General features: G+C 52.4%; 3 protein-coding genes and 1 pseudogene across 18 annotated transcripts; 3 read left to right on the top strand and 1 right to left on the bottom strand.

The window, feature by feature from the left end:
* Nucleotides 1-6,336: 6,336 nt before the first annotated feature.
* IL1RN (interleukin 1 receptor antagonist) lies at nucleotides 6,337-22,049 on the top strand. 5 transcript variants are annotated; one of them, XM_040496782.1, is made up of 6 exons: nucleotides 6,337-6,492; nucleotides 7,492-7,585; nucleotides 16,396-16,447; nucleotides 18,375-18,463; nucleotides 19,591-19,703; nucleotides 20,730-22,049. In XM_040496782.1, the coding sequence occupies exons 2-6, from the start codon at nucleotides 7,507-7,509 to the stop codon at nucleotides 20,943-20,945; spliced, it is 549 nt and encodes a 182-aa protein (XP_040352716.1). In that variant the 5' UTR covers nucleotides 6,337-6,492; nucleotides 7,492-7,506; the 3' UTR covers nucleotides 20,946-22,049. The 5 variants fall into 5 exon arrangements, with proteins under 5 accessions (XP_040352716.1, XP_040352718.1, XP_040352719.1 ...); XM_040496784.1 differs by lacking the exon at nucleotides 7,492-7,585 and having other exon boundaries at nucleotides 6,342-6,492; XM_040496785.1 differs by lacking the exons at nucleotides 6,337-6,492; nucleotides 7,492-7,585 and adding an exon at nucleotides 15,913-16,065.
* On the top strand, nucleotides 8,499-11,232 carry LOC121044604 (cytochrome c oxidase subunit 6C-like; annotated as a pseudogene).
* Nucleotides 22,050-33,709: 11,660 nt separating the features above from the next.
* Nucleotides 33,710-69,173, top strand: PSD4 (pleckstrin and Sec7 domain containing 4). Of its 6 annotated transcripts, XM_040496790.1 has the most exons (19): nucleotides 33,710-33,853; nucleotides 34,822-34,966; nucleotides 36,512-36,570; nucleotides 53,653-54,727; nucleotides 55,849-55,953; nucleotides 56,240-56,318; nucleotides 56,826-57,210; nucleotides 60,122-60,298; nucleotides 60,720-60,800; nucleotides 60,948-61,060; nucleotides 61,302-61,360; nucleotides 61,545-61,634; nucleotides 62,673-62,716; nucleotides 63,061-63,221; nucleotides 64,160-64,230; nucleotides 64,351-64,514; nucleotides 65,051-65,195; nucleotides 65,389-65,532; nucleotides 66,900-69,173. In XM_040496790.1, the coding sequence occupies exons 4-19, from the start codon at nucleotides 53,762-53,764 to the stop codon at nucleotides 67,155-67,157; spliced, it is 3,042 nt and encodes a 1,013-aa protein (XP_040352724.1). In that variant the 5' UTR covers nucleotides 33,710-33,853; nucleotides 34,822-34,966; nucleotides 36,512-36,570; nucleotides 53,653-53,761; the 3' UTR covers nucleotides 67,158-69,173. The 6 variants fall into 6 exon arrangements, with proteins under 6 accessions (XP_040352724.1, XP_040352722.1, XP_040352725.1 ...); XM_040496788.1 differs by lacking the exon at nucleotides 36,512-36,570; XM_040496791.1 differs by lacking the exons at nucleotides 34,822-34,966; nucleotides 36,512-36,570.
* A 10,462-nt stretch (nucleotides 69,174-79,635) lies between these two features.
* Nucleotides 79,636-139,140, bottom strand: PAX8 (paired box 8). Of its 7 annotated transcripts, none has more exons than XM_040496796.1 (12): nucleotides 139,045-139,140; nucleotides 138,591-138,698; nucleotides 105,793-105,958; nucleotides 103,132-103,332; nucleotides 101,705-101,793; nucleotides 101,262-101,387; nucleotides 100,826-101,001; nucleotides 96,621-96,741; nucleotides 95,948-96,154; nucleotides 88,591-88,692; nucleotides 82,274-82,360; nucleotides 79,636-80,838 (listed from the first exon to the last, which is right to left on the bottom strand). In XM_040496796.1, exons 2-12 carry the CDS (start codon nucleotides 138,613-138,615, stop codon nucleotides 80,762-80,764), a joined length of 1,377 nt encoding a protein of 458 aa, XP_040352730.1. In that variant the 5' UTR covers nucleotides 138,616-138,698; nucleotides 139,045-139,140; the 3' UTR covers nucleotides 79,636-80,761. The 7 variants fall into 7 exon arrangements, with proteins under 7 accessions (XP_040352730.1, XP_040352732.1, XP_040352729.1 ...); XM_040496798.1 differs by lacking the exon at nucleotides 139,045-139,140 and adding an exon at nucleotides 124,604-124,756 and having other exon boundaries at nucleotides 95,948-96,075; nucleotides 103,132-103,329; nucleotides 138,591-138,651; XM_040496795.1 differs by lacking the exon at nucleotides 139,045-139,140 and adding an exon at nucleotides 124,604-124,756 and having other exon boundaries at nucleotides 103,132-103,329; nucleotides 138,591-138,651.
* Nucleotides 139,141-139,513: the final 373 nt, after the last annotated feature.

Genomic DNA, 139,513 nt, shown 5'->3' on the forward strand with positions numbered 1-139,513 from the left:
GAAACCACCATCACTCTGGGGCTTATAGGAAGGCCTCTTCTGTCTTCCCCCTTGTCCTCACCCCAGGGTTTTTTTTTTTTTTCTGGGCCTGGGGTTTGCAAATCTTGCCTCAAACTTTCTTTAATCAACCTCACCAGGCCCCTAGCATATTAATCCCAGAGAAGGCCTCAGACCAACACCCAAATTAAAGAAACAGGTCTTGCTGCAAGACGCAAAGGCTTTCGCTCTCTTCTACAGTTTGCACTTCTGGGCAAGAACAAGTTCAGACGTTGGCCAGCCTATAATGCTGCCAGTATTCCTGTGGCATTGGAGCAAGCTCCTTGCCCAGTAGGACGCGGCGAGATGTGCTGGAGAAAGCCAAGGTCCTGCCCCTTCTGGGCCCTATGTCCTTAACAGGTTACCCCTCACCTTTGAACCTCTGATTGACAGTGGTCAAAAGCCTCCGGTTATTGAAGGCATGAAAACATAACCTATATAAAGCATCTGGCATGGTGCCCAGCACATTTCACATTTCCCTCCTACCCCTTTCAGGAAGTCCATTTCCTCTTGGATGGTCTGGCTCTTGTTTCCATTGTGTCATCAGATCCATACTAAGGCCATGTTGGACATGGGTTCTGGGAATTAATCCTTGGCCTCAGTTCTGTCTGCAGACTTTCCTGTCATTTACCTCCATCTATCTATTTGCCAAATGGAGGTATTTGTATTTGCCCTTCTGCCAGCTGGAGTACCCAAAAGGTTTAGGCTTCTGGCCATCCTCAGAGACTTAGGGGTGGTCTTATACTGCCATTTCTTAGATCCCCTATTGTTCTTCGTGTGTAATAAGAATCCCGTCTGCTATTCGTATAGGGGTTAGCAGTTCACAAAGCTCACCCAGTAAAAGGTAGGCCAAGTGTGTATTTCCCATTCGAGAGCTGGGAAAATTGAATCCCAGAGATCCATAAAGACGTTTTTGGGAAACAGTCAGTGGGTAGGTGAGAAGTTAAGGTGTTCGGCACTGAGGTGTCCCGATTACACATCCAATGATTTACTCACAAAGGAGATGTTATGGTGAAGTAGGCTCTGAGTCAAACAACTCTGTGCCTCGGTTTCCTCATCTGTAAAGTGAAGATAATAGTTAATACCCTCTGAAGACTGTTGTGAAAATTCAGTGAGATAGCCACTATGGTAGCATCACGGTTGTCATTGATCATTGCCACTGTAGATGCTGGGGGGCACTGCCCAGACTTACCCCTGCCCCATAAGGATGACCTGTCCCTGAAGAAGTCATGTCTGCCCTCCAAGGGAAGCCTGCATCCAGTGAGCGGTCAGTGTGGGGATGCAGAGACCCAGCTCTCTTTTCAGGCCCACCCTAGCTCCAGATGTTCTAAGGGACGGGCTGAGGCCTGTGCTGTGACTGCATTGCAGTTCAGGTCCTTCTATTCAGTCTTCCTTTCTTCGCACCACACAGGAGTGGCTCCTGAGCCAAGTCCCCAATAAGCTCCCTGCAGGCTAGTCTCCATTGCATGCCAGTCTCTGTGTGCACGCGTTAAAACCATCCTCGGTCATTTAAGGATGAACCGCAAAGGGGAGTAGGTTTGCATGGAGCCATCCACACAAAGTCCTCTTCCCAGAGCAGCAGGGAGTTTGGCCCAGGTTAGGTGTGCACTCCATGTCCTTGCAACAGACTAGGATGGGGAGATTCTCCTGAGGTCTAAGTCCATGACCCTGGCCCCCAGCACTGGGATCCAGCCAACTGGGGAAGCCTCTAGGTCTGGACAACTCCAGACCCTTGGCTATTCTGTTCCTGGGCACAGCCTTCTTTCCCCAATGATGCAACCCTTTGTAACAAACCACAGGTCAATTGCACATTCCTGTTACCGAGCACAGAGAGGCTTTGTAGCTCAGTCTCTCCAGGAATTCTGACACACCGCAAGACCCTGTGGTTAGAATACTTCTTTCCTAATAAAAGCCCCTGGCCTCAGAAAAGGAAGCTTTCTCAGGTGACTAACATTTGAGGCAGGGCTTCCCAGGACCCAGCCACCCTGTTGCATGAAACAACCAACAGAGATCTACTTTAGCTCAAGTTATTTTAGGCGGGGGGTGGGGGGGGGTTGCGGATAAGACCCCATAACCACTGTCAGCTCCCCAACTTCTCTTCCCCCAGATAAGCATAGAGTGTATGCTCCCACGGCTTTTCCCTCGGAACACTACACTTTAGCTCTGCTTTGCCTAAACCCCCTAGCCAGGCTTTCTTTCACTTTGAAGCTTCTCTTCCCTTTTCCTCCCCTACCTGCCCCATCTTCCTCCCCTGGCTGCTCCCCCAAGCCCAACTACAGTGTCACTGCTCTGCACTCCCACAAAACCCTATGCTTCCCTTGTCCATGCACATATCACCCTGTGATGCAGCTTTCTGGAAGTATGAAGACTGTATCCTGTGAAGACAAGGACACGCCCACCACACTTACCTCTGACCCCTCAGGATCTGACATAGCACATGGCAGTGGTTGGGGGCTAAGTCTTCATGGAGCGAATGTACATTAGATTTTGTTGTGATTGTTGGTTGTTGTCACAAGGGACCAAATCGCACTTAGAACTAGCTGACAGCTTTTACTATTTGGCTGCTGTGAAAGCAGTAGAATGGCTTCTCTTTCTTAGATTTAGCGTGAATGATGCCAGGAGGATTTAGATTGTTCTAACTCGGGTCCTGAGTCCCATGCACTGTGGCTGAGGATGTGGTAAGACGGCTGGGCTGAGAAAAGCTGGGGTGGCTCACCCACGTGAGGCAGGGAGCCTGGCAGACAAAACCTCAGACAGGCCCTGCTGTGCCGTGGACTCATGTCTAGGAGCTTTGTCAACTGCAATGTACCCCACACACGTGGGCAATGACTTATGGATTTTGAGGTCCTCAGTTTGAGAGCAATTACATGTGGCCTGGCCTCTGCATTCTAGTTCCTCCTTCCCAGTGGTGCATTAGTTTGGAGGAGCTATCCCCCCAGCTACTGTCCAATCAGCCATGGCCTGGGGACAAAGTCAGGGACATTTATACGTGACTGGCCCTGTGAACTGTGGCGGTGGCAATGGGGAAGTTCCCAGAAGAGTGGATCGTGGGGTTAAGCAGAATCTGCACATCTTGACGTTGGTTGATGTGAACATGTGTGTTTCAATGCGTGACCACTTATAAATGTCATGGTGGCAGACTTATTCATTCATACAGATGTGTGAGTGGGGTGTGTGTGTGTGTGTGTGTGTGTGTGTGTGTGAGAGAGAGAGAGAGAGAGAGAGACACTGTACCTGAGTGGTAGCTTCCCATCCATTCCTTTATTCATTTCTCCATGTGGCAGGTTCTGCGCCGTGTGAGTTGGGGATATAATGGTGAACAGAACAGACACAGTCCTTGCCGTGACCTGCCGGGGAGGCAGAGGTCGCACATAGGATCACACAAATGAAGGTTTTAAGGGTGAGGATGGTCTGCTAGTCAGTGGAATGGGGCAGGGGAGGGTGTTCCATGCAGAGGACCAGCCTATGTCAAAGCCCTGAGGTGGGAGGAAGAGGTGAACTTGAGAAATCAAAAGGACTGTGTAGCTAGAGTTCAGGGAATAAGGGGATTGTTCTGCAGGCTGAGCCTGGAGCCAGGTTGTATAGACTCTCCTGGAACCTGTGAGGACTAGTATTGATCTAAGACCATGTGAAACAGCTCAATGGTATCTCTTGTCACAACTCAGATCCATTGCTCTGGCCTCATGGACCGAAACCAGCAGGAAGCAGGATACCCCTTTGGTGCCTGTCTCCCCTGGCTGAAGTGGAGGGATTCTCTAATGCTCTTAATCTTCCCACAGTGCACAGGAACCCTGCCATTGAGCCTAGCATATGACTTCCCTTTGGGGCCTTGGCATCTCTCCTACCTCACCTGCAGCTGTCTTAATCTGAGACATGGATTCTAATAACATTGAACCTCAATATCTCATTCCTCCATTCCTGATGCCTGCTCTCCTCATACCTCTTGCTTTTCCCTTGTCTTCTATCTGTCCCCCACCCCCTTCTTCTTTGTGCAACGGCCTGGCCCAAGGGAGGTCAGTGCTGGAGTGAGTGGTCAGTCATTGTTGTTGGAGGCAGAGTGCCTCAGTGTTCTTCCGAAGCAGCCCCTCTCCACCACCCAGGGTCCCCAGCCACCAGGAATTCCCAAGTTCCCCATTGCCAGCCCTTCCCACAACTGTAGACTTCCCCATCTCTGGGACTTTTTTGACTCTGGGCTTCTCAGGTGCTCTGAGTGCTCCAGGCCAGGCCACTGATCCCTTAGATCTTTGCAGCTTTGGAGGAGAGGTGGTAAACCTAGAGAGGAAAGTTCTGGAGTGGGCTAGGCTCTAGAGGGCTAGAGATGCCTACAAATGGTTCCTCCATCCTGGAAGTGCCCCGTGTCAGGCCTGGAGGGGAAATGCCAGCCTTGTGCACTGATCAACATGCCATCCCTGGCCCAGACTGGCAGCCTAGCTTACCACCTTACCGACTGCAGACTAGGCCAGGCCCTCAGCTCCCCACGGAGACATCAGACCCATGCTCTGCCGGAATTATAGCTCATACTTAGACAATGCTTCCTGTGTTCTAAACACCTTATGTTTGTTTGCTCAGTCCTCACAACCACCCCAGAAGGTGACTAACAGTCTTACCTTCCTTTTACACATGTTTCTAAGATCACACAGATGTAGTTTGTGAGACTGGGATCTGAAACTCTGAGTGCCAGAACCTGCCTCGCAGAGTGGTCCTCCTGGTGTAATAACAGACACGCTCACCATGATGACAAGATGGCACCCACAGGCAGGTTCCCAAGCTGCCCCAAGGGCCTAACTTTCCAGGTTTACAAAATTTAGTTCCTGATTTGTTAGCAAACAGGAATTTCTCTACAAAACCTGCTTCAGAAATTCCCAGCCCAAACTCGGAAGCCTTGGCATTCTAGCTGATGAGCCAAGGCTGAACAGAACAGGAAGTGAAGGCCTTGTGGGAAGTCCCTGTGGTCAGAAGTACCCAGGAACGGGCACTCTGGCCGCCTCTGGCTCTCTGCATCTCTCTGCTGACTTCAGGCCCTGTGGGCTGAGTGAAGGGGCCCTGGGAATGAGCCCAGGCCCAGAGGCAGGGTTAGAGGAAAAGTGAAGAACTCCAACAGACCCCTATTGAAACGTTTATGAACGATGAGCCCTTCTGCAAGTAAGAACGGCCTTTCCTTCTCCAAAAGAAAAGACAGGCTTGAAGGTGGCCAGTAGGCTGGCCCGCCCCTTCACTCTCCCTTTCTCCTGTGCCCTAAGGCCCTGTCTAGAGCAAAACCCTATTTCAATGCACACAGCCTATGAAGCATTTTACAGTTTGCATGCCATTTCTTGCTCCAGCCTGCCCCTAATCTAAGGGACACTTCCAGAGTCATACAGCTGGTTAGTGGTAGGCCAGAGGACAAGATTCAAGACCTCTAGCTTGCCAAGGGATCCCTTGCCACTGCTCCCCATGCATCAACCCAGATGGTTTTAAAGATTACTGAGTTGTCTGCTCCCTGATGGCAGGACCCAAGGGCATAAAGCTAGAGAGCAAGTTCGGAATGGCAAAGAGGAGAAGGTTTAGAACATAGAGTCTTCTAGAGAAGGTGGGGAGAGAGTATCTGGCCTTGTGGGCAGTTATCATGCCAGCAGCTGGGGTGGGGAGCCTGAGGGTAGCTGGAAGAAAGGATGGACACCCTGCTGCTCCATAAGCCACACCCCAACCTTATGAGCCTCCACATGGTCCCCAAATAGACCAAGAAGGTCCCCACCCAAGGGCCTTTGTGCTTACTCTTCCCTCCCCCAGGACACTCTTCCACTTCTTTGACGTTACTCAGGTCTCAGGTCTCAGGTCGCAAGTCAGCTTCTCAGATTGGCCTTCTCTGACCACTTTGCAGAAAACATGCACCCACCCCTAGGTCCCTCAAAAACCTATCATGTTTTTTATTCCTCCTACTGTACTTCCTTTCATATGAAGGTAGTCCATTTGTTTCCTAATTTCTCGTCTTGCCCTCCTCTGTTAGACTATCAGGGACCTTATCTGGCTTTCCCCCAGTGCCTGGAAGATTACCTGGAACACAGGATTAGGTCAACCCATATTGACTAGGTGAATAAACGCATGCATGCATGATTGGGTTGAGCACAAAAGTTGGGTGCGCACAAAGGTCCAGCCTTACTAATCCCGCTCGGTTCCTCACGTGAGGCCTCTGGTTTTACAGAGAGATAAGAACCTGTTTGGTTCCTGTTAGCCTGAGTCACCCTTTTGGAAGCTGGGCCTGGCGAGCCCTGCCTGGGTGTGTAGAAGGCAGCAGTGGCTCTTCCTCTTCCTCTCCTCAGGTAATCCGGAAGGAAGGAGCAACTTCATCCCGGGAGGTGCTGGTGGCACAGGTACTACCCGGTGCTTCTCCTTTCTGTGCAGCAGCTCAGTCTGGAGCCAGAGTGTAGAAGGTCTCAGAAGACCCCGGATGCTACCAGGCCCTCCCCATGGCATCAGGTAAGCGCCTTCCACTCCTATTTTTCCACCTGAAAAATGGGGAGGAAACTATCGACCACTCGTGTTTACTGAGGGCAGGCTTCCAGAGAAATGTCAAGGGCATGTAGCTCCAGGCCCACGTTGGAGACCTGGCTGAGGTGGAGGCTACAGCGGGCCACACACATACACTGAGGTGAGCCCAATGCCTGTCCCTCCAGCGGGCGCCAGAGGAAGCATGTCCGCTGTGAGAAAAATCATGGAGCTGTTAGACTCTATTGGTCCTTTTCCACTGTTGACAGAGACATAGAAATTGGAGAAATATTTCTGTCAAATGAGGGCGAGAACAGTGTGAACTCAATGAGAAATACTAAAAGAAGCGGGCACTAGCTTCCAAGAGCTGAAGGATAATACCAAAGGGTGGGGACTGGGAATTAGTGGGGACTGACTGGTTCCAGCAGCTGGTTGTCTCATGAGAATGCTGGCCCAGGTGGCCAGAACTTCTCATTTCTCAGGAGCAGTCAGATATTCTGATTTCCTCGTGTAGTAGTTTGATTAAATAAAACAATAATGTGAGCAATGGAAATACGCAGCCTACAGGCTACTGCTTTGCAGTCTGTTTAAGATCTGTGTAGGGCAGAAAAAAGATCTTAAAACTGGGGTTCCGGAGACCTAGTTCCTGTGTTTGGCCTCAAACGGCCTCTATTACTCCTTTCTGGGTTTCACTCTTCTCAGGTCAAGAAGAGGCAGGCAAACTCTCAGGGTTTCACGGGTACAGTAATAGCCAATCCTTCCGTGGGCTTACTATGAGCCAGGTGCTCTGCCGAGCTGTTTAGGTGGCCTGTCTCTTCTAATGCTCACAACAACCATATGGGGAAGCACTATTATTGTTCAGTTTCAGAAGGGGGAACTTGGACACAGAAAAGTTAAGTAATTTGCCCAAGGCCAGACAGCCACTACAAGGGGAGGAGCTGGGCTCCACTGCAGACGGTTTGTCTCTTAAATCACTGTGTTGTGTTCTAGGGGTGCAGAGACTGAATGAGGTCATGGAGGGAGAAGTGCTTTGGAAACCACAAGCAGTTTTTCCAAGGGCAGCAAGGCCTCCCCTTTGGAGGAGGTGAGGCAGTCTCCAGTGGCTTGTATGAAAATGTGAGCCCGTGGTCTTGCGTATCTTTCGAATGTGTAAAGGGGGCGCCACTCCCAGAACTAGATAATGATGTAATGTGAGGAAACCACTATACTTAAAAACGGTTCATTCCAAAATATTTTATTATTTTTTAAGTTTATTAATTTTGAGAGAGAGAGAGAGAGAGAGAGAGAGAGAGAGAGAGCATGCACGCAAGTGGGGGAAGGGTAGAGAGGGGAACAGAAGATCTGAAGTGGGCTCTGTGCTGACATCCAGAGATCCTGATGTGGGGCTCGAACTCATGAACCATGAGATTAAAATGTGAGCCTAAACCAAGAGCTGGATGCTTAACCAACTGAGCCACCCAGGTGACCCTATTATTTTTTAAAATGTTTATTTATTTATTTTGAGAGATTGAGAGAGAGAGAGAGAGAGAGAGCAGAGGAGGGGCAGAGAGAGAGAGAGGGAGAGAGAGAATCCCAAACAGGCTTCCCGCTGTCAGCGCAGAGCCCGACGTGGGGCTCAATCTCATGAATCGTGAGATCATGACCTGAGCCTAAATCAAGAGTAGGATGTTCAACCGACTGAGCCACCCAGGCACCCCCAAAATATTTTAAAGTGGCACGTGGTAGGTGCTGAGTAAGTTCAAGTTCAGGAGATGAGTGTGTGTGAGCCCAGTGAAGACACCATGTTTTCTGGAAGTCCAGGGACGTGGGTGGTGCTATCCTTGCCGAGCAGAGAGCAGGGCTCTGAGGAGAGAGATCATGGAGAGATTCGTAGTTTGCCTCAAGAGCTGGGAACTCGAGGGCAGAGGAGCCAGGGTGAAGGTGAGTATGTGCTTGGGACACGTCTCTTACCTCACTGGACCTCTGCTTCCTCTCTAACACCCCTGACCATACCGCTAATGTGTGTGAAGAAGGCAGGGCAGGAGGATGAGGAGGTGAAGGTGAAAATAGTGATAGTGAAAGGGTAAATTCTTTGCACAACTTACATTTGAAAACAATCTTAAGCCACTTGACGTGGACATATCTTGATTTACATAGTTGGAGGAAATAAAATGTGAATGGCTAAATTAAAAATTAACTTGATCAGAAGGGGAGTGATTGATCAATACCGTATCCGCTATGGTCTCTTTTCCTAAGTGGAAGACTCACTAAGTTTTTTGGTTCTTGTGTGCTTCATCTACATATCTACGTACCTAATAAAATGGACCACATCTTTGGGGTGCCTGGGTGGCTCAGTTGGTTGAGCGTCTGACTTCAGCTCAGGTCATGATCTCATGGTTCGTGGGTTCCAGCCTTGCATTGGGTTCTGTGCTGACAACTTGCTCAGAGCCTGGAGGCTGCTTGGGATTCTGTGTCTCCCTCTCTCTCTGCCCCTCCCCCACTCATGGTCTGTGTCTCTCTGTCTCTCAAAAATGAATAAATGTTAAAAAAAAATTAAAAAAATTTTTTTTTTCAACGTTTATTTATCTTTGGGACAGAGAGAGACAGAGCATGAACGGGTGAGGGGCAGAGAGAGAGGGAGACACAGAATCGGAAACAGGCTCCAGGCTCTGAGCCATCAGCCCAGAGCCTGACGCTGGGCTCGAACTCACGGACCGCGAGATCGTGACCTGACTGAAGTCGGACGCTCAACCGACTGCGCCACCCAGGCGCCCCCCAAAAAATTTTTTTTTAATGGACTACATCTCTGCTATGCAAGACACAATGATTAGCAGTTAACTGCCTGCAATTTGCAATCCCAGCCACCCGCCGATATAAGCACCTCTTAAGGACTCGTATTATAGGGTGACCAATCATCTCAGTTTTCCAGGGACTGAGGGACTTCCCAGGATGCCAGACTTTTAGTACTAACACTTGGAAAGTCCTAGAAAAACCAGGACAGTTGGCCACTCTAGTTCAAAACCAGATAAAGAGCTTTTTCTCTTTAACTTCTGTAAGGCCTTAGAATCGTCCTTTCCTTACTACCAAAAAACAGACAAACTCCTAAAATGTCCAAGCAATTGTGGAATAAATTGTTGCTCTATAAGATGTGAGTTCAAACCAAAAGGAACACCATAGGAACAAATACAATCCTTGGCTTCTGTTACCTGTGCGATGAGGCAGAGAGGAAAGAGGTCAGCTGCCTGTCTGGCAGGACTGACTGTAAGGAAGAATACAAGAACTGGGTTCAAATGCTGCCTCCACCACCATCTGGGGCAAGTGATTTAATCTTCCTGTCCCTTGATTTTTTTTTTTTTATGCTACAAAGTGAGTACAAATATATATACCCATCTTGAAAGTGGGTCTACATTTATCCACCTTGCACAGCTGTTATGAGGACTAAGTGAGATCCGTATGAAAGAATAGAACACACAGCCTGAAGCAAGCATGTAAGAAACACAGCTGTGCCCTCCCCCATTCCCTGGTTCCTGTCCCTCCCTGTCTGCCAGTGGAGAAGCTAGCTGCCTTATAAAGCTAGTCACCATAGCCAAGAAGGCAAGAGCAAACGTGTCCCTCTAGAAGCACAAGATAACTAGATAAATAATGGTTTCAGTGCAGATTCATATCAAACCCAGAAATTGTTGAAGCAAAAAACATCTTGGAAGACTTTGAAACTTACAAAAGATTCTCAGTAAGTTTACCGTTTAGACCTAGGAGGAGAGCAAGCTTCTTGTGAAGCAATGATTGATAACAGTTGACGTTATATATAATCTCCTGACCACCCTTACATGGCCCAGGAGGGCGTACGGGTCACCCTGATGGCTGCAGTTTGGTGGGCAGAGATGCCCAGGACAGAATCTGTCTCCAAAGCTGGCTTGCTGCTGTAGGGAGCTTCTAATAAGCTTCTGGATGTTGTTAAAATTGACTTGGTTACCTGGCAGGGCTGGGTAGGTGGAAACTGACAAAGGGAAGGCATGAGATATACTTGTTCCTCCTCCTGTTTGTACGAATATATTTACCCATCTCTTGGAAAGAGTAACCAGAGACTTTGTACCGTTACCTTAGTAAAAATTTCCAAAGTTTGGACAACAGCACTGCGTCTATTGTGTGCTGTGTGCTGTGACACTCACGTACTCAAGAGCTGGCTGAACATGAGACTGAGACATTACAACTTAAGGTGCACACCTGTCCACCCAAAGGCTTAAATTTTTACAAGTGGTGCTCGCATGACATAAATGCAGCGCCAGCAGGCATAGCTGAAAACGTTTGCACCAAGATTCACTGAAGTTTCCTGATAAACTGGATTTGTCAGGAGGGATCATTTTCTGCGAGGGGGACGTGACCAGTGCGATAGGCCCCTGGGCTGAGATGGGGAGGGACTAGAGTTAAGAAATAGGATGCTTTTGGCCATCCATTTCTGTATCAGTTAGGAAGGACGTTGGGTTTAAGGTTGGTGTTGAGCAGAATAGCTACCAAGACTTCCGGTGTTTTGGCGAAACCTCAGATGTGAGGTCTTCTGGCCAAGTGTCTGCGATTTCATACTGTTGGAGCATTCCCTGTATCCCTGGGGGTTGCAGATTTCTATAAGTTTGCTGTGGCCGAACCAAGAAAGAAGACATACGCAGATTTCTACGGGAATTATGATTCCACGAAAGATTTTGAGGAGATGAAGAAGGCTGGTATCTTTCAGAGTGCAAAGTGATTTTGGAATGTAAAGAATTTCCTTGGGTTGAGTTCCATGAAAGTTTGTCGCTGATCTGTGTTCCTGAAGTATGAAACATGAATATTGGGTTATGGAATAGTTTCTCTTGATAAATAAACTAACAGATACTGTGGGGGGAAAAAAAGAAAAAAAAAAAAAAGAAAGAAATGGGATGCCTTTGGGTGCTTGGGTGGCTCAGTCGGTTAAGCATCTGACTTTGGTCCAGGTCATAATCTCACAGTTCGTGAGTTCAAGCCTTGCATTGGGCGAGCCCTGCTTTTCTCTCTCTCTCTTTCTCTCTCTCTCTGCCCCTTGCTTACTTGCACCTTCTCTCTAAAAACAAAAAACAAAAAACAAAAAACAAAAAACAAAAACAAAAAACAAGAAGAAGAAGGAGAAGAAAAAGAAAAGAAATAGGACGCTTTCTCTCAAGAAAGATAGGCGAGCTGCCAAATCGGCCTCCTCTGCAGGATGCTGGCATCAGCGAGAGGTGCTTGTGTGCTGCCTCAGCTTTGCATTCAGCATTGTCATGCTAGTGGCTCGAGATCATCCACGGTGGGAGTATTTACACCAGAGAAACAGGCAAATGCTACTAATGAGAACCCTTTTGGTGAGCCAGCTGTCAACACTTACCAGCACATCACCCCTCTGCCTTCAGGCTCAGTGACCCCAAACCTCACACCAAGTCTAATCCATCTGTCCACTGGCCCCACGATTATCTTAATAAGACAAATCTGACTGTCTCACCCTCTGATTCCATTTTCTCTAAGATAAATTCCCTGCCCCTTGGTGTTACATTAAAGGCCCTTCATCCTCTGATTCCTGCCCAACTTTTCAGTCACTTCTGCCCCTACCCCCCCCCCCCCCAAATGCTGTTCCAACTCCACCATCCTGAGTAATAAGACTTAAAATATAGACATCAGTGTCCACGCCTGGCCTAGGATCAACCTTCCTGCTGTGATAACTAGCAAAGCTAGCAAAATGTATTTCTAGATAATCAGAAGGTGTCAAAGAATGACCAAGGCTTTGAAGAACTACAAAAGCCCAGACAGGTGGAGGTCAGCACTGGGCCCCTTTGCCCTGGGAAGCATTGGCTGGTTTTAGAAGCCCCAGCTGAGTTTTGGACAGACTTACAGGGCTGGGAGTGTGGGGGCAGGGAGAGGATAAAATGTGTACTTTAGCTCTCACTGAGGAGGAGGGGCCTCAATAAACCCCCCAGGTCTGGGCTGGGACCCGAGAGGATTGGGAGTGAACAGAAATGGAACAGTCTGCATGGTTATTAAAGCTCTGCTCCGATCATGTCAAGCCTCTTGGGGTTAAGGTCATGTGGGGCTTCAGTGCCTACAGCCTCACTGCCCGGAAGAAGCAAAAGTGAATCATCTCTAGATATATACACCTCTAGATGACTTGTCCGGAGCCTCAAATGATCTCTGCAGTTTTTGATATGCTACAGTGCCCAGCAGTCAGTAAAAAGTAGTCAGGCATATGTAAGACAACCTGTGCACCAGAGAAAAAACGGACGGCAGAAGGAGACACAGCAGGGATTCACATAATGAAGTTATCAGGTGCAGCCTTTACAAGAACCATGAATACTGTATTCAAGGATTTAAAAGACAAGATGGAAACTTTTGGCAGAGAAGTAGAAACTATACAAAAAAAAAGGAAGCAAATGGAAATCTTAGAACTGAAAGATGTAATTAACTGAAATTGAGAAATAGTTAGCATTTATTGAGCACTTCCTATGTGGATGGAGCTCTAGAAGCATCAACAGGGGCCTGTAGAGCCTGTGTGGTATCGCTCCAAGGACACAGACAGAGCCTGGTTTTCCTATTTCCCTTGGAGTGGGCCTTGGTCATTTCTGCAGTCACCAGTGTCTAGCAGGGCAGGGCTCGGCATGCCGAGGAAGGCACTAGATACAATTGTGATGCCTGGAGCTCCCAGGGTCCGCTATGTGGTGTGGTCGTTAAACCGAATTCAGGAACTGGAGCGAGCGGTTGAGGAGCCAGAACTGAGAACAGGTTTAGTCAGAGATTTCCTGTGGGCAGAGATCATCGGGACACCAACTATTTTGATAAGACGGAACCAAGAGAGGAATTGTGGCCAGAAGCGTGAGGGGAGGGAAAGAGCCTCTCACCCCCCACTCCTTTCCTCCCCCAGCCCAGAGGGATGAGGGCCTCCCCCTCGGGAGTCCAACTGGGCGTGCAGGGCAGGGCTGACTGGCTCAGGGGCCTTGTGACTGACCTTTCTCACTTTACGTGGGGCCACAAAGCAGACGCAGTAGCTTTCTATTGTTTGTGTATTTCCTACGTGCCAGGGTCAGGGTTAAATACACCATGTGCATCATCTCAATCCTCACAAAACCCCGTGACAAGGCTTCAATTATTAGGCCTGTCTAATGGATAATGAAACCGAGGCCAAGAGACCTGGGCCTGGGTGGCCCAGCTCATAAGTGATGGGAGGACGCAGCCCCAGGTCGGCCTGACTTGTCGGCCCGGCCCTAGGAACTCCTTCCTCTATACTCAGAAAGGCCTGCCAGGACACTTCTTGGGCACAGTGGGAAAAGGGCACAGACCTGGCAAAGGTGGAGAACTCAGGGCTCTGTTCTCCAGGAGAAAACTGTCTCTTTGAATTTGGGCTAGGGACAGAGGAGCATTTACCCAGCAGCCCCAGGGGGGGTGGGACCTTGGCTTGGAGTGCTGTCTGAGGGCAGGCTCCGGGCCGCTCGGCCTCCCCTGGGCAAGTCACTTCTCTTCAGTCTTCAGGGGCGTTTTCCAAGGGATGTGGATGTAACACTGAGGCATGTAGGAGAGGGTTTATCGCAGTTTAGCTGCCTTTCATCTCAGAGAGGTGCTGACCAAGTTTAGGCACCTGATGATTTCTAAGCGTTCCAGAAATCGTATCCCGCAATTCAGCAAATGCTGCAAGAGGCAAATAATCAAGCAGGTTCTTACACATCACCTCCTTCAGCCAGCCCTCCCCCAAACAAACAAAACTCCCCTTTGGCCCTCAAGGGTAGATACTGTTTCTCGCATGTGTTTCAAAGGTGAATGTCTCCCTCAAGGTCACTCACCTTGTGAGAACAGAGGGGACACGTACACGCCACTTTGCTCCTCAAAGGAATCACTCAGGGAGATGATACAATTTTTGCAGAAATGTTCACCTTGCTCTGAAAGATTTGAGAAGTCTGCCTTTTTATTTTTTTTTTAATTTTTTTTTTCAACGTTTATTTATTTTTGGGATGGAGAGAGACAGAGCATGAACGGGGGAGGGGCAGAGAGAGAGGGAGACACAGAATCGGAAACAGGCTCCAGGCTCTGAGCCATCAGCCCAGAGCCTGACGCGGGGCTCGAACTCACGGACCGCGAGATCGTGACCTGACTGAAGTCGGACGCTTAACTGACTGTGCCACCCAGGCGCCCCTAGAAGCCTGCCTTTTTAAAAAAATTTTTTTAATTGAGGTATAATTGACATAGAACATTGTATTAGTCGCAGGTGTACAACATAGTGATTTACCCAGCAGCTGTTTTATATACATAGTCATAAAAATATCTTTTATATCTTATCTTTTATACCTTTTGTGATCTACTCTCTTAGCAACTTTCAAATACGCAGTGTAGCCTTCCTCCTTGAAGGATTTTACTCTCATTTGGACACAGATGCTGATTTGTTGGTTGAACATATTTGTTGGCTGAGCTCATCAAGATCAGCCGCTGTGAACAGGATGACCATTGGCTAGGAGTCTGGAGACCTGGATTCCTGGGCATATCGTTGCCATTAACGTGCTGTGTGGCCTTGGGCGGGTCCCTTTCCCTCTCTGAGTCTTAGTGTTCTTCAAAACAATGGTAGGGTGGGATAGGAGGGCTGCCGAGCTCCCATCCAGTTCTCCAATGCTTCAGCCTACGTTTCTGCATTAGCGTTGTGTGCTCTGATCATGCAGAAGCCCTGTACGTATTTTCCTTATCCGTAAATGGGAGTACGCATACCTTTTTCCTAACTTCTAGAATGTAGTAAGGGAAGAAGTTAATGCGTATTAGTGCTCACTGCAGGCTAGAACTTTCCTCTCCTTCTTCCCTTCCTTTCCCTTCCTCCTTCCCTTCCTTTCCCTTCCTTCTTTCCTTCCTTCCTTCCTTCCTTCCTTCCTTCCTTCCTTCCTTCCTCCTTCTCTCCCTCCCTCCCTCCTCCTTTTCACCCATGAGGAAGACGTGATCAATCCCATTCTGGGCATGAGGAGACGGAGACAGAGGCCCAAATAAGTGAAGTGACTTGTTCCAGGTCACGCGGGTAGCAAGTGGCAAATGGCAGAGGTGAAATTTGGATCCATTTTTCTCCAGGTGCTGAATTGGCCCCATTTTCCCAAGACGATTACTTTAAAGACGCGGATAGCAGGAATAGAGCTGGCTTCAAAGCACCTCTCAGGAAGTTTGCACTACAGCAGGAGGTCCGCAAACCAAGCCAACCCTGGCCACCACCCATTTTTGTAAATAAAGTTGTATCGGAACACAATCAGCCTGCTCATTTACAGATCGCCTCTTCTACTGTTTAAGCTACGGTGGCTGAATTGAGTAATCATGACGGAGACAGACCCTAAAATATTTACTATCTGGTCCTTTACAGAATGTTTGCTAGTCCCTGGTCCAGAGTCCAGCAAGGGCATGCATCCTTCAAAGAATACAAAGTGACATGAGACCGTCCTGGGTGCTGAGGAACCCCACCACTTAGCTTTAGGAGAGGAGGACTTTTCTACTTAAATCTATTTTTACAAAGTCAACAAACAGTCTCAGGATACCTGTCAGGAAGATGAGGGAGCGTTCAGTTTTCATTGTGCTCTTCTTCCCAGGAACTTGGTGAGGGGGAAATAGAAAGCTCAATTTTGGGGAAATTACACAGGGGGAAAGGGGAGGGAGTCAGTTACAACACCCCGTTGCGACACTCAGCACGGTTGAAAGTGACAACAACAAGGGTTTCTCATTTTGGAAATGTGAGGGCATTTCCGTTTCTCAGAGTGGGACAGGGCGGCAACAGCCTGCTTTGGGTGAGTGACTATTTTCTTTATAAGCAGCTACTCCGGGCCTGAAATGGCAGTGTCCCATTGCCTCGCCGTGGCCACAGAATGGAAATCTGCAGATGCCCCCCCAGTTACCTGATCTCTTTCCTCCTTTTCTTGTTCTATTCAGAGACAGCCTGCCACCCCTTGGGGAAGAGACCTTGCAGGATGCAAGCCTTCAGGTAAGGCCGCCCCTGCAGAGGTGGGGTGGACGGACAGGAAAATGGAGCCATCGCAGCTGTCGGGGGACGTTGGCCTCCACAGCATCTGAAAACCGGGTTTGGACTGGAAAGGGATGCCTGTTATTCAGGAAAGGGGAGCCACATGCGTGGTCTTCAGGGCTTGCATTTCAGAGTAACTTGGCCAGGGACTTATTTCCCGGAGACTGGCGACTCGGTGGGTGACTGACAGGTGCCAAGGAACCATGCTGAGGCTCTTTGCTGGGCAAAGAAGCACACAGGGTGGCTGTGGGCAGAGCATGGCCCAGAGTCCCAGACTGCCGGCTAGCACTGCGGCTCCGTGTTGACATGGTGGAGGATCCTGCTCCTCTGGGGCCTCAGTTTCCCCATCTGTGATACGGGGTTAATGATAACCCCCTGCCTGCCTTACTGAGTTATTGCGAACGTCAAGTAGGGCCTGAAAACTACTGTGATTTTTAAAAATTGAGCCAGGAGTTTTGTGAGATGTCACCAACACTGTGGGAACATTGGCAGGCTCTGATGCTGTCCACGTGCGCCCTCTGTCCTGTGACATCCTAGGACTGAGCTTTGTCAGGGTGACTTCACCCTCAGACTGAGTTTCTGTGCTTGAGGCTGAAGTTTGGGGTTCTGTGCATGCCTGTGTAAGTGTGTGCATGCATGTGCGTGTGCATCCGGGGCAAGTCCTTCCCCTTTCCAGACATGGAAACTGCTTCACGAGATTTGCCTCTGCCTCCACCTACTGGCTGGGAGCTCCAGGAGATGCCCCTAGAGGTCTCTAGGAGAAGACTCATCCAGGAACTAAGAAAAATCTCGAAAGGTCAAATCCTCACATGTGCAAAGACCTTTACAGTTTGTCCCACTATCCCTCACTGAGCTCATGAGCTCCCCAAGGTCACCTGATGAGATGGGTGGTTTTAGCTACACTTCACGTGTGAGGAGATGAGGTACAGGTCCAAGGTCACATGGGGGGCAGCAGGGAATGGAGTCTCTGTTAGTCCCGCTGTCAGCCCTTGACCAAGAAGAAAAGACTGGAAGTCCCTGGGTGAGCTGGAAAGGAAGCTTGTTCCCAGGGAGTACTGCCCCTGCCAGACCCAGAGCAGCCACTGGCTGATGGGAACAGACCCTCACGGTCTAAGGCTCAGAGTGAGTTAGCTACAAGCTGCTGTGTCTCTTGAAACTGCTGTGATGGCCACTAGTCTCAGACAACTCTTTAAATTTACACTGAAATTAATAAAAATTAGATTGAATTTAAAATTCAGATCCTCAGTCCCACCACATTTCAAGAGCTCAATAGCCATACGTGGCTGGTGGCTGCCATATTGGACAGGGTAGGTCTAGAACATTTCTGCACCCAGAAACTTTTATTGGATGGTGCTACTCTAGAGCATGTTTTGCTGAAGTAGAAGGTGTCTGCTCTGGGAATCAGAGGATGAATAACAAGTGAGGAGAGGGATAGAATGTGGGTGCGCATTGGGGCACCTGGGTGGCTCAGTCAGTTAAGTGTCCAACTTCAGATCAGGTCATGATCTCATGACTCGTGAGGTCGAGCCCCACGTTGGGCTCTGTGCTGACAGCTCAGGGCCTGGAACATGCTTTGGATTCTGTCTCCGTCTCTTTCTGCCCTTCCCCCACTCATGCTCTGTCTCTCTCTTAAAAATAAATAAACATTAAAAAAAAAAAAAAAGAATGTGATGTGGGTACACTGCTTTCCAGCTGTGGGAGTTGGGTCTGCTCCTTAATCAGTGTTGACCTCAATCTCTCCTCCATGCCATGGGTGTACAGAAATCCCACACCCCTGGCAGAAAGTTGAATGTAGACCCAGTGAGCTCTGGAGCACACAGGAAGGGGTGGAGCACAGGGTCGGGCACACAGAGGTTGTTTCCCATAGCCGGGTCCTTTTGCATTTCAGAATCTGGGATGTTAACCAGAAGACCTTCTACCTAAGGAATAACCAACTGGTTGCCGGATACTTGCAAGGACCAAGTACTAAATTAGAAGGTGAGTGGTTGCCAGGAAAGTGGCTGCTACGTGGGAACCGGGTCACTTTGCCCTGGAGTCCTTATCCTGTTCCCCCAAAACCTTAGTTTCAAAGCCCTAATCCCCATTGGGTCTTTGCGGCTGAGTTGGAAGCTGGGGGAAGCCTGGCCACTAGAGGGCATACTTGAGGGCAGCCTCAAGAGGGTGGGAGCCTTAAAGCTTAGGTCTGGAGCCCCCACCAACTGGCACAGGGTTCCCAGGCCACAGCTGGCAGGGATAGGGCACAGAAGGTAAGATGGGCCCTTTCCCTCTGTGACTATTAAGCCTTCCATGTTGCTCTGTTGTCCAGACCCTAACTACCATCCAAAATGAATACACCATATCTAAGGCTGGGTTATGTCCCTTATTCACAGACACCACACTCAGCCATGTTCTGGTCTGTGCGCTAAACAAGCTGCATGAACATGGGCAAGCTTTGCCCCCTCCCCCACCTCAGTTTTTCCCTTTAGTAAAATGAGGCCACTGTGAGGGCATGATGGGAGATTCTTTCAGCACTAGCCTTCCGGGATGCTTTCACATCCCTACCGGCTGACTTGATACTATAGAACGGTACCATCTGATCTCCATCTTTCCACCCTGCCCCATCCCCTTGTTTTTGGCCCCCTGCCTCCTTCTGAAAGAGTGTGAGACATACCTTTCCTGTCCATCTGTTAATTCTCCTAACGAACACACTGAAGGGCAGAAAGGCTGAGATTTTCACTGCTATGTGAGGGCTCAGAGACCACCGAGGGTAAGAGGCAGGTTCAAAGTCACTCAGGTCCCTGTAGACCAAGCCCTGGAGCCCATTATGTGCTATTTTCTGTCCTCATGGGCAGCAGACTTGGTGACCTGGAGCACCCATATCCTGGGAAGAAGGAAGGATAGAAACCATGTGGAGTGGAATCTAGGCCACTTGGTCCTTGAGGAGTAACTGGATAGGGAGTTTGGTTTGATCTGCTATTTGAATGCAGACCAGGAAGTTGGTGCCTCAGTGTCCTTCTGATCTTAGGGTTTTAGTTGGTCAGGGGGAGACAGAAACCTCTCCTGGGAGAGTCCAGGCTGCCTCCCATTCTCTCTACAACCTGACCCTCCCCTGTGCTCTTCCCCAGAAAAGTTAAACGTGGTGCCCATTGAGTCTCATGCCATGTTCCTGGGGATCCATGGGGGGAAGCTCTGCCTGGCCTGTGTCAAGTCTGGTGATGAGACTAGGCTCCAGCTGGAGGTAAGGACCTGTCTCATATAACAAGCACCCCAAACCTGGTGGCTGGAACCACCATAATGTGCTCTTTCTCGGGACTCTGTGGGCCAATTAGGGGGACTCATGGAGTCCCTCTCTCAGGGAGAGAGCTCTGGTGGCGCTGGGGTGTCTAAGATGGTTTCTCACCCTTCAGGCCCTTGCTTCAGGTGCTCTCTCAGAGCTCTGTTGTCGGCTTGGGTTTCCTTACAGCATGGCGGCTGGCTTCCTCAGAGGCATTTTTCCAAAATGACAAGCCTCACTGTGCAAATGCTTATCAAACCCCTGCTTGCACCATACCATTAATGTCCCATTGGCTGAAGCCCATTGTGTGGCTAAGTCTAGTCTCAGTAAGGGAGGGGGCGAAGAAGGATTGTTCATTTGGGATCTCATTCTCTGTGGGTCACTCTCTTGCCTGAGGGGCCCCAACCCACTTAGGCTTGCCACCATCCAGTGAAGCCAAGCTTCAGGACCCTTCTCTTCTAATCCTTATCTACTCAAACCCATGAGTTGGCATCCTATTCAGGGCCCTGTATTCCTTGATCCCTGCAATATTAATGAGCTGCCAGCCCTGGGAAAAGATGGCTTTGTCTTAGGTGCTTGTTGGACAAGATCTTAACCCAACGTGAGTAGCTGTGAGCATGGCACTGTCACTTGCCCCCACCAGTGGATAGGGGCACCTATCCTTCTCTACCATGCCCTCTTTCCAGAGGCATAGACCTTGACAGAGCACCAGCCTCCACAGCCTTGGTCTCTACTGATGGTACCATGTGCTTACCAAACTTATTGGCCCATGGCTAGAGTGGCCAGATTTTTCAAAGTCAAGGTGTGACAGTGGGACAGACTCTGCTGTCCTAGGAGATGTAGGACACGTGACTTCTTGCAGTGGTCCCAGGTCAGTGTTTCTCCGGCACTTGCTCTGGGCCAGCCAGAGGCCATGACATGGTGGGGAGAAGGGGGCAGCACAGGACCTCCATGCCTCCCCGTTCTCACTGCTCATGTCTTGGCTTCCAGGCAGTTAACATCACTGACCTGAGCAAGAACAAGGAGCAAGATAAGCGCTTCACGTTCATCCGCTCAGACAGCGGCCCCACCACCAGCTTCGAGTCTGCTGCCTGCCCAGGCTGGTTCCTCTGCACAGCCCTGGAGGCCGACCGGCCCGTCAGCCTCACCAACACGCCCGAGGAGGCCATGTTGGTCACCAAGTTCTACTTCCAGATGGAACGTTAGTGTGTCTGTACCTCACTTCCCCCACTCCCAACATCGATGACTCCAGAGACACGTCTCCACCCTGCCCGACGTCTCCTGGCTGTTGTGGGGCTCTGAGGAGCAGCCTTGGTGGGGTGGACCCTCAGAAGGATATGCAAGAGCCCTGCAAACAGGACTCCAGCAGCAGCCTCCTCAGCTAACCAGCCTCCATGCTGCCTCCACAGCGGTCTTTCTAAAGTGCAGCTTGAGCCACAGCACTGCTCCAAGCCTTTCAGTGCTGCCTGTGGCTTCCGGACAAAAGCCAGGCGCCTTGGCCAGCCTGGCCCTCTGCTCTCCCCTCGCCGCCTCCTCACCCTCCTGCCTTGCCCCAGTGTCCATGTCCCGGATCCCTCCTGTCACTCGCTGGCCTGCCCAACCTTGTTTTGCAAGCTGTCTCGTGGGGAAAGCTTTTAGAGTCTGTGGCAAAACGGAAGATAAGGATTTCATCTTTTTTTTTTTCAAAGCCAGTTGCATCCAATTTGAAGGAGAGTCCTTTATTTGGAGACTGTCCTTTCTGGAAAGGAGCAGGGGAGGGTGAAAGCAACTCTCCTTTTTCATTTACCTGTCTTATTTTTGTAACAACTCAACCTAAAAAAATGAAAAGTCAGCGTATTTTGTTGGTCCCCGCAATTTTTCTTTCTGTAACATTCCTGAAGTCTGGACTCCACTGACCAGGCCCCAGTACCATCTCTACTCCAGACCTTTTACAGCTGCGGGCAGTGCTTTCCTTCCCCATCCGACCCATCAAAAGCTCCCAACCCCCAGGGCACAGCACAGGAGCAGCCCCCCTGGTGTTCTTTCCACGTCTCCTGGGAGGGAGGAATTGCTCTTGGACCATTTTAGCACTTCTGACTTTCTGAGACTTGTTTGAAAGATGGTTGAGCCTCTGTCTGTCTCCTGCACCAGACTGTGAGCTCCTGAGAGCAGGGAGCATGGCTTGTGTGTTTCAGGTCCCCGCGGGGGCCGAACACATGACCTGGCCCTTAGCAGGTGCTCAGTGAATGTGTGTTGTATATGTTAAGTGGAAAGTTTTCTACTCCCTGTGACTTATGCTCTGTTTTACAATAAAATGTTGAAAATTCATCTACTTTGCTGGCTGTGTCTATGGCCTTGCCAGGCTTGCGGCATGGAGAGCTTAGGAAATGGGGAGTCCTTGGACCTCTGTCACTCTGGGGACTAGACCTGGATGACTCTCTTCTAAGAGACCTTTCCTCCTTGGGCCTCACTCTTTCTGGATACAGGAGCGCAAATCTCCTGGCCAGGAAGCGGTGTGGTACCATTGTCCCCAATAGCCCCCAACAGAAAACAATGCAAACGCCCATCACAGAAGAACGAAGACACAAATCACGTATGCTCATACGACGCAATGCTCGACAGCAAAGAAAGTGGATGAATTGCAGCCGGCTGCCCTTAACAAAACAGATGCATCTTACCAGCATGATGTGGGGCACAAGAATCACAAAAGCATGCACAGAGCATGATTCCACTTACATAAAGCTAAAATGGGCAACGAGCAGTTGTGTGGAGGGATGTATAGACAGGTGGTGCAAACAAAGAAGCAGGGACAGGCTGTGTCTGAAAGCAGATTTGGTGGGTGACTCCTGGGAGACAGAAGGGCAGGCAGGGGCACCCAGCCGCTTTTAGGACCCAGATGACAGTCTATTTCTTGGTATGGATATGTTTTCTCTGTGTATGTGACATTTCACAGTTCTGAAGTCTGAAAAATAAAAAGCCTTGCCCCTCTGGGGTGTGAGAAAAGGGGGCACTGGGAAATGAGGAGATCAACAGGTGGAATATTGAATTTGGCCCCGTGCGGTGGGCATGCAAGACCATCATTAAACACAGCTCGGCTACCAGGCGGGTGGGTGGGCAGTGCTGTCCCTAATCCTGCCCGGGTTCTGCTGACTTCTGGACTTGGTCTCGGGAGCCTTGAGGGGAGCCCAGCTGGGCCATGAGCCCGCTCTGTGACTTTGGCCAGGTCTCCTCCCTCCTTGGGGCCTGCTGCTCACTTGTTCCCAGAGTCAGTTGACCTGGACCGAGGGTTTGCAAACAGCGCCCCCTGCACTCCTCTCCAAGGCTCGAGAAACAGAATCCACAAAGCAAGACCACAAGGCCGGGCTCCACTCCTGGAACCCAGCTCTGGCCCAGCCCTCTGCTCTCTGCTTCACAAACCGGACTTCACGCGCAGCCTTGCTGGAAGGGAAGATTTCGTTGCTAAAAAAACAAACGGAATCAAACAGGTTAACAGGCAACCGTCTAGATCTCGGCTCTGGCTCCTCGGAGGAGGTCACCCTCCAGTCACCTCTCTCTTCCTCGTGTGTAAGGTGCAAGTAGCCACACCTGCTCCCCGGGGACAACATAGCGATGAAATGAGATGGTCTGGGTGCCGTGCCGTGTGTCAGAAAAGGGCGCACGTGACTGATAGATTTGCAGTCCTGGTAAAGGGAGAAGTTCAGGGCGGAAAACCCTTCCCGGGTTGATGGTGACAATAGCAGCGACACTTGTGAGGCCCTGCAGCCACCCTGCCCTCCTATTACAGAAGGGGAAACCTGAGGCTCAGACCCTTCACATGATTAGGTCAAGCAGCTGTCGCGGGTAAGTAGCAGGCGAGGCAGCGGGGGTCAGGCCCTGAGCTCTGGTGTTTCCTGGCTCTCCTGTCGGCAACAGGTGCTCATGCGCAGGTTTGTTAGTGTCTTGAAGCCTCAGTTTCCTCATCTCTAAATGCAGGTAACTGCTAATGCGCAGGGCTGGCTTCTCGCGTTCAGTCTTTGCACTATTACCATGGTGGTGTGCTTACCATTATTAGTTCCGCCAAGAGTCAGTGCTCAAGGGAATCTTCTTTAAAGCCTCGTTGCTCTAAGTGTGGTATAGAGATCGGCAGCAGCAGCATTTGGGAGTTAAAATGCAGAGTCCCAGGCCTCGTGCCAGACTTACTGACGTAAGATCTTCTTCAGCAGGTCTCCAGGTAAGTCAATGCAGGTTAAAGTTTAAGAAGTTCTGCTTCAGGGCGCCTGGGTGGCTCAGTCAGTTAAGCGTCCGACTCTTGATTTCGGCTCAGGTCATGGTCTCACGGTTCATGAGATCAAGCCTCGAGTTGGGCTCTGTGCTGACAGCGGAAGAGCCTGCTTTGGAGTCTCTCTCTCCCTCTCTCTCTGCCCCTCCTTCCCACATACTCTCTCAAAATAAATAAACTTAAAAAAAATCAGCCTCAAAGCGCAGCAGTTATGCGGTATATAAACTCAGGCATATCTGTTAAACTGACTCTCATAATTATAAACCCAACCCATGCCCTCAACATCTCTCCCACTCGCTCACTGACGACACCAAAAACTCCCCTCTTAAGATCTCCTTACTCCGGCTTCAAGTGTTCTTTAAGGGAGGAAAAGCCTTAAGCCCTTTCCATCCTGCTAGAACATCCACCCATGCAGGGATATTCATCTGTTTGGTTCGATGATGTATCCTAAGTACCTAGATCAACACTTGGAACGTAGTGGGTGCCCAGTAAACAGTGGATGAATAAACGAGTTGGCCATTGATATATCCATTGGAATTAATGTATTACATGGGTCCGAAAATTTGGGAAGACAGGGAACTTAGGCCAGGGAAGTTTTGAAAGAGGCCTAGAGAAAGGGAAAAGACCAGGGTGTTGGGGGTTCCAGGGATTTGGGAGCTCATCACGGAGAAAGAAATGACCACAAGGTGGCAGCACACACAGGCTTTTACTGAGCCACTCTGACGGGTATGCTTCCAGAGAAGTCTGTCCAGAGACTAGTCAGTAGTAAGTTGCTACTTAGGAAGAGAGGCAGGCATGGGGACTTGGGGGAGAGGGGACGCATGTGTCTGGGTGATGTCACTCGGCAGCACAGCGGGGAACTTCTGGGTCAGAGAGCTCCAAAGCACATCAGCAGCTTGGGGTCTTACGGCCTGGGGCTTATCCATGGTTAGCAGATGTTGGGAACAGTTTTGTGGGATATGCAAAGCAGGCAGGCTCTCACTGGCTAAAAACGTGCTTATTTGGGTGATGTTTAAAACACTTAGCTGTGGAAACATTTGAGTTAGGCCTCAGGTGGGCTTTTAAGCTAATAGGTCTCAGCTACTGTGAAGAAATCAACTACCTGGGGGCCAGTGAGCAGAGGCCACCGTTGGCTCATTTACGTGACACAGGGTCTGGCACGTGGCTCAGGAAAGGCCGGCCTGGGCAGCCTGTTAAGTGACAGTTTTGTGCAAGTAGGAGGCAGTCCCGGTGGCTGGGAGGTGGGGGGTTCGGGGTGGTGGGGGTGGGGGGGGGAGCACAGAGCACAGGGAGGAAAGATGAACAAGCATCTGAGAGGAAGGGGACCTTTTCACATTGAGGCCTGACTGCCCTGTAAGGCCGCAGCAGAGCAGAACAGCTAATTCGAAAATTCGAAACTGAATATACAGGGCTCCAGTCTTTAAGGCCTTCAGAGTCTAGCCAGAATCTCCCTACTAACCGGCTGGGTGACCTTGGCCACGCGCCGTCTCCTCTCTGGGCCTCAGTGTTCTCACTTATAAGTGGAGGGGATTAGACTAGGTCTGTGGTTCTCATTAGGCTCACCTGTGGAGCCTTACCAAAAAAAATGATGGCAATGCCCAACCCCACCTCCAGCGACTGGTTTGGGGGTGGTCGGGGCACGCCCAGGTCAAGACCCCCTGGACCAGAAGGCTCCTGAGTTCAAGTCTTCCAGCTGCTCAGAAGGAACCCTGCCTAGTGGCATCTATAAATGCAAGGGAGGAATGGTCCTTAACTTCAGAGAAAGGCTCTTTACCAAGTCAGCACTGTATTTTGACTATATATATATATATATATATTTTTTTTTTATTTCAGAGAGAGAGAGAACCAGGGAGATGGGCAGAGGGAGAGAGCGAGAGAATCCTAAGCAGGTTCCATGCACAGCACAGAGTCTGATTTGGGGCTTGATCCCACAATCCTGGGATCATGACCTGAGTCGAAATCAAGAGTTGGGACGCTCAACCGACTGAACCACCCAAGTGCCCCTATTTTGACTATATTTTGAGTTGAAGGTAGGTTTTCTATCTTCTCAGTCCGGTTATGATCGTCTTCAAACTTCGTTGTTTTTTTTTTTTTTTGGCATAAATTATGCCATAATAGGAGATGTTAAATTGAGGTAAAATTCTGGAAATCTTGGGGAAACCAAATAATTTTGTGTTTTCTCTTCATACAAGTGAAATCCCTAATCATAGTGGCAAATCTTAACATGCTTGATATTGAACCCAGCTCGCAAAAAAGTTCGGAGATGGTGAAATATGTGTGTTATCTGCAAAACTGAGGGAGCCTAAATAGAGGGACGTTCAACTTGCAAACGAATGTTTTGCCTCTGGGTCTTCTGTTCAATAAAGTATGTGGGGGTTAAAACAACATCAAAAACAAAAAACCCAAATGAAAAACCAACCCAAGGAAGAGTTAAAAAAAAAATGTCCACCAGAGGTCAGCATTTTACTGAAGATAATCCTGCATGCCTGCCCGCCCTCTCCACTCTGGAAAGAACCCCGAGAGGATAAATTAGTTCAGTTCACGTGCTCAGACTGGTGAAGGTCCACTCCTCAAAAACTCTCTAAGAAATAGCTGGGTTTTCATGCCAAGGGAAGTGTATTCTCATTCAACCTATCAAACAAGCCATAGTTCAGTCCTAATTTGAACTATTTGCTGCATAGAGTACATGGAGGGCCTGAACCCTGATAAGTGTCCAACAAATGTCTGTTTTTCCAAAGGGTGAGACTCAGGAAATTCTAAAGGTCTTCTTGTATCTGCTTGAAAATCCACATCCTGTGGTTCTGTTTCCAGCTGAGGGCCTGGCGGCCGGATGATCGTATGATCGATTGACATGTAGAATTAACCACCATGCCCCTGCCCCACTGGGGGGAGGATACCCACCCAGCCCACCAGAACTCAACACAGGACCCCAGTTGACACTCTTTTTGTGCCCGAAAGGGGCTAATGGAGCTAACAAAAGACAGGTAAGCAAAAAAAGCCGGTGAGGAACGGATCCAGATCCATAGAGGGAACAGCCCCGCCTTCATCCTCTCCCCAGGGAAAGCTGACCCAGAGTCAGATGACCCGGGGTAGCAGCAGAGGTCACTGATCTTAGTGGTCAGGGACCTTAAACTGTAGCACCTGTTCTTCCACCTTCACTCGGAGGGTCTCCCTGCCAAGGGATGAGAATGTCTTGTTCTCAGAGTCAAGGCACCCTCTTCCTTGGGTCTTGATGGAGTCACCCTGGCATCTTCTTTTTTCTCCTTGGCACCATTCTTTATTAGTCATGGAAGTTTTCTTTCCTTTCACCGAAGGCCTGTGGCTGAAGCCCAGGGACGGGGGGAGGTAGGCAGGGGCTAGATCCTGCCAGGCCTGGCCGGTCGCGGAAAGGACCACAGTCTCTGTCCTAAGGCATGAACAGACCTTGGAAACTCAGAAGCTTACCCTGTCAGCACCCCATGTCCCATTTTGGGGCACACACTCTCTTCCTCAACACCACCGAATTCCTAGTCAACCTTCATATCCAGGTTCCTGGGCAACATTTTCCGTGAAGCCACGCAGGACCACGTGTAACCTATGTGTAACCCTCAGTAACCCACTCTCTTGAAACCTCCGCAAGAGACTGGGGCTTAGACCCCTGGTCCGCATAGGACCGATGAGGCCTTTCCAAGCGTGCCTGTTTTAACCCTCCCCTGAACGCCTGAAGGCGGGGACTCAGCATTTTGTGACCTCCAGAACACTTAAGCCACTTACCTGAAACTGATGAAAATGTGTTGCAAACATATTCCGAAGTGTGTTAATTTCATAGGCACTTCCCATTTATCTTTCCTCTTCTTAGACTACTCTACCCGGCTCGTTTCCTCTTCTTCCCTGAGGCCTCTGCACAAACGGCACCTTAATCAGGTCTTTTCTGCCCGCCCCCCCGCCCATCTCAAGTAGAATTCTACCCCCCAACGCCACATGTATCTCCCTTACTTGCTATCTCTGTACCTTGTTTTATTTTTCTTTCTGGCAATGATTGCCTCTGACATGATCCATATTTTGCTTGTTTGCTTATTTAATCTATTGCCCTACTACATTTTAAGTTTCGTTAAGGCAGGGACATTTCCCCACATCAGTGTGCGATTATTAATTCAATAGTCTTCAGCAAGCATCTACTCTATGTCAGTTCCTGGTGCTGGAGACAATACCCGGAGTGCTCCCTCACAAGCTTGGCCAGGACTAAAAACCAGTTCAAATATACACGCATAATTGGTAGTATTTTTACATGGTTAAAATTTGTATTCCAGTCCTTGTCTCCTTTCTTGTGGGCAGTGTTGTGAAACAACAACGCCTTTTCCTGGGGTAGAGATGGGGGCCCATGCATACCACTTGGGCATCTCTATGTCCTTATTGTGAGAGCCACGAAAATCTCAGGGGTGTGACGGAATCATCTGGGAAGAAAAAGAAAGGCTTGAATCGTGAAAGAAGGGTCCCAGCAGAGACAGCGTGAGCCACAATGAGAACTGACTAGGAGACTCCATCGTCCTAAACATCCGCTGGCTTCCCCACCCCATAGTGCAGGATCCCAAGGTCCAGTCTAGCGCCTTGTTCTCGGCCCTTCTCTTTCCCTAAAGACCATTCCCCACCACTCTAGCTGCTGGCCCCCAGTGCACACCTTGCTGTTGCTCTCTCTGTAAAGGAGCTTATATCTCCTGACCTCCCTCCACCCCAAGTAGGTCCAGAGCTCACCTATGCATTTCCAAACACACCCCAAAGAGCTCTGCTAAGCACAGGGCCCATGTGCTCCAAGAGGGCCAGAACTTTCGATTGATGGCTGTGTTTCACATCAAATTCTTGAGCCAGGGCTTCCAAACTTTCAGACCAGAACAAACCACCTGGTGAAAGTCCTTGTGTTTAGCCCTCTCTGAGGTGGTCAGGAGGACGTGTACTGCCGTCAGCAGAGGGGAGGGGAGCCAGCGGCACAGAGGGCTGGTGTCCAGGTGGGTCCTTTGCTGGTAGAGAAGGTGGTGTATCGATAGAAATCCCTGATTTGAAGCCAGAAGGCTCGGGGATAAGGTCCAGCTCCACCATTGAATAGCCGCAGGATTCTGAACAAGCTACTTACACTTCTTGAAGATCATTTTACTCATTTGGAAAAGCAAGATCATACTTCCCAGAGCCGTTTTGACGATTAAATAACATACGTAAACGTACTCCATGTAAAAGCTCTCTGTAGAAAACCATGTTAATAATGTTATAACCCAAGTGTCTCCAGATGTCTCTAGGCTACAGAAATGAAGCAAATCCCACCATCTGCGGGTCTGGATCCCGTTCCAGCTTTCCCTTGAGCCCCTCACTGCCCTGTGACGTGAAGCCACCCCACCGCCACCCCAGGACTTCTGGAGTGACCCAGTAAGGGGCCCTCACTCATTTGGTCACCACTTACTTCCCTCCTCACCCTATTCATCAATGTCTACACCAACGGCCTTCTCTCTAGATAATCCCAGAGCCTCCAGTTCCCGTGGTGCCCAAGTGGGTTCTGAGACAGAGAAAGGACATCTATTTCTACAGCTCTTGTACCACTAGATGGCACTTGTCTCTCCAAAAAGCCCTCAGTGGCCCTTCCGTTCCCAGTGAAAAACCTGGTCTGTGATCATTTGATCCGATGAGACACACATTCCCAAGAAGCAGCAGCCAGTTTCCCAAAGTCGGATCCTGATTTGGGAAGGAAACCTACGGAAGCCATGTGCAGAGATGCCGTCCTGCCTCTCCTCCTCACACTGCCCAGAGAGCCTCCTCTTCGGAGGATGGTTTCTGCTTTGCAAATGCAAAATCCAATGATGCCATTCTTCACCCAGAGCGAAGGATCCATATGCCCCCAATGCCTTTCCAAGCATTCATTTTTTTTTTTTCTCATGACAAAATCGCTCGCTGCTTTGCAACCACGGTTTCTCACTCAACACAATGCTTTTGAGATTCATCCACGTGTTGTGGGCAATCAGATCACGTCTTTCTATTTGCTGAGCCCTATTCCAACTTAGGAATAGTTCGCAACTGTTCAGTCATGGACTTTGGGGTTGTTTCCAGTTTTTGTATTTGATAAATGAAGCAGTTGTGAATATCCTGTTGGATAAGTCTTCTCCCTGACATTTATTTTTCATTCTCTTAGTAAACTGCTAGGAGTGGCATGTCTGAGGTCAATGGCAGATGTGTGTTTCGTTTTATAAGAAGTGGCCAAACTGCTTTCTGAAAAAGTTGCGACTTTTTTCTACATCAGCAAAGTGAGAGTTGTTTAACTTCCTTGCCAATAATTGGTATTATCAGTATTCGAATTTTAGCCATTCTTTTTGGGGGTGGGTGATGTGGTATCTCATTGTAGCTTTATTCAGCACGAATGATATGGAGCATCATTTCATGTGCTTTTTTGGCCATTTGTTTATCTTTCAGTGTAAAGTGTCTGTTCAAATCTATTGGCCTTTATTTTAATTGAGTGATGTGTCTTTTTATTGCTGATTTGTGGCACTTGATTTAACCTGGATACAATTCTTTCGTCAGATATTTTCTCCCCATCTGGAACTTACTTGTTCATTTTCCTAACAGGGTATTTTGGTGAATAGAATTTAAAAAGATTTAAGTCCAATTATTATTATAAGAAATCTTGGCAATCCTCTTACAAAGCTGCAAGAATTATCTCCTTATTTTCTTCTAGATATTTTATAGTTCCAGCTTTTATAGTTAGGTCTATGATCTATTTTGAGTTAATTTTTATGTGTGACGAGAACTGAGGCACAAGGTTCTTTTTTTTTTTTCTTTTGTGATAGCTTTGAGATATCATCATTCACATGGCATACAATTCAACCTTTAAAGCGTACAATCCAATGGTTTTTAGTACTGGGATGGTTAACTTTATGTGTTGGCAGAGCTAAGAGATGCCCAGGTAGCTGGTAAAACATTATTTTGGGGTGTGTCTGTCAGGGAGTTTCTGGAAGATGTTAGCATTAAATCGGTAGACTAAGTAAAAAAGATCACCCTCACCAATGCTGGTGGACATCATCCAATCCATTGAAAAAAACCATAATGGCAGAGGAGGGGTGAATTTGCTCTCTTTGCTTGGCCTGGGATATCCGTCTTCTTCTCCTGCCCTTACATATCAGCTCCCCTGGCCTTTGGACTCAGACTGGGACTTACACCAACCGTGTTCCTGGTTCTCCAGCCTATAGATGGAGGATCAGGAGCCAATTCCTATAATAAACCTCCTCTTTCATGTAAGTCTCTCTCTATACCCTGTTGGCTCTACTTCTCCGGAGAACTCTAACATAAGCATTTGTGTAGCACTGTGCAACTATCGCCACAATGATTTTCATCCTTTTCTGTACCCCAGACACAAACCCCATATTTTTACCAGTGACTTACCGTTTCCCCTTTTCCCTAGTCCTAGGCAACCAAGAATCTATGGATTTGCCTATTCTTATCATTTTATATGAATGGCACCATGCAATGTGTGGTCTTTCGTGATGGAGTTCTTTCACTTAGCAAAATGCTTCTGAAATTAATCCATGTTGTCGTATCACATATCTGATGGGCTGACTGATATTCCACTGTATGTATATACTGCATTTGGTTTATTTGTTCATCAGTTGATTGACATGTGACAAGTCGCTCTACTTTTGGTGACTATGAATAATGTTGCTATAAACATTCCTGTACAAATTTTTGTATGGGGATATATTTTCACTTTTCTTGGGTATAAACCAAAAAGCATAATTGCTAGGCAATATGGTACTTCTAGTTCTAACCTTTGAGGGACTGCCCAACTGTTTTCCAAAGCTGCTAGATCATTTTATAATCCCACAAGCAGTATATAAGGGTTCTAGTTTCTCTACAGTCTCACCAACAGAGAGATTACCTTTTTTTTCAATATGTGAAATTTATTGTCAAATTGGTTTCCTTACCTGTCTTTTTTATTATAGTCAACCTAATGTGTGAAGTAGTCTCTCATGGTGGTTTTGATTTGCATTTCTCGGGGCGCCTGGGTGGCGCAGTCGGTTAAGCGTCCGACTTCAGCCAGGTCACGATCGCGCGGTCTGTGAGTTCGAGCCCCGCGTCAGGCTCTGGGCTGATGGCTTGGAGCCTGGAGCCTGTTTCCGATTCTGTGTCTCCCTCTCTCTCTGCCCCTCCCCCGTTCATGCTCTGTCTCTCTCTGTCCCCAAAATAAATAAACGTTGATTTGCATTTCTCTGATGGCTAATGATGTTGAACATCTTTTTTTTGTATGCTGATTAGCCATTTGTGTATCTTTCTTTGGAAAAATGTTTATTCAGACCCTTTGCCCATTTTTTAGTTGGGTTGTCTTTTTGTTATTGTTTACTCTAGATACAAGTCCCAAGTTCATTTTTTATCATAGGGATTTCTAGATGTTCCAGAACAATTTGTGGAAAGACTTTTCTTTCTCCATTGAATTACCTGGATGCCTTTGTCAGGAGGTGCCAATTGATCACATATGTGTGGATTTATATTTAGACAGTCTAATTCTGCTACATTAATCTGTTTGTCTTTATGCCATTTTGGTTTGAAGTGTTTCCTAATTTTCCCTGTAATGTCTTCTTTGACCCATGAGTTGTTTGGAGGTGTGTTGCTTGACGTGGCATTTTCTAGATAAAATACTGCTGTCGATTTGCAAATTAACTCCATTGCGATCGAGAAGATACCATCTATATGGGTTGACCTAATGAAATTTAGTGATTGTTTTATACCCAGTCTATATGGTCAGTCTTCATCCTTCTAGCCCAGAGTGCCTTGTCAATGCCTGACGTACACGCAGCAGGTGTGCGGTGAAAGTTTGTAGAGTGAACAAAAGAATTAATAAGTTGTAGGATTGCTGACCTGGCATCAGACCCCCTCTAAAAAGCACCAAAGCATCAGCATTGCATGGTAATGTAGAGCATGGACCCTGGGTCCTTCTGACTTGGGCAGGTTACTTAACCTCAGTTTCCTCATTAAGTGAAAAGTTTCCTACCTCATAGGGGAGTTGCAAGGATTACATGTGTTAAGACAGGTAGAGAGCTACTGCTCTCTAGTTAACACAGTATACATTAGCTGTTGTTCCTCGTGGAGATCCTGGTCAGCTCCGTTTTAGGCAGCATCAGATAAAGAGGCAGTTTCTCCAGGTCGCCAGTCTCTACGAGAGTTAAGATATCACAGGCTATGTTGGAAGAATAGAATCACTTAACTCAGACTTTTACATATGGCGCCTTAATGGCTACAGAAATAGAAACTAGATCGTGCCATGAACTGGGATCCTGGAAAATAGAAGCTTCTTGCCAATGTCAACTTATGTCTGAGGATGTGTTTGCTAAAATATGCTCGTTTCAAAACACAACTAGTTGCCATCATGCCACCAATTCCCAAACCAGCGAGCAGAAGTTCTCTGTAAGTGGACAGTCACAGCTGAAATTCTGGACTCCACTCAGACCGTTTTTTCCTGCCCCTGTGAAATACACACAAGCAGTGAGTTTGCAGGAATTCAGAGCAGCGCCCAGCTCGAGGCGTGCGCACATCTGGGTCTGGCCTCAGTTTCCGGTTTCTGGGCCCAGAGACGGAGCGGAGGGCTCCGCCGCGGGCAGCTCAGCCCCGGAGAGCGCAGGCGGGCGGCGTAGCCCGCGCCGCCGCCGTCAGACCAGTCGGACGGCTTCGCCCCCAGCCCGCCCCTCCCTGCCCGCGCCGCCGCCCTCCCTCCCGGAAACCCAGTCCCACCCGCGAGCGCCCGAGCTGGACGCGCCCGGCCCCGCGCAGTCACCGCCCGCAGCCCTCGCGGTCCCGGCCCGCGCCTGGGCGCCGGGCCATGGGGCAGCCGGGCCGGCGGGAGAGGCCGGAGCAGGAGCCCGGCGGGAAGTGGGTAAGGGCACGTGGGGAGGCCGGGCGGGGGCGGCCCCGCCGCCCTCGACAGCGACAGTGTGCGGGACACGGGGCGCCGAGCCGGGGAGCACCTGCGCGGGGCTGTGGGGACTTGCGCTGAGGTCACCGGGGGTCTGCGGACCGGAAGAGCGGGAACAGGCCGCAGGAGGGTGGACAGCGCGGGGTGGGGGGGCGGGCTCTCAGAATCCAACCTGATCTGGTGACAGGGATGGCACACAGTGGCGACTGTGCCCCACTGGGACAGTCTGCCCGGGCCTGCCCTGTGGTGGCTCCACAGGCTCCTCCAGAGGGGCTGCGTGGATCTCGGCTCCAGTATTAAAACTGGGCTTTACTGCTAATCTCTATTGCCCTGTGCCTCCAGTGACCTCAGACCTCCTCCCTGCCCCCTTGGATGCCGGCCCCTCTCCTAACCCTTCTGGGTGTCTGGCCAGAAAACATCAGAGATTTCTGGAAAGGTAAACAGTGTCTGCTCAGCTGACAAACTCATATCCCCGCTCGGTTCCTTTCTGGTCTAGAATTTAGTCTAGCTTGTCCTTTTGGCAGGACGATGGAGCCAGGATTGGGTGTTCTTTGCTGGTTTTTTCCATGCTGCAAGATGGATTTTGCTGCTCTGGTCAATGTGCTCACCCAGACCCCTGTGTCTGTGGCCTGCATGTCTAGGTCAGGAGGCTGGCATCAAAGTGAGGACCTGGGCAACTTGGGGCTCCACCTGCCCTTGAACCTCATTAGCCCAGCCCTTTCCCGAGCCCAGAGCTGATTGAATGTAATTAGCAACTAATTGAATGTCTATGAGCTCCTCTGCATAAGAAATACACCAAGGTCAAGGTTAGACGGGTGGCTAGGGCTGAGTGATTCATTCTTTTCTTTCAGACCTTGTATATTCTCTATGTGGGGCCTATGAAGAAGAGTCATTCATTCATTCAACAGATTCATTCATTCATTCCACAGATATTTAGTGAGTGCCCACTGCCAATCAGGCATTGGAAATAGGAGTTGTAGGAGAGAGGAGCAGGTGAATCACGTTATTTCAGAGACCGATAAATACTGTAAAACGAAAGAACCTGGCTGGTTGATGAGCATGGTGGTGAGACAGGTAAGAGCAATTGGCCGCTAGCTAGACAAGGAACTAGCTTTCTGAATGTCGTGGGAGGGTGGTACCATTTTCAGGCCCCTCAAACTCTGGGGGCTCAGGATAGGATGTCCTCCGTTTCCATGAGCAGAGACTTGTGAGCTGCCTATGAGGGGGTCAGTGAGCGGCGGATGGGTAGTGAGTAGCTCCTCTCTGGAGCCCTCCGAGTATACTTGGGGAGGGGATGGCTTATATCTAAGCTTCCCTAGAACACGTGCTCTGTTGGCTGGCTCGCTCATTTGTTCATTCAGCAATTCCTTACAATATGTTCCAGGCACTATTCCAGGTGTTAAGGCTACATCAGTGAACAATACAGTCTTTCTTATCACAGAGCTTATTTTCTGGTGGGGAGAAATGGACAGTAAACAACAATAACAGCGATCTGAGTGTCTTGTCAGAGAAGCGCTACGAAGAGAAGCAGAGCAACTTAAGGGGTTGAAGAAGACGATGGGGCTGTTGTGTTCAACAGAGTGGTCAGGACAAGCTGTACAGAGAAGATGAAATTGGAGTGGAGACCTGCATGTAGATAAGACATAGTTGTGGGACTGTCTGAGGGAAGAACATTGCAGGCAGAGGGAAGAGCGAGTGCAAAGGCCCTGAGGCATAAGTAAGGCTTGAACATGCTGGGCATACTGACCATGCTGGAGGAGCGGGTAGGAGGCCAGTGTGGCTCTGGAAGGCCAGCAGGCATTCCAGAGGCTCTCTGAAATGGGGGCTCAGCCTGAGGAGCAGAGGCATCCAGGAAGGAGATGATGCCTCCTGGCTGCTGTGGCAGGAAGATTCATAGGCTCCCCAGCAAACCCAGGGTCAAGGCTGGTGGTTTACACTGAGCAGAACAGGTGATCCCCAGACATGGAGAGTGTGTCTTTTGGTGGGTGAGGCATTGCTTGCTGTTCTTACACCCAATATCTGCCTAAAAAAAAATCATCACGGGCCCACACTAAGAGAGCTAAAGTGGGAGGCAGATCCCAAGTTTTTCAAATCAGTAAAGACTCTGGAAACTGGATATAGGGAGAAAAAACTTGCCTTCTAGGAAGATTCCAGTAATCTTTCATTCTTTAATTAGGTGATCTCAATAGGTTTAAAAGGAAAACAGTATATAATCAGTGGCATTTATTTATTTATAATATTTTTAAATGTTTATTTATTATTGAGAGACAGAGCATGAGCATGAGCATGGGAGGGGCAGAGAGAGGAGACACAGAATCTGAAGCAGGCTCCAGGCTCTGAGCTGTCAGCGCAGAGCCCCACGTGGGGCTCCAACTCCGGAACTTCGAGATCATGACCTGAGTGGAAGTCGGGCGCTTAACCGACTGAGCCACCCAGGTGCCCCATCTTTTGTTATTTTTAAGATAATATTTACAAGGGTTACAATTCTTTTAGAAAGTATTTTTAAAGGCACGACTTGCATATGTTAAAACTGTTTATAAATGTTAATTCAAACAGCGCTTAAGGTGCACGGTGAAAACTCTCCCTCCCCCTCCTGTGCTCCTCTGTTTTCCTCTTCAGAGGCAGTTTCTTGAGACTACTTCCAGAGAGATACATTCTGTTTGTAAAGGAGCCTACAAGTATGTGTAACTGCTCTTTTTTTATGCAAATAGTACTAATACTCGGTTCTGCACTGTCTCTCTTTTAAGATACTTGTTCTGATTCAGGACGTAGGGATGTACTTCATGCTTTTTAAATAAATGTGTAATGTCTCACTGAATGGATGTGCCATATTCATCTAGCCAGTCCTCTATGGCTTCTAGGTTGTTCTCATTTTTGTTTCTTTGCTTGCCATGCCAGACAATAACGTGTGAAGCATACGTGTTCCTACATACCCGCTCACTTCTGTGACGATAGGAGGTCATGAGCACAGAGTGACTGATTTGAAAGCCATACGTAGTTTAGATTTCTGTTGATGGTGCCAGCCTGCTTTGCAGACACACACAGTATGACTGAGGGCTTCTGAGACAGCTTGGTTTTCCCACCGCTCTGCCAGCTTGGTGTGTTATCATCTCGCTGTTCTTGCCAATGTGACAGATTAAAAAAAAACAACAACGAAACTGGCATCACGTTGTAGTCTTAATAAGTATGCATAGCGAGTGGTGGTAGGAGTCTCATCTGTTTTTCGCTGTTTGTCTCTGTGAACTGTTCACGTCCTTGGCCTATGGTTTAAATTGGATTTTCGTCCTTCTATTGTTGTTTTGATTGCATTATAAGGGGTCTTAGGATTTCTTCTTCATCGCTCCTGTCTAGTCCCACCGACTGCCCCTCACTGTCTTCCCCTACCTACCCTGCTTGTAAACAGCGGCCATTCTGATAGATGTATGGTACGTTTATCCCGGGATCTGGATGTATTCTAGAGAAATATATGACGTTGATTTATATATGCATGTATTTTAAACCACATAAATTGTATTGTGCTACAAATCATGATCTTCTTACTTTTGAAACCTGACGCTGTTTTTTAAAAAGATTGATCTGGGGGCGCCTGGGTGGCTCAGTCGGTTAAGCCTCCGACTTCGGCTCAGGTCATGATCTCGCGGTCCGTGAGTTTGAGCCCCGCGTCGGGCTCTGTGCTGACAGCTCAGAGCCTGGAGCCTGCTTCCGATTCTGTGTCTCCCTCTCTCTCTGACCCTCCCCCGTTCATGCTCTGTCTCTCTCTGTCTCAAAAATAAATAAACACTAAAAAAAAAATTAAAAAAAAAAAAAAAAGATTGATCTGACTGCTGTGTGAACCTCGGTTCGTTGCCCTGATTACTGGGCTGTGTTCCCTGGCTGGGATTATTGAATTTTCCTAATAGATGATTCTTTCATATTTTATTTATTTATTTGTTTATTTTTGTTGATTTTAGAGAGAGAGCGAGCATGAGCAGGGGAGAAGGTCAGAGGGACAGAAAAAATCCCAAGCTGAGCGTGGAGCCCGACTCGGGTTTTGATCTCACGACCCTGGGTTCATGACCCCAGCCAAAATGGAGTCGGACACTCAACTGACTGGGCTACCCAGGCACCCCCTAACAGTTAATTCTTAGTGGCTTGGCCCACATAGATTGGAGAAATGCTATTATGGGGATAGCCTCAGGGGAGGAGGAAGATTTGAGAGCTGGAAAGGAGAGTGGGGAAGGGAACAGAGATGACCAAGAACACAGCGTGAGGGCACTGCGGTGCACAGAAGTACCAGGAACATTCAGGCAGAACATTCAGGTGGCGCTTCAGGCGGTGGATGTGTGGCCCAGGGAGAGGCTGGGGGTCTCAAACGCCGGTGTTGGACCTTCCCCGCTGGCACCATGGGCAGAGGTCAGCAGGAAGTATTTTCAAGGGCAGGAGTGATCTGGAGGACGGGGGCCTTTTGTACACAAGAACCTGAGGGGTAGGGGGTCCCTGTGGTTCTCCTGGTGGTGGAGTGGGGAGCAGTGGCACCTGCCGGAGTGGGAGAAGCAGCAGAACTGGGTACCGGGGTCAGGAAGGGTCTGGGCTGGTGTCAGGGCCATTAACCTGAGAAACCAGGTGGATGTGATGCCACAGACAGGACCCAGGAGGGGCAGGCCTGGGCACAGAGATGGGAAGGCATATTCATGGGCACATGGAAACACTGTTGGGCCTGCCACTAAATCGAAGCCCTGCTCATCCAGTAGAGGATTCCTGCTGGCAGTTAGGACTCTGGGCTTCAGTGAGTGAGGTCACCCCGGGCAAGAGAGGCCTGGGCAGAGCAGAGCCTGGGGCAGGCACTCTGGGAGAAGTGGATGGACAGGCTGAGCCAGACTAGGAGGCAGGGTGCACTCTCGAACTCTCCCTTTGCTGACTCCACGACTTTAGGAAGGCCTTCTCTCAGCATGGGAACCTGGGTGAGGTAGGAGGCCCTGCCTCCCCGATGTCTCCCAGTGCAGCCTCGGAGGAGGCATAGACGCACAGAGGCAGACAGGAGGGAGACGGCCTCAGGTGGCGCAGGTCTGTGGGCTCTCTCTTCCCAGGGATGAGCCCTGAGGCCCCGGTGCTGTTCCCACGTGAGGCTGCCATGCCAGGCTGCCCCTCTGTCCCTGCAGGCAAGTGTGCATAGAGCATGGAAAGGTCCCTCCTAGCATCGAAAGAGCACCAAGAAGCCCAGGGCTTTGCTGCTATGGGCAGGGCTAAATCTGGGCACCCCCAGGGAAATCCGGGACCTTTCAGTGGCCCCGGGGAATGCCTTGCTCTAAGTTTTCTCACCCTCCTTCACGATGTCAGAGCATGCCTGTTCTCTGTTTTGTGTAACACCAGAGCCTTGCGCTCCTGCTAATTGTAAGCCTAAATTTCTATTCAGCAGTTAATGACTGATCAAGGCTAATTAGCGTTATAAGGAAGACTCCCAGTTCTTTCTCCAGCAGAAATGCTTGAGAAGTTAGAGTCAGCGGCACACAGCGTCTGCTCTTTTGCGTATCTTGTCATGATTTTTGACAGAAGAGTTTTCCACCTTCACTGTTTTAATATTTTTCCTTGACTACACACAGTTTGAAAATAAAGTAGGCATTATTTGCTTCCATGTGGTCCTAAGAAATAATATCTTATGCAATCATATGTCTGTTGCATCAGTTATATTTTTTAAATGCCTATTCAAATAAAATTTATTAAAAATGTTCATTATGTGTACCACACTCCTACTTAAGCGAGCCCAGCCTTAGATTCATGGAGTCATGGAGGAGGTAGGTAATCTTTGCCCTGTAGGAGAGGGGAAAAAAACTTTTCCTCTAGCGGCTTAGATTTAGGCCACTGAGACAGGCAAATTAAACTGACAAAAGACAGATTAACAATAGAAAGAGGTTGGGTGCCTGGGTGGCTCAGTCAGTTAAGCCTCAGACTCTTGATTTTGGCTCAGGTCATGATCTCACGGTTCATGGACTGAGCCCCATGTTGGGCTCTGTGCTGACAGCGTGGAGCCTGCTTGGGATCCTCTCTCTCTAGAAATACTTTCTAAAACAAAACAGTATAGGGGCGCCTGGGTGGCGCCGTCGGTTAAGCGTCCGACTTCAGCCAGGTCACGATCTCGCGGTCCGGGAGTTCGAGCCCCGCGTCAGGCTCTGGGCTGATGGCTCGGAGCCTGGAGCCTGTTTCCGATTCTGTGTCTCCCTCTCTCTCTCTCTGCCCCTCCCCCGTTCATGCTCTGTCTCTCTCTGTCCCAAAAATAAATAAACGTTGAAAAAAAAAAATTTTTAAAACAAAACCGTATACAGAGGCTTATTGCCATGCCCAGGAAAGCCAACCAAAGAAGTAGGGGGCTTGTTAAGTGGTTAAAAGCTTGCACACCTAACTTAGGGAGAGGGAGGCAAGGAGAAAAAGGCTTCTGTGGGAAGAACAGATAGGTTTCTTTAGAAAGACAAAAGGGTTTTTAGAACAAATGAGGGATGAGAAACTTTGTGATAATGTCCGTCTCTAGGGTATGGGTGGTCTTGCGGTCTCCTTCGGGGGCCGTAATCTTTCCTAGAGAAGGGATTTGGGAAAGTTTTTATTTTCCCAAAAGAAGGAATTTATGGCACCCTTATTTTCCAGAAGTTGTCGCTTCCACTCAGGTAAGGGGAGCTCTGAGAAGACTTCTTTTAGCACCTGTCAGGCCTCAGGTGTCTTCACCTTTAAACAATCCTCATAGCAGCTCTGGAATTCCAAGCAGGTCCCCACACCGACAGCAGAGAGGTCCCACTGGCAGCCACTCAGGGTGTGGTGACAGTGCGGGGTCAAATACAGTAGACACCATCGTGGGCCTCCCCGTTGTACCCTAGTTCCCGCCTCCCCTGGAAAGGAGGGATTGGCAAAGAACCTCCCAGTCTTTAAAGCGTGCAGAAATACTCAATCATTATTTAATTCAGTGTATTTAATTGTCTAGTACCTTTGTCATTTTTGCTGATGGTAAACACAACACATATTTTTTAAAAACTAGATACGTGCCAGAGAGAGCGTGAAGAGCTTAAAATCCTGTGTACCGTTGCCACGCACAGAAAGCCGCTGCCAACCCATGTTTTGGTATTCTGTGGCCTAAATACACACGCTCTCAAACCTTGAGATCATCAGGAATATATAACTGGTTTTCTTAATAATATGCCATGGGCATCTTTCCCCTGCATTAAATACTCTCTAAACATAAGATGGTTAAGGGTGGCCGAGGTTCACCATACGGCTCTGGGCTCTACCATAATCAATTATCCAATTCCCAATCGTGGGTGTTGAGTTTGGGAGCATTTTTGCCGTTAGAAAGAACTGCCTATCCCTGTACCGGAGCAGATGTTTGTGAGTATCTGCTGGGTGCCAAGGGGGCTTGGAGACGGAGGTGACTAGCTAGAATCCCACTCACTGCTTACCTAAGGAGGGCAGACCCGTGACAAGTGGCTGCAAGGAAGGTGCCAGTCTACGAGCCCAGAGTTGGGAGGGAGCCGAGGAGAGGAGCCTTGGAAGACAGAGTCCGGGGCCAGACTTTGGTCCCAAGGAAGAAGAGAGCCAGGGAGCTGTGGCCTGGGCGGCTGTCCGTGCACGTAGGGTCAGCCTCCCAAGGCTCCTGTGCTTACCACAGGATTGGGCAACCAAGTCCAAGAGGTAGAAGCTTGTCATCATCACTTCCTGCCCTTTGTCAGGAAACCAGGGGCAGCACTGGTGCCCACATCTGTGTTGGGAGGTTGGTGGTAGCGTTCACCGCTGGACCAGACTCCCTTTCCTCATTGCCCTGCCTCTAAGAGACGTCTCCCTCGCATTCGAGAACTACAGGCATTAGGGAGGGAAGCCCTCACCCCACTCTGCCCCCCGGCTCTCCGCTCAGATCCCCAGGGGACCCATAGTCATGTGGGCCAGTGCAACTATAACCATCTAACCTGCCAGAGGAATGTCGAGGGAGGCAGGTGTCCTGTCTACACTCACTGAGGCCCCAGGCTGGTGGAGGCTGGAGAGCCGAGGGAATAGGGCCTTTACGGGAGGAAGGAGCGTGTGGCTTACTCCCAGGCCTCCCTAAAGGACAGAAGTTTGTAATGCAGGCAGGCACGCAGGAGCCCACTGAGGTGCTCCTGGTTTCTGCTCTCACCCTGCCCAGTAGCTGATGCACCCCCCCCCAACCCCCCCGGAAGGATGGGAGTGAGCTGTAGCAGCTCAGGAGTTTCTAAAAGCTTTGCATTGGGAGAGAGAGTTCGGTAGCGCTGCTCGCTTGGAGAGAAGCCCAGCGCCTTGACACCTGCAGTATGCAGATGGTAACGGGGTGTAGCAGAAAGCGGATTGGCTTGGGTTTGGCAGTCCTGGGTTCAGATCCAGCCAGAGTAACCGCTCAGACCCTCAGCGTCCCCATGTGTTCTGCAGCATGGGGATAATAACACCCCATCCCCACCCCAGCCTCGTGGGGATTGGAGGTGCTGCTTCTAAAGGGCCTGGTGAATGTCAGCACAGGGGGGCCCTTGGTGAGGGGCGGTCATAAGTCAGGTGCCCATTCCCTTCCCGGCTGCCCCCTCCTCTCACACCCTCTCAGGAGGGCAGGCTGTGTGCTGGAATCCCCAGAGCCCCTGTCCTGGAAGGTGGGCCCCATTCCCTCATCTGTGCTCAGCTTGTAAGCTGCCACCTCCCTACCTGTGCCGAGCAGCTTCCTCTGCCGGCAAACAGGAAGTCACTCACCTCGAAGGAGGCAGGAAGGGGCTGCCTGGCAAGGCTGCGTGCCCAGGGGCTGTGGTCAAGTCAGGAGGCCAGGCGTCCTCTGGGCCCTGGGGATGGGGGCGGTGGGCTGGGTAGGGATCCCCAGGCACGGGGAGGGGTTGCAGATCGAAGCTCCCGCTGGCAGGGGCTTGGGGCCAGGAACCCGTTTCCCTCCGCCTGCCCTCATCGGAGCCACACAGCCACAGAGCCAGTGCCCTCCTGGGCTGTACCCAGGGATCCCCCATCCGGAGTTTTGCGCCTGGCAGCCTTGGGAAGGAGATGGAGCAGAGCTGGTGGCTGCTACAGTCAGGGAGTCTGTTCTTGGAGATAGCTGTGAGCAGGAACATCCCACACCCCCAGAGGCACGCCCCTTGCACACACCAGCCCCCTGGGAGGAAAGGGAGGGGCAGATTCCGTCCCCTGTGGCATAAGGAGGAGATGACAGATAGCCCTGGGGTGCTCTGGAGGTGAGTGGGTGGTCCTTGCCCTTGACAAGGTCACATCACAGGGAACGTGTGGACTCATAAACACATAGAGGAGGCAGATCGCTGGCGCCCCACCTGACCAGCGGCATTGCAGCCACGGGGAACCGTGTGTGTGCCAGGATCACTGGGGTGGCGGAGGGGCTGGACTGCAGGGGGCAGGCCCAGAGTCGGGGTGCAGGAGGTCCACCCCAGGTCCTCACCTCCTAATCAGTCCTCACTTTACGGCCACCTGGCTTCGGCCCCCATCGAGCCCCCTGCTCCCCCAACCCCTGCTTGTCTATAACCTCCATGTGGCCACGTTTCATGGTCATTTTGCTCCTGCCTTACCGTCCTAGACCTTCTAGTGGCATTTGACATAGCTGACCACTTCCTCCTTCTAAAGTTATCTCCTTCCTTATCTTCTGTGATGACACACTCTCATGTTTCTGTCCCCTCCTTGGTGCCCCCTCTCACTGTCCTTTGCCTACTTGTCCCTGTTAAAGCTGCGTCAGCCCCCAGAGGGGCCCCTTCCTGCTGCTCACACGTGGCTCACCTCTGCAGCCCAGTCCTCCCTTCCCGTCCCCTCCAGGCATGGTCTCAGTTGCTTGCTTGAGTTTCACAGGTGTCTTACACCTGATATTTTAAAAAGCAAACTCTGGATTTTCTCCCCAAAGCTTCATCTCCCTGATTGTACCATTTTCAAAAGTGCCATTTGTACCCATCCAGGTGCTCTAGCCAGCAATCTAGAACTTTCCTCTGACTTGGCAGTGCCCTCCAAGCCACTGACCTGCCTCCCCTGGACCGTGGGAGCCCCCGGTGGTCTCCCTGTTGTCGGTGAGCCCTTGACTGTCTAGTGCTCATGCAACAGCAGATGATCTTAAAAACCAGTCTGGCAGTGCCCCCTGGCCTGTCATTTCTCCACTTAGCATGCACACTGGCTGACCACTGGGGACCCTGTGGGACCTGGTCCTGCCACGCCAGCCTCGTCTTCTCCCACCATCCCCTCAGCCAGGTGACCAGCTGGCTGCCTTGCTTTCCGTCCCCTTAACTCACGGAGAACTTTCCAGTCTCAGGCAAGGAATTAGACTGGCTGGTTTTTCTTCACCAGGGGATAATGGCCCCCATGAGCATTTCTGGTCTCCTGCCGCTGTCCCTGCTGTCGTCCCCCCCCTTGCTCCCCACTCCTTCCTTCCTCGGCATCCATCACCACTTACAATCATGTGTTGATTACTTAGGCCACTTTTTTATTTTCTGTTTCTGTCACTAGATTGGAAGCTCCCTGAGGACAGAGTCTGTGTTTTATTCCTGAGGGGTCAGCAGCTTCTCGCATTGGGACCACTGGAGGAAGGGGCGCTGGCTGGCCAGGGCCACATTCCAAAGAGACCCTGTAAGGCTGGAGGCCCGGGGGAAAGGTTTGCATTCAGGCTGAGGTGACTGGGTTTGTGGCAGACACAGCTGGGCACAGCGCTGTAAAATCCCAAATACAGAAGGAGGGGCGGCTTGGGGGAGGTGATGAGCCAGGTTTGTACTGCGGGGAGTCTGAGGCACTCATGAGATAAGCCTGCCCCTAACATTTGCCAGCCCCAGGAAGTGAACAGTGGAGGGCCCCGCCTGAGGTGTTCAGATATATAAAAATTATAACTGCTCCTGCCAAAGTGTTCTGTGAAGTGTGTCCTCTCCTCTTACCTCCCAGCTTAACACTGGCCTGGAGGTCCAGGTTTGAATGGGGATCCTCGGCCTCCTTCGAATGTGGCTGTTGCGGCAGAGCTCACGTCCAGCCTCCGACCCCTGCCCTGGACCGCCTCCCCTCCCTCTTCCCACCCTGCACCACAGGCGCACGCGGGGAGCAGCCTGCTACAGGTCCAAGCCCTGTCCACCCGCCCCCGTCCCTCCCCGTCCTCCGCAGTCTAGGGCTGCACAGAGCAGTGATGCAATGCCTCATGGGAGGAACAGGCCATGGGGGCCCCCGAAGCCGAGAATTCCAGGCTCCTTGGGTGCTCTGAGTATGGTGGAGGAGGGCCTGGTAGGCCTGTCCTTGTGGAGGAGGGACACAGATGGCAGAGGGGTAGAGCTGGAGTGAGGCCCTCTAAACTGTGGGCCAGGGTGGCCTCGGTCAGAAGGTGCTCTCTTCATGGGACTTGTATGCGGCGGAATCTCCTGGGCCCTTGGAATTATGAGGAGCTCGGGGGGGGGGGGGGCGCGCGGGGGCTCTGGAGCCTCAGCAGGGGAGTTGGTGGTTGTTGAGGCGGGAGGAGTAGCTTGTGCAGGGGGAGAAGAGAATGGTACAGGGACCATGGCTCCCCACCAGCCTTTGTCTCACGCTTGTGGACACCTGGGACCTGTGTCCTGCAGATACATGTGGGGAATCCAGCAGTGGGGAACGGATGACAGTTCTCGTGGTCAGACACTCTGAGTTCTAATCTTAGCTCTGTGACTTCCCAGCTGTGCCACCCTAGGCAGAGGCATAACCTCTCTGAGCCTGCCTCCAATCTGTAACAGGTATAGGGATGCTTCCTCAAGCAGGTGAGAAGAGTTGGCTGGGGTGCTGTGGGGGGAGGGGGGGAGCTTCGTGACTGCAAGGCCTTTGTATCAGGCACCCCTGTTACCTACGTGAGAAGTAACGGCACACAGTTTGCAGTATCATTTGTGAAAAACAGGCAAAGAAAAGCTGCAGGGCGCAGGGCCCTCTGTGTCCCACTGGGTGCCCTGCGAGGGACCGCCAGCTGGGGTAGAGATGAGAACCTGGTGACAGAACCACAGGGAGGAAGGGGGTGGGGCCTGTCCACAGTCCAGGGCACAGCACCTTCCCCTTTCTCTCCCGAGGCCCTTGACTGACAGTTCTCTCTGGGCCTGGTGGAGGGCCCGGGGGCCTCCAGCCAGCAGGGGCATGGGGAGGGGGGCCAGAGGCAGTGGGCCTGGGAATGGAGGCCCCTGTCTTGTGGGCAGGAAGTGCGAGGTGCAGAGCAGCTAGGGAGCCCTGGGGAGGCTGCGGGGTGGGAGGGTGAGAGTGTCGGTGAGGAGAGCGGAAGTCGGAAGCACCGGCAGCCACATTCTCCACTCACGGACAGACGGGCGTCCGGACCTTGCATCGGGAGGGCCCGCTTATCCTTTCCTGGGTCCTCTGGAGGTGAGCAAGGCAGACCTGCTTGGGGTGGCGGCTGGGACGGAGCCGGGGGCGGCAGAGGAGGTGGACAGTCCCGTGCGGGCCCTTGTGGTAGCTGCTGGGGCAGGTGGGCAGGAAGGAGGGCTCTGTGGGCCCACTGCATGTGCACCTGCTGTGAGCCTGGCAGGGCGTCAACCCTCAGCTTCTCTCTCCTTTCTCTCTGTCCCCCTCCTCCCTCAACCTTCCCCTCCCAATCCGGCCCTGCCTCCGATCCCGGCTCTGGCTCCCACTCACCCTGGCTGGGAGTCTGCCGTTGTGAAGAGTTAAGGGGCAGAGCGAAACTCCTTCCTGAACCTCTTGCGGGCCTCCCCAGGCCTCTGGTGACCGCTATGGCTCGGCGCCCAGGGAGGACTTGTGTGGCTAGAGGTCCCAAGTGGGCCAGGAAGAGGCTGGAGAGAAGGAAGCCAGGCGGGCCTGGGCTTTGGGACAGCTTTGGGTACAGTCGCTCAGAATCAGCCATTAGGGGGCTCCCAGCTGTACCTCGCCTTTCGGGCCCCACCCTGAGAGAGGCTGGGTTAGTGCCTGGGACCCTGGTTGCTGGCTTGCCTGGGCAGCCTTGGTTTAGGCCTCTTGACCTGACGTGCAGCCGCCACCATTTTACTCTGAGAAGCGTCCCTCTTGGGGACACTCTAAGGCCTTCTGCTCATAGTTGTGATCCTCACGGTGAATGGAGTCTCCAGGAGGGAAGGTCCTTCCAGGGCCTCAGATCCTATGGCTGGTGTCACTCCTCTGCTAAAAAGCAGGGGAGAGTGACCTGTCAGCAGCAGGTAATAAAAACCCCTCAGGACTGTTGGGCCTTAGCCAGGTTTGAAGCAATGTGCCTCAAAGGGGCCTGACTCCCCAGCCTCCTGGGGCTTTAGAACGTCACGGAGCTGCTTCTTTCTATAGATAAGGAAGCACCGAGCACAGGGATTAGAACCTGGGCTGCTGGGAGACCCGAGAAGGGGTGAGGGTGCTCCGGCCTGGCCCTGAGCCCTCCTCCTGGTCCTTGTCCTTCTCAGGGAGCAGCTGCTCTGGAGACACATTGGTGTTCTGCTCTCATCCTCTCTGTCCCCCAACATCTCTGCCCCAACCCCTCTGCCCCCTATCTTCTCCATACCCCCATTCTCTCTTCCCCCACCCATTTTTGCCCCCCCCCGTTTCTCTGTACCCCATCCGGTCTGCCCCTCCCCCACCCTCCCTGCACACCCATTCCGTCTTTCTTCTCTGTTCTCCCTCTCTGCCTGAGCCCCAGCTGACCCCACCACAGGGTCCACAGTACCACTGGAGCCTCTCTCTCTCTCTCTCTCTCTCTCTCTCTCTGCACATTTGCATGAAGGCTTCTTCCGTGTGGGCAGGATGTGGGGCTGCCCCTCGTCATGTCTCTCAGTGCTCTGGCCCCAGGTTCAGGCAGGAGCGTCTATCCTGCACCTCCAGACAAGGAACTCCTTTACTCCTCTGTTCTCCGGGGTGGCATCCCTAACCTGGCTCCCGCCTAGGGCTTCATGGGGACAGGCTACCTCCTAAATCCCTGGAGAGGCCAGGAGCCTTTGCTTTTTCCATAGGAAGGAAAAATTTCCAGGGCAAAAGGAAGGAATGTGTGCTGAGTCTGGAAGCTTAAAGGGAGTGAGAGACGGAGACATATAACCCAGATAGAAGGTTCAGGGCCTACTCCGGGAGGAGCTGAGAGCTGAGGGAGCCCACTGGGAGGGTTGTCTGTGCGCTCGTTTGTTTTGGCTTCTCTAAAAGGCCGGCAAAGCAGCAAAAGTCAACTGAGCGAGACATGCTATTTCCGAGCACCAACCGGGGGCCAGGCCAGCAGCAACTTTCAGACCCGTCTGGCTTTATCACAAATCTATAGAGTAGCTTTACTCCATCTTATTTCCTTGTTTAATAGCTAAGGAACCGGGTGAAGTTTCTTGACCAGAGTCATGCAGCTCTTCGGTCATAGTTAGGGCTTGAGTCTAGTCTGTGAGCCTCTGGACGCAGCCGGGGAGGGGTGCGGACCTTCAGGGCTTCCACCTGTCCCCTCAGGGCAGGCTCTCCCCCAGCCCCGGGCGGCCACCCTGCACTTCAGGGTACAGGCTGAGTGCCCAAGCAGGGGGTGAAAAGCAAACCCAGCTCTCAAAAAGTACAATCCAGGTACCAACTGGTCTCCTTCTTGCCCCCAAGATCAAGGCAAAGTTGCACTGAAGCCCAGGGCGAGGTCAGGCAGGGGTGGAGGGACTCATGCCCCCTTGATTTCCTAGCAATCAGTGTCTGTGTCCCACACGCCCATTAGCCAGATCCAGCTTAGCCTCTGCAGGGCTCTCCATACAGGAGAGAGGGGGCACCACCCCTCTTCCCTCTGCCCCAGCCCCAGCCCCCTCCTATTCCTTCCTCTCACTGTCTCCTGGAGCTCAAAGCATTTTGTTGGATTCCATAGAGCCATTCCACCAGAACTGAGCTTTAAATGTCCCAAGCCATCGAAGGGCCGCTTCATTTTGGAGGTAACAAAACCCATCTTAGGAAGCACCAGAGGCTTTCACCCTCCTTGGTTCTGGTTAGCATACCTGAGATGAGCGATCTCAGAAGAGATTTCACTAAACACCAGGGCTGAAAAAAAAAAATGAAATAAAAAGTAAAATAAGAAATTTCTAGGTGTAGGAGCCCTGGACTCTGCTCCCCAGTTCCTGGCCCACCTCTGCCTAAGAGGTTCTATCCTACCCCCGGGAAACATGCCCTTGCTCCATTCTTGACCCTTGCCATGTCAGGCTGCCCTCACCCAGGTGATTGGCAGGACTCCTTGATGGCCATGGGAAGTGACCTCACCCCTGAGGTCATCCTACCCCTTCATTCAGGGAGGAGCAGTTCAAAAAAAGGAGGAGAGAAAGAGAGGGAGGAGATGGGGAAGAGAAAGAGAAAGAGAAAGGAAGAAAGGGGTCAGGGGAAGAAGGACCTTCTTAAACTCTCAGTGACGTGGCTTGCACAGGTGGAGTACCAACAAGGTGCTTAAACATGTCTTCCTCAGGTCCTCTCTGTTGACTTGCTGCCTGCAAGCCAGGACCCTACCTCTGGGAAAGCTCTGCCCCAGGGCACTGGGCTTCCTGGGAGAAGGGAAGATATGATTGGTTCATGGGCAGAAGGAAGTTGTGAGGTCAAAATGATGCTACATATCCTCCAAGCCTCAGTGTCTCCAGTCCTTTGGTAAGGTTGTTGAGGAGGGGCTTCCTGAGGATCTGTCCCTCCCACCCACTCATCCATTCATCCATCATCCATCCATCCATCCATCCATCCATCTGTCCATCATCTATCCATCCATCATCCATCTGTTCCTCCCTTCCATCCATCCATCCATCATCTATCCATCATCCATCCATCCATCCATCCATCCATCCATCCATCCATCTTTCATTTATCCATCCATCCATCCCATCCATCCATCCATCTTTCCTCTCATTTCCACAAACATTTCTGGAGTACCACTTCTGAGTCAAGCAGGTACTGCACCAAACAGTGGGAAAACAGATGAATTCAAGAGACTCTGCTTCACAAGTAATTCATACTTCATTCAATGCATGAAGACCCAAGGGAAATAGATTTATGGGTGGGTAGATAGGGCGCCTGGGTGGCTCAGTCGGTTAAGCATCTGACTCTTGACTTCGGTTTGTGAGTTCAAGCCCCACATCAGGCTCTGTGCTGGCAATGTGGAGCCTGCTAGGGATTCTGTCTCCCTCTCTCTCGGCCCCTCCCCTGCTTGCTCTCTCTCTCTCTCTCTCTCTCTAAATAAAATAAAAACTTAAAAACTTAAAAAAAAAGATTTATGGGTGGGAAGAGAGAATGATACTTAAGAGAGCCACAGACCTGGGATTGGACCCCAGTTCCCCCAATTACCAGCTGGGTTACCTGGGCATATCTAACACTGTCTGAGCCTTCACTCAGCCTTATAAGTAGGGGGGAAATGTTACCATTTGTCTTATTCTTGGGGTGGCTGGCAAGACAGATGAGCCTGTAAAGCACCAAACTGGATAACTGGTACGTTGCAAGGGCTTGGTACGTTCTTTTTGCCTCCCCCATGAGGTTGGGTTGCCAGATAAAATACAGAATGCCCAGTTAATTTGAATTTTTAGAGCGTAAATTTTTAGTATAAGTATGTCCCAAATATCGAGCATCCTATATGCTTATTTGCTAAATGTGGCAACTCTACCATGAAGTTGCATGCCGCCCATTTGGAACTGCCAGCCTAGAACTGGGAACACCTCCCACTGGACTCTGTAACCCCAGGTGTCCCACAGGTGGTCCTGAACTTCTTGAGTCAACACTAACCTTTAACTAATCCACTTGAACCAAAGTATAAGGACATGCCCTCTGCCCTGAACTTTGTAGTTGGGCATAACACACACACTAGCAGGATTCTGTCCTTCAGCATTTCCATACTGAGACAGGTGAACAGAATCACAAAGAACCTGCCTTCTAGGTGCTTACATTCTGGGAACGGGAGGCAGATGAGAACCATGTGAGTAAACCACCCGCCATCACACAGTGGGGTAAATGTTCTGAAATAGAGAGTGAGGGGTGGGGTGTAACCAGGGTGAATTTAATTGATTCAGAGTCACGGCCTAGTCAAAGTGCATACCTCTTCCCCCATCAAATGCTTGATCTCTCAGTCTGTCTGTTTCCTCCCTCCATTTCCCAGTCTCCACCCCACCTCCCTCAGGCCCCGAAAATCTGCTCTTTTCTCTCTTTGGTCTCTGGAAAGCTGCTACAGCTTTTCTGATTTTTTCCCCCCTCAAACCCATTGAAGAATGTCTGGTTTCTTCTGGGAAGGCAAATCCAATGATCATTTACATCTAGCAGAGTCATGAACGTTTACCTGTATGGCTCCTTAATTCATATACATATTTATATAGAATTCTGTACATATTTGCCAAGAGGAGCATGGGGGATGCTCCCCCATGGAGGAGCCTTTCCACTGGCTGCTGCTAGCATTTCCCAGGCCAGTTATTGACATTTGAACGTTTCTTATCAAGTGAGTTCACTAATGGGAGTAGGAGAGTTGATGTCATCCAGGCAAAATACTCTCATGCCCACAGGGCCATGCTCTTGAGGCTGGCCGAGAGAGAGGGAGACAGAATCCCTAGCAGGCTCCACATTGCCAGCACAGAGCCTGATGTGGGGCTTGAACTCACAAACCGAAGTCAAGAGTCAAATGCTTAACCACTGAGCCACCCAGGCGCCCTATCTACCCACCCATAAATAGTAGCCCAGTGAGGAGTGAGGACTGGAGCAGAGGTGTGGGGAGGGGAGCCAGCTAAGCACAAATAGACCAGGTCCTGGTAGGGAGGGAAGGTCAGGGGAGGTCGGCCTCGGGGTCGGGGAAGTGAGCTGTAGACTGGGTGCTTCTTTCCACCTCTGCCCTAAATGGAACTTTCTGCCTGATGTTCCCTGTGCCCTGTGGGCTGCAGTGGTGGGATCTCACCTCCTCACTCATACTTGATCATTCTTCACCCAGGCCTGGGGAGGGAGGTTTGGATCTGGCAGGTTGTCCAAGTATAGACAATGGGTTGTGAGGTTCACTCCTCCTTCTCCCTTGGAAATAGGACTATGGCAGGTCTCTTACTCAGAGAGGACGGAGAGTAGAAAATGGACAGCCACCTAGGGGGAGCAAGGTAGTCAGATATCTCCTTTGGGGCCGGCTGAGGATTTAGGGAGCAAAGCATCTGAATCCTCAGCCTATAACTGGGGCTGGTTGGGGGGAGGGGTGTGGGGTGGAGACAAAGAACGAAGAAGGACCCAAGGCTGAGCTAGGAGACCCATAGAAGACCAAGGGGGAGACCAGTGCACATCAGTTTGATTCAGAGCATTGAATATAAGATTAAAAATAAGAAACAGCCCCATTTTGGGGGAAAGGTAGTCTACACAGTCACTGCCAGAACTTGGTGGCTTCGAAGGCGGGACTGGGGGCCTTTCCCAGGGGCCACAACTTCAGGATCATGAGGCCCTAGTTCAGCAATGACAGATTCTTGCTCTGAGTGAGGGATGTGGCGGTTGGGGCAGAGAGGTAAAAGTCCAGAAAAGGATTCTGTTTTTGAGGGACTTTTAGGGGAATGCTCTTAAGAGGAACAAGAAACTGAAATTCATGGTGGTCCTGTGTCATTTCTGTTAGGTACCCTCCCGAAAGAGGGCACAGTGCCAAGCTGTGTTTCTAGGTGACCCTAAAGCAATAGGTTTAAACAAGAGGACCCCCACCTGACCCTGGTTTTCCAGCTCTGGGGGGTTCCCATTTATTGAGCGTCTGATGGCAGGCTATAACGTAGGCAACAGGTGGTTACAAGTCAGGGGCAGGGGTGTGTTTATTTGTACCTTTGTTCCCCAAAATAGTTTAATACAGCACACAAGCACACACAAGACTTCACGGTAGAAACACGCGAGTGAGGAAAGTGAGCCAAAGAGAGAACAAGAAAAGGTGGGATGAAGCCGGGGATGGGTTCGGTACTGGAAATCTGTGCTCGAAGGGCCTGTGCACCTGACCCCGTACTTCCTGAGAGCCAGTACCAAGAGAGGAACAGGTTATGAGTTTCATAGCGTCCGCAGGATCAAAACCAGCCACTTGTTCTGAAGAAGCAGGGCCACCCAGAGAGCCACGTAGCTTGTCCACATGCAGAGCATGGAGATGCACGCTTCTGGAAAGTACCCTGGGGCATCCCTCAGCTGCACCCAACTGGTGCGAGTGTGGCCGATGCACCGGGCAGGTCTGAGCGGATGTGGTGCAGCCCTTGGTGGGCACGGCCCTGTACCTCTCTCCTCCCCACGCAGCTAGGTAGGCCCGTGGGCTGCGGGTCCTCCCGTCAGGAGCCCAGGCTGGCTCTAGCCCAGCGCCCCCTCTGGCCTCCACCTGCATGGTGAAGTGAGAAGCAGCCTCCTGGCCTAGCGAAGGATGAGACCCCAAACACGGGAGCCCAGGGAGGCAGAAATAAGGCAGCCTGCACCTTTCTCTCCTGGGTGCCTGCTTCTCCCCCAGGTCTCCCCGCCTCTAGTGTTGTCAGTTTGGCTCCCACACACTTTGGTTTATGTGTGTTTTTGGCTTCCGTGGCTTGCGTGCCGTTTTGAGGCACGTCCACCTTTGGTTCTTGCCAACCACTTCAGTCCCTCGGTTCTCCAATCCCAATTCCCTAGTAAATCATCTGGTTCGTCCAGTTTATCTTTTCCAGCTAAGCCCCTGGGCCACCTTCAGCCGACAGACGGGGGTATTCCCGGCGCGGAGTTGAGACAGGGGGGGGGGGGGGGGTCGACGGTGCCCTCCTCACCCCGCCGGCGGGGCTGTGGCTGGCAGCATCCCTTAGCCGGGAGCATGGATGCGGCAGGCACCCCAGACGCATCTAATACACTAGACGTGTGTCTCCAGGGGCTCACAGCCTTTGCTAACCTGCATTTGCTCTGGGCGCTTGCAGGGTAGATGTGGGTTCCCAGCGGCACCCCAGGCCAGCGCTCCCCCTCATCCACACGATGGGATTGTGAAGGCGGACATTTCTGGGGCCTCCTGAGCAGCTTGCGCTCCGGATGATGGGTGACGACAGCCTCTCTGAACACCCCAAACCCATGGAGTTTCTCAGCCTCTCCTTGGGAGACGACCTGCGACCGTGCCCAGGAGCAGACCTGAGAGAGACGTGCGGCCATCCTGACCCTCCCGAACCTTGTGCGGAACAGACCTGGTCCTCTGAGCCTCCAGATTCCACGAAGCCAGATGCTCCTCCCGGGGCCTCCGACGCAGAGCCTGTGCACCTGGGGAGCGGCTCTTCCCAGGGGGGGCCCAGGCACAAGGCCGCACCCCCCGGGTCACCCAGGAGCAGCCATCCTCCGGGGAGCCCCAGGCAGAGCCAGAGCACGTCCACCCAGGTGATGTTCTGGGCGGGCATCCTGCAGGCCCAGATGTGCGTCCTGGACCTGGAGGAGGAGCTGGAGAAGACAGAAGGGCTCAGGGCTGAGCTGAGGTGCTGCATCCCCACGGCCCCTGTGGAGCTCCCCGCCTTCCCCTCCAGCCCCGCAGGCCCCCGGGGCTCGGGCCTCCACCCCAGCTCGCCCACGGAGGAGGCCTCTGGGAGAGACAGCAGTGGGCCTGAGGGGGAGAATCCGAAGCCCGTGTGGCCGAGGGAGGAAAGGCCGGACTCTTCCCCGGAGTGGGGTGCTGAGGAGGAGAGCGTCTTCTTCGACAACCCCCTCTTTTTGGAGAGCCCTTGCTCGGACACCAGTGCTTCTGGAGGTGGCTTTTCCTGGGGGTTCTCAGACTCTCACACAGATGGGAGACCCGGGCCCCAGTATCCCCAGACCCTGGAGCCCCCGCTCCCAGAAGGCGGAGTGCCATGGGAGCTGGGCAGTGAGCCGGATCTGGGGGTTGGCACGGCTGATCGCAGCGGACACACCACACCTCCATTCCCTGTGCCCACCTACAAACCTCACTTCTCGTGGGCTGTGGCTGACACCACCGAGGGGACCCCTGAGGCACCTTCTGGCTGCGGGGAGAGTGAGGTAAGCCGAGCCCTGGGGACCGACCCAAGGCTGTGCATGGGGACACGGAAGGAAAGGCCTTTCTCTGTGGTCACGGGGCCCAGAACACTCTTCAGATACTAGGGCCTTTTGGAATGCTGAAGTAATATAGCTGAAAAGCAGGTCCGGGGTGGCCTTCAGAATTATGAGTCCTTCGTTTGTTTCATGAACGCCATGATGTCAACAGAACACGATGGCAATTAAGTGCACAAATGTCTCCATCTCACCAGTTTCAGGGGGCTGTGTCTGGACACATTTGGAGAACAAACAGCTCCTCCAATTGCAGCGTGTTCCAGGCCATTCTTAGTCTCCACCCCTCCCACCTCCAAGACCTTCCCAGCTGTAACAGGGCAGGGCTCAGCCTGCAAGATGACCTCTGCCCCTGGCCGGGAGATGTCTGTTTTAGGAGTCTTGTCCTCTCTTTTCTTGAGAGATTTTAGCATTTAGTTACTTTTAGTTCACCATCTTTCAACACCGCCCCCGCCGCCCCCCCCCGCCCCCGTGTTGATAGATCAGGCCCCTGCGACAATGGCAGAGGTCCTTGAGATCAACTAGGACAAGTTACGGGGACAAGTGATGTGAGACAGCAGGGAGCAGTTTTCCCAGGGAGACCTCTGCTTAAGAGATAAGGAAAGTCAAGATGGCAGAGCAGGGCTGTAACTTTCTAATCTCTGTTTGCAAAGAACAATGCAGAAGAGCCATTAACCCGAACGGCTCTCTCACCTGACCCCAAGATCAGCGATGCTGCTGGGGACTGTTGGAGTCCCCTCACCCAAAGGCTGGGAGTGCCCAGTGTGGGCCGTTATGGCTCTGTACGTGACCCTTGTTGCTCTGGCACCCTGGGGGTCCTCAGAGGGAAGCCTGGGAGCCCCATCCTCACAGCAAGTGGCACTTGCTCCCATCCCAGTGCCTGGGTGCTGCCACTCTCCCTAGAATCCAGCCCCCCTGGGGCCGGTGCTGCAGCCCATGGAGGGAGGAGGCTGGGGGCAGAGAAGGCAAGAAGTCAGTGAGCCTGGATGGGAGGCCCCGGAGGCCTTGTAGGGTGTGTTAAAGGCCCTAAGAACAGTCTCCCTCAGGTCAAACCTCTTGCCTCTCTTTCTAAGACTTCTCTGGGAAACAGCTGTGACCCCACTGCGTCTGCAGCATCCTGTGTGGATAAAGCCTGGGACGCAGGACCTAGCCCCGCCATACATCCTGCATTACCTTGGGCAAGTCATTTCCCCTCTCTTGGCCTCCCCTGCCCCATCCGTATGGAGGAACATGAGCCCGGTCATACTAGGGCCCGGCACCAGCACTTCTGGGATGTGGGTCTTTTCCCATCCAGGATTCCTCTTCTGAACTGAGGACCCAGACTAGACTGGACTGGGGCCATGTTGTCTGGGTGGGAAGACAGCAGGGAGGGAGGGGCCCTGTTTACTCAAGTCCTTCTCCCTTCCCCACCTTCCCCTCTCAGTGCCTCCAGGGCTCATGGAGATCCTGTGCCTCTCTCAACAGGCCCTGCCCAGCCCTGAAGGCTGGCAGACAGAAGAGGGTCCTTCCTGGCCCCGGGGGCCTCTTCTCTCCCAGGACAGAGGTGAGACCTATTATGGGCTCTGGGAAATTGGGTGATGGGAGGCTTTGGATCCAGGTGGGGACAGAGATCATCCTTGGATTCACAGGTGTCATTGAGAAGTCTCATTATATTTTCTTGGAGCCAGACAGACTTGGGGTTTAATCCTGCTTCTGCCTCTGTGACTTCATCAGGACCATGGGTTTGAAAATGCTCATTTCATAGAATAAATGAAGAAATGGACAAAAGACCCAGCGTTTCTGATGCCTGGGTCCTAGTCGTTTAGGAAGTCCTGAACCCCAGGTTGCCTCGGGACTGGAGTCTCCTGGGAGCTCTCTGGCCACTGCCTCTGCATGTGGGAGGTCACTGCCCAAAGGAGGGACAGAACGTGCTGCCCAGCTCCAGGGGAGGAGCCCCGGGGAGGGAGCTCGTGGAGGTGGCTTCCCAGGCTGTTTTCCTGGCTCTGCTGCACCCCTTTGCCCTCAGTCTGCCTCTCGCCCCGTGTCAGCTTCACTCCATGCTCTTCCTCAGGTGACAGTGATGCTGAGTGTCCCCAGGAATCTGCTCCCTGCACCTTGGCTCCTGGCTCCCCAGGGAGCTCAGCGTCTTCACCGGAACCTAGCAGCCCTGAGTCTGAGAGCAGAGGCCCTGGCCCCAGGCCCAGCCCTGTGTCCTCCAAGGAAGGCAGCCCGCGGCTCTGGGGCCCCCTCCAGGGCAGCAGTTTTCCCGAGTGGACACTAGATGCTTCACGCCCTTCACTCCTGGAGACAGATGGGGCAAAGCCAAGTTTCCTGGAGAAAGAGGAGGCCAGAGACGCTCCAAACCCAGGGAAGGAAGTAAAGAGTGAAGGCCCAGCCAGGACTCCAGAGGCTGGAGCCGTCATCCAGCCTGGTCCTCACTTGACTTCTACAGAAGGGTAAGTGTTAGACTGACCAGCTCTCTAATTGTGTATACATTTAGGAATGCCCTGGTCTGGACAGAGCGTGAGAAACGCACAGTGGGATTTAACACACTGATATCTATTAAGCCAGGGGTATAGGACTGGGTGACAGAAGCTCTGGGAAACACTGAAGGGTTTGAAAGCACGAGAAACCAAGAAGCAGACAGTTACACACGTGGGGTGGGATTTGTGTGTGCTGAGGCAATGCCCTGAGAGTCTGGGCACCGGGAGAGGAGGAAGGGGAAGTGTTCGGGGAACCTGACCGGGGCCAGGTGCCCAGAAAAATAGGAGTCGTGCTAGGCAGGGCTGGGGAATGTGAAGGTCAGAGCTTGTGATGTGGGGATTACACACTGCTTTGAATTTGAGATGTCTAGGAGAAATCCATCCATGAGCCTAGGTCCAGGGTGCTGGCTAAGATCTCAGGGGAAGCCGGAACACCAAGGGGAAGTTTGACTGGAATCAAGGGGGTGGATGTTGGGGCCCATGGCAGGATTGAATAGCCCCAAAACTGTGGCCGGAGGCAGGAACAGGACACCTGGGAAGCCAGCCTAGATGTCTGACCTGGGGTCTCCACCCAGGAAAGAGGTTTTGTTCTCTGGCTGGCTGAGTAGGGACATACTGAAGAGACCAGGAGGCACCGGTGACAGTTCTGGTCGCACCAACTGGAAGGTTGGCCCCACTCCTAGCTCAGTGTTACTGGATGATGGGGACAGAGCCTCAGGCATGGCCAGAAACCAAAGCATCTTCCTCATGCATCTGGAAAACTCCACTCTGGAGTCTCTGGAGGTGTTTGGAGGCTAGGTAATCAGGGGAGTCTCTCAGAATCTGAGAAGACAGGGCTTGTCATACCAAAACTCCAGTCAATTCAACCCAAAATAAAAGTAAGTAAATCTGCTTAAAATGAGAAGCATACTTTCATAGTAAATAATGAAACAAAGGCTTGATCGGGGCTTTGCTTGCTATGATGTTAAGTATTACATAAATAAATAAGTTGAATCTTATTTTTAGCACAATATAGGATTAATGTTCCTGGCCTGAGTCTGCTGGCCCCAAGAGATGTCTCCTTTGGGCCTGACTGTCACAGTGAGGTCACAGAGGTTATTTTTATTATATTTTATTTTACTTTTCATTTCATTTCAATTCATTTGTTGTAATGTCTATTTTTGAGAGAGAGAGAGAGAGACAGAGTGTGAGTAGGGGAGGAGCAGAGAGAGAGGGAGACACAGAATCTGAAGCAGGCTCCAGGCTCTGAGCTGTCAGCACAGAGCTGGAGGCGGGGCTCAAACTCAAGAACTGTGAGATCATGACCTGAGCCGAAGTCAGACACTTAACCGACTGAACCACCTGGCACGCCCCTCAATTAATTTATTTTAATAACAGCTTTTTTGAGAAAGAATTCACATACCATACAATTCACCCATTTAAAGTGTCCAATTTAAGTGCAAGCAGGATGCATTGCCCCATGTCAATCCTGTGACAGTTCATATTTGCCTTATTTTTTCTACCCCCAAAGTAACTCCCCATTGTAACAACGCTAATCGACTAGGTCGTTCCTATAAACGTATTTTAGGGCTTGCTCAGCTGGGTATTCACATAGTTCCGTTTAGGTGTGACAAATGTGTCATTATTTTTCTTCTCTTCAGTTGTCCAGTGGAGTAAATCCTCCAGTTCCTTGTTTGTCTGTGGCTTTCCATGTGATTCCTGGAACCTTCTGGCATCACTTACACGGACTTCATGAAATTAAACGTTTTTTTGGCGAGATTTGTAATTTCACTTTTCAGTGGGTCTCTGTTATGCTGGCCCCACCTTGCTGGGTGCGTTTGAAGCCTCAGGAAGCAGTGAGAAATGAGCAGCCAAGACATGCCCCGGGAAGGGGGGTGGGCAGCCAGAGATGGACGTTTGTGTTAAAGGAGAGAGTGCTGTCGAGTGCAGCCTAATTTTATAAGTGGCCGGCTGATCAGTGAACATTTTCACGTTCTGATGAGTTTTGCTTACCCGTACAGCCCCCTAACCGTGGTCACTTGGATAATGAGTGGGCACATCACGAGAATTCCCCACCCCCCCCACCGCCCCTGGTTGTCATACTGCAGGGAACCGGAGGAGTCAGGGAGAGGCTGGGCTCGGTGACTTCCAGGGTTCTAGCTGCCAGGCTCCGAGTGTTCCCTGAGTCTGTCGGGGTTGCCTGGGCCCCTGTAAGCTCGCGATAATGACAGCTCACCATCTGGGCTCCTGTGGTGACGGCTTCCTTTATCGAAGGGCTGCCTGTGAGAAGGGAGAGGCGGCTTGGAGAGGTCGGAAGCCGCCTCTTTGACTCCCGAGCTGTAGCTGTGCCTGAAGCCGGGCTGGCTTCCTGTGCTTCCCTCCTCCGTGCACCTTCCGTGGCTCCAGCTCTAGGAGTGAAGCCTGGGGCTGGGGCTGGCAGGGGGAAGAGGGCACGGAGGCGACACGGGCAGGGCAGGACAGGTGAGGGAGATGAGTGGCTGGTGGGGTTTGGAGAGACAAATGCCATCCCTCCTGGGGATGGATTAAATACCACTGGTGTCTTCAAAGGGGACACCTGCCACCTCAGATGAACTAGGCTCAGAACATCCTGCCCGAGAAAGTGCCAGGTGCTAAGCTTGGCTCCAGCCCTTGCAGGCTGGATTCTCCTGGTGCCCAGACCAGGCCAGGCCAAGCAGGCTGTGACGCTGCCTCTTTCCCCGGTGAGGCCCTGGTCCAGCTTCCCTCGGCCCCCACCGCTCAAGGCCCTGGAGCTCTAGCTCGCCTGCTGAGCTCTGGGCAGGGACTCTGAGCATCCCTTCCAGGACTGACCTGTAGGGACACTTGCCCCACACGCCTTCCTGTCCAGCCCCCGTGGTAGTCTGAGCACACTGTTGGACTTTTGCAGGCTTCCTGAGAGCCCCATGCCCCAAACACAGTCCCCCGAGGAAGGCCAAAGGCCACAGGCTGGAGACAAGCTGGCGAATGGTGTGAGGACCGACAAGGTGGCCTGGAACTTGGCCTCTCGCCTCTATCACCTGGAAGGCTTTCGGAAGTCTGAAGTGGCTGCCTACCTACAGAAGAAGTAAGGGGCTTTGAGCCTGAGCAAGGCTGGAGGTCAAGTCAGGGGAGGGAGGAGTGGTTGGTAGACTCCATCCGCCGGTCGCCCCTCCTGTCCCTGTGTCCCTGCTGCCCCACTGCTGACCTTCACCCTGTCATTCCTGTCCCAATCCATGCCTCCCCCCCACCCCCTTGCCCTGCCTGCCTCTTCCTCTTCATCACGCATGTCACCGCTTGTCCATACTCTCGAGCCCTGCTTAGAGCCAGTGGACCGGCCCCCTTGTCTCCCCTACCCAACTCCTCGTGTCCTCCCCACTCGGTGTTGGATGGTGCCAGTGGCAGACCAGAGGCCTGCTGCCCCCTTGCCCCCTCGTCCTCTTGGGACGTGTGCAGGCCCTGGGGCCCCGACCCCCAGTGCAGGCTTCATGCCCATTTCCTGTCCACAGCGATGACTTCAGCAGGGCTGTGGCTGAGGAGTACTTGTCCTTCTTCCAGTTTGGAGGCCAGAGCCTCGACCGCGCCCTCCGGTAAGACCCCTGGGCCGTCTCTGGGGCGGAGGGATGGCTGGGAGGTGGCGGCACTGGCGAGGGCTGGAATCTTGACTGCCCCCCGGCTCTGGAGCCTGCTGGCTGCCCCAGCCTGGGCTCCATCCTGGACTCTGGCCCTCCTTCCAGGGTCTTCCTGCAGGCCCTGGTGCTCAGTGGGGAGACTCAGGAGCGGGAGCGAATCCTCTACCAGTTCTCCAAACGCTTCCATTACTGCAATCCTGGGGTCTTCTCCTCTGCAGGTAGGAAGGGGCTGGCCCTGAAGGCAGGGCAGGGGGGTCCTGGGGTGCCTGGGAGGGGGTTGCATGGAAGTGTCCCCTGGTCCACTCAGGAGTTCACTGGGTAGCTGCTGGTGGGAGTGTCTGGGGGACTGTGGAGAACCAGAGAAGCATTTGGGGGTCACCCCACCCAGCACGGGCAGGTGGAAATGCGGGAGTCCCGGTTCCAATGAGCTTTCTCTGCACTCACCTCCCTCTGGAGCAGATTCTGTACACACCTTGACCTGTGCCATCATGCTCCTTAACACAGACCTGCATGGACAGGTGAGAGGGCGGGGGTGCCGGAAGAGGGGGGGTTGAGGCCAGAGGCCCGAGGTGGAGTCATGGAAGGGCCCGGGGGAGGTAGGTCTGGAGAACTGGAGAAGGTTCCAGAGTGTCCGCCTGGGGGGTTATTCTGTTGGGGTGAGGAGTGTGTGCCAGCAGTCCCCCTCCTCTACATGGGCCACAGAACATTGGGAAGAGCATGACTTGCCAAGAATTCATAACCAACCTGAACGGCTTGTGTGACGGCGGGAACTTCCCCAAGGAGCTGCTGAAGGTATGGTGGGGAGGGAGGGTGCCAGGGTGGGGGGGCGCTCCCTGGGCTCACGGTGCCAGGGGCTCCCAGCCTGGGCCTGCCTCTGCTGCATTATCTTTGGGAGGACAGGCTTGTGTATGGAAGGTCCCAAAGCGTGGGTCCTAGCCAGCCGCATCAGCACCACCTTGGTATTTGTCGGCTTGTGGAAATTCACAGGCTCCCTGCCTCGGACCTACTGAATTAGAATCTCTGGGGCTGGGGCCCCTAAAATGTTCTCTTAGGCTTCCCGGCGATTCTGAGGCCTGGGGAATGTGAGGAACACTGGTTTCTTGGTCCTCTGAACGAACAAAGGGCAGTTTGAAGTCTAAGACTTAGGAACCACAGGTTCTAGGGTTTGAATTCTTGTCCCTTGGCCCACTTGGGCTCCTCCTGGGGTAGCAACCACTTTATGGTGTGGTTATCACAGTGAAATAAAGGTTGTCAGGTGCTCAGAGCGGGGCGAGGCACACGGCATGCTTTTCGTAAGCAGTGTTGGCCCTGGTTCTTTTGTCTGTGGGGTGAACATTTCTTGCACCCTTGCTGTGTGCCAGGCATTGCCAGGGCTCCAGAGGCATGCAAGCAGGATGCATCGACACGAATACTCTTTGTTATATCATTTCAATGTTCCGGCACCTCATTTATTCATTCGTTCACCGTATATTTATTGCCCCCGTCAGTCAGCCGTTCCTGCTGTGTCCCATGGGCGGGATGGTATGTGGATGATTCATCTTCTCAGGAGAACTAGCTCAGGCCTCACTAAGCTCAGGTAGGGACTAGGATTGCTTTGCTCACCTTGTCTCCAGCATCTGGCATGGTGCCTGGCACACGGTGAAGGCTCCGTAAATGGTTGCACGCCTGCATGGGTACGTGGATGCATGAATGAGCTTCCCGCTCAAGGAAGGGCAGCTGTGTTGGGGGTGGATGAGGCCGACTGCGGCCTGCCCTTGTCCTACCGATGCCAGGTGGAGTTTGGGCCCCACAGGCCGAGGCTCCCTGCCCACTATGTGCCTTCTCTTCTAGGCCTTCTACTGGTCTATCCGAAGTGAGAAGCTTGAATGGGCTGTGTAAGTGACAGCCCCCTTCCCCGCACTCCCCACCCCTTCCCCGTCTCTGGGCCTGTCCTCCCTCCACCTGCCCACCTGAGAGTTGGAGGAGCCCCAAGGCCCCGGACAGTGCTCCCCCACTGAGTGAGGGCCAGTTTCAAAGCAGGTGGAGGAGCCCAGGTCACACCTGGAGGTGGGGCTGGGGATGACAGGAACGGATGAGCTGGCTTGGAAGGACTCCTCTTGGGAGGTCCTGGGTGATCTGGCTTCCCAGTGAGAGAGAGGGTGGGGGGTGCTGAGGCTACGGGTGCCTCCTGGTGGCCTTTGCCCGGCCAGTACCCCCAGCCTGATTCTCTGATGTCCAGGGACGAAGAAGACGCAGCCGGACCAGAGAAGGCCCAGCTGTCTCCCGCTGCGGGCAAGATGAACAAGCCCTTCCTGCAGCTGGCCCAGAACCCCATGGCACCCACCTACAAGCAGGGCATCCTGGCCCGGAAGATGCATCATGATGCAGATGGCAAGAAGAGTGAGTGCTGCCCTGTCGCTGTGCGGGGCTTACATCTGCCATTGAACCAGAGTGTGTGCGTGCGTACTACAGTGGCTCTGCTCGGGGACACGGCTGACGCGTGCGGGTGTGCGGAGAGATCGCACAGGTCAGGGACCGGCCCCTGTGTTCTTTCCTTGCTGGTGACCGTGTGCTGGGCGCTATGTAAGATGCCAGGGGGTGGGGGCACGGGGACAAGACAGACCCTGCCCTCCAGGGTCCCTGTGGTGAGGGGAAGTCAGACAGTCGCATGGGTGTCTGGGATAAAAGGTAGAGATTGGTAAGTGGTGTAGGGAGGGTAAGATCAAATACGGGGGGGGTGTGGAGAAGGGCTAGGTTTTGGTTTCGTTTGGGGGATGAGATATGGGGGACAGGGACGGGTCAGGCTTCTGGGACATGATGGTATCTGAGCTGAACCTTGGAGGAACGGAGGGCAAGAGGGCATTCCCAGTAGACAAAGGAGTAGACGCAGTTTGCTCTGAATGGGGGTGTGTGTGACAGAGAACAGAAGGAGGTGAATTTGGCCTCATCTCTCAGACAGGTGAAGGCTTTAGAGCAGGCCAGCGACAGGACCAGAGCCAGGCTGGGAGGGGACTCTAGGGAAGCAGGCCTTCTTCTGCTTGAGGACTGAGTCCCTGTGCCTCTCTGGATGGGACCAGAAAGATGTCTAGTGGGTCTGTGCTCGTGGGTGGGAGTGTTCGGAGAGGGGGCGGCCGGCGTGGACATCTCTTTTGTTGTTTGTTGTTTGTTGATTGCCTGGGCGTGAGGCATGGTGCATGCTTGCTTGTGACTGTGTTTTGTTGTGTTGCTATGCTGCGTGTCTCCGTGGACCCTGGGCAGGGACTGAGTTGGTGGGGGAGGGGGCCGTGTGTGTCTACGTGTCTGGATGGGGCGCCCACCTTTGTGTACTCCTGGGGCAGCACCGTGGGGCAAGCGCGGCTGGAAGATGTTCCACACCTTGCTTCGGGGGATGGTTCTCTACTTCCTGAAGGTAGGAATGGGGTGCACACCCCTGACGGGCAGGGTGGGGGAACAGGGAAAGGCCCAGGATGGTTCGGAGGGTGGGCAACAGATGATAACCTCTTTTCTGGGCCCCTGGGCCCCGTGGCAGGGAGAGGACCACGGCCCTGCAGAGGAGAGTTTGGTGGGGCAGATGGTGGACGAGCCCGTGGGGGTGCACCACTCGCTGGCCACCCCGGCCATCCATTACACCAAGAAGCCGCACGTCTTCCAGCTGCGGACTGCCGACTGGCGGCTCTACCTCTTCCAGGCACCGTAAGTCCTCCTGGGGTGACAGACAGCAGCAAAGCCCCCGCTGTCCTCTCCCCATCGCTTGCTCACCCTCTGATGGCTGCTGGCTGGGACCCGGCGGGAGTGGCCTTCTTCACCAGGAAGCCTGAGAATGCTGCAGCCTTTGGAAGGGGTCCTAGGGCGGCCCCAGAGCCTGGTGCTGCCTGCTGGCCTCTTCTGACCCGGGCTGCTTCCCCAGTGCATCTGCCTCCCGCGTGTTAAGTCCCGGTCAAGCCTCCCAATTCCGAGCGGAGGATTCCAGGAAGCCTCTAGCAACTGAGCACTGGCTTGGACATTTGGTCTAAAATCTAGTGCCTTCCCAGATTTTCCTCTTTGATGGATGACTAACACCACCAGCAGAGGTCAGCCACCTCGATCAGTGGCAGCGCTTCTGGCTTTTTGAGGCGCTGGGTCCTGAAGCAGTCCTGGAAGACTGTGCAGACCGCAGGAAGCTGGGGGGGTGAGGGAGGGGCGGGACCGACCCTGTGACCTTGGGGACCCACGGCCTCCTCTGCCCGCAGCACTGCTAAGGAGATGAGTTCCTGGATCGCGCGCATCAACCTGGCCGCCGCCACGCACTCGGCGCCGCCCTTCCCCGCAGCGGTGGGCTCCCAGCGCAGATTCGTCAGGCCCATCCTGCCCGTGGGCCCCGCGCAGAGCTCCCTGGTACAGCCCCCGGAAGGGCCGGGTGCGGCGGGGAAGGGCGCTGCGCGGGACGCGGGACGAGAGGGGAGGTGGGAGGGAGGGGCTGCGCACCTGGGCCCGGGAACGAAGTGGGGTTTGCCGATGGGCTGTGCACCTGGGCTCGGGAACGGAGGGGAGCGGAGAAACAGCTTCCCCCTCTGCCTCCCGCTCCCAGGAGGAGCAGCATCGATCCCACGAGAACTGCCTGGACGCTGCCTCCGATGACCTGCTGGATCTGCAGAGGAACTTACCGGAGCGGCGCGGCCGCAGCCGAGAGTTGGAAGAGTACCGCTTGCGGAAGGAGTACCTGGAGTATGAGGTCAGGAGCCGAGTCTCCGCCCGCCCGGCTCGCCTCCAGTTCCCTCGGTTGGGCCCTCTGCCGCCCTCTCGTGGCCGCATCCGTCCTTGCAGCCTTAGTTTCCCCAGCTGCCCTGGCGGAGGGAGGCCCTGTAGGCACCCGCGCGGGCAGGGGCTTGCGCGAAGTGTGCGTGTCCTTGTGCCCTCAGACCTCTTCACTTCTTGTCGTGGGGGCACCCAGCAGCTGCTTGTCTGTCCGCAAACACTCACAGGGGGCCTTCTTTTTATAACTTTCTTTCACCCAAGAGTATACTGTATTTGGCTTTCCCTAAATTGAAGGAAAAACGATTTCAGTTGAATGATCTCCCCTAATACCTACCTAATACTAATGGGCAATATTTATGGAGCTTGTATTACTTGCCTCTATTATCTTGTTTAGTTGTCTGACAACTCTGAGGTAGGGACTGTTGTCCTGACTTTACAGATGAGGAAACTGAGGCAAAGAGAGATTAAACAACTTGACCGAAAATGATGAATTCACACGCCGCTCCAGTCAGGGTCGAGCCTCGTTTATATTAGCCCAATGATCGATGCCAAAATGGCTTATCCCTGACTCCCCCCCGCCCCCGCCCCACCTTACACCCAGATTCTGCTACGGTCTCTCATCCGTGCACCTTCTGGGACCCTATGCCCGAGGAGTAGGTGAGGGGCACTGCTGTGCACACGGGGCCTCACGCTGCCCTCTCCCTGCCTGTGACCAGCTGCAACCTGTAGCCAAGCCCCTGGCCCTCCCCAGACCTCACTCCCCTCTGTAGAGAGCAGAGACAATGATGCGTGGGCCCCCCAGCCACCCAGGGCTGGGCTGAGGGTCCAGCGGGGTGGAAGACGGGAACGCGCTTAGTACGCTGGGACCTGTATCCCAAGGCTGCTAGTTACGGAGGCCTCGGGAGTGTTAAACAGATGAAGGGTAGTTAGCATCTCTCTCTCCAGATGCCAATTGTTAAAATGCTATTCAGACTCAATTAGGCTTCAGTACAGATGTGAGCTGTTTGTGCGCCGTGCTGCACAGATCAGGCCTAGCGGGTTATGGGTCTTTTAGTGTCTCAGAGATGTAGCACGTTCTGGAGACGTTAGTTACAGCCCTACAAGGCGGTGGCGGTTAGAATGGGGCTGGGCTGGCGGGGTCCGGATGATACTATCCAGGTAACCCCAGGGCTCGGACGCGAGGCTGCTGTGTTCTGCAGTCTGGTTGCTGGAGCGTGGGACAGACATTGGCTGTTGGTCTAGCCCTCTTCCTCACACGTGTGAGCTGTCTGCCCCTCGAGATTCCAGCTTCCTCCTACCCTGCAGCCAGGGAAGCGCTAAGGTGGCGGGGCCCGTGTGTTGCAGAAAACCCGCTATGAGACGTACGTGCAGCTGCTGGTGGCCCGTCTTCACTACCCCTCGGATGACCTGGACCTGTGGGAAGAGCAGCTGGGGAGGGAAGCCGGAGGCACTCAGGAGCCCAAGCCCAGCCTGAAGAAATCCCACTCGAGCCCGTCCCTGCACCAGGACGAGGCCCCCACCACGGCCAAGGTGAAGCGCAACATCTCAGAGCGTAGAACTTACCGGAAGATCATCCCCAAGAGGAACCGCAATCAGCTGTGAAGCCGACGCCACCTCCCAGACTCTGGCCCCTGCTCGGGGTGGACCTGAGACCCCACGGAGGAGGCTTGTTTCAGTGGGTCCGTGGTGGGGGATGAGGCCTACCCCTTTCCCACGGAAGGACAACCCCCGTTCCCCTGTGGTCCTCGCTCCCTCCTGCGTTCACTGGAGCTTTCCCAAACTGCTGCGCCCACCCCCACGGCAGCCCCCAGCTGCCCTGGTCCCCGGTCACTTCCGAGGGAGGAGGGAGGTCCGGGGTTTGGCTGCACTCCCGTGTCACTCTCTACCCTTCCACAATCCAGAGTGGCCACATTTTTGGGGCCTGGGGGCAGCTTAGCACTCATTTGAGCATCGGAGTACCCCTGGGCTTCCAGAGAGAAGCTGGGGCAGAGGAAGCCTCTGGGCAGTCAAGTTAGGGGAGCCATAGTCCTGAGGAAGATCTTGCTCTGGGGATCAGGTGGCCTGCTGTGAGAGGTCCTGGGAGAACCCAGCCAGCCCCCGGTGACAGAGAGCAGGGTTGCTCAGTGCCACCCCCTGACAGGTAGGCTTTTCGGGCAGGGACTCAGCTCAGTGAGGCTGACTCTGGGACCCTGGGCCTTTGTCTCCTACCCCCTGATAAGCATCCGTGCACCAGGGGCAAATGAGACAGGCCCACGTCACACACCCCATTGCTAATCATCGGAGCAGAGCCAATGGTGGGCAGTGAGGGCCAGAAGGGGTTGGGGCCTCCAGAGCTCTGTGGAGAGGCCTGGGAACAAGGGGCCTTTGTTTCTCCAGAGCAGGGAAGGAGGTTCTCCAGGTTGGGACCCTGAGAGAGGCTGAGGGGCAAGAGGTGGTGTTGTACCCCTTGGGGACTCTCTCGGAAGGAGCTTGTCTGAGAGCTGTGAGGGCCAGTGGAAGCCTGGCTCCCTCCCACACACCCCACTCCTTGCATTTCATTCCCGAGGAGGGGCCCCAGGGTCCCTTCCGGGCCCCTCCCCCTCCTGCACCCTCTGCCCCCCTGCCAGCTGACAGGGGGCTTTGCTGCCCTCCCTGGGAAGTCCCCTTGTGCTGCCCTCTGGCTGCCTCCCAGCTGGGCTCTGGGGGAGGTTCCGGACACTCAGGGACCTCGGGCTCTGCCTGCGGGAAGGAGGCTGGGCTGGAGGAGCGGGCCACCATTGTCTCTGTTCAGCCAAGTGTGCGAGCAGGCTGCCGGCCAAGAGGGGCCTCTGCTGCCTGTCTGCCGCCTGCTGGCTGACGCGCTGCCTCTCCAGCCTTCCCGCGGTGGAGGGGTGGGGGGGGAGGCCCTCTTCCCGTCCTCGCTTGTCACCACCCCCGGGACCTGAACTCTACCAAGTGGGGCTGGCCCCTGGGGACTGTGAGGGGTGTCTGGCCAGGGCCCAGGGCTGGGCCAGGTAACCAGTGGGCACACACTAAACGCAGGCCAGTAAAGAAGCAGGTGTGCGTGCATATGGGAGGAAGGGGAGGGCCATCCTAGGACACACCTGTGCCTAAGCGTGTCTGCGTGTGAATGCCTAGGTCTGCGTGCATGTGTGTGGGACGGAGTCACACATTTATAGGCTGTCAGCGCTGGGGGGACCTCAGAATCATCTGTTCATTCCACTCATTCATGCATTCATTTCACGAATACTATTGACCATTTCTTATGGGCCAGTACTAGCGGATTACAAAATCACTTGAACACGTCTCTGGCCTCAGGAGGTAACAGTCCTGTGGTCTGGTTCCCTGCTGTCCATACAGAACCACACTTTATCTTGCTGGTAAAGACCCATTCCCACCCTTTGCTCAGGGATTCGGATTCAGTAGGTCTGGGTCAGGGTCACGGATACGTATTTTTAAAGCAGCCTGGGTCACTGATGTGCAGTTAATAGGTGAAAACCTAGCATCAGGTGGATGTGACTTGCCCTGGGACTGATGCTTACAAGCTTGGCCTTGAGTGGATTTTTTGACCTCACTGAACATGTATCCTTATTTCTAAAACCAGAATAAAAGGCAGAGGCGTGCCTGCGTTTGTGCATAGGTGTGGCCCTTCGATGCACCTTCGCTCATGTAGAACCGGTGCCTCTCTTTCACCCTGGGGAACATGAAGCCTTCAGAGAGATGGGGACTGCAGGGCCCTGCCTGGTCAATGCTGTGTAGGCTTGGCTTGGCCTGGTCTGGAGGCCTGGGGAGGTGGAGACTGGGTGGTTAGGCTGCAGTTCTGACATCTGGCCACGAGAGGGCGGGCTTGCGTCTTTCAAGCTTCTGGAGCCCAGGGGCCCAGCTGCGGAGCACTGCTCCTTGAAGAAGAGGAAGTTTGTATGTCCCCGGGGCCATCACCAGAACCAGGACCTCCCGCTTCCCTACACGCACAGTGGTCCAGGCCGGGCCTCCCACCTTGTGGAGAAGTTGGCCAAGCAAGGGTCGGGACTCTGACATCTTCCTGCAGATGGAGAAGGAAAGGGTTTCTGGAGCTGTGTGGGCGCGGCCTGGAGTTCCCTACACAGCTGTCCCTACAAAAGTGAAAACTGAGTGAGCTCCAAGTCCCAATCCTGAGGTGTGGGGCAGATCCAACGCACAGGCCTCTGTCTGACCTTGTGTCCACCCTCACTTCCTTTCCCACCTGGGAAGTGGGTTTGGTGGGTCTCTGCAGAAAAGACAGGTTCGTGGTGATGAGCTCAGGCTCTGTGAGGCTGGCTGAAGTTTGGTTCCTCTCCCTTCTAGGGGGGGCTCAGCCTCCGGGGCCCTCCGTGACCCAGGTGATACCCCAGATGTGATCTCTTCCTGGTGTCTCAGCATCTCTGTTCTGTGTGGCTTTCTACTGATAACCTTCATTTGTTGGTTGTTTGCCGGGCACCGGGAGAGAGTGAAAGGCCACTGAGGTCCAAGGCTTGGGTCCTTTCCTTTGGCGGCCAGAGTCAGATGGAGACGACAGGTGGGCTATGTTGGAAGGAGCTGGGCTGGAGGACTGGGATTAGCCAGGGTGAGGGAAACATGGCCGTAAGGGTGGGCCCAGGCCGGGTCATACGGGACCTTGCATGCGGCCGAGGAGTGTGCTTTACCAGCAGAAGAGGCAAAGCCTCGTGGTTTGGGGGGCAGCCAGCCTGGGAAAAGGCTTTAAGAAAATGAAATGAGTGAATAAGGCTGATAAGTAGGGTCAGCATATGGCCTGGGGACATTCTCTATAACTATGCAACTTTTCTGTGAGTTTAAAAAAGAAAAAGAAAAGGCCTGGAAACTTAGGACAGCCTGGCAGTCCCACATCTGGTCCTTCTCCCTCCCTTGTCCCCCACCCCCACATGCACGCTGGCACGTACTTGCACGTACTTCTGGGTCTCCTCAATGCCACACTCTCCATAACCACTCCTCCGCCAACTTTTCTGGATGCCTCTGCCCGCTTGCTCACACCTTTATCTGTTTGCCTTGTGAACAACTTCCAACATCCTCTGTACCCTTCCGTGAAATGGGTACACACCAGAAGGACCACTGATGACACTCAATCGTCAAATCCAATGTCTTCTCAGCCTTCATGCCCCTCACCTCTCAGCGACCTTTGACTCACAGACCTGTCTGACCCTGCACGAGGCCCAGCACAATCTGGTCTCAGCAACCGGGACCTGGAGTCAGACTGCCCGGGGTTGAGTCCCAGCTGTCCCTTTTGTGGCTCTCTGACCACATGCCAGTTACTTGGCCTCATATGCTTTGGTTTGCTTCTCTATCAAATGCGGATAATGACACCATGTACCTCACAGGGTCCTTGTGAGGAATAAGTATAATTATGCATATAAACATCTCAGAACAATGCCTGGCACAGAAGGAAAGCTTAGCAAGTTAGCTATTAGTACGCGGCCTTGCCAGTCTTACCACATGTGCCCTCCCCTCCTTGGGGCCCTGCTTAGGTTCTGCTCTTATAATTCAAGGCCTTGACTTTCCCTCTGCCTGGAAGTTGCAAACAACAAATCTTAACTCCAATAGGCTTTAGCAAAAAAAGGACATTTAATGGCTCCCATAAAGGGACAGTCTCTATCCAGGTCAGATGACGCTCGAGCTAGGGCTCCATGCGGAGCAGGCCCCCCACTGCCTTCTGTTCTTCTGAGCTCCATCTCCCAGGCTAGGAGGCAGGAGCAGCACTCATGATAGCAAGATGGCCCTTGTAGCTACCACCTTCTTGGTGCAAGTCTAGCACATAGAAACTATCTGCTCTTTGGAAAGTTCAAACTCAAGTCCAGGAACAGAGTCCCTCTGAGCTGCCCACTTTGAGCCATGTGCCCATCTCTGAGCCAATCACTAGGGTCAGGGGCCTAGGGTAATCAGAGTCCACCTTCTGAGATGGGGGTGGTGGTGAGGTAGTGTCACCCCAAAGGATGGGGACTGGGACCAGCGGCTGAGAAATTCTGAGTACTGCTAGTCCCAGGAAGGGGAGGAAACCAACGATCCGGAGGCCTTCTCCTCCAGGACCTTCCTTGAGCCCTGCTCCCTCAGTTAAGTCTGTCTCCCTTCCCCTGTCCTCCTCTCATCCCCTGCCCTCTTCTTTCTGTCTCCGCTCCCAGCAGAACATAGGCTTCCCAAGGGTAGAAGCAGGGCATGTTGGTTTCCATTGCTCTGAGCCCAACTCGTACAGTCAAGAAGTGTAAATCTCGAAACTGTATCCCCCCTGGGCTTCCAGCCTCCGTGTTCTCCTGGCTCTCCTACTATCTTACATGGTCTTTTACGGTCTTTCTTCCACTTGCTTCTCCCACCCCCGAAGTCAGCCTTCCCCCAAGGTGCAACCTTGTGGAGGCCTTCAGGATAGCTTCTGGGAAAGCCTCGTGATGTCGGCCTTCAGCTCCGATCTCTGTTCTGCTTTTCAGACCCGGGGGTCTAACTGTGCAGGACGCGGCCCTCAATCTTCCTGGAGATGGTAAGTTTCCATACAGATGTACTCCCGTTTCTAGCGATGATTCTGTGACAGTTCTGTGACAGCTGATTTGAGAGGCAACGTACCAGGATTATGAGGATATTTGAGCCAAATGGGCTTCTGCCTCACCGGCAGTGTCAGGTGGAAGTTTCTGGTTTCCTGATGTCTTTGTCTCCGTCTGGTGAGACACGGACAGGGTCTGGAGGAAGTACGTGGACAGAAAAGCGATGACTCTCTCATTCAGTGAACGAGGACGGATGAGAGTGAAAGTCCTTCCACCTGGCCACCAAAGGGCTCGAAGCTCATTTACAGATCAACTGCAGTGGCCCAGGACCACTCTTTGTATATTTCCCGTGGGCCTGATGCTTTATTTCTTATTTGTATTTTCCTAATTTACTACATGCATTTCCTGTGAGCTGTCTCAAATCCTTTCTGGAACAAGGTGAGGAATACATTAATATTTAAAATAAAATAAACAAAATGTCAGTGTGTGTGTGTGTGTGTGTGTGTGTCTTAGGTTGGAAATTCCTTAAGGGCAGGGACCATGTCTGTTTATACAGCACCTGGCACAGTGTCAAATTGAAGCTTAACAAATGCATTTTGATGAAGAGGGAGAAAGAAGCTGTCTGCAGGAAGATAGGGAGATTTAGACTGCACCCTCCAGCTACCCTTCCACCAAAGCCCCTTTTTCGCAAGGGGTGCCCTTCATACTCTCTGTTCCTGACCATCCAGGTTCCTTCCTGCCATCCCTGCCCTGTCCCCACTCCTCATGACCAACCCTGTCCTCATCCACACCTGCTCTCTTACAGACGTGCCCCTTCCCCACACAAACACAGCTCCAGACACACCTCGCTCGGGGCTTCCCCCCAAAACACCCCGCCCACCCTTTCACCCGCTGCCCCAGCCCCACAGGCTCAGCCAAGGCTGGGCAGCAGCGTGTGGTGCTAGGAAATGCCACCGGCGGAGCCGTTGGAGGTGCTGTCCCTACTCGTGCCTTGGCCCCGTGGGGGCCTCCAGCCAGGCGGGGACCTGGCAGAGGGAGGGAGAGGATAAGCCGCTTCAAAACTCCAGATGCAGCAGTTAAAAAGAGGACAGAGGCAATGATCCTTCAAATTGCCACATCTGTATAATCTGCCTTTTATTTTCTGCTTCATGAAGTTTTATTTCCTATTATTTATTCACCTCCCCGCCCTCCCCTCCCCCGCCTCCGCTCCTCCTTAGCAGGCGACATGCTCAGATGGGCCCTGAGCCTTGGCCTGGGTCTCAGCCCACCCCCACCCAACCCCCACCCTGGGCCGGCTGCTGGGAGAAGGCACCTGCTCCCCCCTCTTATGGCGCCCCCCCCATCCTTGTGCTGCGGCCCCTACAGGCCCCTCCCTCCACCCTCCAAGGGGAGCTTGGCTGCAGTGTGATGGGGGGAAGGGATCAGGGATGTGAGGCCTGTCCCCCAAGACGGCTGACACTGCCACCACCACTTAGCAGGAGCTTATGGGAAAGAAGAACCCAAGGCCCTGGAACCCACAGCCAGGGGGTCTCCATCTCTATGTACCCTCTCCCCGCCCTCCTCTCCTGTGCCTCGTTTCCCACCCTCAAGGCCTCTTCCTTCTGCTCTTCCAGGCTGTGGTCAGAGAGCTGGGTGGGGGGCGGCCTGCTGAGCAAGGGCGTACTGAGATGGGAAGAAGGGGGACCAGCCAAGCCTGCACTGGGAGGGACAGCTGCCCAGCTGTTTAGGACCTGAGCCCCCTTGTCCTGCAGGAACAAAGAAGCCGCTCTGAGAAAGACCCAGGTCTTCAGGTCCCTGGCTCCCTGCTAGTGGCAAGCCAGGCTGGAGTGCGGGGAGAGGGTGTTTGGGAAAGATCGCCTACATTTTGCACTCCCCTCACCTAGCACCCTCCTTATCCCTCCTGGGGACACACAAGCACAGGAGAACAGCCCTTTTCTGGAAAGAGAGGTTTGGCTTTTAGGCCCTCGGGGTTCAGGGTTTGAGTTGGTGTTCCTAGTGGCTGCTTCCTGGAGAAGACAGGGATGCCAGGGAAAGGCCTGGCAGGGGCAGGGAGGATTTCGCAAATATCTGAAACCTGAAGGCACTTCACATCACCTCTCTCAAGGCCTTCATCACCTTCCCGCCTTGTTCTGTCGTAGTGGCTTTCAGTAAAATCTCAGTTCTAAGTTCTGAGGGAGGTGGGGTGGGGTGGGGTGGGGGATGGTGCAATCCAATCGATTCATCTTGTTTTCCAGTAGATGCCTGTCACAGTCTGGCACATAGTAGGTGGGTCGGGAAAGACTCCCAAATGAATGAATGAATCAATGGATGGGAGGGCTCAGCAGACTTTTCCTGCCCCAGCCTCTGTTAACTGTGGCTTATTAGTCTCACTCCGGTTTCTGCCCCAGCCCTGGAATCCTTTTGAAGCCTGGCTTAGTTCCTCCAGCTGAGACGGGGCCCCTGGGTGAGCAGGGCACCAGAAGCCACCCGTCCCCACCCAACAGAGACGCGATTCCAAATACGGCAATATGGTGCTTCGTATGGGGTTCAGTGGAAAATTACCTGGGGAATTTGGAAGAAAGAGGGCTTCATACCTGAACCAGTCAGATGAGGCCGGTAATGCCTTTCACTGACCCAGGCAACCACTGAATCACAATGTTAGGGCCGGACATCATCTCGGCCCAAGCCACACATTTTACAGCTGAGGAAACTGGCCTCCCCTGGGGTCTCCAATGGGGAGGAGATGGGGAGGGGCCAGAGCCCCGCACCCCAGCTCTGGGCTCCTTAGCTCCACCACTGGCCACTCGCTCTGGGGGAGGGGTGGGAGAAACAGAGGTGATGCCCCGTTATGATGACAAGAACTAGCAGGTTCCAGTACCCCCCAGAGTCAGTCTACACTGGCAGGCGGAGCAGCCCTTTTCCTTGGCATCGGCAGCTAGTTTCACCTCACCCCTTCAGGGACAATTTCTTTCCCTGCGGGGGCAGCAGAACCCCTGGAGGCCGATTGATAGATCGGGCCCAAGGAACGTTCTGGCCACACTCCCTGGGCTGGGGCCGCGGGGTGCTCTCCTCTCCCCAGGGGGGCATACGTGGGGGAGCCGAGGCCTCCCAGGAGATGGGGTGGGGGGGGGATGGAAGGGTGGAGGGGTGGGGGGGCACAGGCTTGGAGGTGGTGGGAAGATAGGAGACCTGAACGTGACTTCCCGGTCCAAGCTCCGGGCAAGGCCCGGGGCCGTAGGTTAAGCTTGCTAACAATGCCCCCCTCCCCAAGGCAAACAAACGAAAACCAAACAAAAAAAGATTTATTTGCAAATGAACAGCGGCTCCCGTAGGAGGCCTGGGCGGCGGGCTGTGGGCCCGTGTGCGTGACTGTGAGCGCCCGGTGGGCCCGGCTCCCTCACGCGGGGGAGGGTGCCTTGGCTGTGGGGGAGGAGGACGTGGAAGTGGGGGGTCTCGGAGCGGGTGGGGGCCGGACGCGCGGCGGGGGGAGGGTGTTGGCTTCACGCTGGTACTAGTTTGATTTATCCCTAATGAGTTCTCAGCACATGGCTGCTCCCGGCGCACTCCGGGGGCCAGCGCGGCCTCCCGCGGGCCCCAGCCCGCCCCGACTCCAGAACAGCCGCCGCTCGCTCAGAAAAGAGCCAATTTCCACACTGCACAGTCCGCTTCACTCAAGGGGAAATCACATTTCCCTGGGAGAGCCGCAGGCAGTCACTCCACAGCCTGGCCAGCTGCCACCAGGCACAGATGCGGGGGAGCAGGGCCCCGCTTCCCCTCTCTCCTCGCCCAAAGCCCCGCTTCCCGCCGCCCGCGGGCCCCGAGCCCCTGCCTGCCCCCAAATCTCCGGGCAGCCTCTCAGCGGCCTCTGCTGCTTTGCAAGACCAGGAGAGAGGGTGCCGTCCAGGGGAGGATGCTGGCCCGGGGGGGGGACCGGCCTTGCCCGCTTCCTCCGGCTTCTTAGAAGGCCAGGCGGCTGGTTCCGTCCAGGGGCTGGGGCACGTGGAGGCGGGGTTGGATGTGGTGGGTCTGCCTTCAGGAGACAAGGCCTCCGTGCCTGTGTCCCACGGTCCCCCAAACAGCCAGAGGAACAGAAGGTAATGAGAAGAACAAGAAGCCAAAAGATAAGCAGATGGAGAGAAGAGACGCGCGTCCTGGCATTTGTGGAGCAGGACGCAGGACCTCTAAGCCCTTCCCGAGCAGTCACTTCCTCTCTCACGTGTCCACACCCCTGCGGGACGCAAATGGGGGCGGAAGGAATCCTTTGCTCCGGACCCAGCGGAGGAGGAACTGGAATAAGAAACTAAGAGATGAAAAATGTCAGGACAAAGAGGTGAGAGAGGTTGAGGGACGGGGTTCTCCACAAGAATCACAGCCATGGTCACTCAGCTTGGTCACTCCCTGTGGAGGGTGACGCATGGACCGCGGGCAGAGGAACAGTTAGATCCCCTATAGATGGAAGTGTTTTGTGACCCTAAAGGTAGGATGGCAGCTGCCAAGGGATGGCCGGAAGAGAAACTCACGGCCAAGGACAGCGGAAACAGGGTCAACCCAGTGCTCCTGGGCCCAGTCCTACCCACCTCCGCCTGTAGCCTGACCTCTGGACCTTCCATCCAGCACTGTTTGCCCTGTCAGGAGAGCATGGAAGTGCCCTGGGTGCTCACGTGCCTGCCATCCCTCCCCACAAAGTAAAAGCCGCCTGAGGTCTCTGCAGAAGCCTGGCCACATCCAGGTATCAAGGCCCTAGATTAGGATGCAGAGTTGGCCTTAGATTAGGGGTTGGGCTGTGGTCCCTGCTCCTCTGAATGACCTTGAAAAAGTCAAGTAATCGTTTGCTCTCAGTTTCTCCACGTGCAAAATGGGGCCGATGTTCAGAATCAGAGACAACAATTGATATGAATGAGCTTTATAAACAAAGACTAAGCCTGTGTGGAGGATTAGGACGTCTTCTGAGGATGAGGGAAGGTGGGGGTGGGGGGACAGTTAAGTAGGGAGTGAAGGGGGGCCGGGCAGGGGCCCCCAATCCCCCTTGGCCTCCCCTCTGCTCCTGAAGCTCAGTCCCACCGACCAGGGGCATCGTGGTCTCTAGGCCCCTCCTCCTGCACCCACCCCAAAGGACAAGGACATCAGGAGTCTCCTAAAGAGGACCTAGGTGGGTACACGTGTGCATTGGGGGAGGGAAGCAGGAGAATGATGCGGGCCGGCAGGAAAGCAGCAGCCCTAGCAAGTGCCTCGACTTCCCTGGTCTCCTATTTCCTGTCTGAAAACTGTGGCCACTGACTGCTCTTGCCTGAGCTTGTTGCCAGGGTGAAGCGCGTGCCCGCACGCGAGGGACAGAGAATTCACTTTCTTTGCTAACAACTCATGGCAAGGATATTGGAGAAGGGAGAGAGGGGTTGGAACCCGCCTGGGGCTGGCCTTGGAGGCAAGACTCGCAGCTGCCCCTGTCCTCACCCCTGCAGGCTGTGGGGTCAGACTGGAGCATCCACACAGCTCCAACCCACCTTAGAAAGCGGGGGGTTCTGTCTGCTCCACCTGGTGGCCCTGGGGGTGGGGGGTTTGAGCCGCTCTGTGTCTTAGCTGGAAGCTGTTCAGCCTCCTGCGGGGGCTGCCTGGCCCACTCAGACCTCTCGGAGCTTCTGGTACCCTGGGCTGGCCCCGCTGCGCTAGGAGGAGCAGAGGGGGTGTGGGGAGGTGTGATGGGCAGTGGGGGTCACTGAAGGGGATGGAGTGAAGACGAAATGATGGAGCAGGAGCTGGGAGAGCTGCCTGGAAAGAAAGCTGAGGAGGCCTCCCCACACCGGCTGTGACTGGGATTGCTCTGGTTGCGAGGCAGGTGGGTGCCTCTCTCGCCCGCTCAGGCCCAAGCCTCACCTCAAATCCTCCTCCGCACACGCTCTACTCCCACAAGTCTTCGCAGAAACCAGGGCCTGACCTTGCTCCCCGGCAAACTGACCCCCTCACACGCAGCTACTCACGGGTGCTTCCCACATTCCCGCGTGTCCTCCCTCCTCACAATCCTTTACCCCCGCCCGGGCCACCCCAACTTCTCCCAACCTGCCCCCAGTGCTGGGGCACCTCAAGTCGTCGCTTTCCCCCAATACAGAAACGACTCTATTTTCTGAGACCCAAAGGGGGACCATGGTTTGACCGTGGATCGAACGTCTGGACAGGCACTGTCTAGTAGGACACATGGCCGTTGGCCCACACCACTCACTAGCCAACACCCGCTTTGAGCACAGTGCCCTGAGATGTTCAGCTCACCTCAGAGAAAGGGAGGGGAGTTCAGAACCACGGTTACCTGCAGCAAAAAAGCACAGCCCAAGTCCCATTGTCATTTGGGGGTTGGAGGGGGCCTGCCAGGAGCACCAAGTGTTCCCTGAGAGGGTTCTGTCTGCAAATGCAAAATCGGTCTGCAGGCTCCTTGGGGGCACCATGCATCTCAAAGTGATCTTGGAACCAGGTCGGGGGGCACTGTCTTAGGGCACTCAGGGACCCAGAGGTTCGAGATGATGCGGAGCCTCAGATACGACGGGATTCAGTCCTGCTTCCATGCTCATAGCTAGAGGCAAGTGCTATTCTTGGAAAATGAGCCTCATCTCAGATCCCCTCAGAAGAGGAGACGGATTTTCTCTGCGGGAGGGTCCCGTGGCTCTACTCTCGTGCCATCCTTGGCCAGCATCCTTGGCCTCTCTTTAGGGAGGATGGTGGGGCAACAGGCCTATCTCTCTGCCTCAGCCCTCCTAGTCTTGGAGTCCCTGGTGGGTGAGGAGTTTCCTCTCCATCTGACAACCTCCGTGTGCTGCCCTGTCGTCAGCATTCACCTGGGCACCGTGCTACACAGAGCCCTGCCCCTAGTTCCTGCTGTGTCCCCGGTGGAGAGGGTCCCCACAGGCCAAGCACCCTCGTGGGGGCACAGCTCTTGCAGTCACCATTTTATGTGACCCTTGTTCTCCAAAACTTCTTAGAAAGGGATTGTCTGCCCTGCGGCCTCCCTCACCCCCTCCTGGCCCTGCACGCCCAGGGCCACCCATTGCTCGGTCCTTCCAAGAGGACTTGATTGAACCCCACCCCCCACCCCCACTTCCCACCTGGGGCGAGTTATTTCATTTTGCCGGAGCCTCAGTTTCCTCAAATCTCGAATGGGGCTAATCCCAGCTTAATTTATGGGAGGCCCTCCACACGGAGCCTTGCACACAGTAGAGCCCGGGAAATGTCTTCTCTCTCCTGTCACACCGCAGGGCGCATGGGAGCGGTTACCTGGGCTCCGGTTTACAGTGTTCCCAGAACTTTCACCAACCCTCCCGCTGATTCTCTGGCTTCCTGTGAATAACAGGAGCAACTACTTGTGGGGAGTCTACGATTGGCCCGGCATCGTGCCATGTGCTCATTTTAATCTCACATTCACTCACAGTGGAAATCAAAGCTTAGGATAAGTGACTGCCCGGAGTTAAACATCTATTAACAGAGGGAGAGGGAGAATGCCAAGTCAGGGCTCCTGGGCATCAGACGGTCTTTCAACCCCCCACCCCCCACCCAACATGAGTTCATTGTCCACAGGGCTCTGGGATTCTCTGGAGAAAGCCCAGACCCAGGGTGCTTCCTTCCCCAGCTGACCCCAAAGCCTGAGACCAAGAGTAATGGTTTATTGAGTTATGTGGTAATGGTGGGTTGTCTTTAAAAAAAAAAAGAAAGAAGCGTCAAGGAGAGAAAGCCCAACACGGCAGGGAGACAATTCACTGAGAGGCCAAAGTCTAGGGGTGGACAGAGGGAAGCTTGACCCAAACAGAGCTTCATTTACAGTATTTACAGTCAGGCTTCTGGGGCAAGGGCTGCGAGGGGGCCAGAGGGGGAACCTCCATTGCTGGCTTCAGGGGGTCGCCTCAGGGTCTTTTCCGTTGCTGTGGGCTTGGGCTGTAGGCTGCACACCTGGCTTGGCAGGGGCTGTGGGGAGAGGGAAGCGGTCCCCGGCAATTCTGCCTCATTCTGCCCCCGGGGAAGGGCTGCAGCTCACTCCCCAGGAGCCTGGGCCCTGGGGAATGTCTGTCTCAAGCTGTAATAGGCCCACTGGCTGGCAAGGAATGATCCACCGGGAGGAGAACCTGGGGCGTGCTCACACATTCTCAGCAGCAGGTGAAAGGCAGGCCCTTGACCGCCAGGTGGAGCTTCTGGCTGACTCCACCCGGCCCTCAGCCCGTGGCCGGGAGGGAGGCGCGGAAAGAGCCAAGCAAGCCGAGTGGAGGAGGTGGACGGCCAGAGCCTCGGCTGTGGGGCAGGCTGCAGGTGACGGTCAGCGAGGCTGTGGGGGGACAGCCTCCGCGCCCGGCTGTGGTGTGCGGGCTGGACAGAAGTGCTTACAGCCCAGGACTGCCAGAGCGCGTTGATGGAGCCACAGACGCCTTTGCGGCCCTAAGCCCCTCGTGGGCCGCGAGCCGTCCCTCTCAAGCTCCTCGGCGGTTCCCTCCTCTCTCCACATTTCTCCTCCAATTCTGTCTCTTTTGGAAAGGGGCAGTGCTCTCTCCCTGGAACTCCTGCCCCTCATTGCGGAGTCTTTAGAGGACAGTTTGGCCTTCTCCAAAGTCATCTTGTCTTTCATGGTTCATTAAATCAACCACACAGGGAGTGAGCCGCAATGCTGGACTTGTGGTTATTTTTCATGTAATAAATAAAGATTCCTTTGTGTGACTCTCTGGGGCCTGTCCCAGGCCAAGTCCTCCTGTTGCTCAGTTGCTCCCACTGTCCCCATGGCAACTACAGGTGGTCAAAGGCCGTGGCAGTGGTGGGCGGTGCGCTTGGCCTTGATGTGGAACTGTAATAATATGGGGAACCTGGACGTGTTTAAAAAAAAAAACAACAACAACAACACTGCTGGTCAGAAGGGGAAATTGCACCACAGCCTTCCCCTGCATCTGCTAACCTTTAAGACAACACAAGTTAATCATCCACCCCTCCGGCCTATCTGATCATCAAAGATTAACTCCTCTCTGGGCCTATTTCCTCCTTCCCTGGCCTCACCTTTGGGTTTCTGGCCAGAATGAGAACTGTTGGCTTCTTGCCCCTCCCCCCACGATGGCTTTGACCTTCAACACCCTCCTTTTCAGGGAGAGGGCAACTGAGAGCAGTTACATCTGGAACCTTGAAGAACCAAGCGCACCTGGGGATCACTGGGGCCTTCCCCAACCTTGCATACACAGTGCGAGGTCAGAGAATCTTCTCCTTAGGGCCCAGAAGGACTAGAATCCTGACTGGCCATGGGGGATGTGCGTTTGAGGATCTCCACAGGGAGGCTCCCTACACCTACAGGATGCGCAGCCCAGGAAGGCTTGGCGGGGAGGTGCCCTGTACCTGGCCCATCTCAGCACCATCATCCTTTCTGGCTAAATTGAAGGGAAAGGTGTGTTGGAGTTGACTCCATGTGGCAAACAGAGCCCAGGTTAACCACCCTCCCAGTCATTTTTGGAATGCCAGAAGGTAATGGGAAGAAAGGGGGTTCTTGGGGGATGGCTGGTCCTGCCAGGCCCTTGGGGTGGGCCACACTTGCTTCACTGCTCCTCTTGGGCTCAGGTTTGCTCTGAGACCCTCAAGGTCATCACTCAGGGAAACTCTAGTGGGATTCTTCAAGCCACTTATGGGGCTTGGTTTCCTAAAAAGCTTCCTTACCCAGCCCATGGCCCCAGGGCAAGAGAGGGGTGAACAGGAGCCCATTGCTCACTCTCTGGACCTCCATCCTGAAGGGTGTCCACATCTCAAGCCAAATATCAGGAAGGTACTGAACAAAGGGTCCCCGTATGAGGGTTCTGGTGCTGGATAATGAGTACCAGTGCGCCACTTAGATGGTTAATGTGTGTGACAGGACAGCCTTATTTGCACTCCTGTAGGGCGTCCTTGCCTCAGTGTCCCTGCTGCTGCGCTGTGAGCCCCTGAAGGCAGGAAGTCCACTCTTAGACTTTGCTGGAGTCCACCTTTGCCCTTCCAAGGCCTGAGCCCTGAATCTCACACAGAACCAAGATTTCAGAGACATGGCCTCAGGCAGTAGGAGGGAGAATGATGCAGAGAAGTCTCTTGCTTGTGTGCTCTCCCTCCAAACACCTAGGTACTTGGCCTTCCCTCTACCTGCTTGGACTGCCAAGAACACCTGTCTCCCAGAAGCCCTCCATCTAACCTGGGCCTCCGGGCTGCCTGTCAGGCAGACTTTTGGCCCAGCCTTGTACCCCAACCCTGCCCCACACAGCAGAGGGCCTGGGCGGCCCCGAGGGGACTTACTCAGCAAGCTGGAGTTGGGGAAGCGCCAGGCCTCGCCGTAGGAGGAGTAGGGGGTGTGGCCGTAGGCATTGCCAGAGTATTCACTTCCTGTTGGAGGCACACAGGTGAGAGGCCTGTGAGGTGGACATACCAATGTAGGCTTGGGGGTGGGGGAGAAGGGTCTGCAGGGCTGGCACTGGGCCAGCCCTGGGGGCATGGACAGCCAGGGCAGAGACCATGTGAGCTCAGATGTCCCTCAATCCACCCTTTGGGGGCCCCTCAGCCTGCATCAATTTGGACAGGTACCAGAGGCGCCGCCCTGACAAGCTCAGTCCTCCCAGGTAGCCCAGGAGGGACGTGATATTATTGTGCCCATTTTTCAGGGAAAGAAGCTAAGGCTTGGAGACCTCTAGAAGCTCACACAGCTGAAGGGTTTGGTGATGTTTGGAAGCTGAACTGTGTCTCCGGCGCCCAGGTTCTACCACTTTTTCTGGGCCTGGACCTTCAACAGAAGACCTTTCCAGGAGGGGCAGAAGGGAGTGAGCGGGGTCACAGAAGCAGCCATAGAAAGAATTAGCACGTACAAACTTTTTAGCCTCCCTAGGTCTGAGTTTGTTAGGGACGGGTGTGGGGTGTGTGTGAGGCCATGGCGGTGGGGGAAGGGGGCTGCTGAGGATTAAAGGAAGGAGCCCAGGGAGGAGCCCTGCGAAGCACCAACCTCTTGGGGACTTGCTCTGAGGACGTGGGGGTCCCATCCTAAGTGGGCCACTTGAAGCAAACTCAGTGCGTGACTTCCAACACAGCAAATCAGATCACCTCTTTCTGTGAGTGGATTCTTGGCTTTACCAAAAAGGAACGACTTACCAAAGAAATGACATAAGGATTCCCTTAAGTAACAACAAACCCAAGCAGACCGCACCATTACCATGGGTACTTGGTGGGGAGCTTAAAGTCTGCAAAACATGTTCCCATACACTATGCTCCTTTGTCCTCATCAGCATCCTATGCAGCACCCATTAATATGGCCCATTGATAGAAGAGGAAATTGGAGTGCCGCAGGATTAAGCAGTTTGCCTCAAATCAAATGGCAGAGCAGAACTTGACCTCAGGGCTCTTAACTCTGAATTTCGGATAATCCCTTTATGTGCTTCTGAGACAGTTTCCTCTGAAAGCCAGGTTCCTGCCAATCCTGCCAAACCATGAATATCTGCACCGCCTTTCAGAACCTCATCTGCTATTGGGAGCTAAGAGCCTTCGGTGGCTTCTGGTCTCCTTCACCGACACTGGAAGGGAAGCTTGAAACTGCCTGACTCTGGAGCCGGCCTGCCTGGAATCAAATCTCTGCTCCCAAATCTCCCACTTCCTAGCTGTATAACCTTGGGCAAATCACTTAACCTCTCTGAGCCTTGCTGTCCTCATCCGTAAAATGGGACGAATTATTGTCTCTCTCTCATGGTGTTTTAGGGAGGATTAAATCGGATAATATACATCAAACGTTTAGCCCCACTCTTGGTATATAAAAAGCACTCAAGAAATGCTAGCTTTTACTATTTTCCCATGAAGCAGGCGCTAGAATAAAGCTCAACCGAGGATCACGAGTGAAGAAACTGCTCCCCAGAGAGGGAAAGACATTTACCCCAGATCCCCTGTTCAGTTAGAGCCTGCACTAGAATCATGCGCCCTAGCTCCTACCCCAGGGCTCTTTCTTGTCTCCCACAATGGAAACTGTTCCCCATTAACCGCTGTTGTATCCTCGATTTGCCTGGTTTCAGAACACCCTAGAAGGAAGCTGATTCTACGTGGGCTACACAGCCGGGGCCTCTAACCACAACCCCCACTCACCCCACCCCCCTGCCCAGGGCCAAACACTACTGGCTTCGACGGACAAGGAAGAGAGGTGGAAAATACAATGTGTTTCCTCTCTCATTTTGTCACTTATTCATGCATTCACTCACTCACACACTCATATACTGAACACACATTCACCAAATACCTATGTGCTTCGATCACACGGAAGCTGGCAGAAGGGTTGGGGCACAGGAGGTGGCACGCACCTGGGTGCCGCGTCTTCCCACCACCAGACCCGTCAACCTGCATGCAACCCCAGTGGATGAAATGTTTCTGCATCCGTGAAAGGCCAACCCGTCGTCTTTGCTCCGCATCTCACCCCTCTCACCTTTCCAAGGACTTTCCCCCTACAATCTATCCCCTTTTTTCCTGCTTCAACGATCCCTCCCTTTCTAATTCACCACTTCTTCCAGGCAGCAAACATGCTCTGCCATCTTCTCTTTTAAAAAATTCTCTTCCTGCCGCGTATCCAGCTACCAGCCCCTCTCTGTGCTCCCTGGTCTCTGCCCTCACCTCCTCATTCCCCTCCAAACAGGCCAGTGCTGATCCCCTGACATCCCCACAACCTCCATCCTGATCATTCCAATGGTCACTTCGATGCCCACCCCACCCCCTCAACCTCCTAGCCAACCTTGATTCAGGTCATTGCTCCCTCTATGCCTTTGGGTTTCACGATGCCTTTGCCATTAGATCCACTGTTCCCTCCCACTCACTCTCCTTGCTGGTGTCTTCTCTGCTCCAGCTCTAAGTGCTGAAGGCTTGGTCTTCAGTGAGCCTTCTGTGATTTTCCATCCACATTCTCTTTCTAGTGATCTTGTCAAATCACTTGGCATTAAATAACAGCTTGGTACAATGGCTGAAATTTATGTCCTAGCCAGAATTCGTTCCTTCAGACATATATCAAGTGCCTACTGACTTATTAAACCGGGTATTTGGAGGTGTCTCAATCCTATTACGGCCCAGTAGAACTCTTGATTTCCACCTGCCACACATTCTATCCCTCCCTCTCCTGGTCTCCCATATATAGACTCGCCAGCACCACCATCCACGCATTTTCCCAAGCTTCAAGCCTAGGAGTCATTCCTGCTTCCTTTGTTTTGGAACCCCCACAGCCAATTCACCAAGCGTTGTTGGCTGTACCGCTGAAATACCGTCAGTGTCTCTTTTCTCCTCCCTCACTGCTTAGCCCCCGCCCAGCCCAAGCCACCAAGGTCTTGCAGGAACTAGTACGGTTGTCCGTCCCCTAACTGGTCTCTGTGCTTCTTCTTTTGACTGTCTACCTTCCAGTCCCACTAAGCTCCTCCCAAGAATGAAACAGCAGTCTGTTTCCCCGGCAGTTGTCTTAAAATTTGACCCAGCCACTACCAACAGCCCCTCCTTTTGTAGTGCCTTCCCCATTTACTCGTTGTTCTTGGATATACTCACCAACTCCTTTTTAAGTGCGATCGCGCTAAACTAGTTCCTGCCTTGGGGCCTTTGCACTTGCTGTTCTTTCGGGCTGGGGATGGTTTGCTCTAGTTTATCACTTGGCTGATCGCTTTGAAAACCGTCTCAAAGAGGTCTCCCCTGTTCACCCAATCTAAAGTAGTTATCTCCTCTCCCCGTGGCTCTTTAATACATCATCCAACTTTACTGTCTTCACAGCACTTGCCACTATCTGAAATGATCTTGTTTACTCATGTGTTGGCTTGTTTACCGTACTTTTTTCTTCATGATTAGGTTGTAAGCTCCATGAATAGAGGGGCCTCCTGCCTTCTTCACTGCTATATCCTCAGCATCCTATACCATAGATATTCAACCAGTATTTGTCAAGTGAAAAAGAGATGAATGGATGAAAGGACGCAAGAATGGTTTAAAGGCTGGAAACTGGATGATGGATGATGGAAAGGTAGACAGATGAAAGGATGGATGTATAGAGGGATATATGGATGGATGGATGGATGGATGGGTGGATGGGTGGATGGGTGGATAGATGGATCAATGAAAGGATGGATGTAAGAAAGGATGGATAGATGAACGGATAGAAGGAACTATCAATGGAAGGAAAAAATGGAAAGATGGATGATGGATGGATGGAAAAATGTGTATAAAGATGCATGGACGGAAAAGTGGGTAGCTGGATGGACGGATCCATCTATCTGGAGTTGTCAGCTCAGCTCTAGAACTGGTGTGAGGGTCATCAACTCTGTTAATGGGGCAGGAAAAACAACAACAACCATGAGAAGGCAAAACAGATGATGAGCGGACGGGAGAAGTCTGTGTCCTGGTCCTGTTCCTGTGTCACTTTGCTATAGCCTGCGTTGTTATTTCTAGTATTGGGGGAGGCAGTTTGGTGTAGTAGAAAGAACCCTAGATTTGAAATCAAAAGACCTGGGTTTGAACAACTCAGTCACATGGTATAGTTAATTAAGGCCCTGAGCACACTCCTTTGCTTTTCTAAGCTCGTTTCCTCATCTACATTAAGCTAGAATGATACCAGCTTCCTAATTTTATGGTGAGGATTCAAGAGGAAAGTTGTATCTATGAATGGCCAGGCACACAGGAATTAATGATCTTTTCCTTCCTTCCACAAATGATTGAAGAATGCCCACCGGCATGCCTTGCTTTAAGCATGTATTGTGCATCGAACACACAGTCGGCACTCAGTGAAGTTTTTATTAATTTTAATAGAAGGAATCACCGTTTAGTCAACTGGGAGATTGCGGCTACTATAGAGATGGACAAATAATTTTTGTGCAAAAAGATTCTTTAAGAATTAATTTGTACCACGGAGTTCCTAGGAACCAGATGATACACTTAAATAGTATTGCATTTTCTGAAACCTGATTTACATATGACTTACTGGAAAGTCCATGCACTGCGCAAGGCAAGGCCCACCCCTTTTGTAATTCACTTGAAGTTGATGTTGTAGTTGTGCTATTTTTTTTTTTTTTTTTTTCCCACAACACTCACTCAGGATGAGATCCTTCTGGAAACACCTGCGGGCCTTTGATGAGAGGCCCAAACCTTCCAGCTACCTCACGGGTCATACTCTGGGCCCCAGGACCCCCTTGCCCTGGGCCTGGCCTTGGGGAATGATTCATAATTAAGAGAAAAGCCCTGTGCTTTCTGTTTCCTCCTCCTCCTCTAAGCAGGCGGCAGGGAAAGGTGGAGAGGTTGGAAGGGGGATGGGGGGAGCCGACTGGAGCCTGGGATTTTGATTGAGAGGCCCCATTATCCACACTCTTAAAAAAATAACCGAATCTTTTCCTTTTTTATCTTGACCAATCTCATTTCACGCTCCAGAAGAGGAAGGGAGGGAGGGAGGGAGTCCAGGGCCAGGAGGGAGAGAGGAGTCAGTATTCTGTATTTTCAACGCTGCATTAAGCACATCGCCACGGTAACCAGGCAGCAACAAGTGCCAGCTCAGCAGGTTCCCAGGGAGCGCAGAGCCTCCTTGCCTCCTCTCTTCTCCCTCCCCTCCCTCTGCCCTGGAGAGCCCAGCCCACCTGCTTCAGCACAGGGCACCCAGAGTGGGTGGCTGGCAGAGAACAGCCCCTGCCAGGGAGGGAGGGAGGGAAGCAGCCTGGGTGGATGTAATGTGTTAAGTCTCTGGGGTCAGGGGCGTCTGCACGGGGGTCACAGATGCCCTGATTCAGAGCTCGTTCCAAAAGCTCCACATCCTGGGGCCTCTTGGGGCAGTAGATATGACTCGATTCTGCCCTGTCCTCCCTTGGGTCCTTCCTATACGGTTCCTAAAAGAGTGAGATTTGCCCAGAAAAACTCCTTGTCCTCACTTGTCTAGACCTTGACACCCTGGGTCACTATTGGGTGATGATCATGCGGGTGGAGAAAGAAATCCACATGACTGGCAGGCAGTATTCCAGGGCAATGCCAGTGATGATGGAGAAATCCTTCCAGCTCATGTCCCTGCAGTACCTTTGGAGTACCTGGAACACGGGTCCTGCCCATGCAGGGTTGAGTGCGTGTGGGGTGTGAAGGAAGGTATATTTCAACCATTTCATCATCATCATCATCATCATCATCATCACCGACCCCATTCTTATTCAAGTTTTACAGAAAGGGTGTACAAATGCATCAGAGTGAAAAAACTGGGAGACAAAGGGTTGCTCAAGGGCCAGGCTTGCGTTTAGCTCACACTGTCCTGCGGACCCCTAAGGCACCCTCCATCAAGCCTCACTGAGTCAACGGAAGAAGTGGCAGAGTTTGGGTTTGAACACTGGCCAGTCTCAGCCCTGCCCGTTGCATCACAGGGAATCTGGGAGCAGGTGGGAAGAAGGAAGCTGAGCCGGGGAGAGTTAAGGAGCCAGGGCTGCAGTGCAATTTTTGCTCCAAGCGTTTCCAAGAAGATGCACCCTTTGGTGGGTCTTTCAATGCCTTTTGGGAAATCTGTGCATGGGACGTACCCTGCCTCTTGGCCCCTCTTGCTCTACCTTTGGCCAACACTTCCTGTTTGCAGTACTCCCCTCCTGCCCAGCCCCTCCCCTTACCTGCCACCATGCCTGCGATGGCAGAAGAGGCATAGCTGCCCTGTCCGCTGGTGGGGATGTGGGGTGGGTATCCGGGCAGCGTGGGCCCCACCATCTCTCTCCCTGGAAAAATACAGCAAGGAGTCATTAGTTAGGCCACTGTGGGCTTCTGCGCTGTCTTGCTTCCCTGAGGCTCAGCGAGTCTTCCCTCATGCCACCACCACTCTCCTCAAAGCCAGTCTCCAAACCCACTCCCCCTCCTCCCTTCTCTGAGCTCAAGCTTCTCCCTCTGTCTGGCCGACAGGACACAGGCTCCGCCGTGCAGGGAGCACTTGCTGTTGCAGTCCTGTATTGTGGCCCATCCTCCAGTGATTTTATTGGTGTGCATCTTATTTACCCATAACAATGTCATGGTTTTGAAGGCAGGGCGGGGCTGTCTCTTCTGGGTCTTTGTTATCCCCCCCAGCGTCCAGCGTACCAGTGTGTGTAGGGCCTAAGTAATACATTAGGGGCCACTGGACTCAAAGCTCACATTCTTTCAGCTCCGCTTTGAGGATCAAGAACGAGGTCCTACAAGGGATGGCAAAGGCCTTTGGGCCACTACCTTTCACTATACTTTTTTGGACCCGTGGCAGACATCGCTAATCAATCACTGAACTGGTTTCCAATGGGCCAGGGAGGGTGGTTCCTATTCCTCAACGTGGTCTTCCAGATGGATACAACCTATCAGAATTGTAAAGGACACAAAACCTATAGGCTATCCCTGACCTAGAAAGGAGACACAGGCTGAGAGATATTTGGTGTTAACACCTGAACATGAACCACACATCTGTCAATTCGATTCCTGGAAAAAAAAAACAAAACAAACAAAAACCAAAAAACAACCCACTTTCAGCAAAACGGACATCCAGCTCTCTCTTTATAATCTACGGGTAATGCCCTTGTCTTGGAGGCATGTGGAGACAGCCCTAGTGACCTGATTTCTCTGGCTCTACCTCTCCTCTACATCAGAAAGTTTGAACCTTCCCATTTTGGAGGCCCCGTCTGACTCGGTGAGTTTCTTCCACTTCTCTCGTGTCCCACAGGCCCAGATCAGACTCTCCCTCACCTAAGGATTCTTGGCAATTCATACTGCTTTGGCCACATCTGTCCAGGTAATGACCGCTGTCATTACCACTCAGCGTATTTATTAATAACATCTATTTTACTCTCAAATGCCCCATTTGGAATGATGAGTTATTTGGTCATCCCATTTCTTAGTGATGTTTACAGGGTTTCTCAACTTCAGCACTATTGACATTTGGGGCCAGATAATTTATTTTTTAATTTTTTTTAACGTTTATTTTATTTTTGAGGCAGAGAGAGACAGGGCATGAACGGGGGAGGGTCAGAGAGAGGGAGACACAGAATCTGAAATAGGCTCCAGGCTCTGAGCAGTCAGCACAGAGCCCAACACGGGGCTCGAACTCACGGACCGCGAGATCGTGACCTGAGCCGAATCAGATGCTTAACCAACTGAGCCACCCAGGCGCCCCAGGGGCCAGCTAATTTTTGTGTGGGGGTCATCCTCAGCATCGCAGGATGTTCCATAGCATCCCTGGCGTCTACTCGCTAGGTACTGGAAGAACTTCCCACCCCACAGGACAACCAAAAGTGTCTCTAGATATTGTCATACGTCCCCAGGGGCAAAATCACCCTGGGGTGAGAAACGCTGTGTTCGGTTATGACCATTTTACCCAAGCACCTCTGCCTCCTTCACATCGGGGACTGCCTTTTCTCCCGGGACTCACAGGGACCCCCTGTGAGTCTGTCAACCAACTTACCAAGGCCGTCCCCTCTGCACCACTGCCTGTCCAACTTTTCTGCCCGACATCCCCCCGAGGTCCAACATGCTTTGAACTCTTCAGGGGGTGGCTAGTAATGATGAACGGGAAGGCATGTCCCATGGAACCTTATGAGTCGTCAGTACTGCAGCGACCTCTATTTTTAGAGATTTCCTGAAGACAAGTTGTGCATTCAATAAAGATTTACTGAGAAAGTATGAGGTCCCAGGCACTTTTCCGAATACTGGGGACACAGCAGTAAGAATGCTAAATTAGCAAGGCCAGCCACTAAAGCAAGATTGGGCATGAGCTGGGATAAGCATGTGGAGCCAAGTTTAGGGGGTCAACAAACGAGACCAGGCCTTCTGGACTTCTGTCTTTCCTCTGAAGGAAGGATTTAGGAACCAGAGGACCTTGGTCCTTATCCTGCTTCTGCAACTAATTTTCCAAGTGTCCTTAGACCAGCCACCTATGTGCCCAAGCTTGTTTCTTCATGTGCAAAATGGGTGGGGGAGGGGGGAAATAAGAGTACCTTATATACCTTATTACTATTACTATGATGTTATCAGTATAACTCACAGCCAGGGTTTCATGTTATAGGTGGACATCGATTAGTGCAGTGGACACATTCTATAAGTTGTTACATCATGGGAACCCGTATAGAATAAACCCTATTTGAAATAAGCCATCAGTGTTCATTATTTAAAACTATGTGAATGTTTTCATAAAAATGAACACCATCGGTGCCGGAGCAAACAGGGTGGAATCCACTGGAATTCTATAGGTGGGTTCAGTTCACTTGACCCAAGGTCTGAATAAAGGCGGGATTGGAAACTCGGGTGAGGCAAGGAAATTTTAGTGCATTTAGAAGTAGAGGAAGGACTATGCAGAAAATACTCCAAGGTAAAATCTGATCCTTCTTTGAAGAAGGACTGCAATACAATCAGCTATCGGACTCAGCCCCCTCGGCTCTCAGATGAACATTTAGCAAAAGACTAAAGGCTCTGAGAGGAAGGGGCGGCCATGAAGTCTGTGAGGGCAGCAGGCGTACAGGGGGTGGACAGATGCATGAGTAGGAGAGTGATGGAAGAGGGTTGGTGGCTAATTCAGGCCCAATGCCTTTTCTTTTCTTTTCCTGCTTCCTCTTCCCTGAGAGAGAGAGAGAGAGAGAGAGAGCTCTAGATCCAAGCCAGGCTGTGGATGAGGGACAAACGAATTTCTCTGAATCACATCTTCCCATCTGTCTCATGAGCTAGGTTAGATTAGAGATAGTAAATTAGGTTCACCCTATCACTTATTTCATTGGTAGGGGCTTCCTGGTACCCTGTGTTGAGAAGGATTCTGAGGCTGCATCTGTGTCTACCATGACTGGGGCTGGAGGTGAGGAGGTAACTCTTGGCTTTTAGGCCTCCTCTTTGCTGGTGCTGGTCTAGGTATTCTCCAGGTCTCCTTTGACCCTGGAGCCCTGTGGTTCCACACTCCCCTTTCTACTGCCCTCGACCCATCCCTTTCCATCACCTGGCCCTACTGTTTCTTGAGCTCTGCAGCTCAGTGGGCAGAGCACCAGGACACACGCTCCCCCAAAGCTGCAATTTAGTCACAATTGCCCTGTAGGACCCCATCCCATGAGAGCTAGCCCCTAGACTGCTCTTAGAAATAAATTCATTAACCTCACTCCCTTATATTCTGAGATTTTAATCTTCATCTCTCCTTGACCACCGAATTTTCTCCCAGGGGAGCAGACGTTTCTGGATCAAGTGCTGGAGCAGACCCCAAAGTCTTCCATGAAACCTGGCCCTCCTGGAAAGCCTAGTAAGACTTTCTACAGGATGGCCCTCATCCAGCCTATGGTACCTTAAACTCCCCTGTCAATCCCTCAAAACTCTGCTTCAGTTCCTTGAATATGTGGTTTCTTCCAAAAAGCCAAGAACCTTGTGACCTTCTCAGAAATGTAACCACAGAAGCCATGAGGTAGATGCACTCCAACATGTTACAGACATGCAACTCTAACCATGACCTTTTACTGAATTACTTATTTTTGAAGGGTCTTCATCATTAGTTTCTTTGATTTGTTATTATTTATTTATTTATTTATTTATTTATTTATTTATATTTTGAGAGAGAGTGTGTGCGCATGTGTGCATGCATGAGTGAGGGAGGAGCAGAAGGAGAGAGAGAGAGAGAGAGAGGATCGTAAGCAGGCTCCATGCTCAGTGCAAAGCCTAAATCAGGGCTCAATCCCATGACCCTAGGATCATGATCTGAGCTGAAATCAAGAGAGACACTTAATCAACTGAGCCACCCAGGTGCCCTTAGGTTCTTTGATTTGTAATTCCTCTGCACTCAAATATACTTTCTACATGGCCCTATTTTTCAGAAGGTGATGTAGACACAGGTTGATATTCACTGGCTGCAAAGTGGGGTTCTATAAAAAAAACACTAACACCCCAGAAATATTGGCAAGTGTTCTAAATATTGGTAGAGTCCAGGAGGAATTTAGAGGGTAGAGGTGATTTCAGACAATTTTATTTGCCCACTTTGATGTCTGCCCTCTACTTGACCCCTTTTCAATTCCTTATCTTGTTCTGATAGCAAAGAAAATTTATAGCAATCCAGAAATCTCTTTGGCAGGACTAAATATAATTTTGCACAAAAGAATGGAGGCGGGTAGTGGACTCTTTGATGATAAAACCAAACTCAGGGCTCTCCGATCAGCTGAGCTGGAATCAGCCCTGGAACACCCAGGACAAGGATGCCTTCGCTATCACTCTTGCAAATGTGCTGGGACCCAGACTGGGGCATCTGAAGGGAAATGGCAGGAATATTAGGGACAATCCTATTGTTCCCCAAACTCTGATCCTTCTTTTTTAAAAAGCTGATTAGGGGGAAGCTGAGACCCAGAGGGACAGTCGCCCTGGAGACCGCGCTAGCAGAGACACTGGGTGAGGAGAGGAAGTGACCCCAGGGGGAGACTGTGAAGCAGCAGGGAGGGTTCTTAGGAAGCCACTCAGAGGAGGTGAGCTGGGAAGGCTCTGGTAGGTGAGGGCCAAGCTGATTCTGGAATGAAAACTCATCTGGTCCTGCCTCTTTCCTCTTGTCTGCAGCACTACCTCGGCATAATTGAGTCTTGGCTCCCTTCTTTCTTTCAAGTTCACCTCTTCCTCTCTTGGATGGCTTTCTAGCCCCCCGACTCTTGAGATCCTTCCTTCCTTCTGGCCTTCCTTCTCCCTGCATGTCCTCCCAGCCTGCTCACCGTGGCTCGGACCCATGGTAGGTATTTTAGGTTCATTCTTGACCATAGTCTGCAGGTGGACAGTCTTCGAGGAGCCACAGGTCAACACCCTGGGCTCCACATGGACACCAGCCATCCTGTACCTTGTGCCCAAGCCACAGGGCTGGCCCAGCTCTGTGAACTGCATCCCTGACTTGCTTCCTGCTCTTGGCAACCTGCCTGGACCCGGTGCCTCCAAGCCTGGGCGTTCCTCGACAGAGGAAGAGTCCCTGACTCTGGTGCTCCATCTTCAGCCCTCAGGCTGGGCCCTACAGCCAGCCATTGGCTTCCACAGGGGCCGCACTCTATACCCTGGTGTCTGCTGACAGCTTCTTTGCTCCATGGGGTGCATGACCTTCCAGTTCTGCTGCTGGTCTGGAATGTGGGCATGTCCACTAAACGGAGAGCTGACAGAGGTCGGAAGTGGCCCACTGCTTTGACTGCATATTGACAGGGGGTGCATGAAGCCCTAACAGGGTGACAGGGAAGGGAGAAAGTTGGGGGCAGGGAGTTTGCCACGGACCACTGTCCAAGACCACTTCCCAATGCCATGCGTCCACTGCCTTGACCTCTCGAATGGTCCTGCCAGGTACCTGGGCAACTCACGCAGTAACTAAAGAACTGCGCCCCATCGTCACGTGCTCCATCCACACCTCATCCCCTGCCTGGCTTATTGCAGCCCTCCTGGTTGGGGCCCACCATTCACACGAAGCAGGCGGTCTCACCCAGTGCTTGGGCCTCTCCATCCCGCGGCGGATGTGAGCCCCTTTACTCCCTGGCTCCCCTCCCACCCTCCCATCCCATTTTCTCTGGCTGACATCACTCCACTCAGCTCACAGATTTTTCTCCTTTAATCACTTTGGTCAAAACAAATGACCCATCTCCGCTGACTTCACCCGCTTTTGAAATTTTGAACTCTGAGTCAGCATGTGCTCCCGTGCCCCATACCCTGAAACACTGCCTCTCTGCCCACACATTGGGCTTCCTTCATGAACCCTTTACCTCTGTGCCCACCTCTTTCAAGAGGTCCTCCCACACTAGACATGGGGATGCACAGAGAAAAACATCCCAGGTCCAGCCAGACTGTGCACTTGAGTAAGATGACCTTGTGGTCCCTCTGGGCAGGTAGAGGCCTTGTTCTTCTGGTGTGGTGGTTTTCAAGTCCAGGGGCTTTCAGGGGGGCAGAGTCCCTACTTCAAAACAGAGTAGCTCTTCACTTGTCTGATTTGGATACCTGGCTTCTATAAAAGCTGTCATTTTAGCAGCGTGTTTTGAGGCCCAGCAAGGTGAAAAACACTGGTCCAGAAGGGCTAGTCCACTTCTGGCTTCCTCCATGGGTTCTGGTTCAGTGCCTTGGGCCCACATCTAACACAGTCCCATCTCCATGGAAGCCCTTCGGAGAGCTGAAGGCTATCATGGGTCCCTCCCTGCTCTCCATTCTCGCTCCATCTCAGGTCTTCTCCTGCACAAGCCAGACACCCTCTTTCAGCTGCTGCCCAGGCCCTGGCTGGTGGGCTGATGTCCTACTTCCAGGGAGGCCCACTTCTGCTGAGGTCTGACCCACAGGCCGCATGCAGGCCGAGCCCTCACTCCGCCAGACAACCACACGCCTACGCAGGGGCCCTGGCCAGGCCCAACTCCTTCCTGGGCCTCTTTCCCATCAATATAAGGAGAGATTTGCTCTAGATGCCCCTAAGGCATTCCAGCTTTACGTGTTTTGAGGCCAGTGAGGTTCCTGATAGGAGGTCCCCTGCTCCCTCATCTCTCAAGTGTCTCCGAGGGTGACCCTGTTAAGCTGGATACAAGGAATGCTACACTGTGGAGACCCAACTGGGACGGACCCTCTGTCTTCTTTAGAAATTTGATCCGGAAATCGTCTCCAAAAGCCAATGACTTCTTCCCTCCAAAGTTTTCTTCTTTTCCTTCTTTTTCACTTTTCACCCAGACCAAGGGTTCACTGCTTTATACTTCCTGGCTCCTGGCCTTAAGGCCCCCCGCTCTTCCATGGGTCTTTGGGGGGAGGTTCTGGAAATGTGCCGCGCACCCCACTTCCTGGCATCCCCAGAGTGCCTGCCCCTCCCACGGCCTGACTTGGCCAGCACGGAGCACCACATCTTGGCACGTCCAAAAGCTGCGGGTAGATTTAGGGAATAGGGTGACGGTGGACAGGACTGAGGGCCAGAGACGGGGCTGGACCCAAAGCAGGGGACTGGTGGCCGGCCCTGAGGACCTCCCCCTCCCCCACCCGCGATAGCTGCACGGCCCCGGGACCTCCCTGTCGTACCTGAGAGGAGGGCCTGGCCCGTGAACTGCCCGTACACGGAGGCAGCATGGGGAAAGGCATTGAAGGGCGGGACCGAGGCACCGGCTGGGACCCCGGAGCCGACTTGCTGCAGATCCAAAAAGGCGGAGCTAGATAAAGAGGAAGGGGTGGAGCTAGAACTGGACACCTCGGGGGTTTCCTGCTTTATGGCGAAGGGTGAATGAGGATCTGCCGGAGGGAGGGAGACAACAAGGAGAGAGGGGTGTGAGATGATGGGGTGGGCACATGCACAGACCCAGCCATGAGATGCGGGAGGGGTGCGGGCGGGGCGCGGGGGCAGGCGGCTCCTCTCTGAGTCTGGGGGTGGCGGGAGGGCTGCACGTGTTCCTCGGGATGACTGAGGGCTGGAGAGAAGCTCTGCCTCCCTGCTGTGCCTCTGCTAGCATAGGAGTGTTGTGTGTGCCGCCTCCCCTCCCCTCCCCCGCAGCGGTGGGGGAGCGAGGAGGCACGGAGGGGGGCCTGGGATACGAGGCTAGACCCTCTGGACCCACCTGGAGGCCCAGTCAGCACAGCCCACCTCTCCTCTGCAGGCCCAAGGTCCTAGCACCCTCCTCCTCAGGGCCGGCCGCGCTCTGCCTTCCAGCCCATCTGTGCAGCTGGGGCCACATGGCCCAGGACATTCCGGGAGTCGTACCTGCCACCACGGGGTAGGTCTGATGAGTCGAGAGGTTGCGCCCCAAGGGTGTATTGGAAGGGGTCAGGGTGGCCTTGCCGTCGTCCAGGGCGCTGTTGAGCAAGGGCAGCGGGTAGAGGCCCTGGGGAACAAAGAGAAGTCAGCGCACAGAGGCCCCTGGCAGGCGGCCTACCTAGAGACCCTGAAGCCTGATCTCCGGGCTTCCTCTCCTGCGGCCCTGGAATTCAAAGCCAGCCGGTCTCCCTCCCTGTCTCCCCACACGGTCTGGACGCACAGAGAGCAGGATGCAGGGCTGGAGCGGTCTGCCTCTGGCCTGGCTCAGAGTGCTTCGCTCCATTCATTAGTTTATTCCTCTCCGGATAGGAAATGCAGGCACAGGGAAGCCAAGAAGCTCGTCATACTCCCATGTGGGGCAGAGCCAGGACCGAAACCCAAGGGGCCTGGCTCTCATGTGCATGCTCTCAAACGCTGCCCTAAACTGGAAGACACGATGACCGCTTCTGTTTGCAAAGAGGGCACGTCAGAGCAATGCCATCCTGACCCACTGAGCCCCATGGCCCTGTGATGTGGCCAAGCAGTATTTTGTATGTTTTGTAGGTGGAGAGCCCGAAGCCCAGAGAGGCAAGTGTCCCCGGTAAGTATGAAACTGGTATCAAACAGAGGGTCCCGGATCCTGCCTCGTGTGCTCTTTCCTTCAATAAAGTGGCAGACAGGACACCCACCAGAACAGGTGGGTGTCTTCTTTCTCTTTTCTACGTCCAAGTAAACATTAACTCGCAGGTTCAGCTGGACGATGATACTTGGGGTCAATTTTATTTAAAAATCTCTTTATCAAGTACCTGGAGGAGTTTTCTTTGTTAAGGCCTCATTTTAGATGCCCTGGACACGAGTGGGGTTATGTACGATTAGGGCAAGCATGCATTACCCCTCACCGGGACTCCCTCCCTTGAGGGGACAAGACAGCGCAAACAGGCACACACCCGATCCCCCGGGCAGGTCACACACATCACAAACACACTAGGTGGAGCCGTGTGCATATTAAAATCGAGGAACGTTCTGCGGTTACATAACAGCTCCACTAAAGGCAGTCACTTCCATGGAGCCGTGTTCTCCGAGGGGCCACAGCACTTTCTGGTTGCATGCTGGGCACTTTTGGAAACTGCAGTCAATTCTGAAGGCCACCAGGGCACCATTACCATGTAGCAGCAATTACTGACTGAATGGTGCTCTGGTTCCATGCCTTCCGAGGGGAGACTGCTGTAGGGTAGGGTAGAGTTGCCTGGAGCCTGGCTTAATGAAATTGAACAAAATACCCAATTTCTAGAGAGTGTAAGAAAAGTTTAAAATGCCTTATGGATGTGTTGATTTGATAACAAATATCTACTCAAAATCCTATAGCTTTCCAAAATCCAGGCAATTCAGTGAAGGGGGAAAAAAAAATCCCCAAATCTCTAGAGTCAGACATCTTGGTATGTTGCATTGAATGGCGGCGATATCCCAGTGATGGGATAAACTGGAATGGAGCCTGAATTGGCGTGCAGAGGGGCACAGTGCTTTCGTTTCCTGGGCCAGTTTGAGCCCTGGCTCTGCAATGACCAGCCGAGGAGCTTTAATCTCCTTGACCTCTCTGAGCCTTGATTTTTTTTTTTTTCTCCTACATAACAAGGATAATAGAATCTGATGTACGAATTGAATGAGATTCTATATACATATACTAAATGCTTAGCACAGAATGCCCAGTAAATTGCTATCATAGGTATTATTATTTCAGAATTATGTGAAGAGTCATAAGCTGCCAAATTCTTGCGGTCTGTCCTAATAGTCACATTCTGTTGATCTGCTTCTTATTACACTTATAAAATAGAGGAAAAATACCTATTCCTAAGCGTGACATCTAACTGTGCCTGATCGTGAAAGAGCAACCAGAAGTAAGGCCACCATCTTACTTTCCCTTGTTGATTTTACAGAACCTGACGTCAGGTATGAGGACCTGTAAGCCTCTCTCTCTCTCTCTCTCTCTCTCTCTCTCTCTCTTTCTTGGCTCCCCAGGCCAGAGGGCCTTCCTGTGCCCAGATGAGAGAACACGGAGTGTCCTTTGATGGCACAGAGTCACCAAGGGTGGGAAAGGCAAGGGCTCAGATGCAAAGAGCCCTCGGGACAGGCTGGATTCTCCCTGCCCCCACCACCAACCCAGGTGAATGAATGAGCGAGTAGAAGACTGGCTGAGGGAGGGAATGAATCACGGGTGGACATGGCTGAGCCTCAGTTTCCTCCTGTACAGGATGAGAGGTTGGAGGAGTTCCATGGTTTTCGAACTCTGTTTTTCCGGTGTTCACATAATAATGGACATAGAAGCACCATATCTAAAACAGGTATCAGTGGGCAAGTCTGAATGAAACCAGGGCCGGCAGGTCTGAGCTCCACCAGCTGTTTGCTCCCCCAGGCTCCGTCGACCCTCCCTGGCCCTGGGTTATCTCCATGCAAATGGAAAGACTGGACTCAGTGGTCCCCGAGGTCCCTGTGGCTCTGAGACTCTCTGATAACCATAATTCCCCATGTACAACATAGGCCGGCTTGGTGTGGGGTCTCGGGGCTTCCTTGTAATCAAGGAATCAGCCAGGTTAATGGAGCCAGGAGATGGCTCTGTGACCCAGAGGGCGCCTGGGGTCTCAGCAGCAGGGTTTCTTTACCAGGATGGCTGCTGTTTGCACACTGGGGTTATGCAGGCTCCTTCCCACAGAGCGGGCTCCCCGTCGGCCCACGGCTGCGGCCCCATTTCCCTCAGGGAGCCATGTGCTGACTCTCCGATGAGCACCCGGACCCTCTCCCCAGGTCTGCTGACGGCCAGCTTTCTCTGCACCCCCTCGTGGGGTGCAGAGCCCGGCCTGATAAAATCGCTGACGCAGATTGCTGGCCCAGCTGCGGTGCTGGCATGGACCCAGCAGCCCAGACGGTCACTGGCAGTGGTTCAGCTGGTTATTGGCATCGGCGATGTTGTCCTGCTCAGACTTTAAAGGCGTAAGGCTTGCCTCATTCCTGGGTCAAACGCTAGCAGGAGCAAAGTGGGACCCGTGGACCCACCCTAAGGGAATTCCTCAGCTGGTTGATCCCGTGGGGGAGGGGGTGGAGGTCACGGCTACTGCGGACAGATACAGATGAACTGAGGGGCCAGCGGCCCTGGAGTTTCTGTCAGACTTGTGGAGTCTCTTTTGGGCTCGTGGGAGACCCATGACGTCTCTGCTACCTTTTCCCGGAAGCTGACCCACTATAAACCATCTCACCTGTCTTGAGCACAAGAAATAAAAAAAAACAAAAACAAAAACAAAACAAAAAACTCCCCTGTAACTTGAAATTTAGCGTTCTGGATTTCTCAGCTCACTCACCCATACGTCTTCACTGGGTATCTATTCTAAAAGGGGCACAACGTTAGGTGCCGGAGATTAAAAAAAAAAAAAAAAAAAAAAAATTTGATACAACACCCCGCCCTGCCTTATGAAATCCACTGTCCACACCTCTGTCCACTAGACGGTTCCAGCACAATGTGAGAAGTTACCCGAGGGGCACGTTGGGTATGCAGAAGCACAGACGAGGGAGAGACGGAGCATGTCTGAGGGGCAGGGCATGCTTCATGGACAAGTGATGCTTGAGCTGAGTCATAATGGCCAAGCGGTACTTTTCCAGGCAGAAAGGTGGGAGGCGAGGCGCTGTGCGGGGAGGGCGTGCACTGTGCCAGTGCAGAGAGGTGTGAACGAGAGCGGTGTGCTCGGGAGCGTGAGTCATGCAGGGTCGTAGGGTGTGCGGGTGTGAGTGGCCAGAGGTAGGCTGCAGGTGCTGGCTGAGGTCATGGCGTAGGGCTTGGAGGAGCTGCTTTGGAGCTGTAGGACCCGACCCCTGCGGTCTGGGAAAGCCACAGGGCAACAGAGGGATGGTTGTGTTGCTCTTCCCGAAAAGGCAGAGCTCAGAGGCTATAGGTGAGGAGAGGCAAGAGTGCTGGGGCAGGGGCGGGGGGAGGGGAGGAGATGCCAGCATCTGGGAAAATAAAGTCTGTGAGGCTTGATGCTGCATGAAGCATGCGCCCTGAGCCCGTCGGAGCAAGTTCTAGTTGCTCTGGCGGCTGGACTGCAGGCTGACTGGGAGTCTTTGAGAGACGGCGCTTTGCTGCGGCCCCTGCCCGCCGCCGCTCACCTGCTCACCCGGCTGCTCACCTGCTCGCCTTTGGTGTGGCTGGGGGAGGCATAGGCCTCCGGGTAGTGCTGCCGCTCGAATGGGCACTCGAGCGGCTCAAGGTGGTGCTGGCTGAAGGCGTCCGTGCGAAGGTGCTTGCGGGGCCCGCTGCTGCTGCTCTGGGAGTCGATGCTCAGCCGGCAGCTGTCCTGGTCACCTGGCATCCCCAGGCAGGGAGAGAGCTTTCAGGGGACCCATCTACCACACCCCAGGCCAGAGTGGAAAGGCAGACTCGGGCTGCAGAGGGATGGGAAGGACCTGGCTCCGGGCTGCGGGACTGTGGCCAGCTTGGGGGGCGGGCCACGTGCTGTAGGCGGGAGTTGCAAAGTCTGGGGCCACCGGTCCCTATGGAGCCTGAGCAGACTGCCCTCCTGCACCCCCCCACCCCAACCTGCCCTCTGGCTCCCCAACACTCACTGTCGTCCATTTTCCTCTTGCTGTCGCTGCCAGGCTGAGCAATCCCCAGGAGCCCGTTGATGGAGTAGGTGGAGCCCAGAGAGTCTGACTGGGGTGACTCTGGGGGCGTTACAGCTGAGCTGGGGACTGCAGTGGGGGAGAGAGGGAGAGGGTCAGCACATGTGGGTGACACCCCTGGGAGCCCCCACTGCCACCATGGGGGAGACAGGGGGCCCACTGGAGTGGGGGTTCTTGGATCAAGGCTGCCGGAAATGTTTCCACCCCTAAGTATGTCAGTGCATCTTCCCCGGGACCCAGCAAGGCTTTGTCGGTGGAAGGGCTCAGTCCGCACAGGCGGGTGTGTGTGTGTGTGTGTGTGTGTGTGTGTGTGTGTGTGTGTGTGACTGTTTTTGCTGATGGGTATGGGTGTGCGAGGCTGAGTGTGCCTGCAGGTCAGCACTCACTCAGCGTGTGTCCCGGGCTCAGGGACTTGGTGGCCACGCAGCTGTCCATGGGGAGGTTGAATGGTTGCTGCACTTTGGTCCGGATGATCCTGTAAGGAAGACAAGAAAGGCTATTAGAGAGAAGAGGAGGAAACAGGACTCACGCTGGCCTGGATCTGTGCCTTTTTGAGAGCCCACCGGGGTATCTTAAAGGCACCTCGATTACAACCTGCTACAATCAAATGCATGGCCTTACTCCTCACACCTGGTCCTTCCCAGTTTTCCCGTTTCATGATCAGTTCCATTGGTCACTCAAGGCAGAGATACAGGCGGAGTTCACGTCTGCCTCCTTCCCTCTTCTCTCAAGCCCATCATGAGGTTCAGTGGGTTTGACCTTGTAAACCTCTCTGCTGTTGACCCCTCTCTGCATCTCACTGTCAGCAACTTAGTGCATGCCACTACCAAGTCTCTCCCTCCGCGATCACTCCCTGGCCTGCCCCTATCTGCTCTTGACCCTTTCTACTCGATTCTCCCAATTGTAGCTAGAGTGGACTTTTTGAAATGCCAGTCAGCCTCCTGCTTAAAGTCTGCCAAGTTTCTTATAGGTCACAGGTAAGAATATGTGACATGGCCACCCGCCTCTAAGAGGCAGTCTTTGCTGACCTTTCCACCTCAGCCTACCCCATGTTCCCCATCTATCTGCTGGCTTTCTTTCGGCTTCGTGTCTAAGATCTATGAGCCACAGGTCCTTTGCATGTGCTGCCTCAAGGCTCCTTTGGCTCCCCTTTTCACTTATTTAACTCTTACTCATCGTTCTTACTCAGGGACATCTTTTCATACCTTCCTAAACCAAGTCGCTCTATGCTAGCTCACATACCCGCATGTTTCTCTCCTCAGGAGGACTTACAGTGCACTTATACAATTGTTTGTGTGGGCACTTGATTAGTACTTGATTAGTGTCTGTCTTCCCCCTAGACTGTAAGCTCCACAAGGACAAGGATTGTGTGTGTCCAGGGCCTAGCACATAAATCGAGTGAATCACACATACGTGAATGAGTGAGTGAGGAAATGATTGACTGAGGTAGTGAGTGAATAATTGAATGACTAAACAATGGGGTGAATGCTTGAATGAGGGCCGGGTTAGGGGTCATGTGGCCCAAGAAAGGATCAATTCAAGATTCTTTTATTGAATAAAAAAGGATGTAGCGTGTGAGGAAGGAAACTGTGGAAAGTACAACCCAGGGTGGGGTGGGGTGGGGGCAGAAATGTCTCCTAGCAGTGGGGAGGTGTGATGTCTGCCCGGAGGCCGGGGGGCTTCCTGCTTAATTCTCCAGCAGTAGGCCCCTCCTCAGGCTCCCCTCTACCCAAGCCAGGCCCTTCTTCAGGTCTCTGTCATGATTCCCCCAAAGCCCAGGTGCCTTGGCCCCCGGCTGCTGTGTCCCTCTTACCTATTGATGGAGCTGACACTGGGCACAGTGTCATTGTCGCAGACCCCCTCAGCCAGGAGCCGGTCTCGGATCTCCCAGGCAAACATGGTAGGGTTCTGACGCTTGTAGTCTCCAATCTTCTCCACCACCTTGGGGGTGGCCACCTTGGGCTTGGAGCCCCCTATCACTCCAGGCCGGATGCTGCCAGTCTCGTAGTACCTACTCCAATAGAGAACCCCAAAGAATTACCCAATAAGCAGGTGGGGTCTTCCGGCCGGGACTTAGCCAGAGACTCTCATTCCTCTCCAAAGCTTCTGGGGAGGGGTTTGGGGGCTGAAACGCACCCCCCCAGGGCTGGCCTCAAACACTTGATGTTCCTGGCACTATCTGTTTCCCTTGGATGGGTAGGTTTATGCTGCTGCCGAACTCTGCTAAAGACCTCACCCTGGACACCTGGCTTCTCTCTTTTTCCCTCAGGCCAGTGTCTTGTGTCTGAGCTCCTGCAAGAGCCACCTGTGGAGAACAAAAGATTTCCCTTCTTAGAAAGGAAATTGTGATGCCCATGCTGCGTGTGTACATACAAGTTCACAGTGGTGGGTTTCTCTATCCGGCTTTTCTTTCTTTCTTTTTAATGTTTTTATTTATTTTTGAGAGAGAGAAAGAGAGACAGGGCACAAGTGGGGGTGGGGCAGAGAGAGAGGGAGACACAGAGCAGGGCGCTGTGAGCTGTCAGCACAGAGCCCGATGCGGGGCTCGAACTCATGAGCCATGAGATCATGACCTGAGCCAAAGTCAGACGCTCAACAGACTGACCCACCCAGGTGCCCCTCTATCCAGCTTTTCTTAGTTAAAGCATGACTCACTGTTCTTGGCCATCCTGGCTTTACCCTCCCCAAGAAGCCAGCTTGGATCGTTGGGCCCTCTGCCTCGGTCTGGCTGATTCACCTTTGCTCCCCTCCCTTCCCCCCTGGCTGGCCACTGGTTTTCTACCAGGTTACATGGTTCATGTTGAAGCTGCTTCTCATGGACTCTGGAATACCAGCCTGTCCTGGATCCCTGGCCACGTCCAGCCCCATAAGCCAAGCTCACTCTCCCAGGCTCTCCACTTCTCCTCTCCTCTGAGCACCCAACTAGCTGCTTTGGCGGATCAGAGACTTAGGTCAGGATAGCTTTGCCCTCCTTGTTGTGGAAACTCTGTGGTCTCTTCTACAATGAAATAAAATCTGGTTCTTTAAAACTCTGCTTGCCTGTCACAGCCTTCCAAGGCTCATCTCTCTGGGGCACCCCAGCCCACCCTGGGAAGCCCTTTCCTGACCCTAGCCACAGAGCACATGCTACCCTGACAGCTTCGGTAGGAAGCCAGGGCTCTCCACAGTTCAGTTACAGTTCAGGGCTCTTTGCCTCTTTAAACCAGAACTCCACTTGAATCCGTTAAAAAAAAAATTTTTTTTTTAATGTTTCTTCATTTTTGGAAGACAGAGAGAGACAGAGCACAAGCAGGGATGGGGCGGAGAGAGAGGGGGACACAGAACCTGAAGCAGGCTCCAGGCTCTGAGCTGTCAGCACGGAGCCTCACGCGGGACTCGAACTCATGAACTACGAGATCATGACCTGAGCCGAAGTCAGACACTTAACTGACTGAGTCACTCAGATGCCCTTCTTCTTGAATCCACTTATCAGTTGGGTGAGGGAGACAGGTACATTGAACTGATGCAAAGCCCCAAGTCCCCCAGTGCAGGGGCATTTTGGGAGTGGCTCTCCAGACCATGCTATGTCAATCCAGAAGCAGGGCTTTGCTGCTCCTGGTTCCACCTGAACCTTTGGGTCAGTGGTCCTCAACTCCGGCTGCAGAAAGTTGGAATCACTTGATGGAGCCTTAGCACTGTACGAAAACTTGGGCTCATTCTCCTAAAGAGCTGCTTTAATTGGTGTGGGCTGGGGCCGAGACATACATTTATATTTATATAAATATTTTTTATATTTTTTTTTTTTTTTTTTTTTTTTTTTTTAAATTACTTTTCCCCAGGTGACTCTAACGTGCAGCCGGGGCTGTGAGCCACTGCTCTGTGGTTAGTGATCATACGTGTTACCTGGTCATCTCATAAAAATCACAGCACCCAGGCCTGGCTTCCAGAGTGGATGCTGTGATTTATATGTAGGTCTGGACCAGGCCTTAGGAGCTGCCTCTCATCAGGACCCCCTGATGCTTCTGCTGCCGTTTCTCTGGGAGTTACCAGTTTGAGAAGCACACTCAGACATCCCTCATGGGGGGCTTAGGCTGCAGGAGCCACCTCTGATCATGTGCCCCTCCGTGGTGGCTCCTTTTCCTTTGGTCTCAGGGGGGGGGGGGGGGGGGGGGGGGGTGCTTTGGGGAAGATGCTCCTGCTTTAGGAGTAGAGAAGCCTATAAAAATAAGACATGAGACAAAGGAGAAAAGTGGGAGGGAGAAACAAAAGGAAGGAGAAGTGGACAAAGAAGAAGAAAGGGCAGGAAAATAACAGAAGAAGAGCAGTGCATAAGGGGGAGGCCCAGAAGTGCCATCACACTGTTCAGGTCCCGGGGACCAAGGCTGGACATCGGGAATGGACCCGAGTCCCCTGGGGGAAGGGAGGGTGGCTGCGAGGTGGGCCGCAGAAGGCAAGCCCTGCAGGGACGGTGGCGTGTGGTGAATTTTGTGCTTACCTGCCAAGGATCTTGCTGACACAGCCATGGCTGACTCGGAGCTGGCGGGAGATGTCGCAGGGCCTCACTCCCTGGTGGGCCAGGTCCACGATGCGCTGACGCACCACTTCAGGCAGGGGTCTGCCGTTCACAAAGGCCCCTCCTAGCTGATTCAGCCCTCCGTGGCCTAAGAAGACAGTAGTCCCAGGAACAGCTGTCAGGGGCCAGGCAGGGCGGGTGGGTGGGAATTAGCCCGGGTGTGGGTGCTTGTGTGCATGAGAGACCGTGCACGTGAACTCTAACCATCGTGCCCTCGGGTTCTCCTGATGCAATGCCCCCTGTTTCCCATTGCAGAGGGAGGCCAGCTCCCATTGGGGGGTGGTGTATGATGCCACAGAGGGGCGCGCTGCAGTCTGGGCACCTCTTGGACCTGCGCAGGCTCCTCTGAGACCCTCAGCCCTCCTCTCTGAATGCCAACCCCACCACCTTCTTCCCTCCCTCTGAAAGGGGTTGGAGATGCAGAGTCTTCCTACTCTGACACCGAGCTGTGTGATGTTGGAGCAAGTCCCCTCTCCTCTCTGGCTCCCCGTTCCTTATCTATCAGATGAGGGCATTCAGTGGTCTTTACATTTGTCAGAGCCAGATTTTGTAAGCACAATTGCACTGAGAAACACAAACACAAATGAACCGAAGCAGAGCTTCTCTGCTTGAGCCAGGGCAGAGTGGGCCCAGGCCCTGTGTGTGGGCTCCTGGCCCGAGTGAGTGACCCCGTGGTTTCTTCTTTATGGGCCAGAGGACTAACAGGACTGGCAGAGAACTCCCTGCCATCCATTCCCGGGGGCCCAGGACTATGTCAGGCTGCAGGCAGTTGTGCAGAACGTGGACAAGCCGTGGACGCGTGTGCATGTTCCTTAGCTGCCTTCCCGACTTGCCCTCTGCCCTCTGGCCCCAGCCTGTGTTTCATTCTGAGCCCTTCTACCTGTTCCAATGTATTTATTGAGTGCCTACTATGTGCCAGGCCCTGCAGATGCCCAGGTGAATAAGACAGATGTGATCTCTGTTCTTGTTTCACAGGGTTTACTAAAGTGAGGGCCCAGACCAACAAATAGCCAATTACCAGACCACGTGACCACTGCTGGGATGGGGCCCAAGTAGGGAGTTATGGGAACCACTGAAGGGGACCAAGCCCAGGCTTAGGGGACCATAGAAGGGTTCCTGGAGAAGTCTGAACTTTGAACATAAAGAGGTGTTAGCCAAGTGAAGGAGTGAAGGGAGAAAACTGTTCCAGGCAGTGGGAACAGCACGTGAAAGGCTTAAAGGTAAGAAAGTGCTTGTCTATTAGACTTACCAACCTTCTCAACTCTCTAAAATCCCTAGACCAGCTTGGACTAATTCCAAGGCTGAAATATCCCTTTTGCTGATGAAGAGACTGGGGCTTGGAGAGTTTCAGTGGCCTGATTTATGACTTAGGTGACTCAGCCCGTTTGAGGAGCAACCAGGCTCTAGCTAAAGATTAAGGCTCCCATCAGTGCTTCTTGGGTTGAGTCCTGCACTTGCGTTGAGTCCAGAACTGACCCTGGAAGCTTGGCATTGCCCCTGCGGGACTGCACTGAAGGTGCCATGGTCTGGGCATGAAGGAGATCTTTCCACACTGGGGCATGATTTGGTGATATGGCTGGGATGGTGGAGCTTGAGGGGTGGGCGTCAGGGGGAGCGAGCAGGCAAGGAGGAAGAGCCAGTGCCAAGCCTTCTGTGTGAGCCCGTTAAGGACTATTTATGGCCAAGGGTGGGAAGCGCCTCTCAGAGCACACAGTGCCCATTATCGCCCACTGACTTAGCACATTCAGAACTGCCTTGCAATGTCCCCTCAGGGGCCCAAGCTGGCTTCAGCAAAATAGTCAATTTCTCTTAAAAGAAAAAAAAAAAAAAAAAGAGGCTATAAGCCTCTGGCCTGGGCAATAAGTCAGGAGGAAAAAGCCTGCTGGCCAAATACCCAGCAGGAGGGACACAGTGATCCATCTCCCTGGTGGAGGCAACTGGGTGAGCTGGAGCACAATTTCCACCTGTGCTCTGCTAGGCAGCTTGTCCCAGCGAGTGCTTTCCCACCAGGGCTGGGAGGACATCCCAGATGACCCTCTCCTGAGCCCATGCGGCTAGCTTCTCATGGCTACAGGCCATTCTTGGAGAATGGCTTAGCCACTTGATCCTCATTCGTCCATCCTTATGGTCTTTTGGCTCGTTTGGGTCCAGACACTGAACACAAGGGGGCGCCAGACAGCCACCCAAACGCAGACAAGACCGTGAACTGTCCAGCTTTGTCCCCATTTTCCAGAACTTCGATCTGCCACGTCATCTACCAAGGTTCAGGTGTTTGGGGGTGGGGGCTAGAGCCTCTATATCTGGAAGCAAGCTTTCCTGAAGGTGGAGTTCTTCACCCCTAGAAAGGTAGAAGTTGAAAAAACCAAGCGCCATTTTGGGGGTGACCTGAATTGGATATGGTGCCTTAAAAAAAATATATCAGCCCTATCTGTTTCTCTGTTGAAGCCGTATGGGCTATTGTCCTAAATCTTCCTGAAGGGCTGATCAGGATTCTTAGAGACCTAAGCCCTCAGGAACCCTCCTGAAGGCTTATTTATTGGATCATCCAGCATCAGTGTGAAATGGAAGGTGTTCTCATACCTCTGGCCCCTAAACTATAAATGCTCTGGTGCTTTATTTTATTTTAGTGGCTTCTGAGTGACTTTGTGTTGCTGTACAAGGAGCTTTGGGCCAGATTCTTGCACCGACTCTGTCTGTTTTTACTTTTATCATTTGAGAAAGTTTGTAGGTTTTTTTTTTTTCAGCACTACTGTTCTCATCCATTGAATGAAACTTCTTCCTGTGTCTCATGCTGACCCATAACAAGTGCTGTAAGAAGATGTGGAAATGAGGGTGTAGGAGTATTTGGTTTGATGGAAATCTTGATAGAAGTGTAATGTTTTTCTAATTTGTAATATTCACATGGTTGAATGTTATGTCCCAAGCTTGGACCTAGGACTGGGGCAGTGGTTCACACACTTGAGCTTGCATCAGAATCACTTTGGGAACTTTTAAAAACACAGGCTGATGAGCCCAGTGCCCTGAGTTTCTGAAGCAGGGGGTCGAGGATGGAACCATGAATTTGTTTCCAGGAAGTTCCCAGATGCTGCCGATACTGCTTGTCTGGGACCACACGTTGCAAACCACTGGTTTAGGTTGGACAATGGCAGGGAAAGAAAACTGAGAGAAACTAAATATTTGTACATCTACCACCTCAGCCCTACCTTCTAAGAATAATAATTCATATTATTTGTATGTTAAAATTTTCATTTCTTTTTATCTCAACGCGTACGTATGAAGTGCCTACCACGGCTCAGGTACAGAGCACTGAGGATGCCATCTTGATTAGGACAGGAAACCGGGCTCTCAAGGAACTTACAATCTTTGGGGGATGCAGTCACATAAATTGGGAATCACCATGGTGAGGGAGAAGTTTCTTGAAAAAGGTAAGTTCAGGTGTTAGGGGAGCCCATAAGTGGTCAGATGGAAGTTGCAGGGAGGAATGACCAGGAGGTAACCAGGTGAAGAAGTATCCACAGGAAAATAAATCCACGCACAAGGTCTTGGCGCTCTCAAGGCACTGGAAGACATTTACTGTGGTGTAGGACAGGCAGGTAGCAGGGAGGTAACAGAAGATGGAGATGGCCCGTATGGTTTGAGGCGTTGAGCTGAGTCCCCGTAATGGAAGGACTTTTGTCCTTCCTATGTCCGGTGTGGGGGAGTGGAGTCCTTTGGGTGAGTCACCACCAAATGCCCAGAGGTGGGTGCAGCCTTCCTTCCTGCACCGGGATGGGCTGGGCCGCCCACCGTGCTGACCACCTTTCCATGCAGCTGTGAATGAGGTGGGCTTTGAGGCCGGAAGCCGGGAATGAGTGGGAGCTCCTGGTTGGACTAGTGGGAAGGTGTGAACCCGAAAGAGGTTGGAAGCTTCCAAAGCAAAGGCCCTTTGCATGGTCTGGAGCGTCATGGGTGGGTATGGTAGAGGAAGACAAGACTGCTTGGCCGGACACAAGCAGGTTCTGAGTGCGGAGGCCCTCAGACAAAGGGATGCCGACTTTCCCAGGGCCACAGAAGGAAACTGAGGGGTTTTGACACTGAGGGGTTTTGATCCTTGCAAAACCCCAGATGAAGCCTGCTGTCCGGAAGTGTATACTATGGAAAAGTGCCATTCAGGAAGGCATTAAGATTTTCTTTGGTAATTTCTTCACTCCGTATAGAGCTCTAAGGAACAGGAATGGTAGGAGGAAAATAGAGACGCTCATCGCTTAAAATTCTTGTTATGTGTACCAATCCCAGAACTTTAAGACACATGGAGAATTTTCCTGGGCCCATAGTCCTTTATACAAGTCTCTGTCATGTCACTGAGGGCACTGATAAGTCTCTTTATTTATATTCCAAAGGGCCCTCCTCAAGGCCAGGACCTTTGCTGTCTTTGTCTACCTGGCACCTGTCATAAAAGTCGAATTAATGCTTCAGTATATACATGAGACACGAAAAATGCTTTTCAAACGTGTGGGGCTGTTGTGATGGTCACATCGCACTGACTCTCCACTGTGGGATCTCTAAATGGCAGACTCCAATACTCTCCTCTTTCTTTCTGTCTCATTCCTCACACCTCTGCCCGGTCCCAGAGCGACACTGGTACAATGTGTTGTTCTGGGAGAATTTCCATGTAACTCCCTGGGGATTTTTGCTTTATCTCCAAAGGGTGTCAAGGCGGAAGTTTGACCCCTTGGTAGGACTATAGCGGGAGGGGCTTGTGGCTGCCTTGGGATGTCCTTTAGATCAAGCATGCCTACTCCCCTTCCGCCGAGGAACAGCCTTGCCAATGCTAACTGGGCTCTGCCATACTTAGCCCGGTGGTGGTGTCCCTCCTCAGCACGCTCGCCGGGCCTGTGGTCACCCACTGCAACCTCCCAGCTGCTCCCCTTGGCTTGGTGCCTTTCTGGAATAAAGGCCAGGGCCTCAAACCATTCCTAAAGGAAGTGTTCCAGGACCACAGAAACCTAGTGTTCCAACCTCTTGTTCCATCTTGCACCCTAAGTCTGCACTTCGGATTGCACTGGCATCCATGGTTATGGGTTCCCTGGGCACATTAGGACTTAGACTAGCACAAAAGGGGTGGGCATGCTGAGAGACAGCCTTCCGCATCTGGCTTTAGCCCCATCTTGCTGCATGGCCTTCGTGTCTGTGCCTTGCACTTCTCTCCCCAAGGCTAACTGACTGGGGCAGAGACAGTAGCTAGGTAAAGCTATTGCTTCTACTTCTCATTTATTTCACATTGATGCCTTGCCCTTCTACCCGTTCTGGAACCCTACTCCATAAATTAGCCTCACATTTCTTTTCTTTTTTTTTTTAAGTTTATTTATTTTGAGAGACGGGGGGGAGGGGCAGAGAGAGAGGGAGAGAGAGAATCCCAAGCAGGCTCCGCGCTGTCAGCGCAGAGCCCGATGTGGGACTTGAATTCGCAAACCACGAGATCATGACCTGAGCCGAAGTCGAGTTGGATGGTTAACCGACTGAGCCACCCAGGCGCCCCTCCTCACTTTTCTTTTGTGTTACTTACCTCTCCCTTTCTACTAGGTCTTTCCCTGGACCTACAAACTCAATTACATTCTTCTATGCCGCTTCCCCAACCCCTCCCCGTCCCCCCAATATTCCCCCCGTTGACTATGAAATGTTTTCTGATGATTGTTTTCAACCAGACCTCTCGAGAAGTAGTCATACTTGCTGTTCCTATTTCTTTCATTTCCTTCCTTGCTATTCGGTGGTCAACTCACTGTGTGCCTCCAGCTTAGCGTGTGCTCAAACTTGGTACTGGATGGATGGCGAGTGGTTCCATGCTAGGTTCTCCCCCTTAAAGAAGTTTCTGTGACAATGCTGTCTCCTGGTTTCTTATACCTTCAGACCTGCTTTTGTTTCTCTTTACTGGGCTCTCTTCTCTCATTTGTTCTATTATATATGTATATACATATATATTTTTTTCAGGCTTTTCTCAAACCCCAGTGCTGCACCCACTTTACACCGTCATCCTTGGTGATCACACGCCCACTCTCATTGTACCCATGTACTGATGGCCCCATGGGCACCCCTGGGATCTCCAGCCCAGAACTTTCCCCTTCCTTTTATATCCAGTTTCCTACTGGAAATCTCCTGTTGGGTGATAAAGAGCATCCTCTCTAGTGTTGTCTTGGTCAGTAAAAGCACCAGCTGCCACGCAAGCACAGAGCCTGCCTTTGGCTTCATCTCCCACCACCCTCAACCACAAGGTGCACCGTGCCCTCCCTCATTGGCTTCCGTGTGACCTTAGAGCTACCAGTGCGTCCTTCTGCCTTGGGGCTTTTGCACACACGGTTCCCTCTGCCTGAGGGAACCTCTTCCCCTCTTATCTGGTTAATTCCTGCCCATCCTGTATAGGTTAGCACAAAGTCACTTCATCCAGGTGGCTTTGCTTTACCCTGCAGAGTAGGTTAGGGCCTGTGGTTAGACACCGTCCATGACATCGTTTATCTTTCTTGCGATGCAGTCATTCAAATTTTAATTTCACATTCATTTGCATGATTATATACAGGAGTAGTGACTGTCTTCTCCCACCAGATCGAAAGCTCCATGAGGGCGGGACCGTGTCTGTTTTGTTCATTATTAAATGGTATTAGGTGTTCAATTAATATGTGCCACATGAAAGAACTAATGGTCTTTAGTTTCTTCCCTTCTGCTCATAGGGAGGACTCACTCAGCCACGACATTTTTACCTCTTAAATATTTACCTAACCAGTACCTTCTTAGCCATCCCCAGTGTTCACACATCCAAATATTCATTTATCCATTCAACGTGTATTCATTGAGTACCTACCACATGCCAGGCACTTTACTGGGACTGATCATATAGAATTGATGCCTGATCTCATGGAGCCCCTAGTCTAGAAATAGGTAGATATTTAAAAAGTAAACGCATAAACAAATGGATAATTCTTGCTAGGATAGTGCTAAGAAGGACACAATAGGGTACAGTATTAAAGAATAAGGGGGTGGAGGGTGAGACATAGAATTAGTTCCAGGTGACCAAAGACAATCTCTCTAAGTGATGTATAATCTGAGACAAAGGTAGGGGTTAACTAGTCCCCTGGACTCACTGGTCTTTGCTCTCAGTATGCACACATGGCCTTTTGTGGGGAGCAACCCATCTAAAACCTGAGTCTGACCGTGTGCCCCCCAGTATTGAAGAAACCCGCTGGGGTGTGGTCCCATCTCCTATGGGTGACGTCTAAGCTACTAAATCTGGAGGACAAGGTCCATGTGAGCTGACCCTGGCTCACCTCTCCTCTCCAGCCTCGATTCCTACCTGCCTGAGCCTTATTTCTGATGACCCAGCAGTGCAGAATTGCGTGCTGTTCTTTCATAGCATCCAAATCCTCCCCTGTGTCCTTGTTTGTGCCGTCCTCCATGCCTGGAGTGGCCTTTCCTAACCGTCTCCTGATTGATTTGTACGCATACCTTGAGTCACTTCAGGAAGCTACCTCCTCCAGGAAGTCTCCCTGCCTTTCCTGCCTGTTGTCTCTGGTCCTTCCTTTTTTTTTTTTTTTTTAAACATTTTTTTTTAACGTTTATTTATTTTTGAGACAGAGAGAGACAGCGCATGAACGGGGGAGGGTCAGAGAGAGGGAGACACAGAATCTGAAACACGCTCCAGGCTCTGAGCTGTCAGCACAGACCCGATGCGGGGCTCGAACTCACGGACCGCGAGATCATGACCTGAGCCAAAGTCGGACGCTTAACTGACTGAGCCACCCAGGCACCCCTGGTCCTTCCTTTTAAACATGTCAGGACATAGTCTCTACCACTACACGTGGCAGAATATGCATCTATTTATACTGGCTGTGTCCTGCTACATAGACTGTGCCCCATGAGGGATGATTTTTTTATATCTCTGAAGCACTAATATCTAGTATAATGCTTGGTGCACAGTGGGCACTCAATAAATGCTGGCTAATTATTGGAAGAAAGGAAGGAAAGAGGGAGGGAAAGAAGAAACAAAGGAAAGAGAGGGAAGAAGGAAGGAAGGAAGGAAAGAAAGAAGGAGGGGAGAGAGAGATGAAAGGAAGGAGGGTGGAAGGGAGGAAGGGAAGGAAGGAAGGAAGGGAGGGAAGGACAGAGGGACAGAGGGACAGGAAGGAAAGTAAACAGGCCCCGAACAAGCTTAGTGAAGCCCACACATTCTTTGCGCTAAGCAGAATTCTGTCTTGCAAAGTCATATTCTCTTAGACACGAGCTATTTTAAAAGGGGTCCAGATATCACAGTCCAGGAAAAGAGAAATTTGCCCTCCTGTAGGAGCCATGGGATGAACACAGAGGCCTTCCTTTACATCAAGCCTTTGACGGCAGCATGAAATGTGTGGGCACTTGTCATGGCTCACTTACAGCCTATTTGGTCTGCAGGGGCTCCCTGTCACTCCCATGGGAGACTGTCACCAAGGCGGGCCTGCAGGCTCCAAGGTGAGAAGCCTTTTCCTTCTAACCCTGGGCCTTGGAGGGCCTATGGAGAAAGATGTGGGGACACCTACACAGAGTGACCCTCACGGGGTTTACGGCTCTCGTGGGGAGACTAAAGTGCGCACCGAGGGAAGGAGCCACAAGAGAGAGCTCGGGCTAGGGATGACCGCTGTGTCTTGTCAACAGCTACCCCTCCTGGGACCTGGACACCCCAGAGTCAGAGGCACACTTGAGGAGAAGTTTCTGGCTCAGAGCTGCTGGGCAGTGACAGCCTTTTACGTCTAACAGGATCCAGTTGTTAAAAAAGAAACTGGTGGGGCGCCTGGGTGGCTCAGTCGGTTGAGCGTCCGACTTCAGCTCAGGTCACGATCTCGCGGTCCATGAGTTCGAGCCCCGTGTCGGGCTCTGGGCTGATGGCTCAGAGCCTGGAGCCTGCTTCCGATTCTGTGTCTCCCTCTCTCTCTGCCCCTCCCCCGTTCATGCTTTGTCTCAAAAATAAATAAACGTTAAAAAAAAAAGAAAGAAAGAAAGAAAGAAAGAAACTGGTGTCCCAGGTCTCAGTGCCAAGAAGCTCAGCACTGTGCTCTGTGTTCAAGGCCAAGGACACGACCAAGCCAGTCCTGGAATCCTGTTTCCTCAGACCTCTCTGACATTAAGTAGCATTATCAGTCAGTGTCTCCTCAGAAGACCTGTCCTTAGGTATTTCCGCAGAGATGCTTCAATGTAGGAGCTTGCTTATCTGGCTGCTGGAGGGCTGTAAACAGAGCACAAAGAAACACTGAGGTAACCCTGAGGTGGTAACTGCAGAAAGGAGTCACTGCTCCTAGGGGAAAGAAAGGGAAGAGGCCTATTCTGGCCTGGTCATTATCTTGCTCTTGGAAGTTTCTGGAATGCCCTAAGGGACAGGCAATAATCCCAGCTCTGGCTTCCCCCGATACTGGAGCCCCTGCTGAGATGGTTATTCATAGATTCTTGGGCTTGTCCATGTTGATTTATTCTCCTGGTCCATTGGGCTCTGTCCCTCTTGTGCCTCTGTGCACTTTAACGAAGCCCAAGAGGTCTCCAGGTTGGGAGGCCATGAGGACAAGCTCCAGCTCCCAGCTTCTCTCATCCCGTCATTCCGGTAAATTTGAGGGTCCCCGCAGGCCCTTAGGAACAATGGGATAAGAAGTTTGGCTCCCTTAGAAGCTCTGCCTTAGATCAGCCCAGAGGGTGGGAGGGTTTAGCACTATTCTTTCCTCCTCCACAGGGAGAGAGGGCTGGGAGGGGCAGAGGGAGGGAGACAAAGGGTGGGGAAAGAGGTCTCCCCTGGATTAGTCTCCAGCTGGGAAAGAGACAAATTTGGTATCTTGCCAGTGTTGGACTTAAGAGGAAAGAGGGGAAGGAAGAAGGAAGCAAGGGCTATTTTCAGGATTCAACCTCCTTCCCCCATTAGTCAATGCTTAGGAATAATACTAAGAGCCCATCTGCAGGAGGTACTTACTCTAAGTGCATCGTTTCATTAGTTCCCATGACAACCTTTGAGGTAGGTAGCACATTGTCCCCATTCTACAGATGAGGAGATGAGGAGCAGAGGCCCTGTGGAACTTGCCCAAGGCTGCATCATTACAAAGGGGCAGAACAGAGACTCGGGCATAGGGCCTCCAGGTGCCGCTCGGCCCATCCACCCCCGGCCCCGCCCCTGGCAGCACGGGGTGGTTCCAGAACAGTCAGCCCCTTCTCTAAGAGCCACAGTGTCTTCACATCACCTACCAAACAGGGGTACGTTCCAAAACCCACTTCAGGATCCTTCTCAGGTTTTCATTTCGTTGAGGCCCTAATCTTTCCTTTTTTATAATTTTCTTTAGTCATAAATTTGGTTCTTTTTTTTAAAAATTTTTTTTTTAAGTTTATTTACTTATTTTGAGAGAGACAGGGACAGCATGAGTGGGGGAGGTGAAGAGAGAGAGGAGAGAGAGAGAGAGAGAGGGAGAATCCCAAGCAGGTTCCACACTGCCAGTATGGAGCCCCACGCGGGGCTTGAACCCATGAAACCATGAGATCGTGACCTGAGCCGAAACCAAGAGTTGGATGTTTAACCGACTGAGCCACCCAGGGGCCCCTAACCTAATTCAGTTCTATTTCCCCGTACTCTTCATGTTAATCCTGCACTCTATTTCCATGCTTCGCCACTGCCTTTGTGCCCAGTCTCTCCTGCTCTGGGTTTGGTCCTTCTGCCCTCTCTTTGGATTGCCTTCCGTTCCTTGATTTCCAGCCCTTGCTGACTGCCCCTGCGCCTCCCATTCTCGTTTCCTCCCAGCCCTTTCCCTGCCCCAGTCCCTTGGTCCCGTCAAAGATGACAGAGCCCTCCCACCGCCTCTCCCCTGCCCATTCACCCTGAGTGTTCCCTTCTTTCTGCCTCTGCGCTCCTTTGGCCGACCCCCTCCCTGCATCATCTTTATTGCCTGCATGACTGCTCAGGTTCTTTATCCCATCTTCCCCTCAAAGGCATTCGCAGCTCGGCTGTTATTCTTGTATTAGCATTGAACCCATTAAAGCTAATTTGTTTGCCCTAATCTCCATTTATTTTTCCCTAGTTGATATTAGATTTCCCTTTCTATTGCTCCAGCATGATTTTCTCTTTGTCTTCCTAATGGTCTACCCCCCTCTCTCTTCCTCTATTAATCTGGTTGGCTTCACCGTGTGTTTCAAGGCCTTTCTCCGCCTCCCCCAGCCCTTAGATTAACCCTGTCACCTCCCTCCCAGGAAGGGCCCCAGTGCATGGATTTCCGGACGATGGAGCTGCCGTAAATGTCAATAGACCCTTAAGCTTCCTAAGAAAAGTCCCACTTGACGTGAGGCCCTGCCCTGTCCTGAAGGCAGTCAGGATGCCTGGAACTCAGGGGCTGGGGAGCTGGAGGCACGGGGGAAAACACGGGCTATTCTGAAGGGTCGCCAAACCCGAGGCTTCCCTGGCTAGGCTCCCCGCTGGGGCTGTCTCAGAGATTTCTGGAAGCCTCTGCAAGCTTTCTCAGATCCACACATTACATCGGTAAGCCACACAGTGGATGGGCCACTTTGTCCCTGTGATTAAGGTTGGGTACCATTTCTCCTCCTTCCTTGGTTCTCCAACTAGAGGCACGCTGCCTCCTCTCCCAGAAGAGGTGAAGCCTCCTCTCTGAGGATGTGAATTTGGGGTGGCTAATCTTCACCTTGCACTCACGTTCCCCCAGATAGAAGCCTTCCTGGACCAGCTGTCAGGGACCTCCACTATCCCCTATCTTCCCCCATCCCCGACTGCCCCTATCCATGGCCCCTTATCTGAATCTCATTAGGCCTCTCTCAGGGTCGCTGCTTTGTCTGCATAGCTAGATGCCTAGCTCCTTGAAGGCAGGTGCAGTGTCCTATCTGGCCATATAAGCTTGCCTTGTAGGGGGACAGCCATGCTCCCACCTGGTTGCATGTTGGAATCACCTAGGACATTTGGAAACTTTCTACTTCTGGTCAGTTCAACCAGACTCTCTTGCCATGGTGTCCCTAAATCTGTATTTTAAAAAGTTCCTCTGATGATTGCCCAGAGTTTATATCCACTCATTAGATGCTCAATACATGCTTATTGAAAGCATTAATTAATTGATTAAACATAAAGTTCTGGTCAGAGGCTTCAGTGGACCTCCAGTGCTGGCTGGAGGTTGATTAGAGGTCATTCTTCTCGGCCCTTCTCACTGAGTTTAGATGTCTCCAGACTCTCCGGAAGTGACACACCAGGGGCTATAGGAGAAAGGTCTCAGGCCTCTGCATCTGGGGGGGAGGGGGCAGGGAGACCTGAGAGGTGACAATGCCAGCACGCCCTGGACATGTACTTAGAAGCCCAGCAGCCACACAAATCACTGTGCCCCACCTTTCTATCACCCTCCCTGGGGTCAGAGGCCTGGGGATATTAATGTTGTTTTTTAAAATATGGGTCTATGTTAAAGCAATTTTCAGTTCGTTAGATTTCAATTCAATGAGTACCCCCTCTAAGTCTAATAATGTTCCAGGCTGGATGTGTGTGGGGAGATGGTTTCTGCATAGAAGACACAGTTCTTGCCCTTGAGAAACTTACAAGTTAATAATCCCTGACACGTTATAGAACCTTAAAATTTTAAAATCCGTTCACATGCACATCTCCTTCAATTCTTTCGACAAGCCTGTGGAATATCTATGGTGGGGGGTGTGCACATGTGTGTGTGTGTGTGTGTGTGTGTGTGTGTGTGTGTGTATGAGGATGAATCATCAATAATTCACATCCTGAGGACATATGTTATGTAACGTTCGGCCAGGTTCTATAGCTCAGAGTTATAGTGTTATAAATGTGGGTGTTGTAGACATTGACTTAAAAATCACCCAGAGGTGGGGAGGGGAGGAAGAGGCCAGGTAGCTTGAAGGACCCCTGGTGAACAAGGGAGGACTTGGTGGCAGAGGGAGAGGGAGAGGCAGAAGGAGGGGGGAAGGAAGCAGCGGCCGGCAGGTGGGGTAACTGCAGTGACTGAGAGGCCAGAGGTTCGAAGGACATCTTGAATAGAAGTGAAATCACGTGAAGAAGAGAAGCGGGAAATTTTGCCTCACCTAGAGGGTTGAACTAAATGACCTTGGAGATTCTCTCTAACGGGGATTCTATGCTTCTGAGGTCTTAATTAAGATAAGAGGTGGCTGACAAGCTCAGCAAGGAGGTGGCTGGAAAGGGTGAGCTTTGGTCTGAACTTGAGGCAGTTGGAAGGGTTGTGTGTGTGTGTGTGTGTGTGTGTGTGTGTGTGTGCAGGTGCAGAGCCCTCAGGGCTGGGGTGGGAGGGGGAAGAAGGGGAGCCTGGCCGTCCTGTGGAGCAAAACAGGTAGGAACAAATGAAGAGGAACCGCGTTTTTGAGCCCGACACACAGAGCAAAATGTGTGACAAAACCGCGTATCTGTGTTTTCCACACCTGACGGCAGCTGGGCCCCCAGAACCTGGCCCCCCTGGCACCATAGCGAAGTGGATTACACACTCTAGAAGCCACACTCACAGCTGCATAAGGAACCAGGAGGGGACAGACAGAGGTAGACTCAGCCTGCAGGTTATGGTTTCAGGGGAGGGAACAGGGGTGCTGAGACCTGGGTTCCACCCACTCTGTGACCCTACCTGGCTGTGCCTCAGTTTCCTCATCTGGTCTGAAAGCAGCAAATGATCTTTATTGTCCTTCCGATCCAACAGCTGCCACTCCAGGAATGCCCTCAGGCTTGGGAGCAGAGGTCAGACACCCCCGGGAGGGTGTGCACAGAGAGCTCTGTGGCAGGACGTTGGGCAACTTTTCCACACAGGAAGCTACCAGTGGGTGGCCCTGAGGCCACCTGTAGGAAGATGAAGGAAAGTGGCATGCAGTGGGCCCCCCTCCCCCGGGCTGCCATGTGACCTGCATGATGACAGAGAGAGGCGCTCTGGCTGACTGACTATGGAGGTGTCCATGGGCAGTATCTTAGTGCCAGAGTTGTGGGCCCTTCTAGAGCGTTCTTGGCCAGGAAGGGGAGGTGACCCGTCTAATGTCACAGACTCACTTCATGGCACAGTCAAGACTCAGGTTTTCTGACCCAAATCCCTGTTGTTTCCACCCTCCAGAAGGCCCTTTTGGACCTGGGTACCACCTTGGCTGGGGCCAGCTTGGCAGACAGAGGAGGAAGAAAAGTGTGGGGATTGGGCAGAATGTGTTCTGAATCTCAGCATACCCTGAAAAACATTTCTGCTCCTCTTACCAGCTTATTCATTTGTCATTTTTATTTGCTTATGTGGTGAACCCAGACTCAAGGGTCTTGTCTGCAGGTTCCGGGTTTATGAAGCAGAGTCCTCTCCTCTGTGGGAGCACTGGGGTGGACACCACAAGAAAAGTTCTAGAGAACCCATACTGGTTTCTCCTCCTCTTCTGTCAGTCCCAACAGATGCTTCTACAGCTGGTGTCATTTGGACCTAAAGCAGCCAAGGGTCCATTCAGGGCTGGGTGGAGGGCTGACCCAGATCACCAACCTGCAACACTCAGATTGTTATGTGTTGAACTGTGTCCCCTCAAAACTCATATGTTGAAGTCCTAACCCCCAGTACCTCAGAATGTGACCTTATTTGGAAATAGGGTCTTTGCAAATGATCAGCATGAGGTCATTAGGGTGGGTCCTAATCCAACAGGACTGCGTCCTTAAGAAAAGGGAAGTTTGGGCACACAGTGACGACGCAGGGAGAATGCCATGCGAAGACTGAAGTTATGTTGCCACAAGACAAAGAACACCAAAGATGGCCAGCAAGCCACGGGAAGCTGGGGGAGGGGCATGAAAAACAGACTCCCCCTCACAGCCCACAGAAGGAACCAATCCTGCCAGCATCTTGATCTCAGACTTCCAGCCTCCAGAGCCGTGAGACAACAACTTTCTGTTATTTCAGCCCCCCAGTTTGTGGTACTTTGTTATGGCAGCCCCAGCAAACGAATGCACAGATCAACAGGGTTCTAGCTCTGAACTGGATCCAGCAGGTTCAGGGAGGCGTCCTTGGGCTACTCTCCTGGGATATTGGGCTGCCTCTCCAAGTGACTTCACAATATAAGGCAGGCTCAGTCAGGCAGAGGGCACTTTCTAACATCTGATCCTCTCTATGTGCCCCTCTCCTCTTGCCTTCACTATGGTTCCTACAGAGCCACCATTGTGGTCTCCATTCCTGATCCTTCTATCATGGGGCAAATTCTTCTTTAATGTCAACATCAGCATAACAAAGCCTCCATGTAGGTGTCAATCACTCTTACCCAGCCAGGCTGGGTACCCCCCCCCCCAACCCCCAGTCAATCAGGACCTCCAGGCTTCTCCCTCTTTCAAGAAGCCTTCCGGATTGACTTTAAGGGTTGGTTATGGACTCACCTAACATTTGCAGCGCCCTTTCAAAGTGTTGGCAAATAAGTGATTCTTTAAATTTTTTTTTTCAACGTTTATTTATTTTTGGGACAGAGAGAGACAGAGCATGAACGGGGGAGGGGCAGAGAGAGAGGGAGACACAGAATCTGAAACAGGCTCCAGGCTCTGAGCTGTCAGCACAGAGCCCGACGCGGGGCTCGAACTCACGGACCGCGAGATCGTGACCTGAGCCGAAGTCGGCTGCTTAACCGACTGAGCCACCCAGGCGCCCCTCGGGCCTTGGTTTTTATCGGAGATGGGTTTTCATAACTCTGTGAGAGAGGTGGGGCTAGTGTGTGCACTGGCTTGTGCACAGCCAGCTAAGAGCAGACTTGAGACTGTATGTCAGTCTGATCCACTCTTGCCCACAGCCAGATGGGAAATCTCGGTGAGGCAGGGCTGTTGTACAGGAAGAAGGGCTGTCTCCCCAGCAGGCTGGCTTGACAGTCTCTACCTGTGAAAGACCTCTGGCTGGGCCTTGGTGGGCTGACTATGGATCTGTGGTTCTCAAAAGCTGATCCACAGCAGAATCACTGGGCACCTGTGATGGGTGCAGACTCCAGGGCCCTACATCTGTTAATAGAGCCCCGGGAGCTTCTGATGCTGGAGTGAAGACTACACTTGAGAAACACTTGTATAAAGCAGATTTTTTAAATAGTCATTTCATTTAGTGAATATTTACTAAACATCTAGCATATATCTCCTATGTGCCAGAGGAGTTTGGGGCACTTAATTCATAGCCTAGAGAATCTTGTAAGCTTTGGTCCTTACAGATGGCCCTAAATCTGGCCATCCGCCCTGCCAAGCTGGTGCCCAACATCCACGAGGAAGGACCCCTGTTGGGCCAGTCTTGCCCAAGCCTGCCAATACTTGCTATTTCCAGGGGTCACTGCGGCCCAACCTCAACAGCCCCCATCGGGGGCCTGCGGCAATATCGTGTGAAAGGGCCAAGTGCGCTTCATGTTGGGAAAGCTTTATTCGCTAAGCTCAAATGTACGAGGTAGGTCAACTCCAAAACAAAAACATGCTGTTGGAGGATTATGTCAAAATTACCATCATCGGGGTGCCTGGGTGGCTCAGCTGGTTAAGCATCTGACTCTTGATTTCAGCTCAGGTCATGATCTCGTGGTTTGTGAGATAGAGTCATGTCAGGCTCTGTGATGACTTCTTGGAGCCTGCTTGGGATTCTCTCTCTCCCTCTGTCTCTGTCTCTCCCCCACTCATTCTCTCTCTCTCTCTCTCAAAATACATAAATAAGCTTAAAAAAAAACTACCATCATAGGCATTTTCAGAGCCCTGGTTTGATACAGGATTTTATGTCCAAGTGCTAGGGATGTAGAGAGAACAAAGAGTTCTCGCTCTTGCCTAGCTCGGAGGCGAGTGCAGTGGGGAGACAGACCAGAGGGTCACTAAAGCTGAGGGGAGCAGAAAGGGTCGGGTTAGGGAAGTGGAATGTGGGTGGGACCTTGTCTAAAGGGTAGGAGTAGGGATGATGTTCCAGGCAGCTGCCATCGCATGGGCAAATGCACAGAGGTGGGACTGCACACGATGTGTTTTGGAAACAAAGACTAGTTGGCTGGAACATGGGTTTGCATATGGAAGTTGTGGGAAACAGTGTCAGGGAAGTGGGATAGAATGTTCTCAAACTGTATACCAGCGGTTTGCCCACAAATGCCTGTTAATGATTGGATGAAAAGGAAGCACAAACAGGACTCTAAGATTATTTTGGAAAATCACCAGGCTAAGATACTCTGGAACAGGGATGGGAGAGGAGAGAAATCAGAACATTTTGGTAATGCGAATCATCTAGCTATCACAGATTATTGCCAAGCTGTTCCTCTTAATAAAAATACCACAAAGCCCAAAGAGGATAAAATAGGTATGCGGCTCCAGCAAGAGAGCTAAAGGGACTATGAAAATCAACAAGGGAAGTGTGAAGTCAAGCCAGGAGAGGATGCAAGTTTTCATGCACGGTGAGTAAAACACTCCCAAACATGTACATGGAGTGCACTTGGCCCAGGCTTCCTGACCCTGACAGCAGGGTTGTATCAACAACACCTTAGCCTGGCCTCTCTGGTCAAAGCCCCCTATAAATCCCAGCTGACGTTCTGTTGCTGTATCCTTTGCCCAGAGCTGACTCTGGTCCCTGCCGGCTGCACACACACCTAAGACTCCACATCTCTGCTCCTGCTGGTCCCTCCCAGAGTCCTCTGATGGAATCCTGCCCCTGCCTCGGTGTAGGCACCCACCCCTGCCCCGATCATTGCCCCGTACATCCTCCTCTCCCACGGGCTCAGCATTTTGTGTCTATCTGGACTGAGGTTTTTCCTTTCTCTCCTGGCTTGTGGCTGAAAGTCCAATTTGTTTCCATTCTCTCTAGAATGTCAGCAAGAAGGCGGAGGCCAGGTGTCTTGAGTTCTGCAACCCCAAAGGCCAGAACCTACGGAAGGGTTCCATGCATGTTCACTCGTTAAACTTAAAGATAGAGTACAAATGTCCTTTGAGACAATTTGGAGTTAGAGCTCAAGGTTTGTGTGGCCAGGGGATGAACGATTGGGTGAGAGGGTGAGGGTGTGTCACAGGACCCCGGAGTAGCTAAGCGTGGGCTACGGGGGGGGGGGGGGCAGGGTGTGTGGTCAGAGACCTGTGCAGGGCACTGCCAGGCAAGTGCAGGCATGCGGGGCGTCAGAGGCAGAGAGTAGAGGGACCCTGGATGCTTCTTTAGGAGCTAGAGTATACCCTCAGGTGATCCAGGCCCAGGGGCCAGACTGGGCATCCACTTAGGAGAGAAATAGGCCAGGAGGAGAGGGGACAGTCTCAGGGCATTAGAGGTTGGGAAGAGAAGCATCTCTAGAGAGTGGTGGGCCATGTGGTTTGTGAATCTGAGAAAGAGGAAAAAGTAGATGATGATTTCTATGGCTGGTGTCATGGGTTAAATGTTGTATCCCCCCCCCCCCCCCCCCACCCCCGCTCAAATTCATACGTTGAAGCCCTAATCCCCAGTGTGGTGGTATTTGGAGGTGGGGCCTTCGGGAGGTAATTAGGGTTAGATGAGGTCATACGGGTGGACCCTTATTTTTTTTTTTAATTTTTCAATGTTTATTTTTGATAGAGAGAGACAGAGCATGAGTGGGGGAGGGACAGAGAGAGAGGGAGACACAGAATCTGAAGCAGGCTCCAGGCTCTGAGCTGTCAGCATGGAGCCTGACGTGGGACTCAAGCTCTGAATGGCGAGATCATGACCTCAGTCGCCCAACCAACGGAGCCACCCAGGCACCCCCCGGGTGGACCCTTATGATGGGATCAGTGCTTATAATTAGAGCTTATAATAACGCTTATTCTTACCGGAAAAGACACCAGATCCTTCTCTCTCCAAGCACGGGAACCAAGTAAAGGCCATGTGAGGATACAGTGTGACGTCTCAGTCTACAAGTCAGAAAGAGCATCCTCACCAGACTCCATGTTGGTATTCTGATCTCATACTCTCAGCCTCCAGAACTGTGAGAAATAAATATCTGTTGTTTCGGCACCCAGTGCATGGCACTGTATTGTAACAGCCTGAGCTGACAAAGACAGGTGGCTGGGATGGGAGGTGTAGGGGTGATGGGAGCTTCTGAAGAAATCTCAAGGAGAGGTGTCACAGCCCTAGGGATGCTCCAGGGCAGCAGAGAGCGAGACAGAGGGGCAACGTGAAAAAGCTGTGTGGGCAAGTGTCCTTACTCTGGTGCAAAGCCACTGGGTCCCTTAAATGACCGGCACATGTGTGCCAAATATCATATTCCTGGAGAGAGGGGGCTTGTTGAGAAAGTAAAAGGGAGAGGTGGGGGCCCAGGGACATGGCTTCTTCCTTCCTTCCTTCCTTCCTTCCTTCCTTCCTTCCCTCCTTCCTTTTAATGTTTTTTTTTTTTTGAGACAGTGTGTGTGGGGGGGGAGGGGCAGACAGGGGGACAGAGGATACACTGACAGTGAGAAGGATGCAGGGCTCGAACTCATGAACCACAAGATCATGACCCGAGCCAAAGTCAGACACTCAACCGACTGAGCCACCCAGGTGCTCCCACAGGGCTCCTCCCTTGATGGTGGCAGTGCAAATCCTCTGTGATGGAAATGCCTTCCCACACAGGAATGTGCATCTTTCGATTTCACGGAATTGGGGTGCTGCACCCACCACGCGGACATCAGGCAACTCCAGCCTCACATCAACACTAGCTGTTCTGATACTTGTCAGGAGACAGGGCACCTGGAAGGTCACACACACGTCCACCGAGAGCGTGACCACACGGCAAGCTCCACGTAGCAAAAAGTATAGTGTGCTGCGAACTCAATCCCAGATCCTAAGGAACGTACGACGTTGTGCCACTAAATGGAAAAAAAATTACACCTTGAACTCGAAGGTGGTTTGTCCACCAATGCACTTTCTCCTGCCACCCTTGCTCAGTTGCATTATACCAGTGAGCGCGTCTGCCCGCTCTGCAGGGAAACATTGTTTGAGAATCACTGATTTATGAAGGTTATACAAATATTTGTGGATCAAATGTACAAAGCATTCATGATGACGCCATATTGTTTGTGATAATCAGCTCATGCAGGTGCTGCAGCAGGCATTGTGCGTCCGTGAGATTGAGGTGCACGCTCACGTGGCCCCTGCACATTTTAGTGAACAGGGGCATGTGTGTTCATAGGGCTGCAGGGCCAGGACTGAGTGGCTCAGGGCACCGAGCTGCCAGGGAGTTCTGATCGGGGCAGAAGATTCGACAGGATATTCTCATGGTCTGAGCAGAGGTCGGAGCCCTCCAGTGACAGTGCTCAGCCACCAGGGGACCAAGAGGCCAGATCTCTAGAATAAGCAAGTCCTGCTGCTGTTGCCCACCTGCTCAGTAACTCTGTCCTCATCTGGGAAGAGCCACCATGAATCCCAGGGACAGAGCACTGCTAGTGGCCCTGACATTGGCCCAACGAGTGGCCCATGCAAATGACTGTCTTTTGGTCTCATTTGAAAATAAGGTCTCTGCGGGGTCCCCATGACCACCTATGTCCCATCACTTAAGTGGGGGCCCAGGCAGGAGGGCGTGGCTGGACAGTGGAGTTCCTCTGCTCAGATCTCAAACCATAGGTTACAAGAACGGGGAGGTCACAGGTCCATGGCCTCATGTCTAAATTGTCCAGAGCTGACCCACCACACAGAGCAGATTCTCTGGATATCTTGGACCTCACTTTCCCAACCATGTCTATTATCGGTGCTTCTCAGCAATTGTGGACTCAGTCGGGACTCAGCAATGGCGCCTGTATTTCCTTGGGGTGTCTGAGAGCAAGGGCTTCCTATGTGTATGTGTGTGAGCATATGTCGCCCACATGCGTACGGGTGTATGTGGGTGTGTGAATCATATATAGGGGACTAGGGCAGGACAGCCAGGCACCCAGGGGATAAAAATTTTTTTTCAATTTTTTTTAACTTTTTATTTATTATTGAGAGAGAGAGAGAGACAGCATGAGCATTGGAGAGGCAGAGAGAGGGGAGACACAGAATCCGAAGCAGGCTCCAGGTTCCAAGCTGTCAGCACAGAGCCCGACTCGGGGCTCAAACTCACAAACCCACAAACTGGAGATGATGACCTGAGCCTAAGTGGGACGCTCAACCAGGAGATAAAATTTAAGGAGGCATTCACTCTCTGGGCCAGCCTTGCCCTTTCGTGCACCTGAGAGTGAGCGCTTCCTTAAATTTTGCCCTCTGGATGGCTTTGTGCCTCACCCTTAGTGGCAACCCTGGTGGGGTGCATGTGTGTGCATTTGCTTGTCTGTGTGTGTGAGTGTCTCTGGCTTCAGCGGTCCCTGCCAGCAGGCGTGGGAGCCCCTCTTCCCAGTCCCCTGGGTCAGTGCTCACTTAAAACAGGCCATAGCCAGTACTCCCTGGACCTGAGTCAGCCCTCACTCCTCCCCAGCACACTCTGAAGGCAGCCGGGTGTCACAGAGAGAGCGCTGGAGCCTCTGCTGTGTCACTAAGCAACTGGGGTCTGGGGCAAGGCACGGCCCTATGAGTCTCCATTTCCTCGTCCGTAAAATGTGGCCACAGGGCCTCGCCGGAGAACCCTTTCTCTGGGGTCTAGGTAGATTATTTGACGTAACAAAATCCTATGACGTTCCTGTGATATGGGAGGCCTACCCACTCACAGGTGTTCAGGTAGGTCAAATCTAGAAGGCATGAGTCACAGAGAGAAATATTTCTTTACAAAGCAGACTGTAAAACATACCATAAAAGTCAAGGTCTAGGGGGCCCTGGGAAAGGGGTGGAGAGGAGGGAAGGCTTTAGGGGCGGGTGGCGTTGGAGCTGGGCTGGTGGAGGATGGCTGGGATGTGGGGAACCCCCGACTAAGTGCTTCGCCAGCCCGAGGTCAGCCAGTCCCCACAGCAGCCTGCTGAGACAGGAACCTTGAGTCTACTTTTCTGCAGGTGTAAGAGGTTGAAAGGGGGACTCAAAATCCCCAAGGCCAGTTCCTTTGGGGCTCCCTTCTGCCTTCCAGCAAGGAGAGACATGGGCTCCCTGGCCTCAAGATGGGCGCCGTCTACGTGGGGCAGATTGGCGAACTCACACAAAACTGTCTGCAAACAATAGAAGGCTGTGCGCAATTGTGTGCGTGCTGCGGTACAGACAGTGACTTCCAGGGAGGTGGGGACAGAGAGCAGAGTGGGCAGGGGCACCATGCGCTCCTGGCCTCAGACCTCTCGGGGAGATGGAGACCTTCCAACCAACAGGATCCAGCCAGCCAGGAATACAACTGTGAGAAAGCAATCAGGACAGCACCCGTGTCACTACCATCAGGACTCACTTGCCAGAGGGTGAGCCCTGAGGTCCGGGCGGGCTTGTCACAGTTAGGGACACCTGTCCGGACAGCTCTGTGGCCAGCAGGAGAGGGGACGCTTGGGGGGCACAGGGATCTCCCTGGTGTGGGGCACTGTCATAAGGTCACAGAATACAGGGACACTGTCCCTACTTGTCCTGTCACACTGTCACACCTTGTCACACTGTCAACGAGATGGGAGGCCTAGAAGGGAAATCCTTTGAAGTCTGCACATCTCTGAAGGTGCGGGGGATATGCGTCAGAAGTGTCTGGCAAGCATTTTGATTTAGCAGAAGTGGGCACATCTCCATGGCATTTGCACCTGCAGAAGGGCGACGTTTTGCCATGAGCCAGCCAGTCACCCCCCTCCAGAGTCCTAGGGCAGACCCCCACGGAGCTGGTTGAGCCGCCACAGGCTCACGTGCTGCCTCTCTGGAACATGCGCTCCGGGGACCAACTAGACTCAAGAAGGCCAGATGAGGTTTATCTGTTGTCGGCAGTGACGTGGACAGGGAATCACAAGACTCCAGCTGCCCACTGGAGTGAGAATCACCCCTGTATTTACCTTCACTACTGAGGCAGTGAATGCCACCATTGCTGGCCTGGTGCCTTGCACGTGGCAGGTGGCCCTCCACCAGGCTTGTTAAATTGAATTAAAAGGCCGACCCTTGGGGTTCCCGTTGGCTCCTAGCTTGACTCTAGTACCTTTCCTGCCCTGACATTCTCCCTCCCATCCTCATCTCTGCCCCCCCCCCCCCACCGCCTTGTTTCCACCTCAAAGTCACAGCCAGATGCCCAAGGACCTGTCAAGAGGTTGCCCCATTCTTGCCACCTCCATTTTGATGGCGCTCTGACATGATCTCAGTGTCAGAGGAGATGACCAAACAGAGCTGGCGTCAGTGATTTTTGTGCTCAGCTAATTTCAAATGTCAATCAGGGTTGGGCGCCTGGGTGGCTCAGTACGTTATTCATCCGACTTCGGCTCAGGTCATGATCTCACAGTCCACGAGTTCGAGCCCCGCCTCAGTTCGAGCCCCGGGTCGGGCTCTGTGCTGACAGCTGAGAGCCTGGAGCCTGCTTCGGATTCTGTCTCTCCTTCTCTCTCTGCCCCTCCCCCACTTGTGCTCTGTCTCTCTCTGTGTGTCTCTCAAAAATACATAAGGGTTAAAAAATCTTTTTTTAAAAAAAAGCTATTTCTAAGTTCCTTGCTTACAAACATGCTTGTCTCATCATCCTAAAATTAAAAATCAGTCAATCAATCAATGTCAATCAGGGTTTGCTGTTGTGACAAAGCTGGATGATTATTATACAAAGCAGGAAAATATAAGATGGGGGTGGGGTGGAGGGAGGGAGAGAGAGAGAGAGAGAGATTAGTGAATTTTAACTTTTTGAAGATAAATGCATGGCTTTGTGTCCGTCAAGAACAAGTACAAAGACATGTCCTCCCGTGGTCCTCTCTTACTACACACACAAGATAGCTGCACACCACTTCGGCTCATCTTCCCTCTAAGACTCTAAATTCTACGAAAACTCTAGAACGTTCTGGATTCGGACATAAAGTCCACGGATAGCCCATTCTAGCGTTTCCCCCATGACTGGGTTTTCTGGTAAAATGGATTAAGGAAACGTTTTCCAGAGTGAGTGGCGGTCCCCGTTGATAATGGCCACGGGGGCCTGAGTCAGTGCTTCCCGTGTGTCTTTTCATTTAATCCAACACCCCTGGGTCGTAGGCCTCTTATTTTGCCCACCTGGAATTCGTGAAAGATCTGTCCTAAATTTTAACAGGAACAAAGTTTAAAGGCTGGGTATCAAGTTACTCACAGAGAGTTTCACAGGAAATACTAACACAATGTCATGTTTGGGCACCTGCCCTGGAGAATTTTTGGAGACTCTCCTCCCTGGTGACCACTGTATGAAGCAGGAAAAAAAAATTGGGGGTGTCTGGGTGGCTCAGTGGGTTGAGCGTCTGACTTCAACTCGGGTCATGATCTCGCCGTCTGTGAGTTCGAGCCCTGCATCGGGCTCTGTGCTGACAGCTCAGAGCCTGGAGCCTGCTTCGGATTCTGTGTTTCCCTCTCTCTCTCTGGCCCTCCCCCGCTCATGCTCTGTCTCTCTCTCTCTGTCAAAAATAAATAAACATTAAAAAAATTTTTTTTAATTAAAAAAAGGGGCGCCTGGGTGGCTCAGTCAGTTAAGTGTCCAACTTCGGCTCAGGTCATCATCTTGCGGTCCGTGAGTTCGAGCCCCACGTTGGGCTCCGTGCTGACAGTTCAGAGCCTGGAGCCTGTTTCAGATTCTGTGTCTCCCTCTTTCTCTGACCCTCCCCCGTTCATGCTCTGTCTCTCTTTGTCTCAAAAATAAATAAACGTTAAAAAAAATTAAAAAAAAAATCTTCAGTAGTTGCTATGTGCCAGGTGGGGATACTGGTTTTATTTTCAGAACTTTCTAGAAGCCCCACAACATCTTTTTACTTTATACACATGAGGGAACTCAAGCCCAGAGAGACAACTGACTTGCCTAAGATCACACAGGAAGAAAACCGCAAGGTGAGGACAGGCAAAGCTTCCAAGGCATAGCCCCTTCTGCTGCCTGTAGGGACAGGGAGGCTGCCACAGGGCCCTGGCTTCACAGTGATTTCAAACTCCCTCGCCCTCTTGACACCTCCTGGCCCTGGAGTTTATTCTAAGAATAATAGTTCTGCTGTCCTCCTGGGGCAGCTGAGGGATCAAAAAAGCAACACACACAGAGGGCCCTGGGTGTGCAAACATGCAGTTCACATGATGACAGCAGATTAAGCTATTTCTTAGATGTGTCACCCAACCAGCTCCCGACCTCTCCGCTGTGCTGGTCTGACAGCGACAATATGTCCCAGTGGACTAATTAGCACTAACTACTCAGGTCACTCCAAGGCCACTTAGGAGAACAAGTGCAAGAGAAAAACTGATGGGCATCGTGGCTGAAGACGGGAGGAGAAAGAAAAGACTTAAAAGAAGGGAGAGAAAACAATGCTTTGTTTCTTTCTCAATCTCTTTGCTTAAACTACAGATGGGTTTTTATCCGAGAAAGGCAACCAGCTCAGGAGTTGGGCAGCTGTTCTCGCAGCGAAGAGTGAAAATGTTAAAATTAAACCCGGTACCGGCTAATGTTACAAGTTGAACCACGGAGGTGGCTCTGAAGGAGCAGACGATATGGTTTTGAACCCCTGAGTGAGAGGGACCCAGCAGAGGGAATGAACCTAAACTTGGGAAAATGAGACGGGGCACCTCAAGTGCTCAGCACTGGCTGCCTGTGGATGGGGCACCAGTGGTGTCCCCTGACTCTAAAACTCCCATCACACCCACTAACTCATTAGTGTCTACAGTGGACACATGTCGGGAGGCCAAGTGTGGTTTGGGATGCCAAGGGACTAAGTTCCTTGTTGGCCTACGATTTATTGAGATGCCGGAGTATAGCTGTCCCTTTTTTTGGTGCAGGTGGAAATGTGGGAGCCTTGGGGGCATGCGTTTAAAGAAAGCCCCCTCTTTCTGCCTTTCCTAGTGGCTGATCATTTCCTTCCTGCTCACAGCGACCTCCAGGAGGGACATCCAGTTCGACGCCACTTCTCCCATTGTGCAGATGGGAAGATCGAGAACTGCACTGAAAAAGGATCTATCCTAACTGAGCTGGAGAATTAGGGACTCTGATGAGGAGAACAAGCTGGTAGACTGAAGGCCCTGCCTGTCACCATCACCGTTGCTATTGCATAGGCCCTGTATTTTCTCACCAGGGGACCTGGCCGAAGATCCAGGCGGAGCTGTGGGCACGAACCATCCAATGCCACAGGGAGTTTGGATGAGCTGGACTTTGGGAAAGGGGTACGGGGGAAAGGGGGGGCATGGAGTCAGATCAGCCTCTCTCAGGTCCCTTCTCTTCTGAAAAATGTCAATAACAATAACTACCTGGCAGAGTCCTGGGAATTAAACTGGAGGATGATGTGCCCTCTCCAGTGGAACACCATACCAATGACAGCCCTCGAAGATACTAACACAGCTCTCATTTACTGAGGGCTCACTAAGTGCCAGGGTGTGCTGAGCTCTTTGCGTATTACTTCTCTTTCTTTGAATATGAGAGTGGCACTTGCAGAGCTGAAGCAGCTATGGGCTGGCTGGCTGTGCTGAGGCTTAGCAAGACAGGGCATCTTCTGCGGCATTCAGGACTAGGGGTGGATCCTGGGAATGAACACAGAAACAGGACCCACATGCAACTGGGGGCAACTCTGCTGAGCTTCTGGCCCCTTGATCTTGGATATGCCTTAGTAAGGAGATGCTGATTTCTGCCCAGGCCCATGCCTGGGGAAGGAGCCCCGGTCAAGGTAAAGCCCAGACTCAGTGACATGAATTGTGGGTTTAATAGAAAGATTCCTGTGAAGATTTTTCTGGCCCATGGCCCATGTAAGAGACATTTGCTCATCGTGTCCCCACCTGGCCAAGGGTGAGATCGAGAAGGGCTTCCAAAAAACCGAAAGAGGCTTGTCAGCCCTAACTCTGGACTTGAGGAAATAGTTAAGACCCTCAAAGATCTACTTAAGAGAGTGCCATGACCACAGATAAATAAGGAAGAGTGGATGCCTTTGCCTACCCAACCCTGACCCAGAGATTCCATCTGAATCACTGAGATGGATTGAAAGAACTGGGATTGGCCTGGGATAGTGGAGCTTCTGGGAACCAGGAGACCCCTGGATTGTTGTTCTCTATTTCTTCCCCCAAAGAGAAATATCTAGCACCCCTGCAGAAAGCAGTCACCACACAGATTTCCTAGGCAGAATATCTTCTAGCCCCTTCTCAAAAGAACCCCAGGCTGAAGTATTCTCATCTGAACCCAGAATCACTCCCCCCAAAGAACTCGGAGTATGGGGGTGCATTCTCCCCGCTTTTACAGGGTGTTTTACATCCCCAGGTTCTATCTTTGAAGGGAGTGGGGGCTGGTGGGGGCCAGTGACTCAGCTGTTCCCCGAGTTTCAACTAAAACAAAAGCAAACTGCAGTCTTGAATAGGGGTGCATTCTCTTGTCCTCTCCTTTTACAATCATCTTTTTTTTTTCTTAAATGAAATTGTTTCTTTTATCTTTTGGCTCCTTGTGTACTCAGAACCACAGAGCTCAAAGCTTTCTCAGCGCAACTGAGAACTCGGCACCTCTTGGACTGATAAATAGAGCAGCTTTAAAATGCTTAGAACTGAAGACAGACCAACTGTGGCGAGAGAAAGTAAACACATCCGTGCACCAGTCAACCCTAGCAAGCTCCTCGCTGAGATTACAAACTGCAGTTCCTGCCTGAGCTGGCGAGGATGCTGGAGCAGGCTGGGGAGGGTGGGGGGCACAGCCACAAAGCAGCCTCCTCTGCCTGCCTGGGTTAGTCCTGCCCCAGGGGAGATAGGTCACCTGGGAGTCTGCTCCCGACCAGGTTTGGATGTGTCTAAGCATAACAGCCCCTGCCAATGTGTTTTCCCATTGGTTTCACACTTGGAAATGTCCCAAGAGAAGAGGGGACCAGCTTCATTCTTCTGATTTAAAGGGGCTCATCTCCCTCACCCCACACTCTTTGTGTGCAGGTGAAATTCACCAGGGATAGAATTGGGATTTTTCACAAAAGAGAATGTGATCACTACATATTTTGATAGGAATAGTTGAGGAACTTTTCCTATGAAAAAGAAATACTTTAAATATCTACCCCCCCCCCGAAACACGCACACAAATTGTTTTTATGAGAACCAATTAATAAATGCTAATTCATTCAGGCATATCTCTACTAAATTACTGTTTCATTTAATTGCAGGGGAATTTTCCATTACTAAACTCTCCCTTGCTGATTTTTTTTTTGCATTATTTATATATTTTTTCAGTTTCACCAATAGTGAGATTGGTATGTGATATTATCTAATGTTTGTACGTCTTAAATTTCTTTTTTCATTTAAAATGTTTCCTCATTCTTGCAGCTCCACGTAATCTGGGAGAAACATCGTTAAAAGCAGACAAGATTTTATACATAAATGATTGAAAAAGGCACTGGCTGAAATTAACCTGACAGGAGTGCATCTTGTCTGATTGAGTTTCTTTCATTTCAGCTGTGCGTGAGTGTGGGCAAGTGTGTGTCTCCAGTTTGGGTTTGTGTGGCAACGTTTTCCTATGTCAGTGCGTCACAAGTCTATCTATGGAGAGCTTATGGGTATACAGCTAGGAGTGAAGATCACAGGGGCTTTAATAATAAAAATAAACAACACTCAAATCTCTTTATAAGCTCCCCCCCCCCCGCCCCCCGCCCCCGTGCCCTAGCACAGTGCGTATTTTCTGGCTTCCTTTTTATGGACATCACATCAAGACTTTTGTATCTAGACACCCAAGGGCCAGACCAGCTGGCTCCTCAAAATCCTGCTTCGTTTTATGCATAGAAAAGTGGGGAGTTTCCAGTGGTGTTTAGGGGTAACTTAGGGAATATGGTAGAGATCCCTGTTCAAAAGGATGTGTTTTGAAGTAGAATTTCCATTTTCTTATATTGAATGACCAAGGTCCTGTGCACCTGGCTATCTTCACTCCTGAAATAACTTCTTTCATTTTTATTCTCCCCAGCCACCTTCTCCCTCTCTCTCTCTCCTCCCCCTCCCCCCTTGCCTCCTTTCAGTGCCTTTTTCTCTTGATTCTTTCCTTTCTTTCCCCCCTTTCTCTTGCAGAGTAAGTATTCTGGATGATGTGAATGATTAAACTGTTTACTCCGAGGTTCAAGTATGAAAAGGCATGTCACCGAAGCAAAGTTTCACCTTCATACCCAACTCTATCAATAATTACAAAACAGGGATGACGATTAGTAAATCTTTCTTACAGTTATCTCTTACGAAAATGATGCCATGTAACCTGAGCATACTGAGTTCTACTGATTTTACCGTTCACAAAAATTAATTACAAAGCACAGTAACCTCCAAAATGAAGTCAGCATATACAAGGATTGTGAGGATACCCATGGGAAAATATATACCCATTAAACATGTGCCCTGTTAAAATCCAAGGCTTGAAGCCATAAATAGAAAGTTTTGACATATTATTATATTGGTAGATGCTCTCCTTGGAATAAAAATTGTGCAATCATTAATATTTCGTGAGACTGACTTTTTTGTTGTGGTTTCTTTCACTTCCTTTGTCCTCTTCAGCAAAATCAGGCACAGTCTTTTGGGTATCGACTGATAAAATTAATTAACTTTTCTTCCACCCCAAAAAGGTCCCAAATAAATGCTTCCAATAGACATCAAAAAAATGTCAATTAGAAATAATTACTTCTTATCAATCAGCGGAGCAATTAAAGTGACAAAAGCTTGAAAAGATACTTATCTTAAAACTAATTCACAAGGTAGCTAAATTATCTCCTAATTAACTGGCATTGAGGAGGGCGGGAGGATGGAACATCTCGAAACAAAGATGAATTGAGGAACCCCAATACCTCTTTATGTTCCTAGAGACTGTTTTCCATCCGGAGACCTTGTTTCCAACCCAGGCAAGAAACCTGGGAAGAAAATAGATCCTTCCCAAATGCATTTGGTGCCCTTTCCTTCTTTCGAAAACCTAGAGGAGCAGGGCTTTGCATCTCAGATCTAGGAAGTCAGAGGCACGTTCCTCCTGGATCTTAAGTCTCATTTTACCACTTGAATAACCTATTTTCAGCAGCTGGGGTAGAGGGTTGCTGCAAATTAATTGCACATAACTTTTAATCAAACTTGCTTGCTCTTACTGAACTCTTTTCCTCGCCGATATAGTATTATTTTCATTTTAATATTTATGTGGCACTTATCTTAAAACAGTTTTAAAAAACGGTTTTGCTTTACAGGATCTTTGTTCCCTGATGCTACAAAATTCCCCGTAGAGTTTACAAAACGTTCAGCCCATTGCTGTCCAGCGCGCATCAGAATGACTCCCTATGCGCTCTCCACATCCTTTCAGAATAAAGCTGTAGAAAAAAAATTAAGACCTCTCTCCACAGCAAGATCAGCCAAGAGTGAGGAGAGCGAGCCGAGGGTGAGCTGCAGCGGCCAGGTGGGCAGAGGCTGCGCAGAAAACTTTCCTGGGGCGTCTCCGGTTTTTGGAAACGGTGCGCTGGGCCTCGCTCCCGCGAAAAGCCCCGTGGCCGCCTGCACCTCTGGATTCTGTTCTACGGAAAAACTTAAATGGAAGCTTTCCAGGCAAAGCCGAACTCAGAAAGGAAGTGTCCCGGGCAAAGAGGGAAGCTGCTAAAGCCTGAGAGAAATGGGCTTATAAAAACAGGAGGCGTCAGCTTATGAATTTATCTTTAAATATAAGCAACAGTGTTAAGTGAACTGATTTAGAGAGACGCAGGTCTCTGGCTCAGGTTTTCCAGAGAGGATTTAGAAAAGAAACGGGATAGCCTTGAAACGTTTGAGCTATGTTTTAGGCAGTTTTCTTCTGTTCAATTAGCATTAAATTAAACTAAAGGAGAAAGGCTCATTTTCTGGAGCTTTATCTCTTTATTTGTTTGGGGGAAGGTTTAGAAGAAGTCCCTCCGCCTTCCTCAAACGGAAAAATACCTCTGCCCTGGCCCTGCCAGGGAGTGGATGGCTCTCTCCCCAAACCCAAGGACAATTTGCATCTGAGCTAGTGGAGAAGGGGCCTCTCTCATCTTCTGGGCCTGTTGTTGATTAAAAACAAAGTAAACATAAATGGTGTCCTTTTATTTCTTTCCTTCTTTTAGCCCCATTTATTCTAATGAGTGCTTCCAGAATGAAAATAAGTAGCGAGAACAAAATCAAGCCAACATAAGGGACCGTGACATCGCCTTATTTCTAGCAGCGACAGAGGGAAAGGGGTCTGGCGCAGCAAGGTAAATTCGAGGTCCAAGAGCACCCACTCCTACCGAAGCCTGAAAGGTCAGGGGAAGGTCGGGCTGCGGGCGGGGGGAGATGGAATCGGGAACCGAGCGGAAGGGGCCGGGAACAGGCTGGTACAGGTTGGGGCACTAGGCGCTGAGCGCTCGGCCTCGGAGACTGTCCTGATCCCGAGGCAGGGGCGACGTCCGGTACTGTACCCCGGTTTGGCTAATGACTGAGGGGCTAAAGCCTGGTTCCAGCTTCAGAAAGTGGTCAAGAAGCGCGCGGCGCCCGGGCGCGGCTGGGCAAGGGGTGCCAGGCATCTCCGCTCGGTTCCCTGGCTTGCTGACCCCGCCGCTCCCGGAAAGGGCCGCGAGGTCTCGGCTCGGTGCCCCGAAAGCGGCCCCGCGCTCGCAGAGGGCGGCCGGGATGGCAGTGGCCCCGCTCTCCCAGGGGGACCAGGGTGGGGAGGCAGGGTACCGCCGACTCCGTCTCCCAACCCGGAGCAAACCAGGACGAGCAACCTTCCGGCGCCCTGCGGGGTTCCCCGCACCCCGTGTCGTGCAGCCTCGGCCCCGGGACCCGAGGCTGCGCGGCGAAGCTCGCGCTCTCGGCTAAATAGAGATCTCAGCCGCGCGCCGCGCCCGATCCGACCCTGCTTATTATAACAAATGTCCCGTTTGCCGAGCGGGACTTCATATTCGCCGAGAATTCATCTGAAATATTGATTTCCTCTCACTTCGCCGGCCCAAATCGATAGCGCTGCGCCCTGGCCCCATAAATCGCCTTCCCCGCGGCCGGCCCGGCTCCATCCATCACCGCGGGCCGGGCCGCGCCTCTGCCCGCCGTCCACACTTGCTGCGCGCCGGGGCGGCGGTGCCCACCGCGCCCGCCCGCCCGCCCCGACCCCGGGCCTCCGTCTCCGTACACACCTCCCCCCCTCCCCCACACCCTCCAACCCGGGGCCTGGGTCAGGAGGCAGGGGAGAGCAGGCGCCGCGGCCGAGGACCCCGAGCGCTTTGGAAGGCCCTGGGCCGGGACGCCGCCGGGGAGGGGGTTCGGCCCCGCGGGCAGCCCAGTGCTCGCAGGCCGGACGCCCCGCGCGCGGCTCCCCGCCTGCCCCAGGGTCGGCCAGGAGGAGTCCGAGAGCAGCCGAGGGCACTCAGAGGCCCCCAGGCCCCTGACCGCGGGCTCCTTTCCCGCTGGCTTGAGGGGTGCGCGGGGCTCACGGTCCCGCCGGGGCAGCCACCGGCAAGAGCTGCGCACACCCGGAACAAGGGCTTAGAGGTCGGGGGCGGCGCGGGGCCTGAGAGCGCACAGGGTGTCCATTCTAATGGGCCGTGCAAGACGGGGGTGGGGCGCGAGGGACAGACACCCCTCTGACCCGCACGGAGAGCTCCTCACCGCTCCGTGTGGTCCGCAGAAACCAAGGCCTGGGGAGGGCGGCTCGCCGGGCCGAGGGGGACCTCGGGGCCTGAGAACGGCGCGATGGCCGCAGCGGAGAGCTAGGCCGGCGGCGCCCCCAGCTGCGTCCCCACGCAGGTGGGTCCCACGAGCCCGGAGCGTAAGCTCCCCAGCCCCACCGGCCCGAGCGCACGCACGGACGCACGGCGACGCGGGGGCTCCGGGGTCCCGGCAACGCCGCGTCCTTACCGGATCTGATGGAGTTGTGAGGCATCGCCGGGGAGTCGCTCGCAGCCCGCCGAGGGCTCAGGGCTTCCTCACGCCGGTCCCCGCCGCGCCCGCCGCCACGCAGCTGCCCTGTACAGACCCAGGGGAAGGGGCGTAAGATTCGCTGTCCCTGCTTATGCCTCCTCCCCAGGCCCTGTCCCTTAGGCTCTCATCATGTGGCAGGAGTCGGAGGATTTTTAGGCGAAGGGTGGCCCACCTCAGCCCGGCTACCTAACACACGTTTGCCCGGAAGATCAGGGATTGGGTGTCCGCTGGGGAAGCCCCAAACTCCAGCCTGGGTGCCCTCCTCCTCTGTGGCCTCGGCCTTACCCAGTTTAACTTAGGAGAGGAAAGGCTGCCAGCCTTCCTGGGACCCTCTCCCTTCTCGAATCACCGCTCTCCCTGTCAGCTTTCAGCCAACCCCTGGACAGCATACCTGGCCAGCCGGCCACAGGCCCTCAACGCCTGGGTCCGCTCGCGAGGGTGCCCTGGGCCCTGCGTCTCTCCTCCTTCTGAAGTTTGTTCCCATCCACCCGGCATCGCCGCCCGGTTTTATCCCGCCAGGGCCCTGAGAGATGGGTCTGGAGAGGCTCGAAGGCCTCGGATTGGCTGGCTGGGTGCAGGGGGGTGCGGGAAGGGGAGGATTTTGCAAGGGGGACATGGCTGAGTGGACTCAGGAGTTAGAAACATTCGCCGGAGCTTCTGTTTCCAGCGGAGAGGGGAGAGGGAGGCAGCTGAGCCCGAACTCAGCGGGCCTGGAAATATTAGAGGAGTGGGGACATGGAGGCCTCAGAGCCTGACGATGAGGAGCTCTGGGTCCTCCTGGGGTCACTGACCGCCAGAGTGGGAGACACAGTTTCTCTGTGATCCCCTGCAACCTTTCTCTCACCCCTGCTCCGCTCTAG

This window comes from Herpailurus yagouaroundi, unplaced genomic scaffold (assembly GCF_014898765.1).
Source record: "Herpailurus yagouaroundi ecotype Mexico unplaced genomic scaffold, PumYag 188, whole genome shotgun sequence".
Classification (NCBI taxonomy): domain Eukaryota; kingdom Metazoa; phylum Chordata; class Mammalia; order Carnivora; family Felidae; genus Herpailurus; species Herpailurus yagouaroundi.

Coding starts and splice junctions, on each gene's coding strand:
- PSD4 (XM_040496790.1), top strand. CDS start 53,762: ATGATGGGTGACGACAGCCTCTCTGAACACCCCAAACCCATGGAGTTT. Junction 55,954..56,239: donor TACATCCTGCATTACCTTGG/GCAAGTCATTTC, acceptor CTCTCTCAACAG/GCCCTGCCCAGCCCTGAAGG. Junction 65,196..65,388: donor GCCCCGCGCAGAGCTCCCTG/GTACAGCCCCCG, acceptor TCCCGCTCCCAG/GAGGAGCAGCATCGATCCCA.
- PAX8 (XM_040496794.1), bottom strand. CDS start 124,658: ATGGCCTTTACTTGGTTCCCGTGCTTGGAGAGAGAAGGATCTGGTGTC. Junction 101,388..101,704: donor GAGCCCGGGACACACGCTGA/GTGAGTGCTGAC, acceptor CCCCCACTGCAG/TCCCCAGCTCAGCTGTAACG. Junction 101,002..101,261: donor CAAGAGGAAAATGGACGACA/GTGAGTGTTGGG, acceptor TGGGGATGCCAG/GTGACCAGGACAGCTGCCGG.
- IL1RN (XM_040496782.1), top strand. CDS start 7,507: ATGAGGTCATGGAGGGAGAAGTGCTTTGGAAACCACAAGCAGTTTTTC. Junction 7,586..16,395: donor AGGCCTCCCCTTTGGAGGAG/GTGAGGCAGTCT, acceptor TGTTCTATTCAG/AGACAGCCTGCCACCCCTTG. Junction 18,464..19,590: donor ACCAAGTACTAAATTAGAAG/GTGAGTGGTTGC, acceptor GCTCTTCCCCAG/AAAAGTTAAACGTGGTGCCC.